Genomic DNA, 105,174 nt, shown 5'->3' with positions numbered 1-105,174 from the left:
AATAAAACTGTAAAGCATTACATTTTCGACATACAGACGTATTTGTCTTGTTGAAGCTGGGTAATAGTTCGTTGTTGCATCATTTTCCCTTTCCTTTTCCCAGTACGTGGGATCTAATTGATCAATTAATTACCGTATTCTTAATAAAAATGAATACGTTTTTTCGTCAAAATAAATCGCACTTGTTTCAGTGATGGTTGAAACATACGGAACTGACTAAATATATAATTATATTTCACGGGAAACAAAAAAAAAGACATCCTTGTCTTTGACAAAAAATAAAATAAAAAACAGGCGCTCGCAGACAAACAAATGTAGGCTACAGTATTTCATAAATTGTTTTGACTGTCTTTTATTTTACTTAATTCATTTATTCATTTTTAAATAGAACAAAATTTAAAAGACTTCCTTGTTTTTTCGGGAGGCTCCTGTGCGTCCGGCGTCATGTTTATCAGCTGGTGAATCATAAACCACGAGCATCGTTTGTTCTTGATTTTGTGTGTGTGTGTTTTGTTTTATTTGTGTATTTGGCCCTTGCTGATTTTCTGCCCGTAAGCTTTCCAGGAGCTTCAAGTTGCGACGTGTAAAAATTAAGAGTGACTAAAAATCCAGGGCCTGCCGTCTGCAGGAGAGTAGAAACAGCTGAATTAAAATGTTTTTTAAAAAAGTAAAGTAAAAGTAGCGGAACATGACAATAAAATCGTTCTTTTAAAAACGCCTACGTGCATTAACTTTAGTATTATATGATATTTTATGAAATGTACTTAGCCGCCGTGGAATAAATCGATTCTTAACTTATATTAGCTTCATATTGTATTATTGATTGCACGCATTTAATGTAGCTGGAATCTATAATCAGTTCAATTCCAGTTTATTTATATTGCGCCATGTTTTAACATTAGCCATCTCAAGACACTTCAGTTCAAGATCTTACAATAACCAATTACAGTTTGAAATCCGACAAATCCGATGATTCCGTATGAGCAGCTCTTTGGCGACGGGGCAAAACAACAAAACAAAACAAAACAAACAACATCCGAAAAACTCAATCTGATCCAAGATCAGGGATCCATCTATTCGAGTGGTTAGAGCACACCTACACACACACACACACACACACACACACACACACACACACACACACACACACACACACACACACACACACATATATATGTGTGTGATTGTAGGTGTGTGTGTGTGTGATGGGGTCCCCCTTATGAGGTCAAAAATACTCTTCTGAACCACTGGGTCTGGACCAGAGGTCCTCTCAGGGTGCCCTATGGGTGTCCAGCACCAGGGCGTTGGCAGTGTATCCCCTGGGTGCTCTGTGTTGTGCTGTGGGGAATTTGGGAATAAAATTTGTTCCTGTGGATGCTTGATCACAATGGGGTCTAGGAAGTATGGAGGTCAAATCAGAATCTTGGTCGGCTGTCATGTTCCTCAAGATGTTCCTGATTGATGTTTTTACGACAAAACTTTATTGGCAGCCGCTAAGGACTCGGTCCTCTTGCCCAAATGTTGTTACAGCGCGGTGCAAGACAAAATTTCCTTTAGCATCTACTCGGCGCGGTACGGCTCGCCACTACTGTACTGGACTCGGCTTGTCTCGGTTTAGTTGTTTTTCCATTACATTGAGTACCACCTCATCGTGGGTGGAGTCGTCATAGCACAGCGGACCAAAAGTCCCATAACGTCATTTGTGTGCGACACAAACGCAACACAACAATGGACATGGAGGCGATGGTACAACTGCAGCTCGGTCTGTGGCTTTCTGTCAGATTCAGAGTAATAGAAGAGTCGGAGAAAGCTGAGAGTGGCGAGTCGAAACACTCAGGAGACACACAGGAGAGTTTGGGAGGCGATGCAGCAGCATCAAGCCGAAGACAAGAGGATATGAACGAGACGACATATGAGGGTAAGCTAATGCTAGTTCGCTAGCTATCGTATATCAGTCCTGTGAACGACCCTGTAATGGCTGCAGTTTATCGCTATTAGGTATTAAAATATGTATGCTGTGTATGTGTTTCAGATGCTCTCTGATGAGACTTCATGGGATTTACCTGAAGCAGCAGCACATGAGCCTGCAGTGGCACAAGGTGTAGAGGAGGAGGACAGAGATGTACAGGATGCACTGATGCACTACGTGTCATGCAAAAGTTAAGTTATTCTTCTCGCTATACTTCTGTTTTTCTGTCCCCGGACCGCTATTGTTTTCTTTAATGCAATTCTGACAATAAACTTTTGTACCTTTTACAGATGTGTCTATGCTATTGTTTATTTGTGATGGTTAGCAAGATTAAATGAGAAATTAAACACCAAAACATTACAACAGCTGTTTTAAGAAAATTCCAGTTTGATAAATCAGTATTGCTTTGGTGTAATTCAGTCAACGGAATTATGAACCATAAAGGAGTTTGTGTTAAAACATGTTAAATCCCATTAAACACAAATGCATTATTAGGGAATACAGAATTGTTTGGTTCAGACTGTTGACTCTTTTCCTACCAGTGTCTTAACAGACAAAATGAGAAGTTGTGATGCAATCACATAAGTCACAAAATAGTTTATTAGTCAGCAGCAAAATCTAAATTATTTACAATGTGCAAAGTACAAACTGTGGTGGGCCTCTCCTACAGTGGAGGACTAAAAGTAAAACTATATACAACTACAGGTGCTGGTCATAAAATTAGAATATCATGAAAAAGTAATTCCATTCAAAAAGTGAAACTTGTATATTATACTCATTCATTACACAGAGACTGATATATTTCAAATGTGTATTTCTCTTAATTTTGATGATTATACCTGAATACTAATGAAAATCCCACATTTGGTATCTCAGAGAGTTAGAATATTGTGGAAAGGTTCAATATTGAAGACACCTCTAATCAGCTAATTAACTCAAAACACCTGCAAAGGCCTTTAAATGGTCTCTCAGCCTAGTTCTGTAGGCTACACAATCATGGGGAAGACTGCTGACCTGACAGTTGTCCAAAAGACAAGCTTTTTCATGATATTCTAATTATATGACCAGCATTTGTAAATCTCAAGTCTATGAGAGGTGGACTCACTCACACTCGCCGGCTGCCCACTGCCTGCCCCAGCACACCCAGGAATGGCTGGTTGAAGGCAGTATTCTGGGCCATCTCCTCCGCTGCAAGGCCGCTTCATTCTCAGGATAACGTTATTTTTTTACACCGACAAATCAAAGAAAAGATGGTTTTACCTTAGCTGACATGTTTCAACTGCAGACTTCTTCAGAGTGTCATCCGGCATGTCCTTTTTTATCAGGTGACTGGTCTGACAGATTTGTCGGAATCTGTCAGACTGGCCACGCCCCCCGCCGTCCGGTGGCCTCTGGAGGATGGAGGTATGCGAGAGGGTGTAGGTCTGACAGATTCCGACAGATCTGTCAGACCGGTCACCTGATAAAAAAGGACACGTCAGCACACGTCGGATGACGCTCTGAAGAAGACTGCAGTTGCAGTTGAAACATGTCAGCTAAGGTAAAACCATCTTTTCTAAAAATAACGTTATCCTATGATAGTTAACGACAAAATGAACATCATCCAAATATTACACTTCATTCTCTCTTGCCTCGCTGAGGAGCAACCAGATGTTCTCATCATGCTGGGCATGACTCCGCTCCTCCTCAGCCTGCATCTCCACAAGTACGCTAGGAAGGTCCGATTTTCTGTGGCCCCTTTTCCTCTTGCCTAGACCAAAGACAGAAAAGTGATCAGAATCAGCTTTAATGGCCAAGTACGTACACAATATACACGGAATTTGGTTTCGGCTGTTGGTGTCACACAAGGAATATGGAAGAGAATAATAAAAAATAAAACTACAGAAAGAGGAACAGGGAGGAAAACTAAATAGTAGTAAAATTTAATAGAACACAAGACAGAAATTTACAGCTAGACTGGAATATATGAACACATTAGCAAAATGATAATTGCTATAAACAGTAGTGCAAAAAGCAGACAATGCTGTTCATGGTTTTAAAAAAAAAAACATGTCCATTGGAATACTGACTATTGTACAGGTGTGTAGGAATGGCTCGGCTGTTTATTAGAGTGATGGCAGTGGGGAAGAAACTGTTTTTGTGTCTGGAGGTTTTTGTGTACAGGGCTCTGTAGTGATGCCAGAGGGGAGGGGGGAAACAGTTTATGTCCAGGGTGAGTGGGGTCTCTGATGATGTTTTCTGCAGTCCGTACTATAGGCTGTATTCTGTTTCTGTCCTACATGTAGCTTTCATCAGGCGTTCCTGAGCTGGCATGCTGCACAGTTTGCATTTACACCTGCCTGAATTATTGGTCGTTGGTCTCGCTGTTCTGATCATGCTTGCAGGCATTTACACCTGTAATAATAATAATGCGAAAACCAACCATGCTCTCTGTTTTCCGTGTCTTACCGGTGATTAGACGTTGCTGTGACGTGCTGGAGGTTGATGTTGACAGTGTCTGTGTCCGAGCTGGTACTGGTGTCGAAGCTGGTGCTGGAGAGGAGGCAGGGGTGCTGGGGGCTCCATGACGGAAGTGGAGCAGGCTTCACATGTGGAAAGGGATTCTTAAACAGAAATAAACACTCACAAAAGTACACGAAAAACACGACATTGTAACTTGTGAAAAAAAATAAACCTGTACGACCAGTAGCTTAGTTCGTCATGCTGACTGTTGTATTAGCTTCTGAGAGCTAAACATTAGAAACAGCAGCACGAAATACAAGTGGAGCACGGAGCTAGCGCTGATGGCTAACTTAGATAGCGCTGATAGCTAACTAGCTAGCGCTGATGGCTAACTAGCTAGCGCTGACGGCTAACTAGCTAGCTTATTGTCTGCTACAGGAGACAACGACATTACTTTCTAAATAAAAATGGAGCTTGCCACCAATGGGATAAATGATGTAAAAGTCACAAAACACTCACCGTCCTCGAACGTCTCCAACAATGCAGCAGCTGAGTCTCCCTCCTGTTGCTGGCGGTGCCAGTAAATAGCTTCCATTAAACCTCTTCCAACACCTCCTGGTTGACCCACGCCGGCCGTTGTGGTCCTGGGTGGACCGATAGTCACTTTTGAGCTTTTTCAGCTTCTCCCTACACTGCTTCTGTCCTCTTTATATACAGTCTACTGTATACGTGGGCGGCCATCCGCTCAGAGACCTCCTGATAAACTTTCTCCGTCCAGCTCCCTCTGTATTCTTTGGTCCACCACCAAAGACAGAAAAGTCTCGACCTCTTCATTCACCCACGGTACAGGTCTGGCTGTCATATTAAAATTATGAAGAACAGAGAGTTCCGTGAAGAGCAATGCACACCGTCGCTGTTTACATTTTTTTTGTTGTTTTTTTTTTTTTAATGCAGGGTTTGTTTTCCTGCTAGAGTCGCTCTGTGTGTCGTCACTCCCTGTCCAATCAGTGGCCTGCACTATGTAGACGTCACATTATCGGCTCATCTCAGCTCGCTTGGAACCTCAGCTCAGAAGGTGCAGAAAACAGTGCCTGGTACCAGGAACTAGTCCATATGGAAACGCTCGCAAGGACGAGCCGAGCCGAACCGCGCCGAGTAGGTGCTTGCGGAGCCGCGGCTAAACAAAGACGAGCCGAGCCGCGCCGCGCCGCGCCGAATAGGTCCAAAAGGAAAAGCCCTTGACACTCCGAGCATCTGCAATTTGACAGGCTGGTAATCCACAAAGAACGTGATGTTCCAGAACTTCCCTCGGTATGCTAAACGCCCTGCTCCCTGTGTGTGCTCCTGTTGCGCCCTGGTACCAGAAAAGCAGCGGAGCACTTCTTCTAAATTTGCAGTCACTCTACGGTCAACATCTTGGTCGGAAAGTGCAGAAATAACTCCAACAACTTCAGTAAATTCCTCTGCTTTACACGCTGCATGCTCGGGGTCGGCAGGTCCTGCTTCCACATACTCTGCAAGGTCTAAAATATCTCTCACCAACTCTCTAGAAAGTTCACGGCGACCCTCCATCAACACAGCGGCCATGTTTAGAAAGAATTCTTCAACTTCCGGTTTCAAGGCAGACCAAAGCAGTGGATAAGACTAGATTCGCGTTAGCCCCGCCCACCGACTTTGACGGGCGAGGTTGACAGATAAAATAAATTCATGATCCACTGCAACACAAGGACCATGAAATAATTAATTAATTAGTGAAATAATAATATATGTTTTTTACCTAAAATGAATTGGTATTTTAATGAATCAATGACATATTTAAGAAAACATTTATGTATTTGATTCCAATTTTAATTAATTAATGACATATTTAATTAATTATTGAATGATATATTTATTTAATAACACATTTATGTATTTAATTCCAATTTTAATTAATGACATATTTAATTCCAATTTTAATTAATTAATAACTATTTAATTAATTATTTAATGATATATTTATTTAATAACACATTTATGTATTTAATTCCAATTTTAATTAATGACATATTTAATTCCAATTTTAATTAATTAATGACATATTTAATTAATTATTTAATGATGTATTTATTTATTTAATTTTGGCACTTTTAGTCCTCCACAAGGGGTAGGCCAGTGACATTTGGGATTTTCCATTTACATGAAGGTGTGTGCTTGTTCTGGGACAACGTTTATTTGGGTGTCTAAGTCTCATCAACACGGATGCCAAAATCCAAGATTTTCCAGCAGAACACCACATAGTACCAATATGATCAATGTTATTCACTTCTCCTGTCAGTGGTCGTATATTACAGAACAGTTATACACTTGAACGGGCGTTGCAGCATGCGAAAGATAATTAGTTCGGAGGGTAAGTAAAGATATCATGGTAAACACTGATTTTGTCTGTACTAAAATCAGTCTGACGTACAATAAGACAGATAAAGATGACTGCCTCACTGTCTCCACATGGCTGAACGGAAAGAAAGAAAGTGAAAATGGCAACATGAACGCCATCATGGCAGAGCTCGGGTCACACCGTGACGAGTTTTAGGCACTTCAGTCACAGATTGATTCTCTCAAATCAAAGATAAATGAGGTGTCTACCTCTCTAGAAAAACTTTTGGAACGTCTTTCAGTTATCGCTGAAAACAGAGGAGCTGGAAGTGGAGACGGACGATCAAGTAAGGCAAATCCAAGATAATCCTAACCTAGATGATGGGCACCTTTCAGCTAGCAAGGAATGGCTGGAGGCAAAATTGGATGAAGGTTAGCACCAAAGTCTGTTATCATTGTCGGCCTTCTGTCTGGGGCATTTTCCCTTTAGTTTTGTCCTGCTGCTTTTATCAGCAGTTGCATCAACAATAAATATCAAAGAACCGGTTCCATTGGCAGCCATACATGCCCACACCGTGACACTATCACCACCATGCTTCACTGATGAGGTGGTATGCTTTGGATCTTGAGCAGTCACTTTCTCCAGACTCTTCTCCCATCATTCTGGTACAAGTTGATGCTTATTTCATCTGTCCATATGATGTTGTTCCAGAACTGCACAGGCTCTTTTAGATGCTTTTTTGGACAAGCTCTAATCTGGCCTTCCTGCTTTTGAGGCTCACCAATGGTTGGCAGCTTGTGGTGAACCCTCTGTTTTCACTCTGGTGAAGTCTTCTCTTTATTGTTGACTTTTACCTCCTGAAGAGTGTTCTTGATCTGGTCAACTGTTGTGAAGGGGTTTCTTGACTATGGAAAGGATTCTTCCACCACCCTTGTTTTCCAAGGTCTTCCGGGTCTTTTGGCATTGCTGAGCTCACCAGTGCATTCTTTCTTTTTAAGAATGTACCAAGCAGTTGTTCTGGCTACATCTAATGCTTTTGCGATCTCTCTGATGGGTTTGTTTTGATTTTTCAGCTTAATGCTGGCTTGCTTCACTGATAGCGACTACTCTTGAGACTTCAGATTGAGAGTTGACTTCACTAGATTCCAAACACAAATATCACACTTGAAATTAACTCTAGACCTTTCATCTGCTCCTTGTAAATGAAATAATGATGGAACAACACCTGGCCATGGAACAGCTGAGCAGCCAGTTGTACAATTACTTTTGGTCCCTTCAAAATGTCGAGGGCACATATAAAATGTGTTGTAATTCTTACACTGTTCACCTGATTTGGATGTAAATACCCTCAAATTAAAGTCTGCACTTAAAGCGCATCTTGATTTTTTAAATTTCAAATCCATTGTGTTGGTGTATAGAGCTGGAATGCTGCAAATTGTGTCAATGTCTAAATATTTATGGACTTGACTGTATAATGAACTTCACTACATTCTCACATATTATTACATAAAACATCCATCCATCCATTATCTATACACCACTTAATCCTCACTAGGGTCATGGGGGGGCTGGAGTCTATCCCAGCTGACTCAGGCGAAGGCAGGGGACACCCTGGACAGGTCACCAGTCTGTCGCAGGGCTACATACAGAGACAAACAATCACACTCACATTCACACCTACGGGCAATTTAGAATGATCAATTAACCTCAGCATATTTTTGGACTGTGGGAGGAAGCCGGAGTACCCGGAGAGAACCCACGCATGCACAGGGAGAACATGCAAACTCCATGCAGAAAGATCCCGGGAAAGCCGGGACGTGAACCAGGGATCTTCTTGCTGCAAGGTGAAAGTGCTAACCACTACGCCACTGTGCAGCCCTACATAAAACATATATATTATAATTTGCAACTGTACTGTTTTAGTAGGTTAATCTGTAGTTACAATGACTAAAACTCACATAGACACTTTGGGCAGTTTACAGGTCCAATGGGGAATCAGGAAGGTTTTATTGCCAAGTAGGTTTTTACATACAAGGAATTTGGTGTTTCAGTGCATAACAGTATTTTTAAAAAGTGTTGCCAGACAGTAGGCAGTAAGTGCTAAGAAATAAATTAACAGCAAAATTGTGCTATCAAGTGATTCTGAGTCACAAAACTTATTAGGAATACTATAATAAGATATAAGGACAGTACACTCCCGACAGCCTGCACTATGCAGCCACATTGTGGTAATGTGCTCGTGTGTTTGTATTTTGGGGTGAGCAAATCGTGTGAAAAGATGTACAAAGCATAATGAAGTCTGTCTGCTCAGAGGCACATCCATGGATGGTTCATTGAACAGGCCTTCCCAACACAGGGCCAGTCCCAAGGAGGACAAGGGTCCCTGTGTGATACGACTGCTAATATTCCTTGTTTGTTTGCAGAAAACAACCACAAAGAAACACAGAATATATTGTTTAAAAAAAAAAGCATTGAAAGAAAGAAAAGAAAAAACTGTAAAAAATAAATACATAATTTTAAAAAAATCTGGCCGCAAGGATACCAGAAGAAATACAGGAATAATAATGAAAACTGTAATTTTTAAAAACCTGTGGTGAAAATAAATACAAAATGTCTGTAAAGTAGTAATTTTTCTTGTATAAATTGATTTAAATACAGTAAAACTGTGCATCTCTACAGTCATACATTTTTAAAAAAACAAATGAGTACATGTAAGAATACCGATTTATGAAGTGAAATTAGGTACAGTTTTGGAAGTCAGTTTTGGTTTTTAATTAATAAGCAAAAAAAAGACTTCCAGTGAGGTGTGAGGCATGATGGCTGCATGACACTGACTGCTGACAGAATACCCTCCTTTTTATGAATGAGCTACATAAGGCTGTCCAAAATACAAAAGGTATATATGGCATACCAGTGGAGCTTTATCTTGTACTTTGGGATATTTTCAGACCAATGTGGTTGGACACATTAAATTATGCCATTGAGAATGGGGCCTTCCATTGAGACCTGATTACGGCCCTGATCACTGTTATACCAAAGCCTGGTAAGGACCCCTTAGAGTGCACCAATTACTGTCCAATCTCAAGATAGTCTCTAAGGTGCTGGCTAGTACACTTCAGTCAATAATTGGGAAAATAATCAGCCCAGCGTCCCAAACAGGCTTTATTAGGGGACGCCTTGCCTCGGATAACATTTGCCGACTATTACATGTACTGGGTGCAACTCATAAAATTGCGCCTGACTGTGGACTCTTATTTCTAGATGTGGAAAAAGTGTCTGATTGCCTCGAGTGATCATATCTCTGGAGGGTCTTAAAAGACTTCAAGTTTGGAGATAAATATTTCAATATGATCCAAACACTGTATGCTAATCCTTCAGCTAGAATGTGTGTGGGAGAAAGCCTCTCAGAACTGTTTGACATAAAATGCCGTACTTGACCAAGTGACCCATTGTCTCCTTTAATTTTTAATTTATCTATTGAGGCGCTTGCACAAATGATTAGAAACTCTCCTCAGGTGTCAGTCTCACTGTACACGGACGATACATTAGTTTACTTGGCGAATGTGAAAATTACCCTCCCATATGTCTTGAAAATATGCTAAATTAAATTCCCAGATATACAAGGCAATGACAGGAATGAGAGTTTGGGACAGGGACATAGTGGAATTAAGACAAAATTTAAACTGGGAAAGGATCTAGGGAAATACTACAAGTACCTTGAAAAGTTCAAACCATCAGTACATGCATTTGAAATTTTGCCATAGAGCATATTTAACGCCAAGAATTACACACCAGGTGGGATTGGCCCCTGACCCATTTTGGTCCTTCAGCCCCCATGGAACCATTGGCTCATTTATACACGTTGTATGGGAATGTCCAGGAGTTTTTGGTTTGCGGGAGATGTTTATCAGAACTGTGACAGAACTAGCGGGGGTACAGTTACCAATGGACCCAGCTGCACATCTTCTAAATGAGGACTCTCACATTGCTATTACAGACAGGAAGCGCAAAATTTGGCTGGCAGACATGACTGCAGCAAAGAAGCTCGTCGTCCAGCGCTGGAAACCCCCGCATGACATCTCAAGTACTTACTGGCTTTGGAGCTTTTTTTGCATCATTGATTCTTGCTGATGATAGTCCTAGATAGACAATGTCCGTCTATCTAGGACTGTCATCAGCAAGAGTCAGCCATGCAAAACTAAACACAATCCAAATGTGGAAGGAACTAATGTCAGACTTGGATGACATTCTTCCAAAGTAGACAATCTCTGTATGGACATTGCTATCCTGACGCTTTTTAGATATCACTTGCAATTTAATTTAAAAAATGTGAACTAATTTAAAATTAATATTTGTAAAAATAAAAATTACTGGCTTTTAATATTAACGGTATTGTTTGCAGTATTTTTTTGTTTGTTTTTTGTTTACAGTCAACATGTAGGCTAAATTTAGATTTCAAAATAATTTTTAAGATATAATTCATTTCTGTTAATTTTACCGCCTGTAATTGAACAAAACTCAAAAGTCCATAAAACTGTAAATTGTTCAAAGTAGTCAAAATTAAATTAAAACGTAAAAAAAAAGCATTGTCGTGTGTGTGTGTGTGTGTCGGTATGTGTGTGTGTGTGTGTGTGTGTGTGTGTGTGTGTGTGTGTGTGTGTGTGTGTGTGTGTGTGTGTGTGTGTGTGTGTGTGTGTGTGTGTGTGTGTGTGTGTGTGTGTGTGTGTGTGTGTGTGTGTGTGTGTGTGTGTGTTTATGCATACCAAACTACTACACTCAGCTTACTTCTTGTTTTCTTTTTCTGTCAATGAGCTAAGGGTTTTTTTTTCTGTTTTGTATTTCAGATGGTTGTCTGTGTTCTGTGGGGCAACAAACCAACAAACAGAGGATAGGCCAGCAGTAAAATCTGCCCTGCGACTTCTCGTCATTGAGAAGGAAAAACTGCAGAGCGTCTTTTTGTGTTTTTCTGTGAATCATGTGAGTCTCGGAGGAGGCTAGGTGCGTGTGAGCCGATCACATGATGGAGCTGCTGGGAAACTGACATCATCCAGAAAAGCCCTTCAGATCCACAGGGACTTATTACATCAGGGGTTATTTTTAGTCACACAATAAAAGGCATGAAAAATGCCCATCCCTAAAGGGGTCACTCATGAAATAGTTGTGCAATTTCTTTGCTCATCTCTATGGAATCATAAAAGACACGCCACTTTTTGAACAAATGAACCTGTTAACACTTATATCTATCCCTACTACTTCATTTAAAAAAATCAGCAGATCCACCTGACCATCGGTGTGAAATCTTGGCCACACTTCTTGATTTTTAATTCTATATCCGTTATTTTTTTATTTTTTTTTCTATCTTTTACTGGCATTATCCAGCCTATAGCTTCATTGCCAAGGCCAAAGATAAAAATGAATAAAGGCTGTTAGATATGTTTGACAGTTGAATACATTTTAAAACAAGAAAAGCACTCAGAGAGCGCAGTACTCCACCAAGGCTGCTCAGTTGTTCTATCATTTCCGACAGCTGAAAACTTGAAAAAGAATCGTGGAAGAAATCATGGCAACATAGAACGTGTCCATTTAAAATAGATGTACCTACAAAGAAAATGACTTTGCACTGAGCACAGGTGTGTGTTATGCATGTGTACGTTATGTACGGATACCGAATTGCATGACCTAAATATGTAGCAGGCGGAGGGAATTGATGTGACTCAGAAACACCCCCACAATTTAATCAATTGCTCTTTGTGTCATTTCTGATGGGTAAGTCCCAATAAGTCCACAGTGGTGGATTTGTAGTAGAATCACAATCATGTGATCATCAGCAGGCAGCTGACACAGCGTTCATGTGTAAACATAGTTACAGTGACGCCGTGGCTAAATCTTGAACAAATCCATGGATCCAGACTGTAAGCCGCATCACTGCCAAAATCTAATCAGTTGGTCCTTGTGTCATTTCTGATCTTCCCTGAAAACTTCATCCAAATCTGTTAGCCCATTGTTGAGTAATGTTGCTAACAGATAGACAAACAGATGGACAAACCAATGCCGATCGTCACATAACTCCGCCACTTTCCTAGGCGGAGTTATAACCAGTTTTCTAATCTGATAGTATGTGTTTTTCTGGGATACGGGCTTTCCATATATTTTCTTTAGCTCAAGAATGTTAAACAGAATGAAACCATATGTTGAAACATTTACTTTAGCTATCATCTATCACAGGTTGACCTGTGGGTTAACTTGGCTACCTCTTTCTCTCTTTCTTCTTCGTACGCGATGTATCTTAATGTATGCCAGATGTTGAAACCTATAAAGATCTAGTCATTGTAACTCTCTTCATTCATTCACCGCATGATGCTTGAATCACAAGCTCATCCGTATTAAATGTACTCTTAATTTGATCTACCTGTGTCCTCTCTTCATTGATGAACATCCACCTTCAGATCAACATCATTTCATAATCTGTTTTCTATCAGGACCAAATATAAAAACTAGGCCTGGGACTTTAACGCATTAATTTTGATTAATTAATTACAGAAAAAACAAATGTGTTAAATAAATTAACTCATTTAATTGCATCTTTCTCAGTTCCCCAATTTGTGGCACACCGGTAACACTGATGAACACTCCAGCCCAGTAGGTGGCGCTAATGAACCTAAAGTCTGTCTGCAGCATATGGTCTATGGTCTGCAGTGAAGAAGATACACAGGCGTGACGTCAGCGTTTGGAGGTTTGATGAACAGTGAAGGAAGATGAGACTCATTGAGCTTGTTGAGAGGAAAGCTTTCTTTTAAAACTCTTCCTGATGTCAGCTTGGATAAAAGCCTGGTTGTGTGTAAATTGTGCAACAAAGAGTTTTCTGATCACCTCAATGCTAAACTTGTTGCTGTTAGCACCAGAGCTAATGTTAGCTACGACAGTCGTGCTAACGGCTAACGGTGTAGCCATCCCATAATAGACCACTTTAGAAGACACTGAAAGTGCTTTAGTTTACAAAAAGTTGTAAAATGTTGAATATTATCGCTATAATTGCATTTTGTGTTTGCAGTAATCTGAATGTAGCAGACAGATGAAAAATGCAGATAAATAGAAATGAAACATTTCTTTTTTTTTTTAACTTTCCAGTATGACGTTCTTACAGGTAGGGCTAGAAGATCATCAGACCATTATGCCGCAACATTTTAAAATGTTCGTCAAATGTTGCATTGAGAATGTCCTCTAACACAGTGGTAAATTTTAAAGAACAAACGTGTCTTCTACCAACTGTTGTTGGTCGTGGACACTGTTTGATTGATGTTTCCTTGGAAATGTGTAGCAGTGAGGCATCCAGATATTATCATGACCTCATCGCTTTAAAATGGGCCACTTCGAATTCCAAAGAAATATAATCTTGTTTGCAGCCACCTGCGATGTTTGAGCTTGTAATGTGGGGGAATATTCGTCTGTAGACATAAAATTGGACCATCAGCATGACTAACATTTGAATAGAGAACAGATGATTAGTCTCTGGGCAACAAGAGACATAACAAAGAGCAAATTGACTAGGCACGTTCAAAATACCTTGAATTAAGTCGAGCCGTTCAAGGAAATACTCTTGAATGACTCGATTTGTGATGAAGTGCACTTTTAAAAGCAACAGGAGTTGAACCAAAGTACTTCCAGAGTCAGGCCTGCTCCTGCAGGCCGTAGATAGAACTCTTCTCTCTCCTTCCTTTCTTTTTGTCTCTCAGGTGTGTTCCTTCCAGAGGCTGCAGTGACAGGTGTGGCCAATCTAATCAGCTTCAGCAGAATAGGAGCAGGTGGAACGACACCAATCAGAAGTCATTCCACTGCAATAAGACTGGCCTCGACTCACTATGCTTTGTCGGACCATGAAGAATCTCTCATCAGTTTCTGCTCAGCTCTAGTTGTTACCTCTTACCAAGCGACCCCAGTAACCTGTGTCTCTCCTCTCTTTCTCCTAGTCTGGGTTCTGTCCGTCCATGTCCACCTGCTCCCCTCTCATCTGGATCACAGACCATCTGACCATCACATACCTGCAGTTCCTGACGCACACCTGGATCCGAAACCTCCGAGCAGCCACATTCTTCACTCACCTCCCTGACACTCACCTCGCGTCACCTCCATCAAAGGCGTCAATTCCTGTGAGAATCCTCGTAGCTTATGCTAACGTAATCTGTAAAATAAGTTGTTGTTTTTTTAAATCTGATTCGCCTCCATCCGTTTCCTGCATCTGAGCCTCAGTCAATCCGTAACATCCAGTTAACAAAAATAAGACACACAACGGCATCCACTGTTTCCAGCACACCTTCATTCAACAACATGTAGGCTTTTTATGTGGAGGGATCCAACTAAATCTTAATCTCAACCACTCAACTACTGTTGTTTTTCTGACCTGATCTCTGACAATTTTTTTTCTTTTGTTCTAAAAACATTCTGAGAAAATTTTGCAAAATTCTATTAGGATGTTCCTTTTTTAACTTTCCAGTATGATGTTCTTACAGGGAGGATGAAAAGACCATTATGCCTTAACATTCTTAAAATGTTCTCAAAATGTCTAAATAAAATGGGAAATATAATGACTGAAAGATGAAACTAATAATATAAGAAAAATACAACACGGCAATATATAAAGTCAGGCTCTGCTTGAAATAAATGCAAATTAAAAGAAGTTGGTCTTAAGCAGTGATTTAAAAACTCTAAGGTTTGAGCAGTTTTAACACGGAGAAGTAAACTTTTCCAGCTGTTTATAGCAGCGACTGTAACAGTAAAAATTAGTGATTCTGGATCTGGGAACATTCACGAGCATCTCGTTGGTCAACCTCAGTGCTCCAACTGTGGTGCGACTACAAGAGTTCTGCCACGTACACTGGTGCGTGCATATTTTAAACAAACAAATAAAATTCAAATCAACGCTGAATAAGATCAGGCGGCAGTGGAGGGAACCCAGCACTAGACTAGATTACATTTTGTTGCAGCTGCGTTTTGAGCCAGACGCAAATGGGACGATTTCTCTTGGGCCACACACCAAGAATCACAATGATTCATGGTGGTGATCACCATGTGTGTATACACCAGCATGAACACTTTTTTGATGTCTTTGAGAGGGAGATAAGGCTTTGACTTTGCTGTGGCTTAAAGCTGGCTTTGATCACTGACCTTTCCTGTCTAATCTGAAGTAGGTGTTTAACAAGTGATTCACCTGGCGACAGAAGGCTCATTATGCTGGCTCAAGATTTTCAGTACCCATAAAATAGAAGAGAAACTAAAAGAAGTACTTAGACAGGTAATACTTGATCTGTAAGGAGGCAGAATGCGGTAAGGTGAGATGAGGTGTTTGTGTGTATTTTTGACCTTCATAAAAATTTCCCCAACATAACTATGCTGTACTTGCAGTAGTGTTAGAACTGTTGGTAGTTCCCATGACATGGCAAACATAATTCCCACGAGAACTTTAATATTTCTTATGCTACAGGGTAATGGAAGTCTGGTTCCCGACAGGATATTGATGATTCACACAACATACAGGAGGAGCAAATGCACAGAGGGTAATGTGTCTGTGTCTTTTTGTATAATTCTGAAATGTACATTATTTTTCAATTTTGGGTAATCTTGCATTTTTGTTAACCTGTGGCTGTTCACCACTTACCTTTGTACTATTTCAACTATTTCAAGCTATTCATTGGACTAGAACTATGTGAATTTCAGTAAAAAAAATGGAAAAATTGGATGTTCTAAAACTTTTGACTGGTAGTGTATGTATGATTCTTTTTTTTTTAATAGATGTGAAATTGTTGACGTAGCAGGTTCTACCAGACCTTTATTCGTAGGTAGATCATCTAATAAAGAGATGCATGACAATAAATTCATGTAGTGGGTAGCTTAGCATTGCAAAATATCAATGTTAGCTCACAGCAAAATGATAACAGTGTTCTGTCTTCAAGCAAAGCACTAGCTGTCATTTAATTCAGTTTTTGATATTTTAGTCCTTCAATAAAAAGAAAGAGGAACAAGGCTCACAGGGAACCCTTGGATTTGATGGGTTTTCTTGTTCATTTTTGAAGGGTCATTGGAGTTCTAAATTGCTTACCAGAGAGAGAGAGAACATCTGCTACAAAGACCACACGATGGAAAGATGAGAAAATGAGTGACGGCAGGAAACGCAGTAAAATTTGGATGCATTTCAATTACATCGATAGTACAAAGGCAGAGTGTAGAGTATGCAAAGTTAAAATGTCATATTGAGCAGGCTCTACAAATAACCTGCACGGGTACATTAGAATTGTACTTCCATCAGTGCAGTTGGAATAAAAAAGACAAGCAAGTAAATCTGCTACTAATGAAAGTGCCAGTTTGTCTGCAGCGTCACCCAGGAACCGCCACAACCACCTACACCCATTTTTTAAATTGTCTGAGGAGGATGAAAGGGATTTTTCCAGCGACGCTCGAGATTTAGGCCACATCATGTCAGCTTCTGCAAGGCTGATCGCTTTGGTTTTAACTCTGCATTTGTACTTTAAAGGCAGATCGGTCCGCCCGAGTTTTATAACCAGCAGGATAGATCTCTAAAGAGGACAGCAGTCTGTAGAGGCTGGTGGAGCAGAATGAATGAACGCTGCAGAACTCGCTGACTGGGTGGGCTGGACTTAAGTAGTGAATGATTGGATGGAAAAGGACCTTTTTGCTGTCTGACTCCATCAGAATTGGCACGAAGCTCCATTTCTTGAAACATCCCACTCCTTTCTTTGTAACTGTAACTGAGTTTTTCTAAAACATTAGCAGAACCTGTGACTCTTTTTTTTTGCAAAACCAGTCACATCAAATGAAACTATTTCATTATTTTTATTGTGCTCAAAGACAGCGTTTTTTTTTTGTTTTTTTTTTTATCTTGCACAAAGCCAGTTGAAATACAGTTTTTCTCGGTTGCTTTGGTACATTTCTCGAATCATCCTCCACATTTGCAAAACAGTAAGTGCATTTCTCAAAACAATTCGTAAAATTAGCAAAACACCATGGATTACCTGCAAAAGCCAGTCTCTTGCTAAAAATCGTCAGTTCATCTCTCAAAAGTAAATATCTGTCAGTGAACACGTCAGTGGCATCAGAATGACGAATCCTGGTGTCATTGTGTGGATCAGTCAGATTGCTGAGTCATGTTGTCATTCTAACAGTGTTCTCTGGAGGGATGATCTGATGGAAACTATGGCTAAAGTTTCTATGACAGTTATTGTAAATTGTAAGTTCCACCTTAGTGTATGTGAGAGATTGATTCCAAGAGACTGGACAAGATTCACATTTACGCTTTTACTGTTTGCGTTGTAATTTGTTGACAGACCACGTCATTGTGATACAGAAAGGAAAACAGTGCTGCACAGCACAGAAAAAACAGAAAAGTAGAAATGTGAACATAGGACAATCTGTTCAGGGAAAACTGTACATGCAGCTGTAGGAATTCCAGTGCAGGCTTCCTTCACCTCCTGATGTTCCTGTCTGTTGGGCCTCAAACTCTCATCCACATCATGAATATCTTCTCTTGTGTCTTTGAGTGATTTCAGAAAACCCTAACCCTTCACACAGTTCCCTTCGTTAGAGAAAGTCAAGATTCACCTGGGAGCAATTTACCAATTCAGGACAGATTCAGGAAAAAAAAATCTAATGGAAATGTGTAGAAACATCCTTGACATATTATGACAACTTGTTCAAGCAGAGAATTGTACATAATCATTTGCATGGATGCACCAAAGCATTTGCAACTTGTTCAAACAAATGAGAAGCTGCTTTTTTGATGTGCACAAATGACACAATAATGTGAAGATTGAACAAGTAGTTTGGAGAATTTCAATTCTGATCTCAGAAATGAACCAAAGCGACTGAGGAAAAACTGTAACAGCACTGTGATCAGGCAGAGGAGTGTGTTCAGATCCAGGGGCTGGAGCCTATCCCAAATACACAGGGTTCTACACATGGAGACCGACAACCAAACACACTCACATTCACACCTACAGACAGTGTAGAATCACCAGTTAACCTCAGTGTGTTTTTGGATGAATGTGAGTGTGCTGGTTTGTCTCTATATGTAGCCGTGTGATAGACTGGCCACCTGTCCAGGGTGTCCTCTGCCTTCGCCTTAAGTCGGCTATGTTTGTGGACTGTGGGAGGACGACAGAGAAGCCAGTGAGAACCCACACTTCACAGGGAGAACATGCAAACTCCACACAGAAGGATCCCAGGATGGAGTGCGAATCAGGCATCTTCTCCTTAAAGTAATAATAAAATGTTTCATGGAAAGTGCATTATAGTACACTGTAACTGCAAATTTAAATTATCACTCAGCCCTCAGATTCATTTCCTGTGGCAGCTATTCCATTCATCACAGCTTACTGTATGAAATAGTTGGCTAGCTATCCCTAGCAATAAGGGGAGACAGGCATTGGTTTCTGTTTATTTCTAAAGCAATGAACGGTAAACTGCCACAAAACATAACGTCCTTGTTAAATTCGTCCCAAAATCACTGTCCAGTCCCACGTGCCCACACTGCAGTTGGTTAAAACGCTTTTCTGCTGCACATAGTTGGAACATTTTGCAGAAAACATTAAAGCTTGGTGTAGCTGTATCTGTTGGCCAGTTTGAATCCATGATCATTGACTAATCTGCTTTTGAATGTGACTGTTTTTAACTGTGTTCCTTTCTTTGTTGTCTTGCTGATTGTTGCCTTTTTATTCTGTTGACTGTAGTCTAAACATCATTGTAAATGAGAGCTTTCCCTCAGTCATTCCTCAAGATTTAAATAAAGGTTGAATGAAAGGCTTTGCTTTGAGTCAGGCCAGAGGACTTCTTCTATATCACAATTTTCTCTTTAGCCAGGCAACCAGGGAAAAATGCTTTGATGCGCTGCATCCCAGCTTGCCAAACTCCACAGAGAAATATCACAGGAAATGCCAAAGATTTTTCCTTCCTGCTCTCCACCGCCAGCACTGCTCCCAGGAGACCAAACACAACAAAAATTAATTTTGGTGCAAGAACAACACATTCATAGTTGAATGAATGAATGATTGAATGAATGAAAGAATGAATGGATGGATGAATGAATATTTTGTACATTAAAAATCTCTGTGCAATACAATTTCTTTATACATATACAAGAATTTGTGCAAATTGTACTGTAATAAAGATAAAAATCTGTGCAATATTAATACTTTATGAGTATTTCTACTTATGAAAGAGTCTGTGATATGTGCAATATTGTTTTTTCTACATCTACAGTATTTGGATAATCTGATCAAATTCTTTATTTTATTTGTCCAGAAGGTTTCTATGGTCTGCTTTGCTCCTGTAACAGTGCAAATGCCCCCACTGTGGGATTGATAAAGGCTCATCCAGCAGTTTGATAATCTTTTTATTTTTTTAAATTAGATTATTACATTAAAGTTTTTGGTGCATTGTAAACAAATCTGTCTTATGTCAGCAACAAGTCTGTGTACCCTGTTAGCTGTGTTATTTAGTTGTTTTTTTTACACAACATTGCTGATTTGCGGTTCCTAGTTGTTGGTCATTTCTCATCTTCCTGTTATTGCCTTCTTCACATTTCATTTTTGACAGGTAGAATACTCCCAGTAGACGGTTGGTTTCCAGCTGTGGCTTGAATGTCTGTTCTCTCTTCCTCCTTTGTCAGCATTTTAGAACGAGTTTTAATGCCTTTTATGGCAAATCAGTCATGTTGACAGTTACAACTTTTTCATTGAAATTCATGTGCCTCATTGCACCTTAAACAGCAGCAGTTTGCATAATCCCTGACACGTTGCTCGAAGTCACTTTTTAGGTGTTTTTCTGCAAATTATTTTAAATTTGCAAAGAACTAATTAATGTTTGAAATTGACCGTGAACATAATATACATTAGTGTTCTGGATTACAAGTTGTTTTTCTTCTCAAATAACAAAAAACTGTGCTTTGAAATGATGTAAAGAGATAACTTTCTTTCAAACTTTAAATTTGTGTGACTTCATGGTGATTAGCAATTTTCCATAGCTGTGGGAACATAAAGTAGGCTGAATGACATACACTTGGCAACCAGCTGCAGGAGTCAAAGCGAGGCTATAAAGATAAAAGACATAGCAGGGAAGTGTTACCACACTACGGTTTGACGAGCAGCAGCTCAATGGTCTATGGAACCTGCTTATCCGATTACTGGTAGACTCCTAAATGTTTGTGATTTCATAATACAATACAGTAAATTCAGCCCACAAACGAGAACTGACTTGTTTTTTTTTCCATTACAGAATCCAGTTTGATTCTGCAACCGCAGCTCTTTACTGGAAGCTGTGACATAGACGTGGTGGTTAAATAACACTGAGGTCATTAGAGCCTTTTATTAGTAATTTGAATATGAATCTGCAAACTGGTGGAATTAATCCAATTATTAAGATCATGATGGCATGGAATTGGTTATTACTGTTGTTGCTGCAAACCTGTCTAGCAGCATTAACCATGTCACAGTATAGATGATTAATTTTGTTTTGTCAGCTCTCAAACACTAGGCTACTTATGCCTTAGGCTGCTTCTGTCTATCATATGACGATGACATGGTAGAATACCTTGCAACAAAACTTGCTTAGCTGGCAAGACTAGTGAAAAGTAGCCTGTTACATTGCCTTCATCTTTCACACAATGATGTATTTGTTGTGGTTCCTCAAGATCCTCCAAATCGATGCTGCGGAAACTTCATACATATGACTATAAAATCCCCTCCAATGATGCTCCTAAGGATCGTGGAGTGCAGTTGGTGGTGGCCACTCAACACTTTAGAAGCTTTTTGGACCTCAGGACAGCTTGAATACCAGAGTTTATTCTCAGATCAGCTGATATTTTGCGCTTCTTTTATAAAGTTATGAAGGGAGGAAAACAGCAGACTGCACCACAGGCCTGTTGTTTTACGGTCCGTCCACGGCAAGAAGCACTGTTCTCCATTGTGCATCAAAAGAAGATCTGGTTTCTGTAAACATCCTGCAGACATACTTGTGCCATTGTCTTGCCGTTACAGACCCCCTTTCACTAAAGCAGTTCAGGTATTTCCTCTGTCTTGCCTGATCGACAGACTTAACGACGAAAACGTAAAAGAAACCTCTCACTTTTTTCCAAGAATATACTGATTTTGCAAATTGTGTCTTGTGTCAGCAGACCAAAAAGAAAAACATTAATACAATTACTGGCAGCTGCTTGCATTGTTTTCCAAAACTTGTAATATGACTTCCCATCATCCTATGATTGACCAACCTCACTTTTGAAATCGTTTTAATTCTGACGTGTTTCATTATTATGAGGAAATGAACTCAGGAACTGCAGAATCAAGAGTTTTGTTCGAGACATGCTTTTTATACTTCCTTAAATAACAAGATGGTTCTGTGTAATTTCAAACAAAAATGAAACAGAAGCTGCAAATACAGTTTTTCTCAGTCGCTTTGGTACATTTCTCGAATCATCCTCCACATTTCCAAAGCAGTAAGTGCATTTCTCAAAACAATTCGTACAAATAGCAAAACACCATGGATTACCTGCAAAAGCCAGTCTCCTGCTCAAAATCCTTAGTTCATCTCTCAAAAGTAAATATCTGTCACTGAACTGTTGTATTGTCATTTGTTGACAGACCACGTCATTGTGATACAGAAAGGAAAACAACGCTGCATAGCACAAAGATAAAGCAAAAGTAGAAATGTGAACATAGACAATCTCCTCAGGGAAAACTGTACATGCAGCTGTAGGAGTTCCAGTGCAGGCTTCCTTCACCTCCTGATGTTCCTGTCTGTTGGGACACTAACTCTCATCCACATCATGAATATCTTCTCTTGTGTCTTTGAGTGATTTCAGAAAACTCTAACCCTTCACACAGGACAGATTTAGAAAAAACGTCTAACAGAAATATAGAAATATCCTTGACATATTCTGACAACTTGTTCAACCATTTTGCATGTAAAGACTGATGTGATGAACTAATGTCTAAATGTTGTGGAGGGTGAGATTATTCAACAGAGACCCATTAGAATACATTTAGATGAACATGACATAAACAGTTGATAATGTAGGAAACAGTAGAGAATTGGACATAATCATTTGCATGGATGAACTAAAGCATTTGCAACTTGTTCAAAGAAATGAGAAACTGCTTTTTTGATGTGCACAAGTGACACAATGATGTGAAGACTGAACAAGTAGTTTTGAGAATTTCAATTCTGATCTGAGAAATGAACCAAAGCGACTGAGAAAAACTGTCATAAAGCTGAAAACAAACAAATTGTGAGACGGACTAAATTTAATTCAATTTCCACACCGACTCACACAAAGTCAGGGCCAGTGCCTCTTACAGCATTTCCACTGGCTGAAAGTTGTGCTCAGACAACAGTGTGCTGCAGTAATCTGGATGTGTTCCAAAACTTTCCTAACCTGTGTGGATGTGATTTGCATATTTTCAGGTGTTTTTCAAATGACCAGAGAAGGAAAGTACAGGTGCTGCCAATTTCATCCTCTTGAGTGGCAGCTGCTGTAATGATCACATCAGATTGTTTTGGATGATATGTAGCTGTCGGTGGTGTCACCAGTACAATGAAGGGAGGAGAACAATATAACCTGTGTGCACTGTACAGTAGCAGGTCTCATCATGTAGAGAAAAAATCCTGATTGACATTATTCATGTATTGCTCAGAGGTTGTTTCAAGGTTAAGGCTCATCCAAAAAAGGTTACAATCTACATTGTTGAAAAAAACTGTCTAAGACAGAGGATCATTACAGACATTTTTTTCAGTTTTGCTGCTTAATTATAATAATATTTGCAGTCGTGCAGGTATAACTGAAAGCAAGAAGTTAAACCACTTTAAAAAAAATACAGCACTAGACAGTCAACATAATAATATAGACACTTTATTCGGCTTTAAGTTACTGTAGCTGTAGCAGCTAGTTTTTAGACTCATTCTTTAATAAGACGGAAACCTCCAAACAATACTATTAATTTTTTTTTAACTAAACTTGTGTTAACTAACCATAATTTTTAGATAAGTCAGGTGATTTGTTAAAGTACATAACATTGTAGGTTCTTAACTTTAATATTGAAATCAGTCAGGTAAATTTACATTATTAATAGTATTTCAAGGTGTTAAGCTTTAAAATTTGCATTAATGAGGTAAATCCAAATAATAAATAAAATTGTAGGGTCTTAACCATAATATTAAAGCCAATCTTAATTCTCTAATGAATAGGACTCCGAATCAATGGTTATGTGCAATACAAACCATGGGGACTTGGCTTAACTGTTCAGGTTTTGTTGCTGTAATTATGTCACTTCATTTATTAATGGTGACTAATAATGCATATTGCATTCTTTTAATCTGTAGTCGCTTTGTTTTAACTTTATCTTAATTGTTGTACGTTGCCTTCTGAGTGTCCAGCTTTTGCATTTTCAAGATCTGGACGTGCAACCAAAACCCCAGATGACACCATGAAAGTGGCTGCAGATGCCAACGCATTGGATTTATACATAAACTAAAGACAAATCTGACAGAACTCTCACAGTGCAAAATAAAGTTGAGTGACAAAAACAAATGTAATAATAAATAAATAAAGTACACCACACGGGCCTTTTTAAGAACTAAGTGAAGCAAACATTGAACTGGATAATATTATTTGGAAGAAACCGTGAAACAACATTTAAGATGTGGTTTTTATCTGTGAATCTGTTGTGTCTCTCTGCCGGTCAGTAGGCGGCGGTGACGGACCTGTAACCTGGATTGTCAGGCGCCATTTTAAAGCCAACGAAGAAGAAGACGAAGCAACATGGCGGCCGTTGGACGCTGCTGCTAACAGGAGGGAGCTGTGAGTAAGTGCGAAAATACTCTAGAGAAAGTTTAGTCAAATGTTTGTACATCTTTGGTTGCTGTGTCGCGTTGTTTTGTGCTACTAATGGGAGGAAGAAAACCGTATTATGCGACTATATTGTGTTCAAACGACACTTATCCCCCCGAGTTGTCGTAGCAATAGCAACAGCTGCTAAATTTTAAGATAGTGCAAGAATTGCTGTGCAAATTTTGTGGTTTGGGGTGATATGATAGGAGTCCAGTATATGCTAGCATCAGCCAGTGATGCTGATGTTGTACAGTCTTACAGCAGATGACCCCAATTGCTAATTAATTTGGCAATTTGTATTTTTGAGTCTGTAGTCTCTTTGCTTGAACCGATTCTTAATTGTTGTATGTGCTTATTGTTACCTTGCTTTTGCATTTTTCATCCAATATTGATCACATGTTACTAAAGCCTCAGATAACACCTGTAAATTGACTATAGATGTCATTTATAAATATATGAAACAGAGACAAACAGTATATCTGCACGTTTGAGAAACAGCAGGTCTTTACATTTTTCATGTTGAGTATTCCGTAATTCAAAAAAACTATTTCTAAATTATAGGTGCCCTATATTTAACGTTAAGTCTTTTCCTGATTCTTCCCAGGTCCAGAACTTGTGTCAGTTTGTACACATCAAATTATTTACAGTATTTACAAGTAAAAGCTCAGAAGTAAACATATTTTAATGGTTACCTCCCTGAATGATGCATCATCAAATTATAAAGATGTAACTCAAAAATATGCATATTATGGTCATCTAAAACAAGCTTTGGATGAGGTTATTATAAGAGACTACACCTGCGTAATGTATAAGTCACCTTTTGGGAGCATCTCCTCAGTGTGTGCAAGTTTTTATCATGACTTTATAAATTAAACCTCCTGATTATCTGTGTAAATGCACCCCAGAATTGTGGGTTTTTACAACGGTACTTTTCCATTACAAAAGGGATATTGCCTGACAAGTGTGACTGACTTTGTTTTCCTTTTGCAGGTGTTGGCAGAAAGACTCAACATGGCGAAACCGGTGTCTGTGCTTCGCCTGCCTAAAGGACCCGACCCCAACAGCAGAGGGTTCGACCCCAAGTCGCCCCGCTTCATCGCTCTCTGCCGTACATCCATTTCTTCTTCAGTGGCGTCAGAGGCAGACCCTGAGCTGCTGCAGAGAGAGCAGCATGCGCGATCTGTGCTGAGAGAGAATTTCCTGCAGTGTCTAGTCTCCATGACCAACAGGAAGGTTCAGTTTCACATGCACGAAAAGGTGAAGGTGGAGGCCACGTTTGGAGCGTCGGACATTGACGTGCTGAACTTTCAGGTGTCAGACCTGCATACTCCCATCGGTGTGCAAAAAGAAGCACTGATCAGGAGTCAGGATGTGATTTCAGTCACTTTTGATGTGTGAACACTTTGGGATATTTACACAGAAAATGACATTTGGCCACTTGGGAGTCCTGTTTGTTGGTGAAAGTGAACTCTGCTTGCACACTTTGAGGTAGTTTGTTAATTTCTGCAGAATGGTGTGGCTGTACATCACTGCTGTCAGCCCAGTTAGTGTAGTTTATTCAATTCTACTAACGAGACGCTGACGGCAGTACCACTCCTGAAGCACAAGAGGGAGTCGTATACTTTTGTTTCAAGAGATGTTAAAAGATGGTGTGAGTGCTTGTTAAAGTTTGTACCTGGATTGGATGATACTGTTGAGAGAGCCACATTTGAAACAGTGTTGCCCAAAATATTGAAATTGTGATTATATTTTCCTGATGCTTTGAGAATTTTTTTCCCCCATGTGTACAGCCTAAGAAATAACTGAGCATGTAGAGGCCTTTATGGTATATTTCTGTTAGCTACAACATTCTAAGTTCAAAAAGTGGATGAACTTGTTGATAATGCAGCTTTTAAGACCAGTAAATTAAACGGTCAAACCAAATTTCCCCCAACATCTAACTCGGCATCATATTTTTTCAAATGTCTCCCTTTTCTGCTGTACGCTGTGAGCCTTTCTGTAGCTCATCAACACTGCTGTCTTCTTTTGAGAGATGCAAGAAGAGGTCATTGCTGTACTTGTAGCCGAGTTCTGAAGTTATTTTTTTGCCTCATGTATTCTTTAACTGAGACAAATGAAATATTGCATTTTCAAAGTCCTTTAGCTTCCTTTGTGTTTGATTGTCCATTTTCTATTCCATTTGAGAAAGTGACTGAGACACTGTTCCAAATAGGGCTGTTTCTGAAAATTACAGCATCTGGAGAAAATACAGGGTGTCCCAAAAAAAAAAAACTGACATTACTTGAGATGTCCTTATCAGAGTGACTACATGGTCAGGAGAAATGATACTTAAGAGGATTTATTTCTGACATAGAATGTTTCAGTTTACAAATTTCAAATGAAAAATTCTGGGTTATGGTAATTTTATAATGTTCCAAAGTTATTACAAATGTTCAATGTGTGCGCCGCTTCTGAAACTGTCGGCCGTGCAGATCCTTTTTTCTGACACAAACAGCCTTCCTCTTGAAACGTCTTATGCCATGTCCAAATCTGCTTTCCTGTTGTCTCTTGTTTCTGAAATTTTCTAACAAATTCTCGTTGCACATTCACATTTGACTGAATTTGGACGTACTTCGATACACAGAACGTCATTTCTGTTGCAGTAAACGACACGTCTGTTCCTGAAAGTAGAAAAATAAAAATGATTACACTTTTTTGAGCAAAAAGAACAAACAAATTTTAAATAAATTATTAGGTGATGAAATGATGTCAAATATTTTGGGACACCTTGTATAAACATCTACTGAATACTTGTGAAAAACTGAACACCTCCAGTAAATCAAAGCTATATTTTATTTGTTTTCACAGCTTCAGATGTTTTGTTTATGAATGATGTTTCCGTTGGGAGAACCATGACAGTAGCCACAACCAAGGTAAAGTTGACCTTTTTCACAAATTTCAAAACAAGTAAATACATGTAATGTCCGTTTACGCTTGCGCCCTCATGCTGGAGATACAGTGCTGATCATTAGTCAGCGTCATCTATCTTCGTTGTGAGCCAGTGCCGATATTTCATTTCAAAGCCTTTATCGGCTTATAACGATGATGTGCGGAACTGACCGTGCACCCCAAGCAACAACGTTTGATAGTTATTTAAATCATTACTCAAGTGAAACTGACACACTTTTGAGGGTCTCAGGTTTGTGAGGATTTGCTGCTCATTCTCACCATGTGTGTACCAAACTGCAGACAAAAAGAAATGAAAGTGGGGAAAAAAAATGTCGTCAGCAAGTTTCACTGTTCTCTAGTTTTTTACTGACTAATTATGGAGCCGTTCAGTCAGGAAACTATCTGCAGCTTAAATTATGTAAATAGTCACTAGCTGCAGCCTCATTTACAATAATAACATTAAATAATAATTTTAATTTTATTTAGCGCCTTTTGAAAATAGAGTTACAAAGTGCTTCAAATGTCAGATTAGACAATGATGATAAAGTCATGTATTTAAGATTACATAATAGCCATTGTAAACAAGATAAAATCATTACGTCATCATTTTTTTAGGTTGCACATTAAGACAACAGCTGTTGTATCGGAAGTGCTTTCCAGTAAAAAAAAATGATAATAATGATTGGTGTTATGAAAATAACCTGACAAGTGTAAAATATTGGCATTAAGACAGAATAGTGTTATTTATGGTGCGAATTTTACCAGCGTTATTTACATATTAGGGGTTAAAACTCATAGAAAAATCATAGAAAATACTACTGTACCTGACTGTAATGCATACTAAGGCTGAGATCCTACACGGTTATTAACGATGGAGAGTAACCTGAGTAATGTATTAATATAGCTGAGACGCTGTGGTATTATAAATGTAGCCAATACAGCCAACTGTTTTTGATAAATGATCAGTTTGTAATTTTAAAAAAACAACATTTCTGTGATTCCAGCCTTAAAAGTGAAATATTTTCTGGTTTCCTTCCTTCTCTGTGACAATAAAATAAATATCTTTGATGTTTGGTCAAATCAAAACAATCAAAGGCATCATCCTGGGCTTTGGGAAACACTGATTGACATTTTTCTATCAAAAATCAAGAAAATAATCAACAATGACATTGACTGATAGCTGCAACCCTGTTGTTGCTGGTGTTTTCCTTCATTGTTCTAATGTGTGAATGAGAGGCATAGAGCAGAATGAAAACACCTCCAGATACTTGGAGGTTGCAGCCGTGATGCATTGATATGGAGGCTGGTTTTCAGTTACTGTTGCAGGTTTCTGTACTGTAGCTGACTGTGACCTCTGATCTGCCTGCTATTGGACAGGGGCTAAAATCAAAGTTTGTTGATGTGGTTATTAAAATAAAACTGGGAGCTGTGCCCAATTTACATCCCGTGAGTGATCCGAAATCTGCATATTACACAATAGTATAACTGTTTATGGTCAAAGCCAGATACTGAGGCTTATTTTTCCTTTTCCAGTATTTAATGCTACTTTAAACTGTCATCAGGAGCAGGTTTACTAGTAGAGCTACAGCAAGTACTTTATTGAAAATTCATCTGAAAGTATTTTAATTATCAAGAAATGGCTGTTACACAGTAGAACATTTACAGTGTCATCATTTATAGTTGTTTGGTGTCCGTATTTATATCTGTTTAAGTCTATTTTGCTTCAGTGTGAGGGTTTGTTTTTACATCGCTTTGAGGTATGACGTCTCTTTCGGTTCTGATTTTTGTAGTCTGCTTTTGTAGTTGTTTTGCATCATCTAGTGGTCATCTGGCTTTCTTTTTTATGGTGTTTTTCCATAGTTGTTCAGTGTATGTCTTCCACAAGTAATGTTATTTAAGTTGTTTCAAATAGTTAAGGTTCAGACTAGGTGCTCAGGAAGTCACGTTCAGTAACTGAATACAGAGCTTCAGTATTTGAAGTGGTTAATACTGAATGAAAACTGAAGTAATTCAAGACGTTTACAAAGCAGGGCGTCAGATTAACTCAAGTATGTTGAGATATTAGATGGATCATTTTTCTGAATGGTTTGCCAACAGTGAGACCAAATATGAAGGCAGCAAACGCATCAGTTATTTAAATCCGTGGCTGTAAATACAATACAGAGAAGTGAGATTCATCATTGTTTAGCACCAGCCTCATGAGGAGGAGGAGGAGGAGGAGGACGACGGAGGAGGAGGGCATCAATACTATTTAATCTTCCTAAAAGGTGTATTTTGCGAGTTCCCAATAAGTCATTTTATTTGAGTGCCATTAGGCGGTCGTGCTGTGCCTGTGTCTCTTTTTGTACCTGAATTATCTGACCACTCAGTGGAGACAGTCATCAGTGAGGCAGTGACTCATGCCTCCCCCTCTCCCTCTCTCGCTCTCTCCCCCTCCCTAATCCAAAATATGACTTAAACCTCGCATGACGTCATCGGGCCTGTGTGATTCAATCAGGAAGCCCTCAAGGACAAACATTGTTAATTTCATAAGCACAGGCATGCTGTTCTACGACCAGAAGCCCTCAACTCCCTCAGTTCCCACTCTCACCTCTGTGATGACTGTCCCTAATGACTGGAGCACACATCATACATAAACACATGCATTTTCATTTTCTGCCGCTTCACACTTCACTTAAGTTACTTTGCAGACACAGATACAGTATATGTACGCATATGTCATAAAATTTTATGACTTGTTAATCTCACACTGCCTGACAGTATATAAAGTAGTTAAATTAGCTCCTAGTGCTGACAGTTCGTCCTTATTACCATGTTTGAAATAATGAAACATGAAAATAAAGCATTCACAGTAATAACATCCTTAAAAAATGAGTAAATATATATATATATATATATATATATATATATATATATATATATATATATATATATATATATATATATATATATATATATATATATATATAAACTTCATAATCATTTACAAGATAAAATAAGTTTGGTCTGTTGTTTTGAACTGTTGTCCACAAAATCTGTCTAAACACAGATAATGTTTTCACCATTGAGATATTTATCAACATGTTTTATTTTTACTAAATATGCCAATTGTTGTAGCTTTGTCTTGGTGTTGTATTTTCAGTAAGATGAAGGTGACCTCAACTGGCAGAAATGTAAAACTATTGACAGTTTTTTTATGGGGGATTCTGTTATTCTCAGTGCTTCATTTGTTGATTAACAAAACTGAAGATAAATTATATGCCTAATGCATGAAAAGTTAGTGGGAATATGTGACTTATAAAAGGCAATTTTCCATAATGGTTTCTTCTGAAGAGCTCCAGTTAGGTTCATGCTTCCTTATTTGCAGCAGTGCGCGGGGACAAACTGTCTCAGTGTTATCTTCTCTTACTGTTTGTCTTTCCTGAAAGTCTGCTTCTCCCTGATTTCAGTGGAAAAACATTCCTGCCTCTTAGTGTGCTTGTGTGTTTGCAACATGCTGGTGTGTCAACGCGTCAGTCGCGATGGTACGACGAATCTGTAGAAGACACACCGGCCGACAGGAAGCACATTCCGCTGCTTCCTGTTTGTGGCCCTCTCTCACTTCCTGGCAAGTGTCTGATAACTCGCGAAAACCACTTCATCACCCCTCTTGCTCCAAACTCCTGCCAGCAGACAAAAATAATTGGGCAGTGACCTCATGAGCGAGTATTTTTAGCGTGTTTCATTACAGACAGGAGAGGAGGCGATGATTCACTTGATAACATTCATTCGAACCAGCATCAGCTCCGGTATCAGGCTGATTGGACGTCTGTTTGCACACAAGGTGACAATGATTAACAAACTTTGCCACTGAGTTGTGGCTTCAAGACCACAAGAAGGTTGAATGAATTCCTGAATTTGAGCAATGAAGTCTCACTGACTGTACATGGCTGATGATTGGTTTCTTTTTGACTTCTTGTTTAAACATTTTTGCAGACTTGTCTCATTTTGCTTCTTTCCAACTGCCTTTTTTGAAGCGACTTTTTTCCTCTTTCACTTTTAGCTGCATGTGTACGCAAAAGGCATTGTCGATTCATCAGTCAAACAGGCTCCTACTTGACTCCAAAATGAGAATATACTGACAAATATTGCATGGTTAATGTTGTGCAGACAGTCCCAGGAGTTGAATGTTTGGGTGGCTCTGATGGCAATGCAGGTTGTCCAATAATCGCAAACGGTTAGTGGTTCAGTCCCCTCCTCTCCCTGTCCACGTTCAAATCTGCAAGACACCAAACCCCAAGTTGCTCCTGATGCCAGTTAGCATCTTGCATATGATCTCCACCATAATTGGTGATTGTCAGTGTGCTTGGATGGATGAATAAGAGACAAATATTGTGCTTTGTAAGTCCTCTATGTAAGTGCAGTTCATTTACCATTCCTAAATTTCCTTGTAGTGCTACCAACAGGTCAACGTGTATTGCAGAAATTTGTTTCAGAAAAGGGCTGCACAAGATATGGTTTCAGCATTCACATTACAAATCATGGTGCAGCAAGTGTGAAGGAAGGTGAACTAACTTAAGCACAACACAGGTTTTTCCTGTCTTATTTTACGAGATAAGATGAGTTTGTTCACATGCAGACTCCACAAGAGCACAGCAGCTTGATCTAGGAGAAAGATACTGAAAGGGAAGATTTGGTTGCAGAAAGAAACACATCAGTTGTCTGAACATATTTCAGCTACAGAAAGGATGATGCCCTCAAAAAATCTCACAGTGGAACAATGACACAATGCAATGATTGTTATGAATGTTACAGTTAATCAAGTAATTTTACAGTCGGCAGAGATGGCCCCAAAGGTTCATGGTACATGACTATCTGAAACATCAATGAGGTCATCATTATACAATAGTCTAAACTAGGGAGCCAACATGGTGCCCGCAGGCGCCTGGTTGCCAGCAGAGACCATGTGAGTTGCCTGTGATCATGTTCTAAAAATAACACTAGTCACCATGAAATTCTTTATAAAAAAATAGTTGCTGTTCTTTTAAAATCAAAAATACTTACATTAATGCAGATTTTAAATTATAATATTTATTATAAATTAAAAAAAAAAAAAAAAAAACGTCTTCGGTGTAAATGAACTTTGACGTTGTCCGAGTCAGAGTTTACTGCGCATGTCAAACCACCATGTCACTCTGCTGAAGCGTCCGGACGCAGACACTTTGGGAAGCAAGATGTGGTTTTTACCCCCAAAACATGACAGAGAAGTGAAACAGAAAACACTATTTTCACGATGACTGAGAGGAAGAGTTGTTTTTCACAACAGTGAAAGATAAATGTGTGTGTCCTATTTGCGGGGCGACTATTGCGTCGGCAAAGCGGCACAATGTGGAGAGACGCTACTTTAGCCGCTACAAAGCTTCCATGCTAACTAGCCACCTGGTAGCGCACATAGACTGTATGCGCACTACGGACAGGAAAACCCGGGACTTAAAGGCAGCTTTGACATCTACAACGCGGCGAAAAGTTTGTTCTTGGAGAAAAATGTACCATTAGAAAAGCTTGTTTTAGTGACGACAGATGGGGCTCCTCCATGACGGGTCGCCATGCAGGCTTCATTGTACGATGCAGAGGTGATCCAGACTTCCCAACATTCCTACATTACCACTGCATCATTCACCAGCAGGACATATGTATGTACAAAAGTGGCCGGATTTGATCATGTGATGACTCGTGTCGTGAAGATCATAAATGTCTCCAAAACCAAACAACCAGGACATTGAAGGTGCTGCTGGAGGAGCTGTAGCTGAACATGGTGACCTGTTACTACACACAGAAACCCCATGGATCAGCAGGGGACCAGTTTTACAGCGTTTTTTGTCACTGTTGGCCGAAATCAAAGAGTTGATACAATCCAAAGGGGAAGACATCTCGCTGCTTGAGGACACTGAGTGGATTCTTGCCCTTGCATTTTTAACGGACATCAAAAATAATTTGTTGAAAACATGTAATGATTTGTTGTTATGATCTGTTAAAAATGTTGCAATGCTGGTGAAAAATGCTGGTGATTAGTACTAATGTGATAAGATTCATTTCAAAATGTGAAAGAGTTGATTTTTTTTCTTACATAACCGATAATTTGTACAAACATGGGACAGAGTTCATGAATTGTTCAAAAATGTTACAAAGGTAGTGGTTTGCACAAATGAAGCATGATTTGATGACAGTTAAAGATTTCCTAAAAATGTTAGAAGTGATAATTTGCACAGAAATGTAACTGGTGTGATTTTGAACAAAATGCTGCAAATAAGCTGATTCATAAAAAACTGCCAAGAAAGATATTTACAAAAGTTTCAGAGATGGGATACCTCTGACTTTTAAATATTGGAACACATTTCCATATGTGTGTGTGTGTGTGTGTGTGTGTGTGTGTGTGTGTGTGTGTGTGTGTGTGTGTGTGTGTGTGTGTGTGTGTGTGTGTGTGTGTGTGTGTGTGTGTGTGTGTGTGTGTGTGTGTGTGTGTGTGTGTGTGTGTGTGTGTGTGCGCGCTTCCTACCGTCATTATTGTGGAAATCATTGTTAATAATTGTTGTAGGGAATAATTAACGTAAATGTGATCAGACAGTCTCTTTACATATTATTATTTTCATTATTGTTATTATTAAAAGATGATGGTGCAAGTTTGCTATTGAGGAAGTTTGTATCAAACAAGGTGCCCTTCATACTACTCAGTACCCTTGAAGTTGCTCTCAGGTTCAAAAAGGTTGGTGACCCCTGGTCTAAACTATTAAGTGTTCATTAAACGAGGTAATGACTGAATGAGGAAGTGTTTTTGGAGCTTTAGTCCTTTTTATTATTATCACAAGTACAGTACAGTCCCTGTGAATACATTCTTCCAGGTACAGCTGGTGATATTTACTGTTAAGTGCTCGCTGGATGTGTTGTCAAAGCAGCCAGACAAGCAGACACGAAAGGAATGGCTGAGTCACATTCAGTCCCCAGGTTTGTTTGAGTTGCCACCGGGGGGGAATGTTGGAGGAGCTCCAGCGATTGTGAAGTCCAGGCGCTGTGTGGCAGCCTCACTTCCCCAACTCAAGTGGCCAGCGAGATAAAGAGGCCAGCAGTGGAGGATGCCAGCTGGAGCCTGCTGAGCAGCAGCCTGGGCCCAAAACACAAACAAACCCTGCGGCTGTGAAACATTCAGTTTTATTTATATTTAGGGTGAATAGAATTTGGACACAACAGCATATTCGGGTGGTTTTCTTTTGCATGACGCTGCCAATTGGGTTAATTTCTCAAATACTAAGACCTGCAACCCTGTGAAGTCACTTTATCCATATTCTACCATTAAAGGCCAAGGTATTAAGCACATGGGAGCTTTGTGCAAGATCAAGATGTTTCAGCAACATCAAATGGAAAGTGAGACGCTCATATACAATTCAAGTGTAGACAGGAAGACATATGAGGAGGTGGGAGGAGAAGGGAAGCACTAATTAGAGGGAGATTAAAGTTATCTTCATTTATCTATAAGTCTGTAGACTCCGTCATGGTCCCTCCCTTTCCCACAGGAGTAAACACAGGAAGATGCTGCTAATTACTGTCTGTGATGCTGAAGACCCACTGATGTCAGCGCTGATTGGACAGATTCCCAGGCTCATCTTGACCAATCAGAGGCAGCAGTGCTGACTGGTTTGTGAATATTGAGATTTTATGCTTCACACATGCAAATGTCAGATACCAGATGAACTGCAGTGAAACTTCATCCAGACATCATGATTCCCAGAGGATGTGATGCACTGATTTCAGAGGTCCTGACATTTCCTCGATTGTCACAGTTAGGATCAGTTTTAAATTTTCGGAAAAATATGTAGATAATTTGTGGGATGTATTGGTTTTAGCCTCTGAACCCCAAGGAGTTTCTGGGAGTGTTTTTTTTTTTTTGTTCCTGTCCTGCTTTTACTCACTGCTGGCCCATTTTTTACTGCAACATAAAGTCCTCTAAAAATGGATTAAAAAGGCTGTTTTGTTGTTGCATTTATTTTATTGCTCCAGTATTTTTTTAAATTCCTTGCTGTCTCCGTTTTGCTGTGTTTATACACAGACTGCAGTTCACCTGAAACGGCTTCTAAAGTCTTAATTTTTGTTCATTTTTGTCTTCTTGGTTACTCAGAGAAGCACAGATTTACTTTTTTACTTATAGGATCTGGTGAACGTTTATTTATGGAGAATTTTTAGATGAGACATGAAAATAATTGAATTTTGATGATACGTCATGATTTTAAGCTTGGTTAGACATAGACTTGACTCCTGAACTGTATGTAACTGTACCTGGTATGTTCAAGAACCACTGAAAAGTTTGAAATCCAGTCATTCAGTCCCCTTTTACAGTTTGTAGCTCTGATAAATTGTATCATTTTAGTGATTTTTATAAAGACAACAAACTTTTGGTGCACACATTGTTTCCTCCAGGATAAAGTGTATTAACGTTTGTGATCTCGTGATTTTAAATCTAGCACACAGCATCGTCATTTTTAAATTTTAAAATTCATATCCGCTTCGGCTGCCCTTGTGTTTGGTTCTAATAATGATAACATTTATAAAAGGTGACCATAAGGCTCAGTCAGCCTCACAGAGTTTCTACTTTGTTACACAGTGCCTTGAAAATACCTTGTTTTTATTAAATATGTTCTACATAGATATATATTTGCAAAGTCTACGCTCTAAAAAGTATTTCAAGGAACATACTCCCATCATTTAATTTAGTGCATGTTTGCAAGATATATATTGAAATACTAGATTTAGATAAATGCTTTATGTTGCAAAATGATTTTCATGGGTTGATTTGACACAATAAAGTTGGTAATTGCATCAAATCAATGTAGTGTGTAATTTAAATTCAAATTTTTATGTTAGTTGATTTAAAACTAAATTCAAGTTGAGGTAGCAAAATGAAATTGGCTTCATAACTTCATTTTTTTTTTTTTTTTTTTTAAGAAATTTTGCGTTCAGGAGTATTGTCTTGACAACGTCAGATGGTCAAGACAATAATAACTTTGACTGTAAAGGAAATGATCATTCCCCCAAGTCAATGTAGTTGGTTAGTTCAGTATAATTTTATTTAGAGATGTCATGACTCAAAAAGACTACTGCACCCAAATCTTTTTTGTGTATATACAGTATACATATACATTCTTTCTTGTCAGTTCTGCTACTGTTCTACGTAATTCAACTGCTTTTCCTGCACTAAATTGTTCTATTTAAAACTCACTGCATCTGTTCAATGACCAGTCAATAGTTTCTGACATCAAATTACTTCCTGCCGTACTTCTCAAACATGATTTGAACCACAGGTTTCACATAAACTGGTCATCCAGGGCCTGCTGTTGAAGCAGTTTCCATTTCACTCCTTTAATTAGACAAAAATAGGAAGTGCTCCTGCAGTATTTGAGAAGCGGTTTCCCGTTGGAGCTGGCTGCAGGCGCAGACCTAGTCCTGACTTCAGCCATGTGTGCCCACTCTCAGAAGGGATCATGTTTTTATTATCAGCATCTTATGTGGGGAAAAATGGAGGTAGCACCCCAGTCAGCAGAAATTCCTATAGAAATATGTTTTCGTGACCTTAAGAGACTGTGTTGCTACTGAAGATATGTGCTTGTTTGTGAGGGTGGCTGAATGATGGTGCTTGTAGAGCGGAAGCTTCGCTGGCAGAGGGGGCGGCTGTCTGGTATATTCAGGAGGAAGATCACATACTTGTGAAAGTTTATCTTCTTGCAGTCATTAGCCGAGCCTGCAGGACCCTTAAGTATGGTACATAACAGGAATTTTGTCATGTTTCACACAATTATGTATATTTTACACACAAAGCACAGGAGAAACTTATAAAACACAATATATTACTCCTGATTAAACTGACAGTATAGAAGATATTTAAGTTACTGACTCTCAAGAGTATACAGAAAATGATGCATTGATTAAGAATGTATTTATATATATATATATATATATATATATATATATATATATATATATATATATATATATATGTTATCATATGTTTGAATGACTAGTTTTATTTATTCTATTACTTCTGAATTTAAAACCATTTAAGTATTATAATAGCAAAGTGCTCCTACTTTAGTAAAAGATGTGAATGTCTGGAACACTCTACCCCTCAATTTCTCTGCTTTTTTCTTTCTTCTTCTGCTCTTCCGTCTCTGTAGATCACCTGTTTCCCTACTCTGCCTTTTAATACAACTCAGCCCACTCAACCGAAACAGCTTAAAACACTTTGACTGAGTCATTTCACCTTCTCCGGCTTCCCTCCGTCTTGTTTTCCGTCTTCATCAAAACAGCATTTCTACGGTGGGCTCAGAGGCTGAACTAATTGCTTATAATTTCACTTAGACACGCACTCACGTCCAACCTAACCTCTCGCTCCTTCCAGACGGCAATCTCAATATCTGCCTTACTTGTTTCCTCCCTTCCTCTTGTTCCTTTTTTTTTTCTCTCCCCCCCTCCCCCCCACCCAAGAGACATGATTTACTTGTGTCAGGGACAAGGACATCTGCCTATTAGCAAGTGCCACTGACGTAGGCATCGCCATCCCCTCCTCCTTATTATCCCCCTTCCCTCATCCGCCTTCTTCTCCCACTCCTCCTCCTCCTGCCTTACTCAAATTGGGGTCACCAACCTTCATCATGCAGGTTGGTGAATCATCAGTGGGACTCTCGCCGCACGGGGAGGAGGGACTCTGCACGTCCACGATACTTCCGTCCTCCTTCCCAAATTACCAGGGTAACCCGACATTGTCTGCTCTCTACTGTCACACCACTCCATCGCACAAAGAGAGGAATAACGAAATCGAGAGAGAGGTGGAATATAAATGAGGGACGTGCTGGCTGTGGAAGATACAGTGACGCCCGCAGACTAATATCAAAGCTCAACACCTTTTTCTTGCTTCATCAAACAACCATTGTGGAGTTATAATATAGTCACACCATTCCTTCAATGCAGAGACAGGGAAAAGAAATGTAGCTTATGCCCCACTTACCTCACTGTTCTTGTATGTGTGCTGCTACATTTTGTCATGTTTGTAGCATCTAGTGTTAGTGAATTTAAAGAATTTATTCACCCATATTTCACAATAGCAGCTTTAATCTCTAACCTCCAGTAGCAGCGCACTATTACTAGAAGCTATCAGACAGTTCTGCTTCTCACAATTTACACTGATGAGCAAAATAAAAGTAGTAACAACGGTGCATTTCAAGGCTTGGGATGTGGTAATGGTCAATTATTATAGTTAATGTGTCGGCTGTGTGAACAATGGGAAGGTGTAAATGCAAGAATTATTCTGACGCAGGGAAAAAAGGATGAACTGTCTCAAAATGACAGAATTTTACAAGAAATGATGTCACAACACACAGTGCACTGCATCTTGCTGCGTGTGGATCTGTGTAGCTGAGTTCTTCGATTAAACCCTGTCCACAGCGGCCAAGAAAGCATCAGTGATGAGCATTGGTCGATAAAGAGTTCAATTTGTCATCCCGGTTTCTACATTCCCCAGATTTCAGTCTGATCTAGTATCTGTGAGATGTGCAGGAACGAAACATCACAGTTGTCGTGGCTCCAGATACAACATGCAAACCGTACAAACCTCCTCAGAGGTTTACTGCTCCTCAGCTGGTTGGAGGAGATTCTGCTCGTGTAGGTTCAATGGTTGTGCTCATTTTAGATATATCTGCAAAAACACTAGCTGTGTTTAATGAGAGTTTTTGAAATTGTGATTTGCTACCATATCTGTGTGTCGTGGCAAATGGTGTAATTGTGGTTAGACTACTGCTTAGGTTAAAGTCTGGTCCACTACAGTATGTTGAAGTCACCAAAATCAGTGTTTTAATACGGAATGACAAGTGTGTAAGTCTTTCCAACTTATCTGGTGCAACAAAATTAACTGGAGATACAAATGCTGATCTGCATTTAGTCCTTGAAAAAGGTCAAAAGAACAGAACTTTCCTTCTTCTTTCAGTGCTGTTCCTCTGTAAATGTAAAAAATACAGAGTCGGTCTCTCAGTCACTCTATACAATCCACACAAAATGCTGTGAGCAGCTTTAATATTCCTTCACTAGGTGAACTGGCTGCATGTTAATACCATGTTGATACCACTGTGTGTGTGTGTTTGTCATTTTGGGAAACTGTGAAACGTAGAAATTAGAGACAACATTATAAGGATTCATGTTTGTCATCTTTACATACAAAACAAAATGTAAGCTAAGCTTCATGGGTCAGGTTCTTGTTTTTCTTTGACCTCACAATGTTCAGTGTTTATTAACACTTTAACTGAGCAGAATGTAGACAACAGCAAGATTGTGTGTGTGTGTGTGTGTGTGTGTGTGTGTGTGTGTGTGTGTGTGTGTGTGTGTGTGTGCGTGTGTGTGTGTGTGTGTGTTCGCAGAGGCAAAAGGTCAGTCTTAACTCGGTCTAACAGCGTGTCAACTTGGCCGCAGCTTATTTGCTGATGCTATCTGCGAGTAGGAATCTGAGTAAACAGTGAGGTTAGATAACAAGTGGAGCACATCTTCCTTCTTCCCGTTCTCTTTACGTTCGCGCCACAGTCTTGTGATTCCACTAAAAGCCAAATACTTACAGTTAGCAAACACTAATCTCTCCTTGTACCTCCATCTCTTTCACATCTTTACAATCTTTATTTAAAATCTCGTTCAACCCTCCGTTCCTCTGTCTGTCTCTATCTCTCAGGCCTCCTGTCTCTTTCACTCTCTCCCGCCATTCGCTGTGCCAGAGAATGTAAGACTTGAGTGCCCTTTTCCTGTTGTAAAACTGCCAGATCTCCGTCCTTAAGCTCGGTCCTGTTCTCCTTGCTGAAGATATCAACGGACACAGCTGTACGGGCTGCAGAGGCAGCCATATCCTGCCAAAGATAGTAACAGAGAGATGAATCACTTGATTACTTTATTCAAGCCAGAGACTTTCATTCATTCTAGAACAAACTACCACAGAGCAATACACCAACAGGGCAAATCAGTTTCCTTGAAACTTTGTGTTTGAAATTTCTATTCCCCATTTCATTCCTCTGAAACGGACAGAATCTGGAAATATGTCCGACCTCACGACCTGCTTCAAGGTCTAAGGAGAGTCTGGGCTGCATGGCGTGACACGGCAGGCCACACCTGGATACATCTGTACTGGGGAGGGCAGCCCTGCTCTGACCCCTGCACATCTGGAGCCGACTCACTCAGAGACACAGAGGAGATGCATAAATAACGCTCTCACATATGTACAGTATGTTCTTCATGGGAAATACACAAACGCAGACAGACATGCACTTCTTCACCAGAGAACAAACACATGTCCTCACACACGTGCGCTGTGTACATGTGTATTTAAATGCAGACGTGCAGAAAACAAAATGTATGTCGAGTCATGTCATCGCACACACACAGACTCCAGACGCAGATGGTCCATTCTGCCGTGTCATGAATTGTGAGGCTACATTTTCATTTTATGAGAGGAGATTTGTGTTTTATCGCACTGTCTCAGAGAGAAATATGAGCAGATGCTGCAGCTGTTTGAGGACATTTTCACCTCCCAGAAGAGCTCCCTAACAGCGCTGGACAACACATCCCAAATTAAAGCAAAGCTTCCCTCAGGATCGAGCTTTAATCTGTAGTGTGGTGCACATGTGGAGGGCACCATCTGCCACACAATCAAAGCATTGCACACACTCTTATTTAACTTGTTTCCAGGCATTGAGTATCAAAGTTCATTCATCGAGCTCCACTCGCTGGCCTTCTCCTGAGCTCTAAATACTAGACTAATGACATGTCTGCTATGGTATGGTCCACGATTAGTGGATGGAGTTTGAAGGTCAAGAATGAGTTTTATGCGTACCTTTTTAGCTTACACTATGGTTGCTATGGTTTATATAGTAATAAATACTGAGCAGGCATGTCAACAGATTAATCTCCAAGACAACTGAGAAAACTCCCTCAGCTGCGTAGCACAGTTTGAGCTTTAAAAGTGCACAGTATTTAATCATTTTGTAGGTGATTTCTCCCCTGCAGCTCTGAGCTGAAGGACTTGTTGAGTATACACACCTTGAATGACACGGTTTAAGCTTAAAAATGGTCAATAACTCCCTTAAAAACTGTTGATCCAAGTGTTGGCTTCTCTTTACCGGCTCCCTTTAAAATCAAAAGTAGATGTTAAAACCCTTCTCCTTGCATACAAATACCCTGATGACCCAGCTCTATCATGTCTTACAGACCTCTATCCTCTATCCCAGTAGAGGAGCACTCAGACGGCAGATTTACTTTTAGTTCATGGAGTTTCCGGAAGTAGAACTGGAAGTACCCTGCAAAAACTCAAAATCTTGCCAAGTCTATTTGTCTTATTTTTAGTCAAAATGTCTCATCTCACTCGATTTAAGATGAATTCACTTAACAAGAGACATTTCAGCAAGATGGAGGGACTTGTTTTAAGACGATGCATCTTAAATATTGTCAAGTCAAACAATCTTAAAATTATCTTATTTTGAGTTGTATTTTACAAGAAAACTCAAAATAAGTTTAACCCTCCTGTTGTTCTCATTTACGAGCACCAAAAAATATTGTTTCGTTGTCTGAAAAAAATCCAAAAAATCTGCCGAAAAAATCCCCAAATTTCTCAAAATTTGCAAAACCTTCAGGAAGAAAATTCCAATAATTCCATTAAAAGTTTTATTTTTAAAAAAAATCTGGCCAGAAAATTCTTGTAAATGTTTTCAAAAAATTTGTAAAAATCGTCCAAAAAAATCCTAAAAATCTAAAGTGATTACAGGTATATCAGTAAAACTTCTAATATTTTCTTTAAGAACATTCACATAAAAATCAACCAAAATCCAGTGAAATTCGCTGGATTTTGGTTCTTAAGAAACATTTTTAACATTTCTTTTTTTCCACCAAAAATGTTCAAAGATTTCCCAAAAATGTTGAAAATGTGGACATCAGAAGTTTCACTGCGAAAATATATATATTTTTTCCACATTTTCAAACTTTAAAATGGGTCAATTTTGACCCGCAGGACGATACAAGGGTTAATCCATCTCAAATTAGGAGGTTACATGAAAGCAAAAATCTATTTTTGAATGAAAAACTGCTCTTTTTTTAGCATATGTGGCTTATTTTAAGACACCTAAGCTTGCCAATCCTGGTAAAATACAGCTTAAAATAAGTTTTCCCAGCTAATTTTAAGATCTCAATATTCTAAATATCAGATCTTATTTCAAGAAATCCTACCAAGCCATTTTTCACTTGTTCTATTGGCAGATTTTTTCACTTATTTCAAGGTAAAAGTTTCTTGAAATAAGTTTTTTTTTTCTTGTTTTGAGAAGAGCATTTTTTCCAGTGTAGAGCCTCCAGTTTTTAGACTCCTTTGCCATGAAATCAGCTCCCAGTTTTGTTTTAGGGGGCAAAAACCTTTTCTATTTTTAAGATCAGGCTTAAAACTTTCCTTTATGATAAAGCTTATAGTTAGGGCTGCTCAGGTTTCCCTGAACCATCCATCTGTTACACTGCTATAGGCCTAGACTGCAGGGGGATTTCCCATCATGCACTGAGCAGCTCCCCTCTACTTTCCTGTCTTTCTCTCGCCATGTATTTATGTGCCACTTTCGCATGTCATTAACTGTGCGTTCTCGCCTCCACACTTTGTGCTTTGTCTTTTCTCTCCCTGTATTTATCTGCAGATGTCTGTCGCTATGAAGCTACATTTTTCTGATCTGCAGTCACTGGACTCACCAACCTGCCCAGTGTTTACGGTTTCTCAGTGGTCCTGTTTTTATTCTCACCCCAGCCGGTCGAGGCAGATGGCTGCCCTGCCTGAGCCTGGGTTTGTCTGAGGTTTCTCCTTGTTTAAAGGGAGTTTTTCCACCCCACAGTCGCCAAGTGAGTACTTCCTCAAGGGGGAATATTTGTGTTTTTCTCCTCAACACCAGTGTTGACTTTACGAGTCCTGAGAATGCCCAGTATGTATTGTTGTTATAACATACTGTTTGTTTGTTTGTTTTATTTAGATCCCCTATTAGCTTTTGGAAGGCAGCAGCTATTCTTCCTGGGGTCTTCATAATTCCATTTGTGACGACACCAACATGCAACATGTGCACATAATGCATACAAATCAGAATTACAGAATACATAAACAATACATACAAGAATATACATATACAATACAAATGACATACATGTACACAACTCATGCTGGACCAAAAAGCATACAACACACAATACTCCCACATTGAATTATCACAATAATAGATTTTGTTCTTCTTCAAAGATACCATGACCCAGCTATAATAATGGTGAATGTGGTTATATTTATTATTTATTTATTATTTTAACACAGGTGTACCGATCATTTTTCAAGTCGCAGGTCTCTGACATCAGTCAGGCAGCATTTTTCTTTTTAAGCCAGTCACTGGGTTTTGTCACTGAAATGGTGACTTTCAATAGCAAGTTTAACAGATTTAATTGACCAGAGTTTTCAGTGTCACAAAGGAGGTTCTTTTTTAAGCTGCTAGATCATGCTAAACGGTACTATATGCAGACTCCCATAGAAGCTACATGTGTTTAGTATGCGATGCAGAAAATAGATACATATGTTTTTGTGATATGCCTTCATTTCCTGCCAAGTCCAATTTCCACTGCTGGTATTGTAGCTAATAGAACACAGATTAGAAAATGAATTAGTCCATTGGTATTTATCATACAGAATATTCAGTCAGCGACATTAATTTCACTTTTTGCCAAAAATGAAAGTGATTTTCATATTTCCTTAATTTTGCAACCTCAGACCTCAGTGCACCTGAGTGTCATGCTTAAATGAATGAAGTTTAAAGATGAAGAACTTACCGTGCAGCTGTCACATTAGAAATAAACAGCTGCATTGAGATTAACATTAATTTAAATGTTTCTATTTTATTCATTTTTTTTTTTTAAAGCTCTTGACTGAAGTAGATCCCACATGATTGATCCAGTTTGTGCAGAATGGCATGTCAAACACTTCTTTTTATCTGAGTGTATACAGGCCCTGGTGAGGAAAACCCATGTTAACGAGGAAACTGTGATGCCTATTATCTCTGACTGGGGTTTTAGGTTTTGTAGAGCCAGCTTAAACAAAGAAAATCTGCTTATGTCAGACTTGCTTCGTAGTCCACCGCTCTGGCTCTCGCTCTCGCTCGTTTAATTAACTGCTACCACAGTTAATTAAACGAGAATGTTAATCTTCGCATTTTGCATTAGGCTGGATAAACTTCCAGTTGAATCGGCTCTTTACATTTGTGCTTCTGTGCTTTTGGATATAGAAAAGCTACAAAAAGATACAGGTTGTCCATCCCTTAGTCTCACATAATCAGACTATTCTCTAGTGTTAACATAGTGCTGTGGAGAATGGTCTGACTGCCCCTCATTAATATTCTGCTACAGAGAACTCTAGTGTGTCCATTTCTTCTAACCAATCTCAATTATCAGAACGCACTGATGAAATTCATTCAAAATAGAGAAGGGGGCGCTGCAGAGAGGCGAGCACTGTCATTAAAATGGAGAATTTAACGAAAACAGTAGCAGGGCTGCGCTATTGCAAAATCCAAACCTTCTGCACACCTTTAAACTTTCAGTGTGGCAAATTGCTGCCTGGAAGTTTTGTTGCTGTTTTTCATGGTGAAGAGGATTTTGAAAATAATAAAATGTAGATAGTGGAAGGGATGGAGAAAGCCTCCTGAAATGGCAGCATTATTCCTGCAATCTGCATCCAGTGAGTCAGATTATGAGCGACATGTTGAGAAAACTTGGCAGGTTTTTCCATCATGTTGCTCGGCTATGATTGTAAGATTGCTATTAAGAGGTCTAAGTCGTAACAAATGTCAGTTTCTTTAGTAAATCACAGCACAAGAGCTTACGTTAGGATACCATAATTCTTTACATTCATATTGAACCACATTCCTCACTTCACCAAAGCCCACACTTGAGACTATACTATGGTTCACCACAATGTTGTTCACATACATTCCTTCTGTCAGCCTCGTGGTCCTGGTGCTCCAGAGCCACCTGTTGATTCTAAAACTAGTACCAACTCCCACTCAAACCACACACCAGACTGAGTCTCTCTCTCTCTCTCTTTAAAATATCTTTTTTTTTATGGTCACTCTTCTCCACTACTTTTCTTGACTTCAGCCTCTGCAGTCTTCTAATTCTATAGCCTGTGATTTGGTTCAGCTGCAGCTCGTCCGCTATCTTCACTCGAGCCCTCTGGCATCTGTAAAATCTCTCCCACCCATCCTTATCTTACTGTAAACTGTTTGCATGCAGTGCAGCTGGTTGTCATGGCGACGGGGCCGGGCTGCAGGGCGAGCTGCAGGTGTTCCTGTTTGGGTTTGACTGCGTGGAGCGATCCAGCGTTCCTTATTTTTAGTCTCACGAAGAACTCTGCTGCTTGCGGGTTGAGTGGGTCACTCGTGTGTTTGTTTATTTATTCCAAATGACCAATCGCCCGGGCAGGTTTGTGTCAACATGAAGGGCCAGCTTCCTGTTATTACTGACCACACACACACACACGTATGCATATACAAACCTGTAATATACTGTATGTACTGTAATTACGTGGCAGCATGTGAGCACACACAGTACGGTATCTGCTTTCCCAGACATGGATGCTGTTCGAAAGGAGGCCCAACGTGATGAACAAACTGCAGGACACATCTGCAGACGTCCTCTCCTTACATCTGTCTGTCTGTTGAATTCACATGTTTTAATAGTTGCTCTGTTGCAGCCTCACTACAGACTGCAAGTCACAGAGAAAGCTGAATAGAAACACAAAAAAGAGCACAGCTGATCAATAGGCATGCCGGCCTTGGGTGTTTTCTGCTCCCATCACATTTTTACTCACCAAAGGCTCATTTTTCACTGCCATATAAAGTCGTGAACCTCTATAGAAATAGCACAACCATGGCTAGAAGGTCTTCTGTGCAGCATGAGACAGTTAAAATGCTATGTGTAATGAGTTATATCATTTGTTGAAATTTGTTTATCATTTATTTCACACAAAAAATTAAAAAATCTGTAATCAACATGTGCAACGTTTCTCCAAGGTGCCCAGGTTTTTAAATTGTGCTACATTTATTTTATTGATTGATACTGATATTTTTCTCAGTCTCTTGTCGTCGCCTCTCTTCTCTGTGTAATTACAGCCTGCAGTTCAACTGAAAACTCTCGTACTTTTTGTCACAAAACTGCTGGTTGCAGCTGAGTCAGTCATAGCTTTTCAGCTGGGTCGAGGAGTGCAGACTTTTAGTTTTTTGAGTGCAGATGGTTTACTTGCAGAAAATTTTTAAATGAGACCCGCTGAATGAACAACGGTGTGCCCAGTGGTTCGGTGGTTTGCACTGACGCCAGCTGGAAGATTCCTGGTTCACGTCCTGGGCCTGGGATCTTTCTGTATGGAGTTTGCATGTTCTCCCTGTGCATGTGTGGGTTTTCTCTGGGTTATCTGGCTTCTTCCCACAGTCTGAAAACATGCTGAGGTTAATTGATCATTCTAAATTGAAAGTAGATGTGAATGTGATTGTTCCCGTAACCATAATGAAGGTTAAGCAAAGGATTAAAATGATCTCAAATCAAATCAGTCTAACTTTATTTTCATAGTACCTTTTTTCAGGTTAGTGTAATTTAAAGTGCTTTACAGATGCTTGACTATCTCACATTGTGAAGCATATGTAAGTTATCTCATCATCTATCTGTTGATGGTGAATCATCTTCACCTCTGAACTCTTTCTTCACAATGACTGAGGTTCAGAAGAGCATCACGATTCTGGAGAAACAGCCACTAAGAGTCTTATCCAGCCCTGACGATCAGGGAGACGGGGTCTCTAATTTACCTTGATTGAAAGAGAAAAGGGTTGATGTTAAGTGTTTTCCACTTTACTGTAATGAAGACTGCCTGTGTTAAACTGCATATGACCCTCAAAGAGGAGTGAGTGCCAGAATAGACAAAGTCTGGTTTTTGAAGTGTACATTGAATTATTTAATAATAGTGTATCATCTGGTACAAAATCTCCATGAATAGGAAACCGTTTTTAGAACCAGATGTAAACAGGTGTCATCTGTGCAAGTGTAAGTGAATAAAGCAAATACATTCCAGTAAATAGTAGCAGAATTTCATTATTTTGAGTTTATAGAGAAGAATTATTGAATTAATTCTGGCTTGTAGTCAGCTACAGAAAACAAATGACACACCAACTTTGGTAATTAGTAACATAATCCATTAGATTAAAAAATATTCAGGTTGCTTCAAAATCTAACATTAAAGATATTGATCATGCCCAAAAAAAAATTAGTCACTAAATTTTTAGTTCTCGAATATTGGTTTTTCTCTTTTGTCCTAAGTATTTTTGATGCAAAAAAACAAATTAAAAAAACCCAAAACATTTTGCATATTAACAATAGCACTTAAAGCTGATTAATTAAAATCCATTTTATAAAAACAGTACTGGCAAAAGCTGCGGGTGTCCAGTGTGTGTTCTACGTGTGGGATGCTGTTTCTCTAGTGTACATTTTTGTTGCTTTTCAGTCAAAGGCCACATTGAAGACTTTGTTGTTGTAACACAAGAGGAGCACTTACTCAAAATGTTCATCGTCCATGTTCAGTGTAAACCAGAAGAGTAGGGAAACTTCACTATCCATAAATTATTATTAAAAAATAAAAACAAATATTAGTTGACTCACTAATCACAAAAGTGGTGACTCAGCTGTTGAAGTGTTTACTTTATAAACAGTAGAACATATTTGGCATTTAGAATAGGTCAAATTAAACTACTCTCATAAAACATGTTAGCATGAAAATCTACGGGTGTACTGCACTGTCCAAAAATAAAAATAAATAACAATATTCCCACAGCTAACCATCTCATAACCATGCAGTCATTTTCAATAGTGAAACAATATTTTCTACGCATAATTTTACATTAGATCATGGGGGAAAAAATCATAATTTTAAATTTGTCATACTTTGAAGACATAAAGAAATGTAATCAAATAATTTTTGACAGTAACAGTAATCTATTTGAACATATTTTTTAATGAAATCTGGAATGATGATAGCTGCCTATTTTTTGTCATCTGATTATGTAACTGATGTAAACTGATCCTTATTCAGTTTGATGCATTACTACACGAGCTTCAAACTGGCCATTGTTCACGAAAAAACTTATTTACGCTGTATATCAGATTAAAGTCTTTGTTTTCAGGTTCATTCATTAGCCAGAGTTATAGGGGAATTAAAAAAAAAAAAAAAGAATAAATTCTGGTATGAGATGGTGCAAAGAAAAGCCTCCAGCGTCTCTTTCATCTCGGAAACTCTCTAAGTTCCAAAACGACAGCACAACAATGTTTTATCGATTTTTTTATTGAGTCTGCGCTCACTTTCTCTTTATCTGCTGGTATCAATCTCTCAAGGTCAAACACAAAAACATGCTCAATAAGGTGGGTAATGTCTGCAGCAGAATAACTGGCTCTGCATAGAAAATTTTGCAGGAGCTTTGCAACAAACAGTTTTATAAGAAAGCAAGATCCATCCTGTCTGATTGTTTTCGTCCTTCACATCAACACTTTCACTTCCAGCCATCTGATGCTTTCCTCAGACTTCCACTTAAACCAGCACATTTAGACACTTCTTTATACAATCTGCTGTCTTCCTCCTAAACTCCAGGTGGAAAAACGTAATTATTTGCACAGTGTAACTAGCTGGTTGTCTGCCGTTTTACTGTGTATGTATGTTTTTAATGTTGTATTTATGTGTCTGGGTTTTATGTGTGCTTAATGGATGCATCCCGTTTTCTGTTGCTGCTCTGGGGTCCAAAAAAGTTGAATAATTGATTATCTATACTTAAATGTTGTCCTCCCAATTAGCCTATTACTGTATTTTACCATATCTCTAACATTTGTTTGTGCTCCTGCTTCTGCATGTATGTATTACTGACTGTGTCTGAGATCTTATGGATGTCATCCTTTCAGGAGTTTTGACCTGATATTGATTTGAGTGAAATCAAAACATTTCAATTTGCAGCGTGGATATTTTTTTAGATGTGCCGGTCTCCTACAAAATCTATAACTGAAACATCAGTGGTTTTTATGTTTTTCTAGTTCTTATCTGAATTAGTCATTTAACCCATATTTGCTTAACAAAAGTAAAAATATAGAAACTTATTGCATTTGAAAACTTGACAAAAGCTCTTGTATTTTCATACTTGTGTGCTATGTGGTACAAGATTATGTTTTTCCAGCTAGAAATAATATAACTGTTAGCAAATGAAGCACTGATCATCACTACATGTGGTTTATTCTGCATGAGAACACACTTCTAAAAGTATAAATAAAAATCATAAAGGTACCCTACCTCCAGGGACTGTAAACCATCATAGAACATAGCATAAATTACCTTGTATAATATTTGAATTCTAAACATGTTAACAGAGGATACAGAGAAGAGAAAATCACCTTAGATGAACCCACAAGGCTACTATTTTCCATTCTGCACCAATAAAGAAAGGTAGATTTTAAGCGGTTTATCAGTTTGTGCGTGAGTGTTTGTGTGTGTGTGTTTGTGTGGATTCAGTGTCCCTGAATTACTGAATGAATCCGTGCAGCCATAGTGGTAGTTTCTGGAGTGAGTGGGTGGGTGTTTGTCCTTGAGCAAGATAATGAATACATGGCAGCTGATAGGATGCTCTCTCTATCTTTCTCTCTCTCTATCTCACACACACACACACACACACACACACACACACACACACACACACACACACACACACACACCGGATCTATCGCTGCCTCTTCAACGACCTTGTCTTTAAATGTGTGGAGGAGGATTGTGGTTGTGAGATTTCCTCTTTCCGTTCGGTTTTCATTCCTAATTTTATTTGCATTTATCGGCAGTTTGTGTTTGCAGTTGTATTCAGCCGTCTGAAGAGTTTTGTTGGCATCAGAGATGTGGCTCTGGATGGGTTCATCTCACATCTGTCAAACTTCTCTGCAATGCTTGAAGATTCCTCTTCGTTTTGTGCTTCTGTCTTCTGTGGGATCCCACAGGGGCCTATTTTGGGACCCCTCATGTTCGCTATATAAATGCTACCCGTGTTGCATGTCATGTGTGGACATGACTTCCATTGCTATACAGATGACACCTATTTGCATGTCCTGTTAAAGCCTGGTACTACTGATGTCTCTTGTATAGTGTCCTGCCGGCTGCCTGAGTGAAATTAAAAATTGGATGTCCAAGAATTTCATGAATTTCATGAAGCAGCCTGCAACCTGGGTGCTATTTTTGATTCAGGTGTCCAAATTGGTGCCGTCTTGATTTACTCAACTTAGACAGCTAACTCTGATAATTCCTGTCTTATGCAGACTTTGAAAGGGGTCATTTATGCTTTCTTCTCCTCTAGACTTTTAACTCACTTTATTCTGTTAGCAGCAACTTGCATCCGGAAAAATGACCATATCACTCAAATCCTAGCTGGTTCTCCATGAGTTTTAGAATTGATTTAAGATCTAACTGGTTGTTTTTAAAGCCTCTTGCCCATATGTGTGATCTGATGACTCCCTATGAGCTTCATCGTTGCCTCAGATCTTCCAGCAAGGCCCTGCAAACATTCAACTTGTCACCAAAAGTGACTTTGCCTTTGCTTTTCTTTCCCCTCAAATATGAGCATCATCTTTTTAATCAAAGAGTCACTTTTGTCATCTGGCTCATTCTTAACTGTTGGTATTTGTTATAACTATTTCATTTATTTATTTATTGTGATATTTTATGTTTTGGATCTTATTTACTTGCAATATCTGTTCTTATTGTAAAGCACTTTGTAACTTTGCTTCTGAAAGGTACAACTTAAATGAAATGATTATTATTAACAGGTTTTTGATTTACTGTTACACTTTGATGATCATGTCTATTACTAGAGTCTGATTTCATAATCATCTGACAACAATTTGTTCATGTTTTCTTTTTGAAATTCCCCTAAAGTCAGGATAATAAAATTCTCTGAAAGACTATGCAGTTTAAGACTAATTATGCTTCACTTCATGATTCATATTGTATGTGAAAATTTGACATTGCTGAGCTGAACTCCTGCACACTCACTAAATGATATTCAATGAAATAACTGCAGAGAATTAAATGGAATTGCACCTGTTGAATTTGTCTCAAGATGATTGGGAAATAATGCTGAAAGTTCGGACCAGTGAAACTATGTGGTATACCTGCTTTTTATCCATCCCAGGTTTTGTTTCATAAGCTAATAAGGTCAATAAACAAAAATAAAAACAAAACAGATTTTTAGTAGCAGGAGTTACATTAAGTAAAGTCAATAAAAAGTAAAGAAACTTACAAATCTTACCATTATGATGCACTAAATAAAAACACATAATAAAGATTCAGGAAAACGATATGCAGTCATCAATGAAGTGTGGAAGGTAGAAGTAAAGCCACTGTACTGTGAAAACTACCCATATTGTTAATTATACATGCTGTATTATTTCAGATAATATATGATTCATCATGATCAATGCAGTGCTGAAGCACTTCAAGACCCTGATTGCTTTTAACCAACTTTAAAGATCATGTTGGAGCTCTTTTTAGAGCCTTTTTAGGTCCAAGGAAATTGGAAAAGTAGCTTTAAATCTCAGGTGTGTGTGTAGCTAAGCCCAAATTTCATTTTTCTTTAAGCAGTCGCTGTTGACTTTCTTGGGAACTGGTGGAGGCTGAGAGTGATGGGTTTGAGTGACTCAGTGGTCTGAAGAGGGGACAGAAGGTGATGGCATGAGATACACACACACACACACACACCCACACACACACCCACACACACACACACACACACACACACACACACACACACACACACGTCTCTCTCTACAGAAACACTGACCTCAGGACGAAAGAATGAAATCTTATCGCTGCAAAAACTCACATTGGAATTCCTCTCCGGTGAATGAAAAAAGTCAGACCCTGTTTGTGCGACTGTGTCTGTGTGTAGTCTGTCAGTGTGTGTGTCGTCTGCGAGCACATTCATGCAGGTTGTGTGGCCATTTCAGCCGAGTGGACTCCTTCATATGAACATCTAATGAAATCTCATCTTTGTCTCCCTCTCCTCTCTCTGCTCCTCTCGTTCTGACATCCATTTGTCCTTCGTAGCACGCAACACTCACAAATCATCCGACGACTTCTTCTTTTTTTTTCTTGCAATGTCATTCCCCTCTAGAGCCCACTCAACATCTAAAAACAGTAAAGAATGTCTAAGTATTTACTGGAAGCATCAAAGCAGCAGTCTAAACACTTCTATCATCATGTTGTGTCTCGTACTTATGCACTTGATGCTTCCTGGATCAGCTCCAGCAGATATACAATATGTGTTTATATATGTCATTAGGCTTTACTCATCTTATTAACATTAACTCTAATGTTTGAAAATGCACATAAAACACTACTTTTTTTGGTTTATGTTCAGTCATTGCACTGTTGTTGAGTCTGCTTGAGTATCCTTTTTACAGAGGACATGGTTAATTTTAACTTATTCTTTATTTAATTCTCTTTAGATTGAAGCACTTCTTAGTTAAACCAACAACATACTGTGTTGATGGATGGATGGATGGATGGATGGATGGATGGATGGATAGATAGATGGATAGATGGATAGATAGATGGATAGAGGGATTGTATATAGAAAAAAACAAAATGCAAGGAAAATATTTGATGTACAGTTGGATCAACCTGTATAAACAACCAGCCAAAGGGTCAAAGAATACAATTTGGTAGCACTAACACAGCGGGCAGCAAGAAAAGACACATGCTGAAAGAGTGTTTTTGTCTGTTTTAGCGTGTTTGGTTTGTGCAATTCATGCAGTCACACCGCTGCAGAATAGTACAGTATCATCAGCATATATGGAGATATAAAAGATAATTTTCCAACCTTTAGAAGAAACCACCTACTGCCTTTCATTTATAGAAATGTGAAAGAGCTATAATAAAAATATGAAGCAGAAAAAATAAATCTGCGTTAAAAAGCAAATACAGTCAAGTAATCCACCACAGCGAGTATAATGCCTTAATGTAGGTTTGTCAGAGATTTTTATTTCATCATGCCATGCTAAGTGTTTTCAGGCTGACCTATGCATGTCCTTTAGGGATTTTTAGATTTTAGCATTTAGTAGTAAAGGAGTAAGGCAGAAAACAAATAAGGGCAAATTTTTTTATTTGTGCTGATGTGTCTGTTTTATGTGTGTCACCACAGAGATAATTCCTAATGTAGTGGGTTGCCAAATATATTGCAAAGAATGAATGACTCACAGTACTTCCACCATTTTCTTCTTTACAAAGGGCACAAAATCCTGAAAGTCCAGGTCTGATGCTGCTTCGCATTTCCTATGGAGTCGGCAAAGTTTCAAAGTTGCAAATCAAAGGCATTAAGCATAAGCAAAACAATGAAACATCCCTATATATCAAAGTAAATGTGAGGTCGTCACAAAAATGACTCTCCAGCTCTTCATGTTTGTCATTCAGGCTGGTTCCTGCCGAGGCATCGATCACATTAAGTGTTTGAGCATCAATCTTTGCTTATTTTGGGGACTGTGAAGCTTTTCTCTCATGACTCACTCCGTTCCGTGCTCTTCTCAGGAAAATTTGATTTTGGAAAAAGGCTTCAGATGACTGAGTGATTAAGCTCCATTGTTTCCATAAGTTCTGTAAACAACACTTTACATCAGGGTGACGTTTATCACTGTCACTTCACTGGTTTCGTTTTTATAACCATCTAGCTGTTAGTACTGCTTTCCGAGTCATCTGCAACACAACTACATCTATACATGCTCACAGTCGAGCTGTTTAGTTAGAGTTAGTTGTTTTTCTCAGCACAAGTGAAACATGAGTGAAATGTTGGTTTTCTTCAACTCCTAAGCGAAATGTCTGGCAGAATAGGTCTTTTCGAGACAGGGGATACTTAACTTTGCTGGCTTCATCAATCTGTTAAAGCAACAACAGTCTGTCATTCAGACATCGGTCACTTTACATCAATGTTCCTCACAGCTTCATTCAGTAAAACCCATGACAGTGATGGAGAGAGCCGTCGTTCAAGGTATTTGTCATGCAAGATTGCAGAGTACATCAAGTGACTTGCAATATATAATATTGAACTAATAAACAAAAGACTAAATCTAAACAAATAGCTGCTTATCAAACTGTCCAAATGACTAATAGTCGAGTTTGTGTAGTATTTCTTAAATAGTAAAAATTCTGTCCATGTGTGATGATAATCTAATTTACCAACACAAAATTTTAAATCACCTGACAGTTGTGATGAATTTCAGGACTCAATCTGAGCATGGTCACTGTAAGAAAAGATTTAACTGCAACTTAAAAAGTGTGACTCTGTGTGACAGCCCACCTGTCTGAAGTGAAGAAGTAGGAGTACGAATGTGACTTGGAGTTAGATCCTGATCCATCATGTTTCTATGCAGGGAATCAATTATGTTCACAGATAATGAAAAAGAATGAATTTACTGCTGTCGTGCTGCATGAATATATGCATGCAGTTCTGCTTTGGAGATGCTCTTCTGGGTTATACTGCAGTCTGATGCAGCAGGTATTTAATAACTCAGAGGAAAGACTCCTACAAAGAGCTGGAAGCAACAAACTAAAATTCATCTTCTGTTAACTGTTGGTCCAAAAAAAAAAAAAAGAATGGCATTCAGTGAATGAGAAAGTTGTTATGATTGTAGCACACAAACTCTGTCTTTGGTACATTCTGTGATGTTTTTGGACCAATGTTTGTGCCGAAATGCGGAAATGCTTGTGCATGCCTATCAATTAATATGATATGCAGTTCAGATTTGCAGAAGTGATACAGAAATGTTACCAGGTCCCATTTTGTGAGATTGCCACTGCAACTTTGGTGAAGGCTACTCATTAATACATGAAGCCGACTCATTCAGATGCTGTTAGACTGACAGAAAGAAATTCATACCTGATAAAGACTTTATATCATTAACTCATCACTACATTTGCCTGTTTGGTGTTGGGCAGGAAGAGGATCACTGCTCTTTAGTAGAGGTCGACCGATATATCGGCCGGTCGATATTTTGGGCCGATATATGGACTTTTTTCAATATTGGCCATCGGCCGATATTTACAAATAAAAAGCCGATTTGTGATCAGGCACCCGTACGGGCAGCTGCCGCGACCGCTTTTCCCTTAGAAGGACCCCCGGCACTCAGAGAGCGGAGCATGAGGGGAGCGAGTGAGCCAGGAAACAACAAGCCTCGCTCCACACCTGCTTATTTGGTAAAAAAAAAAAAAAAAAAAAAAAAAACAGGTAAGAGATTTGTTTCTTGGTAAGAGAGAAAATGCAATGTTGATTTAGCCTTTAAAAGTCTTTACTGTGTGATCATCAAACTGTAAAAGTTAGCCGTTTAAGTTTTAGCGTCAGCCTCAGGCATACAAGCAAGTGAGGAAGTGAAAGTAAATCTGTGGATGCACTGTGTGTGTGTGTGGTGCGCGCCTATGCCCAGAGCGAGGCTGCTGCATGTCCCTCATCTGCACACCCAGCATCCATATGTTTATATTATCTAATATTAATAATATTATCTAATTATACTAGCAGCCCTTAAAAATCGGCTTCTACAATCGGCTTTAGATATCGGCCATCGGCTGAAAATTTTTTAAAAAATCGGTATCGGCATCGGCCTTTGAAAATCCCATATCGGTCGACCTCTACTCTTTAGTGAAGTTTTTGCTGGAAACAGCTCCTGTGGAATGGTGCAGATGACCCAAAAAAATGATTTTAATTTTCATGTATGTATTTATTTTATTTATTTATTTGTTCTTTGTTGCAATTTTACACACTACACATTTTCAACAAGCTCCCAGACAACTGCAGGTCTGCTGCAACTCTCAGTTCTTCCCTCTGTCCTTCACTGAACTAAATCTGAAGCTTCTGAGCATCTTAAACTGCACCGTAGCTTTTACTTTCCTGCTTTGTCTTCATTTTTATTTCCTAATGAACCTTTATTCCCTCATTTGATTGTGCATTAAAATGTCTATTTTTATATTGTTTTATGTTCTATTTATACATTGCCTTGACGCTTTTTATGTTCTATGTAAAGCACTTGGATTGCCTTGTTGTTGAAATGTGGTATGCAAAAAAAAAATTGCTTTATGTTGCCTCAGGTTGAAAACTAGAAAAGCCAGATGATGAGCTGAAATACTGTGGAGCTGAATCATAACTCTCTGTGGGTTCAATACTGCAAGTGACCTTTTTCACATTACATAGAGCCATTTGGTCCATTGTTGATTGAAAAATATTGACTAGAAGTAAAGTGGACAGCTTTAAATCTCACTAAATTTAGACGCAGATAATTAAACATTCACAAATCATCACATTAAGGTGGTTTCATAGCAGCAACCCAACCTCATCTTTTTGCATCTTGCTCTGTTGTCAGTCTGTCCATTGTTAATCAACTCCATTCATTTCAGAGCCATTATTCTCTCTTTGACCCGCAGTCCCCAGTGTACTCATCAACTGACCTCCACCCATCTGCACAACTGGTCTCAGGTGTTTATCAGCTCCTCAGTGTATGTACCTGCCCATCCATAAAAGGATCCAGCTTTTTCTAACTTGTTAAGCCGGGCAGACAATGTGCAGGTTTGACTTGTTTCACATACACTTTGAGGGGTCACTGGATATCAGTGGTAACCTCCAGGCCTGAAAAATGGAGCAAATGGCAAAAAGTGCAGTTCTTCAAATAGCCACTTTAGGTTGGCTTTTAAAGTGAATCAATCCCCATAGACTACCATGTTAAAATGTCCAACTTTGCTACAGAAACATACAGCCTGGGTTTGATCTCTGTAGTGAGTTTGCCCATTCTTTACAACTCTAAAGGAGGTCAGTTTTTCTTCAACTTACCAGTATAAATAATATTGGGGTGTAAAGTTGTAAGTAATTAAAGGAGGACCACACTGAATGTCCAAACTGCAGTTCAGGAAGCCTACAGGTGACATCATGAAGGATCCATCAATCTTTACAGTCAGTGGTTGGACATCTAGCATGAAACTTTTGATGCATTTCCTGGTTTGATTTCCCACAATTCAGCATAAAGTCACCATAGGTCAGTGTGCTTCCAAATGAGTTGTTGTGTGCACAGAATGTATGGAGACCAGGTCAATTCAGCTCTGGCCCTAAAGCTGATTCACTCATCGTGTTGAAATAGAAATTCATTGAGGTCATCAATGGACAAACCTAATTAGATTTATGGGACAAAACTGTTCTGGCCTTCTGAAAGAGACAGCAATGTGCACAAGGTTTGTAGTCTACAGAAATCCAGATTTTACATTAACTACATCACATTTGCAGTGCTGATAGATGACTCTAACACACAACAGATGCACTGGCACACATAAATACCATTAATTTTAATATGAGCATTATTTCAATACTCATTTATGTTTGAGTTACAATCAACAGTCAGCTTCATGAAAAGTTGGAGAAACAGATGTTTAGGTTAACACAGATAGTGTGGATTGCTGGGCCAATTATTGACGCGGTAAAGAGACTCATAAATTCCCATGTTATCAGCTTGGAAATATTTACCACACACAAACACACACTTGAATCAGCATGTGTCATTGTGTGTTTACAGCTGCGACTACTCTGTGCCTTGAGGCCCTGTCGCCTTTCTTTCCAGGCTTACTGCTCTCCGTCCCAAAGACTGATGACGGTGTCGATCAGTGAGTTATTACATGTGGCAATTTGCTGAAAGAGAAAAAAAGAAAGAAAGCGGTGGTTGAACAGGGAATAAATCAAAATACCGTCCTCCTCCTCCTCTCCTGACAGGGCCTCACTCTCTGTCCATGGAGGGACGGAGCTGTATGGAGGTGGGAAACGCTGGGATGCAGGACGGATGGATGGCTTGTTAAGAGGGCGGTGAGGTATTACTTTAAAAGTTTCTCTCCACCCCCGTCGGAAGTCAGCGGGACAGGCAGCCGACAGCTTTTCCAGAGGATGGGAAAGCTGGAGGCTGGGATTACTGCTCATTTGGAGAAGGCACTTAGTGAAGCCAGAGCTGTGGCTGAGCTTCAGTGTCTGCAACCTTAATGTGTATTTATCCAATATTATACAACTCAAACCAGCGAATTTTCCACATCTTAGTCCTGGGTTGTCCTTGAAAAATGATCTTAAAAGCTATCCCACTGACTCAAACTATCACTTTAGAGATTCTTTATACTCTTTATCAGCTAATTCCAGCTCAGTAACAGCAGTCAAACAAAGGGCTGCAGCATTTCATCAGTTGGATATATCCTGGATGTCTTCTGCATCTTTTATATATCGTTCCCCTAAATTTAACCTGACATATTTGATAGCTTTGGGAACTTGACTTTGAATTAAAGTTCTGATGTTTGGCTGCTCACCATAAGTTTGTAATGACTGGCCCATCTGTGTGGGTCAGTGAGGTTTAAGAGGCTCTCTCTGGTGGTGCTTTCAAGGCTTGGTGAAATTGTGCTTTAATAGTGTTTTGTGTTATTTGTTATTCCTGAGCTCTATGAAACTGGAGGCTGGAGGTGATCATCCTTTAGATTAACAGCTGGATACAAGCGTGAACAGACAACCCACCATTGCTCATATTTGAAGAAATATGCAACGTAAACATAAAAAGGGTAACTTGTAGTTTTCAGTTACAGGCTCCTTGGCAAACAACAGATCCATGACTATAATTTATATGATTAACTCAGCTAATCATCTCTCATCTCTTGCTTCGTATGCAGTGTACAGACATTAGAAGGGTATCAATCTATTCATCTAATTCTGCAAGAAAAGCCAGGTAATAGGGTTTATGCATCGTCATCGGGCTCTGAAGTGTTTAACAAACACTTAGAAGAAAACTACAATGAAAAAATGTTAATCTGAGACACAATATACTGACTGATATAGTGACATTGGAAGAGTAGTTGAGAAAAGATCAAAAAAACCTGGAACTCAACTGACCCCAAAAGCAAAATTCTGTTTTCATTTAAACTCCCCTTCACTTTGGGAAGGTCAAAGGTCAGGTGGAGTTGGTCGAACTTCACTGCTTTACTCAAGAACTGGTGGAGGACACTCAATAATGCGATGTTAACCCCGGAAGGTCAGTTCTGTAGTCAGATGTTTCAGTTCCAGCGGCTGACAGCAGAAACGGACACGTGCGAATGTACAAACAGTTTAATATATTCCAAACATAAAGTGATTCCTTCCCTCACATTTCAAAGAGAAGAATCCTAAATCTGTTAACAATCAGATTGCTAATGAAACAAGTCCTAAACACAAGTTTGTGTGTGTTGCAAGAGGAGCAGGAGAGTGTGTTTGTGCGTAAAGTTACTCTGCACTGGGACAATTACTCAGCTTCGGGATGAATGAAGTCTGTGGAGGAGTTTTTTTTTTCTATGTTTGCACGAGAATGGACTGGAAGAGCAAGTGGAGGGGACAGAGAGGAGGAGCAGTGGGACGTGGGCAAGTGATTCTCCAGATGAGATCTAATATGTGAGACGATGCATCCTAAAGAGACGTTTTCTCATGGGCCTACCCCATGAATACAAATTCACCCCGCCACCCGCTCTGCGCTGGAAGGACAGATGCACCTTGCCTCAACCCGTAGTGGAGAAGTACAGCCTGCTTTTTCCTTTTTTTTCTTTCCTACCTCAACGTTTACTTCCATCCAATCACAAAACTCAAGCGTGGTGACTTCATGGCAGCTCTTATGAGTCATCCATTCATGCCTTTGTCTTGTAACTGAATCTGGTTGCTCTTTTTCAGTGTCATGGGGCCTCGTATTTATAATGAGGGACCGATTGTCTGCAAGCGTGTTGGCCGAAAAGTAAAATGCTGCCAACGAAACGCAGCAGGTGAGTTTGTTAAAGGAGGAAATGTGGAAAATGTGCATGTGTGTGCTGACCTTGGAGGTTATCTTAACCAGGTTGAGTGCATGTGTGTGTTACAAACGTGTGTTTCTTGTGTGTGTGTGTGACGGAGATAACAGCCTGTAAATGTACTGGGGTCAGTCTTAGTGACATCACTTTTTGAGAAGATCTGAGTGGACAGGAAAGTCAATTAGAGTTAAACTGAGTTTACCAGCTGGACACTTAGTATAAAGGAAAAAGTGTGTGTCCGTGTCTGTCTGTGTGTGTGTGTGTGTGTGTGAGAGAGAGAGAGAGAGAGAGAGAGAGCAAGAAAGAGAGAGAGAGGAAAGGGGGAGGAGATACAAAAGGGAGGAACAGAGTGGAGAGGAAAGGAGAGAGACATAGTAAGGAGGTTTAGGAACAAGAGGGAGTTGTTGCCGGTGATACAGTACAGACAGACAACTCATTTTGCTCCTGCAGCTTCCAGCGGCTCTTCCAGCCTTTTCAAACAACCGGTGGTGGAAGTGCAGGCGACAGAGAAAAGGGAGTTGGCTACTAATAGAGGTCAGGCAGGCAGAGGGGAAGCCGGTGGATGTTTTTGAGAGTTTGCTTATCTGACACTGAGAACAGGATGAGAAGCTGAGCGTAGGGAGCAGAGAGGGGGGAAAACATGGAGCAAGCAGCCTTACCTACACTCAGTTCACATAGGAGACACAGGAGAGACGTGCACTGGCTGCTGTGAGAGAGGTAAAAACACAGAGAGAGGTAAACAGTCCACTTTGTCCATTCTGTCCAAAGGAGCGAGAGCGAGAGCCGAGGGATCGTAACACTGGAGCTCAAGGATAAACCATGGACTCTGCATACATCCCACCACACCTGGATGTGAGTACTACATCCCTCTCACACACACACACACACACACACACACACATATATACACACATCTGTCTGTCAAGCCACAGGCCACAGGAACTGCGCTGCTGAAACCATTAGTCACTCTGGGGAAAATCGCACATACACACACACTCACACGCTCATGCACATGCATACACTCCTGGCACACCGTATTGCTCAATCAAAATCTTGTCCGGTAAGCAACTTGTCCGAGAATAATGTGCCCATTATGAGTTCAAAGAGCATAACGTAACTCACCAGCGCTGCAACATGCACAGTATGAATTGGCCCTCAGTGTTGACGCTCAGCGGCTTTAATGTGAAAAGCAGAGGTGTGTTTTTGTTCTGTATTTCACATCGGTGTAGCTGTCAGACGCACAACGAGAGCAGTCTCTGAGCTTCCAGCAGTCGTGGCTTAGATATGTCAGTGTTTCCACTGATGCTATTGCAGGGTTGCGCCTCAGCGGGGCCTCCTGTTAACCACAATGCACTTGTGACATGGAGACCTGCGAGCATCACAGGCTGAAGAGAGGAGGATGAAAGAGACGAGTTGTGAATACATGATGACCTACTGATGCTCTGTTCACACAAATGAGATTAAAGCCAAAAACACAGTGTGTGAGTGTCTGAGGTGTGTGGATGTGATACTTTTTGCAGAAGCACTGGGTCTACACCATTACTAGTGTCTACACACACTGAACCAGTGTGTGCATATGTGTGTGTGTGTGTGCATTTAAATCTATTTCCAACTTGTCCCACATTTTTACAAGCCAGTTCTTTCGCACTTGTAGATATTGTTTTGTATTTACACGTACATGCTCACTCTAATTGGCGTGTGTTTAAATCCTGTACTACATTTAGCATGGCACACGTAAGCGTCCGTGTGTGTGTGTGTGTGTGTGCGTGTGTGTGTGTGTGTATACGTTTGACGTGTGGGTCATTAGCCAGCTAATCAGTCCAGCTGCGATGAATTAGAGCGCTGTTCTAATGGAGTCCAATAAAACCACACAGCAGCCTACCTGGAATATTGTTCTAATGATTTCATCTGTTACGCCTCAGAAAGCAGAACCACAACTGCACTCGCAACTGTTCTGGACATTTTTCACCCTCCACGCCCCCATCCATTATGTATTAACTCCACAGCTGAAAGTCATGCATTAATGACTAGTTAAGCATGGGGAGTATGGTGTAGTCATAATTTCACAGTTAATTATACTTGACTATGCTCACTTTATAATGTGAGGGCCACTGTGGAAATACAGAGCGGTGGCAAATGCAGAAGCGTCCACACAAGTGTTCTCAGGTGTGTATGTGGACACTGTACATCATATTTGGGCTCCTGAGGCTGCCTGACAAGTACTTGAGTAAGCTCAGAGAGCAAAAATGAACCCTGTGGCATATATACTGCATGTATCATGTTCTAAAAGAATGAGCATAGAAAAACGAGAGCTGGACGGGGGGGTGGGGGGGAATCAGGGAGAGTGAGAGAAGGAATTTGGGAAAAGAAACACGGGAAGAACAACAGGAAGGGAAAGTTGAGGGACCAGGCGTAACATGAAGACAGCGGCGGTGGATAAATCAGCCGGCTGCTGTGACACTCCGGCCCCCTGGCCCGGCAACAGTCTGCCGCACTTTTCCGCAAAAACACCATTCATTTGAGGGCAACATTAATAGGGGACATGGAAAGGCAGAGAGAGGGCGATAGGTGAATGGGAAGGTGATACAGAGAAGCTCAAAACTTGGTATTTTTAGCAGAAAGAAAGGAAAAATGTTCCAGAAAAGGACTTAGGAGTTTGAGAAAAGAGAAAGCGGTTATTCAGGGTACAGTATAAAAACACAGAGCACAAAGCAAAAGGACAAAGTTCAAGGAATGCAAAGAGGAAGGAGGAAGGGGAAAGGGAGCAGGGTTTGAAATAAACAGATAAAAAGAGCGGCACGGAGTGTAACGGACGCCAGAGGTTTTAATCAGTGAGTTCAGAAAGGCACTGGACACTCGTCTGCCGCACGCCAGGGTCACGCTACTGTCTACTCAGGAGGTCAAGTCACATCTAATATGTCTAATAGGCTGAGCTGCAGCCTGCACACAGGGAAAAGACGCCCAAACACTGCTGCTGAACTCTAAACCTTCATCTCACCTTATCTCTGACCCATTCATCATACAGCTTTCTTCTCTATGAGCATTTTCATTAGTCCACGTTTGAGCCGGATTCGTGCTGGAGAGGAAAATAACAAAAAAATTCAGAGACAAAAAAGGAGGGCGTAATCGTAAAAACAACAGGTCAACATCAGGGTGGGTGGCAACCTGACGCACATGACGCATAAAGATGCTAAATTAGGCCTGGATCCTCTTAACCTGGTTTGAATTAGATAGAACTAGTCATAACACAGACACCTCAGGAGAGGAGAGAGGCTGCACATGTTAAAGTTTTGCAGGGTTTTTCATCCACTGTTTGCAGCCTCTTTGCCGGTGTGTTTCTCTTCCATGCACAACTCAGACACACCCTTCTGTGTGACAACTTCACCTTTGTCACCTGGGTGGTTTTGTAGGTGAGGAAAGTACAGGAGACATGTGGTGTTGTTGTCCTTAATCTGCTTTACAAGCCTCCACAATATATGGGAGAGGCTGTGCAGCAGAGTGTCTAATCTGTAATTGTCCTCTGCTGCTGCCTCAGGTGAAACAACCCCTGGGTGGGGCTGCAAGAGTTTAATGGATAGCCAGCAATGGTCCCACGCTTGGAGGTGGCTTATTTTCCCAGGCCTGCCCTTTGACACGCGCACCATACGGACAATGCACAATCGCACACGCATAAAAATATACACACCTTCACACCTGTGACCTCCCTTTAACCCGTTTTCTGACAGCGTGGTGAGATTATCAGCCATTACAGTGTCATTATGTGTTTACTCAGTCATAAACACCTCTGTTATCTCGCTGCAGAGGCCCTAATCGATTCTCTGTCCCTTAGGCAGATGAGATAAAGAGATAGAGGTGCGAGTGAGGAGCTATGGGACCTCTTGAACGGGGAAAGAGATAACACCAAACTTGAAGTGTTCCAATCGACAGCACTTTCTTTCAAAGAGGGGTATTTGTCCAGTCAACCAGGGTGACAATGGCACACAAGTCAATTGTGCTCTATTGTGTGAGTTCATTTGCAGTTCAGATTGTCTTGTGTCAACCTGGCCAACAGGTTTCACACCTTTGTACTGACCCTTTAATGCTTCTTCAGGTCAACAGGGCTGTTAGCTTGCTGGTTTCTAATTACTCACTCAGTGATTAACACCTGCTCTACTGAGGTACAGGGCGTTAGCCGGGTCCAAGTGGTAACTGTATGACCCCTGTCTGTGGTCGTGTTCCCACGCTGAGAATAAGGAGAGATACGCTGATGGCTTGTCTTGAGTCAGCTGAGAGAGGCTTAATCCTCTCAGCACAGTCCGGTTTAGCTAGAAGAGCATTGTTGTGGCATCTGTGGGGTTTCAGTCCAAATTAATGAGCATGAAAATAATCTCGTTTTAGAAATTTCAGCATCTGCTGAATCGATCAGATGTAGGTGTAGAAATACACAAAAGCAACACAGAAAAGCTCAACAGTCAGTCCTAAATGGGTGCAAACTCCTCACAGGTTCAAGAGGACTCAACATGCAAACCACAGAAGTGACTTGTTACTCCGCCAAACAACGTGGCGGAGTTATGTGATGATTGGTGTTGGTTTGTCCATCTGTTTGTCTGTTCGCAACATCTCTCAAAATGGACTAATGGATTTTGATGAAATTTTCAGGGAAGGTCAGAAATGACACAAGGACCAAGTGATTAGATTTTGACAGTGATGCGGTTTGTAGTCTGGATCCATGGATTTGTTAAGGATTTCTGTATCATTGTGAGATAGCAGAACAACATCACTGTAACCATGACAACAAGTGAACACTACGTCAGCTGCCTGCTGATGATCACATGATTGTGATCCTACTACAAATCAACCACTGCAAACTTATTGGAAATGATACAAGGAGCAATTGATTAATTGTGGGTTTTTTTAAAAAGTACTGAGCTACGTAAGACTGACTTCCAATAGCAACATCACTGCATGCATGTCTGAACAGGCCATTATATGCTGTTTTACCTCATAATCCACTAAAACCAAATTGACAGTCTGTCATCTAACTTTTTATTTTATGATTGTAAAACAAGCCATTACATTTCACAGAATTTACAGTGCATGTTACTATGTAGCAGACACCTTTGCACACACTGGCAAAATTTAGACCTGAATTTAGATTTAACACAATTTAGACCAAAGGAAAATAATGGTAAATAATGATTTTTTATTTTAAATTGAACTTTAACGTATTGCACATTAACAAATAACATCAGTGCTCCTGCTAGCTATGACTTCACCCACATTCCTATAGAAAATGGTTATATTCTCATAGAGGAGCTGCTAAACTCTTGGCCTGCACAAGTCCATAATCAATAGTAATTAATGATGATTAATGGTTGCTGTCGTGTAAAGCTTTGGGAGCTCTAAATATAAACAACCACATAAATTCCACACAACAAACTGACTCATCAAAATGACACAACCACTACGTCGTCTGAGTCTTTTTATATATCGGTATCGACGTAAGCAGCATTTAATCAGACCTGTATGTTCTATTAAAATGAATTATTTGAAACTAAGAAAAGTCATGAATGTACATGCAATGAAAGGGTTAATTTGTTAGGCCTTAAATGAATAATAATAATAATAATAATAATAATAATAATAATAATAATAATAATAAAATGTCTTCTTTACTCACTCCCACAGACAAAGTTATGGAAACCTACAGAATATTGTATTCTCCAGTGTTTAGAAAAGGAAGAGAGAAGAGAAAAAATCTCTACAACTCCATTACATGTCACTGGAGTCCACTGCCTTTGATTAATACTAGATGTTTCTGGTACACAACACTGTGATCTCTTTTACACACAAACACGCAGCATGATTAAATTACACATAGAGACCGCTTAATTACTCCTGCTTAGGTGTCTTGTGAGATATATGGGCCTTGGGGGTTAGAGGCTTGCCATAAATTAACAAAGAAAAAACAAAGTAGCACTGTTTCTACGGCCAGGAGCAACAAGAAAACAACTTCATATGGATATGTGGACAGTAAATTTCTTGAACATATGCCACATGAAGGCTGAAGACTAATGAGAAACTAGTGTGTCCAGGAAGGAGAAGACATAAGCATGATATACAGAGTCCAAGAGCTTCTTGTAGCGGCTATGTCTTTTGCAGATTTTTCAGCCGATCCTTTATATAGTGTCATTATGTGATATGGTTTACTTTCTGTTTGTATAAAACACAAATTGTGCAAAATTTAAAGGGTACAGAAAGTGCTCCACAACCTGCCTCCAGTGGATTCTCCCTTGACGTTTAGGTTGCTTCTATTTTTTGTCCTTCCTCTCTTCTTCTTATCTTCCCCTTCTCACCACATCATCTCTGCTCACCTCCCTCAACCCCTCCAGGTCCACCATGTTCCCTGCTAACCTCCTGCTCCTCATGGTCCTGCTGCTACCTCAAGCCTCGTCTGGTCGCCAGGGCGGAGACGCCAGAGAGACCGATCATGGCAGGGTGTCCCCGACGCCTTCCTCCCTGTCAGCCCTGCCGTCCCTCCTGGATCCCAGCCTGGCCCAGACCATCCAGACGCTCCTGTTGAGCCGGCTGGGCCTTCAGTCTCAGCCTGACCCTCGGCCTGGAGTGCCGGTGCCCCAGTACCTCCTGGATCTGTACCGCTTCCACCAGCAGCAGTACCATCTAGTGGAGGACCCTTTGTTTAATTTCCCCAGCCAGCACATCCAGCAGGCCAACACTGTACGCAGCTTTCACCACAGCGGTAAGCTTACCCACACACCACATTATTTCTGTGCACTCCAATGAAAATATATGAATTTTAACTGTTTGAGGCGTTTGAATATTTATTTCAGGAAAGCTGCTTGTGCTTTCTCTTGACTTATTTTAGTAGATTCTGTTCATGACAGGAGCAGATGTTTGCAGTGACTCATCTTTTGGCAATTTAAACACTAAATAGGATCTATTACTCTTAGATAAGATGAGTAAAGCCTGAAGTCTTCTTTAAAGACATATGTGAGAGCATGCTTAGATAACTCCCACTGAGGGGAATTTTCTCTTTGACTCTGGACTCTTTGTCCTGCCCTTCTGATAATGGCTGGGTTAACCTTTTAGGGGGCAAACATGGGTCTCTCTTAACTGCTGACAGTTGCCTTCAAATTGCTGTCAATTCAAAGGCAACCGGCTCTTGAAAAAAATAACTTAACCTGAAGAGTTCTTAAGAAGAATTTGCAGCTTGTGGTTTTATTGTCATCAACACGTTAATGAGACTGGAGGCACCTGTTTGTCAGGTTTGTTTGCTCTAAACTGAGAAAGTGACACCTGAGCACACCTGGAGTGCTTTAATCTAATCAGGAGGGTGACATCAGGCATAAATGATCTCGAGGGCTGTTCCTGGAGCAGCAGAAAGGAGATTCACAACTGCTGCCCGCTACAAGAAATGTCAGGTAGAGAGTTGATATTACAGAGGCTGGTATTGGTTAATATTCTACTTTGGAGGTGTAAATTTACAAAGAAATTAGCAATTAATCAACAACCAAGACTAACATATGTGAACTTTTGGTGAGCACAGTTTTGCTAGATATTAATCCTCAATTCTGATATAATGAAAACAATGTACAAACACAAAAAGAATAGTGAAAAGATGTACTTTTTTTCTCTCTTAAAGTTAAATTATCAGTAAGTCTAGATACAAACAAATGCTAAAAAGGTTCATTTGAGTTGGGGAGTTTAACATCTTCAAGCAAAGGGTAAAATCTGAGCTATACTCCATAGGTACACACCCATCCAATCATGAGATAGATATATGAATTATTCTGCTTTAATTAGAAATATGTCTGATATGGATTTCAATTTTAAAAACTTTAATTACCTGGGAAAACAACATCTATGCCTCCAGAACCTATGAATATCCAAAATATTTCTAAAATCATATCTCTGTAAGCTTTGGACATGTTTCCTACATCACTATTTTCTGCCTCAAGTGTCCACATCATAGTTCTGTAAGCTATAAAATGGACAAAGATTGGCTTTTAAACTCGTTGTAATGTCTCAGATGTGCTCATAGATTTATGATTTAACTTAGTTTTTAGGTGAGCTCACAGAAACTTTCCACTTTCAGCAGAACAACTGGAAAACGGCCTTCTAATGTCAAACTCTGAACATACATCATTCTGTATTGTGAAGGTCAAACATCCAAAAGAAGAAGCTTTTACCAAAACCCATTTTTCAAAGGAGGCGGACATGAAGTTATTTGCTGATATTTCAAGATAGTTTGACAATGTTCCAGCTTTTGACATCATTCGAGAAAGAGCTGGAAAATGACAAATGCATGTATTTTCGGTCAAATAAAGCCTATAACCTAAACCACACTAAACTCCCATATACCCTTGTCTCTTTTCCTCTTAGAGCCTCTTGGAGACAGTCCAATAGCAGAGGATCATACGAGAGTGCACATCTCCTTCAATATCTCCTCCATCCCTCAGGATGAGAGGGTGCTCTCCGCTGAGCTTCGCCTCCTCCGCAGTGGCAGAGCCTCCCTGGGCCCCGGGCCCCACAGACTGAACCTATACCTCTCTGAGAACCATGAGGAGCCTGAGCCCACTCTGCTGGACACGAGGTTACTCCCCACGGACGTCCACAGTCATAAGCCAAGTGGTTTCTGGGAGGCGTTCAGCCTAAGTGCAGAGCTCCTCCATAAGGCCCACGCTGGGACTGGTAGCCTGGGCTTCCTCCTGGAGGTCAAACCTGAAAACAACACCACCTCACTTCCAGACAAGAGCCTCTTCTCTGCTGCAGGTGAGGCGGAGAAACAAAAAGAGGGACACCTGAGGGTATGCAGGTCTGTGGGGCAGGATGATAACAGCTGGGCCCAGGAAAGACCCCTCCTGGTGACTTATAGTCATGATGGTCGCGGAGAGCCTTTAGTCAAACATGGCAGAAGAACCCCTGGTAATGGCCAGAGGATGAGGGGGAGAAAAGCGACTAAAACGAGGCCCAGGAACAGCAGCGAGAGCCGCAATAGGAACCAAGAATGGGGGAGGGGCAAAAAAATGGAGTATACTGGCTGGGGGGGTGATAAAGGAGGGGTCAGCTGGAGCGAACGTGGAAGAGTGAAAAGAAACGGTGGTCGTGCCGCGAAACTGAAACGCCTTTCCCGTAACAGATGCCGCCGTCATCCTCTTTATGTAGACTTCAACGATGTGGGCTGGCACAAGTGGATCATTGCACCCAGCGGCTACGATGCCTTCTTCTGCCTGGGAGAGTGTCGTTTTCCTCTGGCCGACCACATGAACTCCTCAAGCCACGCCATGGTGCAAACTCTGGTGAACTCTGTGAATGGAGCAGTGCCCCGGGCCTGCTGCGTCCCCACCTCCCTCAGCCCCATCGCCCTGCTCTACCTGGACCCTCAAGACCGAGTGGTGCTGAAGAACTACCAGGACATGGTGGTGGAGGGCTGCGGCTGCCGGTAGAGGGCTGGACAACTCAGACCAGGAGACACTCAGGAGGACGGAGGAGCGTCACGGGAATAGGAAGAAAGAGAAGCATGAAAAGGCAGATGGTGGGAAGAAGAAACTGTAGCAGCCAGATGATGGAGACAAATGTAACAGCATAAGAAGAGAGATAAGGGAATGATTTAAGCAGCTCGATCATCATTATCAGGGGCAATAAAAGAGGTCAGACATAGAAAGAAAAGAAAAAGACTAAGAGAAACAAACAGGATAAATGAGTAGACAATAAGGCAGAGGAAGAAGTGTGAGCAGAAATATGGTCGACACAGATAAACTGCCGGAATTTACTTTCACTTTTTCCCCATTTAGCGATGATGCAGCTGCATACATCATCAGGCTGCTTGTTCTCTCATGAGAAACCAGCGCTTTAACATCAGATGCTTTAATTCCAGGAGTGTATTCATGTTTGCCACCCATCCAGCTCTAACAAAGCTGTCTGACAGGCACATGCACATGTGCTTTAGCTTATTGTGGCACACAGCTGACATGGTAAACATTCTGAGTAGTCAGTTGTGGGTGTACATTTTAAGGCCCTGGAGCAGTGTTTACACAATTCTGTGTCTTTCTGATGGACTCATTGATGATCGACAGCGTAACCCATACGACGATGGCACCAGCACGGCATCTAAACTCTCTGTGACAGTGTTGTTTCTGCAGTATTTTGAACCAAGAGTTAGGGTTTTTCTGTTTTTATGAAAGCTAATATAATGACAGACTTGTCCCTTACCAGCACCCATACATCACAAGCTATTTAAAACCACAACAATAATGCTGAGGAACTATTATTCTATTATTTGAATGTACTACTATCACTATTATTTAAAAAAGAGAGACTTTTTTTTGTAAATTTCTTTTGCAGACGTCAAGAAAATCCAAGTGATGGTTGTCTTGTGATTATACATGATTCCACTGAATGGCAATTCTAACTTAAAAAGACACATTATGTATTTAAATAGCAGCAATATGGTGTATTTAATCTTGAAAATATTTAAGATACCTGCACTCAGCAGAGCATACAGCAAACTGAAAGCCTGCCGTCCACATGAAGTAAGTTATGGTAGCTTTACATCCATTCAAGTGTTCAGTGTATTGAATTAACAGTCTGTGTTACTTCTCACCGTATCATTGCACACATTTCGTTGTACAACACATGATAGAAGACGTAAGTGGTGTTGCCTTTTAAAAGCTCAACTAACAAGTCAATTGAAAGCTCTATGTATTGTAGCTACTGAAGTGTGTAACAACAAGTGTCTTTGCTAGTTGTGTCTGCATGTGTTAAGAAAAAAAAGGAAGACTGATATTGAAACTGGGACTTTAGTGCCTTTCAAACAGGGGCTTTATTAAAAGTGTTCTCTGCTGAGCTTAGTAATTGTTTTTCGGTGTTGCATTTTTCTCTCTAAATGGAAACGTTAAAGCAACAGCTTGTAAAATGTTTGACAATATACCTCTAATAAACAGAGCAAACAGCACAACTGTCGAGTGACTCTTCTTTTGCATCAACCATTCATTTTTCTGGATGTATCAAAAGGCTTCACTTACACTCAGAGTGGAGTGGACTTATTGACACTTTAAGGGAAAAAATGGAAGCATCAAGTACCACAAAGATCCACAGTTTTGAGTTTGACATACTGCAGCTAAGCAGTTTCAGTAATTCTTACTCTTTTAGTCTTTTTTGAAAAAGGAAAATTTTCCCTTTTCAAAATTGGAGCTACCGCTGTGGCAGTTGTTCACAGTACAATGACACTATAAAAACTAAGCGGTTTTCTCATCTTCATACATGTTCAATATTTCCCATCAGCTGCACTATCAGTTGTGCATTGACACCTGTGTTCTATATTCTATGCTGCCCCTGTGGGCTTGCATATGTTAGAAAAATAACCAGAAAAACTAATCAAAGGGTCAGCAAGTACAAAAACACAATACTCTGGAATGATCAGGATTATCCCATAGCTCTGCATTTCATTGATGCTCACCATCAGATCTTGTCATTGCTTTTCTGTGGCATCGAACACATCACCTCACTATTACCATAAGACCTGGTGGGGGTGACCATAATATGATACGCAAATAGCATGAATCTATACATTTAACTGATTGTGTTCGGCATGTCCCCCCTTTGACCAAACACTAATCCAAAGTAGATCCTTATCCAGTTTAAGACAGTCTGTGATATGTATGAAAACTGTCCTGTTAACTGTGTTCCTTTATGTATGTAGAATAGACTTAATGCCACATGGATTCTGGAGGCTGACATATTGACTTTGCTTAAATACTATATTGGGAGGAAGGTTTAACTAAATTGATTATTGAGGTGCTTTGTTTTTATGTTAACTTTTCCTTTTTGTTATGTTAAATTTCTGTATTTTGTGTAATTTCTTTTGTGTAATTGCAGGTTGATCTACGTATGCAGCCTGTAAGTTTAACCTTATACGGTTTGAAGCATTTACATCCTTGTGTTTTACTGATCTAAGCTGTCATTTAGCACAGTAATGGTTTTTAATTTGTCCCTTTGTATAGTATGTGGGGGAATCTTGAGTGATTGCAGAGTTACAGCATTATGACAGTAACCTAACAAGACCAAACATTAAATTACCAAACTCTACAAAAAATATATGAAATTTTATTTCACTTTAATATATATTGAGGCCCTATCAAAACAACAAGTTAGACAGTGTGCATGCATCTATCTGAAACTTTTGGAAAGTAAATTCCACCTATTTTCAATTGGCGTTCCCCCATGACCTTAGTGAGGATTAAACGGTGTATAGATAATGGATGGATGGATCTCTTACTTTCATCCATGTCGCCTGTGCTCAGATCTCCCGATCGATTTGTCTGCAAAAATCCTCCTGATCACACAATAATAATCCAAGTTCTTCCTTAAACTATATTCTTTACTTCCTTGTTGTTCAGAAGATTGTCTCCAGCAAAGGGAAATTCACAGTTTTTCAAAGCACATTTAAACTGTTAAGCACTGATGCAGATACCTGCATTACCACCTTGAAATATGCAATATATATTCACAGCCCTGTGACGATAGATGTATTAACAGAGACAGCAGAGACCACAAATGAGTATCCAGACGTCTGTGCTGCACCGCTGGTTACTCTGCACCACGTTGCACGTGTAAATCTGGTGTGAAACTGTCCTGCTGCTGTGCTTTTAGCGGTAACAGTCCACAGAATACAGCTGGAACTCCCTTTCCTTCCCCTGCATATCTTAGCTCTCAACACCTGTCAGCAGTGCACAGGTAGGTGTGTGGGTGTGAAGAGAAAAGCAGAGCAAAGAAAAGAAAAGAAAGCGAAGGGGCAGCTAAAGATGTGCACATAAGCTGTGTCATATGCTATTCACAGATGGTATGTGCCTCTGCTGCCGTGTACGGAGCTCCAGCAGATAACGCTGTGGGTTAACGCCAGTACATTTCATCTCATCCGCTGTAACACTTCATCGCTCACTTTGGGGTTCAGAGATAACCTCTGGCCTTCTTCCTTCATGACCCCGACTCACTCTTTCACCTATAGCCCATCTTTTATTCTACCTCTCCTGACTCGTCGATCACTTTCATCCTTCTTTCTTTCTCCACTTTTATCTCACTCTATTTGTCAATCACCTGCTTGTCCTTACAATGTTTTTACTTGCCAGCCTTTTCTTCTTTCAGTGTGACTCATCTTCTCCTCCTTAGTTTTCCAAGTGCTAGATTAGAAACAGGTGTTAAATAGTCCATTTGTCTAAATGATGAAGGGAGAGGAATTGTTATTAATAAAGTGAACTTAGATGCTGATGATGATATACATGATGGTAATTCCATCTTAAATTGCCATGGCTTGACCATCTCTGATTTGTAAGAAGTTTTTATAGCACAAAATATGGATAGTTGTGAAGATATTTGTGTAATTTTAGCTTGATATATGAAATTCTTTTTGAGATTAAAATAAAAGAAAGCTAATAAACACACTTATTGCACGCTTTTTTGCACATTGAATTTTGAAGTTATGTCTGAATGACAATATCTTGGAAACTATTAAAGAGTCAGGCTTGAAATGTCCACTGTTATTTCTCATCAAACCATTAATTCCAAATCTCCAATACTGGAAAAATAGATCAAATAGTCAAGGATTATAGGTGGGACAAAATATGGAAAAAGTCCCATATTTGAGCACATAATGGATAATGTAGTCAACTCCTTTGTGAACCTGCTGAATCCATTATGAAATATAAACAAAATAACTTTATTTTGTGAGATTAGCAAGTATTCTACATATATATTTATATTTTGTTTTGCATTATTGGGACATGTGAACTACATATGAGTCAGTCTTAAATTTTAATATGTGAAAAATGTGCTAAAAGTTGGTTAACGGGCAATTAAGAAACAAATCTCAGAGATTACCAGCTTAACTATCAATAGTTCATGAGTAAAACGTTTCAAGCAAACCACAGGTTATCGAGCAGAAGGCTCCTGATGATATCAGATGGAATAACCCATAAATGTACTATGTTCTTGTGTTTTAGGGTGAATTCATGCAGTGGAACCAAGAGGCACAGCCAGTTCACCACATCTTGACCTCCACCATGGGTCTACGTTACCCCCATCTCTGGAGCACATTTTCTTCCTCTCACAGGTGCTCTGGTTGTGAATCTGTGAAGGTGACGCTGTCGAGCACAAAGGCAGGATATGACCCAGCTTATCTTGTCAGGTGTGTGCAGTTTGTTTGAGCCTCAGCAGCATCGGCCTTGACCCAGTCAACCTGAAGCAATGCCTTCTTTCAGTCTATAAATCATGCAGAGGGCTACAGAGGAGCAGCGGAGGGTTATTCCTAGTGACATGACAGCATGAACACATGGCCGCGCTTCAGACCAGGTGTCTGGATTTATCTTTGATATTTCCCAGATAAGGAGGAGGGAGTGGAAAAGCCTCACATTACAGAGTTCTTCTCACAAGGAGTCAACGTGGCCTTTAGGGTTATTAGATAATTACAACCAGAGTATGATTAACAACAGTAGTGTAGCCAGGGGATTATCGTTTTAAGAAATAGTCAGCTTTCCTACATCTTCCATGTGGTGATGTAATTTCACATAACAGGATTTTAATCTCAGTGACTCTTGCCAAAGGACGTTTTGGGAGATGTAGTTCATTTTTAATCGTATTTCTGTCTAGGCTGGATTTTTATCAATGAATCTCTGAATTTGAAGTTGTCAAACGTATGTACTGATGATTCAACCAGGAGAGTTCTATGTCCATCCAAGCTAAGGACTTCGCTGTACGTTAAAAAAAAAAAAAAAAATGGCAATTTTACTTCTGGAGCCAGGAGTGTCCAGAATGGATTCTCCAACTGTGCAAATCTATTTTTTTAAAGATCTGTATTAAAGCCTACCCTGCAACAATCAGAGAATAATTCTAACAGACAAACATAAAAACTTTTAATGCTGCCTCATGCATTTGTCATAAAACAGACAAATTTGGAAATGTGAGTACGAAAAGCACAGCCTGTACAAATCAGGTCATTGAAAAACTGACAGCAACAATGACGAGGACATAAAAACTGCCTTTAGAATGTGTCAGCAAACGGTGCTGCAGTTGAACTTTGGAGTACATCCCAGTTATTTGGAATCATATACCAGCAACCACCATATACAGGCATGTGCACTGGTTCCTGGTTGACTGCAGTGCAGGCTGATTGTAGACACAGTTGATGAGGACTGGCCTGCCATTCTTCCCACCCACGCTGACAGAGCTGAGAGAAGCCACAGACGGAGGCAGCCTGGTTGGTCCCTTGTGTCCTTCTGCAGATTGACAGCCTGCTCACAGCCTGCCTGCTCCACAGAAACTGCTGAATCAACTGTGCAAGCCACCCACTGCACATATGAAACATTTAATGATATGTGTCTGGAGCACAGTTTGGATTTGTAACAGTCACTTTTACGTTTTTCATATTTAAATATGGTGATTGAATTGAATTTGTGTGATTACAAAAATACAATATCCATATTTACACTCAAAAGCTAAGAAATTTGGAAACTCTGCTGGCCTCTGTTGTCCTATATGTGTCTAATTTTTTAGCATATAGGAAGGTTAGTTGCTTTTGTGAAACTCTGTGGTTTGGTACAGATACATATAGTGTTTGCTTGCAGGTTTTCTAAACAGCAGTAATAAATAAAAACCAAGATGACAGTGATATACCAGCAGCACAAGATCCAGGGCATCACTTATACTACCGGGGTCGCAGACCCTTAATGGCTGCAAAAGATTCCCTTTTGGACATCAGAAACAGTTTTCAATCATGCTAACCCCTTAAGTACACTAAATTGCAGTTTGATACATATAGTGTGTCACACAATAAAATGATAGTGTCCCAGATCACCGTAGCAGATGTGGATGTCTCTTCCAGTTGTGCACGGCTGCTGCTGACTTGGTGGTTTCAGTCTGGAACGCATAAAACAGATAGCAAAGGTTTTGGGTTTCGCCTTCGAGCTTCAAAGACAGACTCATGCTGGAACCGAACGAGCAAAAATAGACCTCTGGGTCGCAGAGTGAAGCAGGTGCAGCACGTCGAAACGGCGGGAAGGCAAAACCGGAAGCAGGTGAGTCACGAGCCAGAACACTGACCCCTGAGGTCGGTCGTCTGTCTGTCTGAATGTCTGTCTGTCTTTCTCCAACTCTGGAGCGATGCAGAGGTTGCATGAGGTCCAGCTGTGCTCCCAGATTCATCTCTGTCAGTCGTTTCTAGCTGAAAATGTGTGCAAACGCCAGATGACATCTCAATCAAAAGCCGTGCAGATTTACTTTTTTATTCCTCTCCTTTTGTACGTCCATGTCTTCATTTAGTTCTTTTTCTTCTCTCCATCTTCCCTCGTCCGATTCCCTCACAGCTGAAGGATGAAAAATGATGTTTTTACAGGTGTCTCATAATGTGGATGCTGTCTTTGCTCGAATGGAAATAGCATTCATTCCTTCCCTCCATTCTAGCTTCTCTCACTGCCTATGGTTTGCTTTCAACACTCAAGGCATGCATTCAGGGAAATAAACTGCTGATGTTCAGAAGAGGAGGAGAAGTTTCTGTGCTCAGATGCTGAGGATGGAGACAGATATCTGGACTCTGTGTGGTCTCTCCCTCACAATGTTTACTTCTTAATTCTCCCTTGAAGCAGCCAACTTCAAATGTTATATCCAGTTCCTTGCAACATAAAGCGCACTCAAGAAAGTAATCATCGAAATCTGGAAACTCAAGACAAGAACAATGGGTTCCAGCAGGGGAAGAAACACGATGATCAGAACCAGTCAAGTGTCTGGCATCATTATTGAAACCATTTTAAATGGAGGGAAAACTGAAAGCCAACATGGTATGTTGGCAAATATCCTACATTGCACTGCAAAATAGAACAAGTGAGGACGTTTGTATAGTTATTTTTCCAGCATTGTAGAAACCTCAAAACTTCATACATACAGAAGATGGATGTGACATTTGCTGAAAAACACAGTTCAGCTTTGTTTAAAAAAAAAAAGAAGACTGCAACTAAATCAATTTTACATCCACTCTAGGTGTCACAAAGTCAAATCCTGTTTTTGCTTAGCACAGTTTTTTTCTATACATAAGTAGATTACAGTTTTCAACAGCAGAATTTCCCCAGTTTAATGTATGTAATATACAGTAATAGAAGTAGGCATTGGTACACTGGATGTGCTATTATATAAAACATGTGACTGCCAATGTTTTTCCATTTTGCAGCCATGAACTATATTCCAAAAAATGTTAAAATATGAAAATATTTCAAAGGTTTTTTGACACAGAAAGAAATATGTCTAGAGGATGAGGCTGGTATCAAAATATATGTAAAAATCAAACCTTGTTCTGACCAATATCTTAAATGGTGTTATGACCCTTGAAAGTTTACCCAAAATACACTTTATACAATGTTCTCTGAATTATAATAAAACAGAAAACACATTCAGGGCATTAAACTGCTGCAGTTTTGTTACTGAAATTAAGACAAATCCCGTGTGATTGGTGCTCAAAGTTGCTTATTCAGAACATCGTGCATAACAAAAATGAGATTTCGTTTTTTAAATTGTGACAGCTGGAGTGATTCAAACAGAACTCAGATGTGACTGTCATCCTTGAAAGTTTCATGTAGCTATCTCCTTTACATAGAAAATTATAAGGCCTCAAAAATGCAGGGGAAAAAAAATCTGCGTATTTAAAGGGCTGGAATTTTGACCCGCTACTATGTACTTTGAGGGCCTGTGATTTATAGTATGAAGTTAATATCCTGCATGTCTTTATTAAATATGCTAAAGGTATTGTACAAAGGAAATCAGCAGATTCTGAGGAGGTCAGGAGTTCAAAGCTGAACCAGGAAATCTGTCTGTACATTGTGATGGATGTTTACAGTGTCATTTGTCTGAAACCCTGCTACAGTATACATACTGCATGCTTATTCACTTTGTGAAGCAGGACTCCATGGATTTGTTGAAAACATGTTGCATTGTGTGGCTGTTGTTAGCCTCACCATGATTCTTTTTAAAAATGTTTCCATCTTCCCAGCTCCCAGCTATCAATTCTTTGACTACAACATGATTATTACCAACTAAACTCTAAGCCTAAACTACAAAATTACCACTCAGAGTTACATGAAATTTAACTCATCCTTTAATTTTTGTGGGTTTTTTTTCTCTCAAATTCCCAAGAAACTATTCCAGCGCAGTCAGAAAAATCTGCCATTAACAGAAACCATCATTCAGTCTGTGTCCTCAGTGTCCTCTATCACTCAGATCACAAGGCCCAGAACAGCAGGGGAAACAGCAGCGGCAACAAACGCATCCATCACCGATGTTTACCTGCTGATGAGCCAACAGACAAGGAACAAACAGAGAGGAGGGGACAGAATGACTGAAACAGGAGGCTGTGAAAAAAAGGAGGAAGAAACATGAGGAGGAATCAAGCAATGAAGGAAGAGAGGAGCTTGCGAGGGGGAAAAGCAGAAGCTGGTTGACAGCTGTTGGTGTGTTTACTCCGAGGATAACGCTCTTCTCCAGATGTTTAGCAGCACACAGAGGAAAAGGGAGAGAGTGAGGAGAACGGGAGGCGAAGGAGAGAGTCCGGCAGAAGGATGTGAGTGATTGGAGGTTCGGAAGCGGTTGCCAGGTTGGACTCATCGTGGTGTGTTTTATGACTTGCACATTCAAAGTGCTACGTGGTTGGCAACCGGGAGTCAGCAGGATGATGATCTGATAACACAGGAAACAGATAGCAACTAGAAATCACGTCCACTAATTCTCCTTTTACTTCACTCAGAATATAATCTGGATATAATCTTCTAGCCCATAAGTGATTGTCACCATGCAGATGAAATATTAGTGCTTGATTCCTTCTCACGCTTCGACACTTACCTCTAATCTCTGGCCATAGTTCCAGGTTTTGTGACCTGGGGGGATTTTCGCTGGCAGCTCCCCTTTGTTTCTCGTCCAGCGTGTCAGGAGGCTTAAACCACAGGATTTGGGTTTGCTGTCAAATTCTGTGTGGCGAGATTAACTCCTGTGAAAGTACATCCGCTGAATCTGAGGGAGCTGTCGGCGTATTTCACCGCAGTTACTGTCTGACACAAAGACTCCCTCCTATCAGGCAACAAGAGGGAGGAAGGCAGGAAAAGCAAAAGGGGAAATCGAGGAAGAGAGTGACAAGAGGAGGAAATGAGTTAAAACTCAAAGTGGGGCCTAAAATTTATTAGTTTCACTAACATGAGAGGTCAATGTAATCTCCATTCAGTGTGTGTCAGAGCCATATAATACCACTGAAACACACTTTTGGCAGAGCTTAAGTGACAGGCAAACTCTGCTGACCAATGAGGTGTCAGAGTGTAAAACAGGAAGGTCGTTGAGCTTGATGAATTATCAACATGGGTGATATTCTTAAAAAAAACTAACAATCCATCCTCTTGCCTTTTTAGTCCCCTTTCATCCTTTCTTATGAGCAGCTTTATGCAAGGTTATTTTTCATTATACTCTTTCTCAGCTCCAGACTCCTTCATTACAATTACACATGTGTCTGAGTCTGAAAACAGGGGTTGATAACAGGAGCATGAATAACTAGGGCCCATCACCGAGCAGCAGCAGTACATGATGCTCCTGAGATGCATTAACACAGACTGGAGCCTCTCCAACCTCCCTCCAGAAAAAAGGAAAAGGAGGAAAGAAAAAAAACATGAGACAGGGAGAGAGGGGAAAGAAAAAGAGAGAGGAGGGGGAAGGCCTGGCATAAAGATTAGATTAGCACTTTAAAACATCTGTGAACTCGTCCGGCCCAAGCTACCGCTTCCCCACAGATTTGAGCCAGATCTCACATTTTCTTTCCTCCACCTCTGCTCTTCACCTCCTCTTCCTCCAACCTCACCCCAGTTTTTCTGTCACTGGCCTTTTAGTTTAAGAATAAAGGTGCTGGTGGTGTATTGTTTTATCTGTTTGTTTGTTTTTTCAGATTTGTCTGTGAAGCCTGATTTGGTTTTGAGATTGTGCCAGAGAACTCATCTGTAATTTAAAAATGAAAACACAGCTCCAGTTTTGGTCTTTTGTAAGTAGGTTTGTCTCACCAGAAAACAGAAGGAATTACTGATTTGTTCAACACCTTTTGTGCAGTCTCCTTCATTGTTACATATATTAATGCAACACTCTTGAATCTCTAAAATTGTTGCACTTTGACTGCTTAAACAGAGAGATGGATGAAAATTGAACTTCTGTCTAAAAACTGCAATATAAAAGTGGAGTCATATTCAGACCAGACAGAAACTATATCAGCCTACAAGACGTAGCAACCAGTTTAGTTACAAACACACTGTTTGCATCTCTAAAACTTAGCAATCTGCTACTAGCATTGGAGATAAGGTGATGCTATTTGGGCATGTTGAGTGGCAAATATTATGCTGCTCTTTGCACAACATTTAGACCAAATATCTTCAATTCAGTTCAATATAACTTTAATGAACCCTGTATAGGCACACACACACACAGCTGATAGCAAACACAATATAGGTTAGATAATAATTAATGAACTATAGTGGAATTATGAATAAATACAATGAAGGGCTAAAGCTTAAAAACTCTCTTGAAGCTAGATCCTCATTTATCCATCATGTGTCCTATTGACTTGTTTGTAGTTGCCTGGTCTTACAGAGTCAGACTATTCTGCAGCACAGAATGTTCTGACACCTTATTATCCTTCTGCTATACATGAAAAAAAAACACTCTGACTCTTCTGTATTTCTTTAAACCAATCACAGTCAGATCAGACAGAGGGTGCAACATGATGAGCGTGTGGTGATTGTTTTGGTGGAACATTTGCATGCAGTTGCACAGTCTGACAAGAAGTTTGGTTGAACTGCAGGGTCCCTTTTATAAGAAAAAGGTAGTTATGTACATTTCAGGTCAACAAAGCACATGTCTTTGACACAGGAGGCCACAGTTAGCAATTTGTCTCTTCCTAATGTTGATTTGTTTATCTTTATCTGAATCCAGTGAGAAGATGGACCTCGACTGGAGGCTGTTTGAGTTTCCAGATTCAGAAACACTTTCAAGAAGTTTAGCTTTTATCTCAACATGGATGAAATATCTTAAAATCCTCACAAACAGTGCAAGTTTGAAAGTCTACATTTAAATGACAACTGGGAAAACTTCATTTGCTGCTGAAGAATATGTAATATGGTCAAAAGCTCCAGGATACTGTTTAGTCAGCTTAACATGATCCTACCTGTGGATAAACTTTTCTAATTAAATCTATCCATTAGGCCAGAAAACTGTGAAATTAATGGTTATAATGGTCTATTGTGGTAGTTTTGATAGATAACACCATCTTGCTGATGTGGAGCAGAGAAAAAAACTATTATGTTGCAGGTTGATGACTTAGGACCTGTGTGTTTTTAACAAACATATCAGCAGGATTTGAAACACGAAATACACCTTCATGAAGAATTCATAGCATGCATAGTATGGAATTGTTTTTTTTTGTTGATTTTTTACTATGCAGCACTCAGGCATCAACACTCCCACCTTCCCAGAGGGTTGCTTTTTTAAGGCTTGATAATGTGTGTTACATTAAACACTCGCTTCAACACCATCTATACCTGCAAGTGAAAGTAAGGACGAGCAAACCTCCTCACTCGGTTCACATCACCATTATGCACCCACTGGGAAGAAAGCAATAGCCAGGTTTGGAGGGAAAGTGTTTCCTCTGTTCCTTCCCCCTTTAGCTGGGAGCTTGTTTCCAGCAGCACTCGCTGAAACTCCAAAGGGAGGAAGGGTGGGAACAGAATCAAGACAAAGCGATGGAAAGACTGATATAGACCCTCTAATCTCCTCTGGTGGGCTGGTGCAGACTCAATTACTTGGTCTGATAATGAAGAGATGAGCTGAGACTCTAGAGGGACCACAGGAATGTCCATCCAAAACCACAATTTGGACCTAATATATTCCTAAATTAACTGCATGATATCTCAAGAAAGCTTCACTGGCACAGCCAGCAACTTTGTAAAGTTTAAAAGCTTCCTTAAAAAGCAATTTAGTTCCTGTTTAAAGAAGAAATAGAACTTTTAATGGTGGAATAATGCTGCAATTTTCCTCTTTATAATACGCAAATATAGACACCTGATAAAAAAAGTAAGCCATGTTGTCATAAATGAAATCAGCTGACTGAACAGCAATGATTCAAACCATGTGAAAGAAAGAAAGAAAGAAAGAAACAAAGAAACAAAGAAACAAATAGTTTTTTTTTAAAAAATCATATTTCAGTATATTGCGCACCAAAAAATGTGGTCAGTTGATCTTAATAATTTTAATATTTTTTGGCTTTCTAATGTTAAATGATAGATATTCCAATGAAATAGTTATTTTTCTTTCAACTGCCACTAATTGTATCTAATTTTAAAATTACATTTATACTATTAAACTTGAATCTAACAGTTTCATCAAATTAGTTTTCATTTAATAAAATGGAAACATCAGTCTAACTATAATAAATATATTGAGTCTTTTTAAAGTAAAAAAAAACATAAATGTAATAATGTCCTTAATCAATGATTATTCATAGTTAGAGGTTTTAGGATTTTACATTGGTCATGTAAGTTCAAAGTCATTTTATTAATATTCTGTGTATTTCAGAAATAAAAAATCTGTAAAATATATATATTTTAAATGTCACTGTACAGATTTCCAGATTTCTTTCTCTGTGCAGCAGCTGTAAGGTACTACTGACCTGTGGAAAAAAAAATACTGGATGTTTAATTTAGAGTAGCATTACTCTCCAAATTATTTTATGTGGGTTCAACTTAAAAACATAAGTCCCCACCTGCCTTAAAATGTAAGTGACTAGAGGTTGAAGAGATAATTCAAAATTGTTGTTTTTCTTTTAAACTTAAGAGAAAGAGCTCAATAAACGTGGGAAGTTCAATCAACAACTTGTCAGTCATGCTGCCAAACATCACACACAGAATTTGGTTCCACTTGTCATGATTCCTGCTCTAACCCCTGCCCTTCTTTCTCCTTCTTCCTCTTTTCTTCCTTCTCCCTTCTGTCTCCCTCCTTTTTTCCTGTCATCTGTCTCTCCCTATTCTTACTCTCTCTCTCCTTGTCTTGTATCTCTGGCTCCCTCTGTCTGTCTGCATGTCTCCCTCTCTCCTGTGTCTCTCCTTCCTGAATGTTCCACCTGCCTGCAGTCTGATTGCAGCAATGTGAATCAGCTGTCATCATTAGTTCACTCCAGTCACCTGTTTGCAATTCCACCTCTCAGTATTTAAGTCAGTTCTGTCATTCACTCCCTGTCGGATCATAGACTTGCATTTCCAGATGGACTCTGGTTCTCCCCCTTCTGGATTTCTCCCACATGGACTCAGTTCTGCTTCTGGATTCTCACCTGCCCTGCTTCAGTCTCCAGCCTGCCATAAACCCACCTGGATTTTTGTCACCCTCATTCCTAGATAACTGTTGGTCCCCTCTGTCTTCAGCTTTCTGTCTGCCTTCTTTGCCCCATTATTTCTGTCCCCCGCCCCCGGTTTTGTAAGTACTTCATTTTGTTGCATGGTTTAGTTATACCTGTTTCGTTTTTGTAGGTCTAGTGTTGCTTCTTCTAGTATTAGATTTGGTTTAGTTTTCTCCTGGTTGGTTTGCTGTTTTTGTGTTGGTTTAGTTCCTGTTTTGTTAAAATAAAACCTGTTCCTATTCACCACCTGTCTGCCATGTCTGTGCCTGGGTTCTCCAACCCCCTCCCACCGTATAACACCACTGGTGTCAGTGTGGATTTGTGCTTTAATATATGTTACAGATTTTGCTGTTTTGTAATGTAAATAAATATACCGTGTTCTCCTGAGTTGAAGTTATCAAGTTCAGATATCACAAATGTTAGTGTGAACTTGATGCATTCTGCATTTAGAAAGCGCTGGATGTTCACCGTATTTGCCTCAGTTATCATGTTACACTGTAGTTGTGTTTTATGCCAGATCATGAAGCTTGACATACGACACAGGGCTTAGTGACTTGCTCCCTTCTCATTTCTCAGTTTGTTGCATCCTCATTTCCTTTCCTTAACTCGTCTCCTCCCACCACAGATGACGAAGCGAAGAAGAGACTCGAGGAAACGGGTATTTAACATGAAGAGTGTTTTAAAGGAGGGTCATTTAAATATAACGTGTGGCACAGATCCAGCGCCATTTTTCTTGCTGCAGCCAGCTGCTGTGTTTTATGATCTGTATATATTTAGTTATAGTTTAATTCATTACGTGGCTTAATGTGACAGATGTCATGCATTTTTATAACGTGCAGTGAAGTATAAAGGAGACATCCATAAAAGTACTATACAAATAAACAGGGGCAGATACGATGATTTAGTGAGATATGTTGTAACATAATTTGTCATTCCTGCTATTGAAATGGTCTGTATATTCCATCTGTGTTCAATGCCTCTTTTATATGCGCCTGTGCATCTTCCCTCATAGCTCCTCCTGCAGGCTCTTCCATCCTCAAGATGCATTTTAAGAATTGAGCAACCGTCATAATGGCATGAAAAATCTGATTTCCAGGTCACAGCCAGGTGGATGGAGGACAGAGGAGACAGGGAGGCTTAAAAAGGGGCAAGAGATGAGCCTCTTGTCCACACATGCCCCAAAAAATGTTCAAACCTAGTTTAACAACTCAGATTTTGTCCTTTTGTCTACATACAAAGGCAGTTTTAGGTTCATGAATATTACCTTTTTGGAGAACTCCTGCCAGGCCCAAGATCTTCAGCTACTCTATGTTGACAGGTTAGATGGTAAGATTTTTGGAAAAAATGACATCCACTTTCACTTTCTGATGACGTCTAATCAGTCATATATGTCAAGCTCGTAACTCTACATCTTAGCGACCGACCCTTTGCCTCCTATTTACACCAGAATCAGACTCAGAAATACTTTATGGATCCCCGATTGGAAATTGCTTGGGATACAGTTGGTCCCATTCAAAGTCTTAGAAATATAAGCAGTACAAAAAATATATAGCAGAAAAACCATAAGCATAAAATGTGAAAATGTGCATTGTTTTAAACAAAAATGCAAGTATACAGTGTAATAAATAAGTAGTAATGGATTTATATTAGTGTTATTACATAGAGATTTAGTTATTGTAGTATTTTGCACATTGAGTGTTGACATTATTGAAGTGATGAACCAACACAAGTTTACCTAATATATGTGAGTGGTGTTTTCAAGCATGTAAGAAGGAGCTCATTTATGCAGCAACTGTAAGACATTCATCTAGACAGCGATCATTTTCACTTCATGGTTTAAAAATGAGAACATGAACGTTGTCTAAGCAAGCTGGACACGTTTGCTGCCACTTTTTGCCAGTGGTGACTCAAGGAATTGCAATCCAAAAAGTCCGAAAAGCATTTTATCCATAGAGCAACATTTTTAGGGAAACGTCTGAAGATCTATTGGTTTGTATTTCCCATAGTGATTTTTAATCCACGGAAGTTTCATATTCGTAAACACTACAACATTTAGTGTAGTAATGAACCACACAACATAAAAGCAAATCTGGGAGCTTGAACTATTTCAGGTCTCATGTGTCAGACAAACTATTTTCATTCATGTGAGCCATGTTTGTATCCAGTTCCTCTTAATCCATTCATGGTTTCCAGGTATGACTGGCTGTTTGTGGCTGGCCACTCTAAAAATAATGTTTTTGTTGAAACACAATATTCTTCATGGCCTGCTATACGGCTCCTCTTATTTCTTTAGCAGTTGTATTTCCCCTCCCTGTTTTAATGTCTGCCTTTCTCTGGCTGGACTAAAATACAAATTTAACTTTAATTCAAAATCCAGCTTTTCCAGACAATTTCACCATCAACCAGATGTCCAGCTGAGATCAGAGGTTTACTGGAAGCAAGTACCCCCTTTAGATAAAAACAAGCCGCCACATGGTCTTGCAGATTCCCAAAACTTGGTCTGAGTCAGGATCAGGTGTGTGTGAGAGAGAGAGAGAGAGAGAGAGTGTATGGGGATGCTATGTACCGCACATTTGGCAGACTGCGACAGCAGCTAGTAGGAAGGAAGTGAAGAGAAGCCAGCCAAGAGGCCATGGAGCATTTCCATCAGAGCGCTAGCGGGACATCAACAAAGCCTGTTGTAATAACAATGAGCACTATAGCAGGTGTCCATATTCTACTTGTTTTGAAGATGCCTGGCAATAGAAGTGAGTGAAAACTGTTTCATTTTTTTTCTTTTCTTAATATGAAATAGTGTTGTGTTTTATTTGGAGAGAGGGCGGCATTCTGATTGTGGTTTTTTCACAGCATGGAAACACTAAAACTGTGTCTTATAAACATCCCTCACACTCCATTTGAATTAATTTATTTAGGAAGCTGTTCAGGAACTGAAGGCTGGGAGGGTTGACTCCATTAAATCACCAACAATGGTAAGAACAGCAGGAGGAAGTGTGAGTATATCCATTAGATCCTCATATACACTGCGGTGAAGTGGAGAGAATATTGAGAAAACCAGTCACAGTCACAGAAAACGCATTAGAACTATTGTGCAACTGCAAAATGCTGCTGCTTGTATGAAGTTCAATAAAAGTCAGTCAACTGTGAGGCTATTTAAAGGTCAGTCAAAGACAATAAAATGCTTGAAACAGCCACAGTGCCATAATTTGTGCAACAGCAGTGGAACAGACTGAATCTCTGGTAATTAAGGTGGCCAAATACATGTAGTTCAACAGCTGGGAGGACTGAAGTGTAATTAAACACCAAACTGAACACATCTGACAACTGAGGGACCTGGTAGCAGAGCTTATTGGTGCAAATGTCTTCAAGCAGTGAGTTCCTGGTTCAGTTCTAAAAAAATAAGGATGAAAAAGAGATACTGACAATTTTATTCCATTTTCTGTCTGATTACATTTTGTCATCGTAGGAGTCATTTATAAATGTAATTCTATGTCTAGATTTGTGTTGCTTTCTTGTTTATTCCTCTGAACAACACCTCTTTGTTTGGATAGTAGAAGACTGTATTTAAGAAAGTCAATTTTGATCCAATGTTGATTTGCTTTATTGTTTTGTCCCACAAAGCAAGTTCAGCATATCCAGGATATGTTTTATTATCTAGCTTCCCTCTGCCTAATAGCTGCAGCCACTTTAAGCCGTCACCTGAGGCTGGTTATCAACTCATTAAGTCAACCCAAAGTTTGTGAATCTAGCTATGAGTGAGCTCACATGACAAGGGCAGAGTTGGTACAAGACGACCAGAGACAAACATGGACACATTCTAGAAAGAACAAACTTCAATCTTAAACCAATATGCGGAATTTTAATGCATAATACAGGCTAAAAGCAATAGAGCTGCAACAAAGCAGGAAGGAAAGCTGGCAAAAAAACTGCAAACTTTGTGAATGCATAAGTTAATAGACTTGTCAAAATCACTGTTCCATCATTATAGCGCGAGTAGATCTAAATATAATGACAGATGTATGTTGAGGTAAATGTGTTGCTCAGATGTTTAATATTTTTTTATCATGTAAGTCTATTTTAGCCCGAGATTCTTTCATTTGCAAACCTGGCAGTGCTGAAGAGATTTGGAAGCAATTAAAGAGCAAGCATAAAAAAAATAATTCTAACTGGTAAATAACTTCAACAAGGATGTAGTGTTTTAAACAGCTGTTGTTTTATGATCATATCACTGCACAATGGCCTATAGAATAATGATAAGTCTTTGAATTTTCTCATCAACGGGAAAAAAATAAAGCGATGATGACTGGACTTTCTATTGAGGATCTCATATATGCTTTTCAGGGAAAGAAAAGGGCTTAGACACATTATCTGTGCACCATGACCATGTGATCTTTAACAAAAGGTGATGGCATTTTCCAAGAGAATGAATTGTTCAATACTGGTATTCTTAAACCTTTTGATCAATTATCTTGAACATAACCTGCTCCAGAGCCGGTTAGGTGTGCAGCATAAGTTACCATAGTAAGAAGTGAACCTTTGCTGTAGATCTGAAAACACAGAGTTAAACCTTAAACTACCTCTGTAGTCTGACATCCTAGTACAGGCCTCTGTTTCCAATGGATGCAGGTCAAAGATCAACAATGAGCTGAGCTGAATTAATGTGCATAAAAAAAATCTCAATTTGATCTGGCACAAACTGGGATTGAAAGCATGTATCGCTACATTTCTCAATATAGCAGCACCTTGGTGGCTTTTTAATTATAGAAAATAGTCCATATTTTTTCCCAATTTTCCTTTTTTCCTTCGTTTTCCTCTTGTAGATTGTCTTACAGGTGCCTCTCTTGTGTTTATCTTTTGAATGTCCTTTAAATAGAGTTCTTACTGCTCTCATTGCAATGGAGGCCTAAAGCTTAAATATATGCAATAATGATAAAGACATGAGGTGATTGTGCCTTTCTTTCCCATGGCATCTCAGTTTATTTTAAGATCAAAAACACATTGCACTTACTTTTCAGAAAGCACATTTCACTGAGCCATTCATTTCAACATGAGCATAAATATTGTGTATTACTGCATTTACATTGGCATTGTGAGTCAGCAGTGATGGAGCCCAAAGCAGCAGGGAACATGTCGGGTTCCTGCCAAGACACAACTGAGCAATCAACACTCTGCTCTATCCTGTGGCCCTCACACCTGGCTCCGTCTCTCCATCCTTCTTCCAGTCTTGTCGACAGTACAATAACATAAATCACATGTCTGGTTGCAGCTGAAATGAGAAAACCAAGCCTGAAGATAGTTTGAGAGCATCTGCTCTTTCTTCAAAAACATGCAAACATACACAGGCATGCAAGCAAACAAACACAAGCCTGAGAAAAGCCTTGAGCTGTCAGCAGGGCGTCCAGAACCTGCAGCGTCTTTATATCAGAGGCACAGACCTGAGGCACCATGTGGTTCAGATGGCAGCAGACGATATTCCAAAAGCTTTACGGTCTCCATCTCCACACGGCATTTAAAATGGTGAAATTTCCCAACAAAATTAATTGAATTGATGGAATCAGTGCAAATGTTAGATTTGCTAATGGGATTTAAAAACAACTGAGCATTTTTACTTGTTGATTTCAGAGGTGCACCATAAATTAGCGCCATTTATCGCTTGTAAAACTGGAGTTCAAAATGCAGAATGCTGTTACAGCTTATTGCACTGCACCATGCATTTTTATTATAAACTGCTCCAAAAAATAAATAACAGAAGCAGCTGGGGATGCTACCTGTGAAAGTTCCTGGGTTCCAAAACCAAATACTTTACAAATGCGTTTCACTTTGTCACCCTCAAAATCCACTAGCAAGTTTAAAAAGTGTGTTATCTTTAGAAATTCAGAAAGAAAACCAGAAAATACTTAGAATTTTTAACTTTAAGATGCTCCTTGAACTACTCATCTGTCATCCCAGTCTCACAGCATTTCATGAAATAGTCGTATAACATTAATCTATTTGTTTCCATTGGGAAATTTATCCAAACCCAAGCTTAAATTTACGATATTTCATCTAGATTATATTCTACATGGCTCAAATAAAACATTGCCAAAACATAAACATTTGCAGTAACCAGATTCTGTGGGGGAAATTAGTTTTTTAAAACTCAGGGACTTTTCAGCTGAACTGCAGGCTGTGTTCACACCAAGCGGAGAGGAAACAAAGTATAGAATAGAATTAATAATGTGCATAGTAAAGTGTCTTTAATATGTAGATTTTTTTTTCCAGTACTGGTAACAACCTTTGACAAAATGTTATATATGCTGATTTTAGTTTTTGTAAAATTATTTAATCATAAAGAATAAACTTTTTTCTTTTTCTGTGATTTCTGACAATATGACTTTGTCGTACTTCACAGAATAGACTTTTGAGTTCTCTTTACTTCTAGCCAAGGTAGTGCTGTTTTCACAGAGGTGTAGTATTTTATATTGCAGTTAAAAATGAGCCCACAGTGAGTAATAATGTGACAGGAGCAAAAAAATGCTCAGAAACTACTTGGAGTTCAGATGGTTAAAACTGAATAAGCAGTTGCACAGACTGAAATGGTGTTTACCCTCTGACCTCTCAGCGGCACATTGTCGGCATCAGACCACCGCAGAGACTCTGGAAATGTGAAGGTTGTGACCAAACAGTCGCAAGTGAGTGTTCCTCAGTAGGCCAGCTTAAATATATAGATATTTTCCAGTGTGAAACAAACTGTAGATACTGTAGAAGTTCCCATGTTTATGTTAGAGAAGACATGCCATAGCTTCCTGAGTGACAACCTGGGAGTAGTTTCTGTCAAAAGAATTAGAGAAATTCTGAGAAACCTCCAGCTGTGAAATAGAGTAATATGCTGAGTTTATTAGCGGACACAAATGTGCAGGTTGACGACAATATTGTCTGGGAAAAGACTATTGCAAGAGCAATTTCTGTAACAGAATCCATTAAATGGACAGTAACCTCTATGGCAGAGGTCCATCGCTCTCTTTCCATCTCTTTCCAGCCTCTATAAGGTGGGAATGTGAGCAGTCAGAGGGGCAGGAGGAACCACTGCCAGGACGCCACTTCCTACATGGCGGTTCTCAGGGAAGCGGGAGGGCTGGGAACGGGAAACTGCACTAAACACATCACAGACAGACGGAAATGAATATTTAAAGAAATGAAGTGTGTGACTGCCTCTGTGTGTGTGTGTTGGATGATGAGGTACCAAGGTTGTAAGAAGTGGAGAGAGAGAGAGAGGACAGGAAGAGAATTACATTAAAAAAAAGAGAGTTATACAGTGGAGAATAGTGTGACAGAGAGCCAAAACAAGTTATGGCTGAAACGAAAAAGAGGCAGAGAGGAAAGAGAGAAAAACAGATGGAGGAATTAAAAGTAGGGAGGAATGGGAGTTTTGCACAGGTGGGATGGACGGATGGGTGGCTGGGTGGACGATGGAAAAATCTCTTTGTTCTTCACTCTTCCCCCCTCTTCTAATGACGTGGCAGTGGATTTGCAGTGTCTGTCCTCTTCTGGTCAATCCCCACACACAGGTGCTCAATGCCAGATCAAATCCTACCCCAATTTTATACTTCCCTAGGTCCATCCTGTGTTTTTATAATGTTTAAAAAGGGAAATGGTTTTTATTGGGGAACCGGTATGGACATATGGTAGCCATCACAGCAGGGTTAGGACCTGAGGAGGATAAAAGATGACACACAATGAGGAGAAGGTGGAGTAGAGAGGATGGTAGAAGAAAGCCCTCCTGCTCCTTGACTTCCCTCAGAGTGGTTCAGATCCAAAATCTGCCAACCAGTATCTTGGGTTAGATCTGGACAGGCTGTTACTTCCTGTTTCCAGTCTTCATGCTGAACTAGTGGGAGCAGAATCAGTCTTCACATCAAGAGTTTATCCTTCCAAAATCTGCTTTAGAGCACTGAGATTAATGTCCATATGAATGAAAACTCGCATATAAATCATCCAAACACAGAATGTGCAAGATTTCACTCAGGAAATAACTTTGTCTCTCAAAGCGGTTTCTCTATTATTTAATGGTAGTGAGCCCAGACTGTTGCTGTAGCAGTCATGGAAAAACAATCACAGCCTCACAGGCATTTTTTTTTTCAGAAGGCGACAGACTTTAAGTGCCGAAGGATCCTGGGACCTCTGGACACCCGGCTGCACTGTGTGTGTCCATAAGGTTTCATAATTAAAGTGGATCCACTCAGCGAATGACTCACTGTCCAGTTAGTGTGGACACTTCGCATTAATTGTCTCTTTATTAACTTCAAACCACAAGAAAGGCCAGACGCATTCAGCACCTTGATTCTGCTGTCAAGCCACAGTATGATGCTACTGTCGCTGTCATCTGGCAATTTATGAAGGAGAGAAAAGTGCTTGTTGATGAATAGGCTATTATCTGTTGAAAGAGGTGAACAGTTGCAATGAACAATTTCTAAAGATTTGGTCATTTTCTGTGGGGTTACTGGCCTTTGCAAATTGGCAGTAATTCAAGCATTCACGCCTCTCTTTCCACGTGGAAGCACGTCTGTAATCGTATGAGTGCACTGCGTGTATGAAAGAAGTCATTGACCCTTTGAGTTTATTGTAGGAGATTAATTGCTTTCCAAAGATCAGGCGCAGACTCCTGCAGGCTGACGCTGACATCTCCATAAAGCTGAGGAAAGGGGAAAAACTAGAAGTCAGAGTAACAGGGCAATCCTCCTAAAAGCCACATCTACAGATTTATTGCTGCTCAGGGAAAAGAGAAAGAGGCCTCCGTGTGTCCGCTAAAGAGAGTCAGGCTGCCCTCACGGTTTACCTGTCCACCTGCCTGCTGCAAAGACAGAGACATACCTGTACAGTCAGCTGTCGTCTTCATGAAAATGGCATAAAAGGGAAAGATAATCTGTGTTATCTGAATTAGCAGACACAAAAGGAATCTTGTTAGGACCTTTGGTGTCTGGTTTTGCCTTCAATCTCTGACTTTAACGGTATGTTTGGCTCGTTTCTCGGCTTCCTCCTCATATTCTTTCATGTCCTCTCTTCACTCGGCAGCAGACTGCAAACTTCAGTGTTAGTAGCTACTGTTGCTAATAAATACTGAGGGCCTTCACCCCCTTATCCAGACAGAGATCCCCAGGAGAACGGCATGAAAACAAATGGCTTGGCTCAATGATGACAACTCACATGATGAAAAACTACAGCTTACAGTCCTATACACTGATCTGGCCTCAGCTGCATGCGAAGAAACTGTGTTAGGAACCGGTTCAATGTGTGTGTTGGCTTTATGTTTAACATACTTGAATGTCAGGCTGTAGAGATATGCATCGAGAGCTGCTCTGTGACAGCTTTTGAGTCCCGTCCTGCCCTCCTCGTGTCGGGAGGATGTTGAGAGGTTAAACAGAATCACATCCAATCTGTCCAAGGACGACCTGCTGGGAAGGTCCCTGCTTAATTTGTCTTCCCGCTGCTTCGCGATTGGCCCTTTGCCATGCTTTAAAGTGAATCCGAACAGTCAGAATGTCTCTCTCTCTTTTGCTCCTCCATCTCTCATTGTCAACACATGGGGTAGAAGGCAAACGGTACAAAGGATGAAGCTGGATGTGACAATGACAGAGCTCCAAAATGCTGCATTAAAGCAAAAAGAAACAGGAAATGTACAGTTGGGGTTACTCAGCAGCGTAGTAATAAAATATGTTTCTCTATAGCTTAAATGAAAAATAATTTACTGCAGTTAAAACACATTCTTTCTCGGCCTTTATTAGACAGAACACAGTTAATCTTAAATCTTTATAATAGTCGCAGTGCAATAACAATCCATGTACAGTCAAGCCTGAAATTATTCATACACCTAGCAAATTCTGACTTAAAGTTACTTTTATTCAACCAGGAGGTTTTGTTTTTTTGTTTTGTTTTTGGAAATGGCACAGGTGTTCCCCAAAAGATAATGAGATGATGTACTAGAGGCATCATTATGGAAAAAAATCATTTCTCAGCTTTTATTTACATTCAAAAATAACTTTATGTTAAAATTTGTTAGGGTTATGAATAATTTTGGGCTTGACTGTACATATGTTCTCCAAAAGTACAAATGACATACTTAAGCAAAAAGCATTCTTTCCAGTCAAAAAACTGATCAGTAGTTTGGCAAAACAAATCACAGTCTACCTATTAGTTTGTTGGGGTTTTTTTTAGCTTTCATCCACATCACATAATCCTTGAAGATGAAGAAGATAAAGCTTATTCACTTCTAACGAGGTTGGATCACTTGACATGCAATTTAGTGGCTAAAAAGGGTACAACACACCATGGATATGATTAAAAAAAAAAACAATGCTATGGGTGAAATTTAAACAACTACTGAGGGTCGAATACTCCACAAAAAAGCTAGAAAGTGCCCCTTGTTTCCACACAGATTTCACTCTAAAATGAGATATCAAACTGAAAGTATGCACGTGCCTTCAACAAATACTGATTTAAAAACATCTTAAGGCTACTTAGGTTGGTCATGAGTTGCCTTTGAGATCTTTAAACTTCAGTAAGCCTTGTTTATCTCTGTCTGTTTCTCAGAGTGTTATAAGGAAGCATTTGATCCTGTATTGTACACGCACTGGTGGGCGATGAGTCATCACTCCCCCAAGCAGCTAGTTAGTAAGCACATCAGGCTCCCCGGAAAACAGCCACTGCAAGCACCTGATCATAAAGTGAAGGCTCATGACACCACTAAGTGCAGATTTATAAGCATTTCATCATTAAAAAGGCCTCAGGAGTTCAGAAAAAACATGATAAAGACAGACTGCTGCAGGCTGAAATTTGAATCTGAGGTCTGTGCTGCCATCTGCTGTAGATGTTTTTCTGTGCTGCTGTCTCACATGTACACAACACACTTTCTGAAATACTTGATCATGTATAACATGTTTGGAATGTGTCTACAAGTAATGAGTAACAATTAAGACTCATATGTTAAATATAAGTATAAAATATTAGAAAAGTGCATGTTACCCCAAAGGTGTTTTGGCATCAAATGCAGTATTTGACATTTTCACTTACATATTACTTATTCTAATATGTATATCTACAGTTTTTGCTTATATTCTTTAAAACTGCAATTTGGAATTCTAATCATTCATTGGCTGGGAGGTTGCACACATTCTGAATAATAAAGGTGCAAACTGGAACTAAAAAGAACGTCATAAACTGACTGAATCCTCAATCACTATAACTTGTGCTCCAAAGAATTTTAATTTTCAGGAACCATTTTGAGGATGGTTCTTTGTGGCTCCAACAGATTCAGAAAAAAATCTCTTTCAAATGACTCTTAGGTAATTTTTCAATGTATCTTTGAGTTTTTTAAATCTAATTCATATGAGCCATTCTGAAAAAGAAGCATATGAACGTAGTTGTTGGCTATTTATGAACAATCTTTATTTTTTAACCATATTCAATTACAGACAAGTAATTTATTTCAAATGTCACCATTAGAGAAGCACAACTTAACACAAGCACAAAATCTGTCAACATAACAATTGGCATTGCTCAGTCTTTTCTTTTTTTAAAAATATTTTTTGGCCTTTTTGCAGCTTTATTTGACAGTCATAGTGAGAAGAAGACAGGAAAATGGGGACAAGAATGAGGGAATGACCTGCAGCAAAAGGCCATAGGCTAGAATTGAATCCATGACTGCTGCATGGGAACTATAACCCCAGTTTATGGGTCAACCTGTTGAGCTACCTGGGCGCCGTTCTTTTCTAATGATAATTTGAAAAAATAACTTGTAGATTAATCAGTAATGAAAATACTCATTTGTGGCAGCTCTAATTTTATGCTATTACGTGCCAAAAAAAACAAACAAATAATATCAATAAAAAAGAAGATCCTTTAGCACAAGAGATACTCACTTAAATGTATGTCAAGAACCATCCTCGAACTAAGGAGGTCCTTCAGTTAGTGATGGTACTTCTGAAGAACCATTTAAGAACAGTTTCTTTTCTGAGAGCAGTCAAATTTGATTCAGTGCCACTGAAGCTTAAGTTGTTTTTTTTTTAATAAATAGGGGGTGAGTTTTGTTTAGTTCTTGCTGCTTCTCCTTCACAACAGCCAGGCTCTTCAGATCATTCAGGTGCAGCAAAGGAAACAGGTGTGGCTCATCACTAAATCACTGCTGGACTCATAAAAGCAGTGTTCTGCGTGTTTCAATGTGTAGCTGCTGTCTCTAGTTGAAGGAAGTGCAGAGTTCTGGTGAGTATTTAGTTGTTTAATAAAGGTTGATGTGGTGTGGAATAAGTTTATTTTTTGTTAAATTGAGCATAATCAGTTGTTGTTGGGTGTAATGTTTCAACATGTCATGCTCTTAGAAGCTGAAATTATTTAACCTCAAGGCTGTAGATTAGGCCTTTGTTTCAAATAGCAGGATCACTGTCTCTACTGCATTTTTTTTCTCTGTTCTCAGTCTGAAAATGTCTGGCCGAGGGAAGAAAGCTGCACCTAAGCCAACAGCTAAAGTATCCCGGTCTGTCAGAGCTGGGGTCACCTTCCCAGTGGGCCGACTCCAGAGGATGCTGAAAAAAGGCAACTATGCAGAGCGAGTTGGCACTGGAGCTGGAGTTTACCTCGCAGCTGTCCTGGAGTACCTCTGCGCTGAAATCCTAGAACTGGCAGGAAATGCCGCCCATGCCAACAAGAAGCAGCGCATCGCTCCTCGTCACATCTTGTTGGCAGTGAAAAACGACGAGGAGCTCAACAAACTGATGGCAGGGGTCACGATATCAGAGGGTGGTGTCCTCCCAAATATCCAGGCAAGCCTTCTCCCCAAGAAGACCAAAGGCCCCAGGGATGATGGTTCTGCAAAGGATGTTGAGTCTCAAGAGTTTTAGTTGTGAACGTTACCTGTTTGTCAAAATATATAATAAAGAGGTTTCTATTTTCTAAATATGCTTGTCTTGATACTTGGATGCATCTTGGTAGCAGCTCGAAAGAAATAAAGCAAATTTCTCAACGTAGGAAATTTGCTTCATCTTACTTGCTACTAAGTTCCCTTAACGTTTCTGTTTCTAAAAACAATCTTCACTGCAAATACTGGGTTTGCTCTTGTGACTGAGTGCAAGTTGTGAATACAGGTCTAAAAACCAATGGATGTTTAGACATGGGAAGTCACAAGATTACGTTCTTGGAGGTTTTGACCTAGACTGACCTTAGTTAGGAAGGACAACTATGCCACTGAAGTTTGTACAAAATTGTTTATACTCTAAAATATTAAATGTAAATCAAAACATCACCCACCAGTGTTTTACCCCTAAACTTTCTGTTTGCAGTAAGAAGTGGAGGGGAGAAACGACTGCATGTCAACAGGCCCAAGCACTTATTCAGCAACTCCAAAGCTGCAGATGGCAATGAAACTGCAAGGTAATCCTAAATTCTAACTTTATGCAAATCAGAGATTTGGCAGGTATAACTGGCCTGTGGAAGCTGGCATCTATCTTGTCATACCCAATACAGGACTAATTATTTAAAATTTTAGAACAGCTGCCAAACATTTAGAGTTCAAAAACCACTACAGCCAACAAATGGTTGTTGGTTGTGAAAGGTTGCACAAAATTATAAATGTAGATAGACACTTGAATGTCCAGCTCCACTGTCTGCCATCTAAGAAATTACTTCAGAGAGCATGGTGCGACAATCTGCCACATAATCCTTTGGCTGGATGCCGACAATGTGATTCTGTTCTCCAAAATGTCCAGCAACTTTATTGAGCCATTCAGGAAGAGTGGACAACATTCCAAAACACAGCATCAACATTCATTAACTATGTGTGAAATGTGCAACTCCTTGCTAATGATACCTGGTCTATGGCCCCACTCAATCTGCTTATTATCATTTGTAATATAGTACGTACCTATTTTCCTGATGTCCTTTCTGTTGTAGAGATGCTGTGTGTTGGAACAACAAATACTTATTCTTGTGTGTTAAGAACTGAATAAAACATTTTATGCTGCATATATTTTTGTTTAATATGCCTTAATGAGGTTGACTGTGGCCAGGCTATTTGACTTTGGGTTGCCACTGAGGCAAACACTGTCACATTTCCTTGAAAGAAGCTTGTCTGGCAACCTTGACCCTTGTAACTGCTTTCAAGTAGTGACTACAACTGGATAAAAGAAAATCATTTTTGATTAGTGTGTGTAGTATAATCGACTCAGATATTTCCGTTTGAAGAGGAACAATTACACAACACCCACTTTGTAGATCAACAGTATGATATGACCGAAATATTCATGTAAACCTTTGAAATATCGCCCTTGCTGCAGCCCTTTGTAACAACATTGCGTATGTTGAACGCAGCCCAGTGTGGGAACGACGTGCTGACGTAGGACGTATGAACAACAAACAGTTTTGGACTTCAACAAGCTAGCGAGGGGCAACGGTAGACAAAAAGGGGTCCAGCTGATTTCTCCCGGGGAGAGAGACACGTCTGCTAGACCCGGGCGGTCGGAATATCCTACATATAATCTCCTAATCATTATCACTGTTAGTACGTGGACGGTTTGTCCCGGCACGGCTCCCTAGCGCTAACGTTAGCCACAGAAACATGCTCATTGCTCGGAGTGTGACGCCTGATTTTTTTCTCGCCGCCGCTGGTCGAGGCTTGTGATGTGAGTCGAGTTGCAGCACGACAAGAGGGTGAGACGAGCGGAATATTTCTTTTCTGGACACGGAAGAATGGACTTTGTCGTGGAGAAACAGGCGAGCTCGCTCAAAGAAGCAGACATGCGACCGCACACGGGCCTGGACGTCATTGTTGGACAACAACTTTAGCAAGCTAGCGAACGTTAGCTCGCTTTAATTCAAGCAGATGAATCGGTTCGGTGTCGGACTGTAAGCTCACTTTGCTAGCGTAATGGAGGCACCCTGAGTGACTTATTCGTTTCAATTGATTGTCCTGGTCCTCGTAAATACTGCTGGCAATGTGCTGACGACCGGGAGCCTTTCATCGCTTCCCACCGGGAGCAGTAGGACACAGTTGGCAGAAATGATCCAGAGCTGGTTACCTGCCCGGTGATAGTTGAACAAAGTTCCTTAGTGTGACATTCAAAGAATTACTTAATGAACATATAGTTCATGCAGACATCACATGTTTCTAGCATTGATATTTGTGTGAAATTGCACTTTTATTAGCTGATTTTTCATGCACCGACGTCACCTGTAACCTAGGGTACAAGAAACCAGTGAGAATATCAGTCTAACTTTTTCATTGCACTTAAATTTAATTTGATTACTGAAGGTCCAAGATACAGGTTCGTTTGCATATATTGTAAAAGCAGCAGGCAGACAGGCTTATCCATGTCAGTTGGTTCCTAGTCACTGTTTAACCCAGCTGTGTGGCACAATTTAAGACTGAGTTTCACTGGAAATGAAAACATGAATATCGAAGAGCCGTGTCTCGATTTGTGCAATGTCAAGACAAAAAGCAATGTGGACGATGATCACAACAGCACCAACAACACAGAAGGGGTCACCCCCCGGATCTCTGAACTGATGATGGATGGTAACACAGAAAAACAAAACATTGTTCCAACAGAGGCCTCTGAAACCTACCTGATGCCTCAGCTCACTGACAACCTCCAGGCTGCTGAGGAGGACAACCACCAGCCACAAGACACACTGGAAATTGATGAGGTCAATGGAAATAGACAGAGCAGTGCCCAAAACACACCTGCCACAGTGAACCCCACTGACTTGATCTTTTCTAATGATGACCAGCACAAGGGTAATGTCGGGGAGGAAAAAATGAAGGAAGAAAAGGACAGTGATCCTGCAACGCTTGTTGTGGAAGAAGGGGAAGATGGTGGGGACATGGACATAGGTGTGGATCTGAGTCTTGATGAGAGTGGGGTGTTAGAGGCTGAATCTGCAAATGTTAGATCATTCTCAGATAACACTTTAGACTCCGAGTCCACTCCTCAGGATGTCCCAGCTGGCAGCATGACTGAAAGCCAGTCAGATGCAAACCAGATGTGCGGCACAGAAGCTTTTGTCACAGACCAAGCTGGACTGTATCCCTCGGTGCAGGAGGGGGATGATAAACACAAACCAAGTGGCAAAAGAGTGACATTTCCCTCAGATGAGGATATTGTCTCTGGAGCAGTGGAGCCAAAGGACCCCTGGAGACATGGTAATACTTGTTTGTTTCTGCATGTCTGTATGTGTGAATGATTTCCTAATTCTAGTTTTCTGTTGTGCGTGTATGAACATGTTGGTGCACAGTGGCTTGCCAGAATTTATCCTCTCAGGGATTTTAACTGCATTTTTTTGCCCTGCTCCCCATCTGAAGAGCAGTTGACTATTCAGATTGGGTTTAGAAATGTGCCCTGTAATGGTGCTGATTTCATGTGGAGTGTAAACATGATTGGTGGATACCAGGCGAGGTGTGTCGATGTCTTTGAGAGGAATGTTCTTTTGTGTCTTTCTTCAGAGCTTGTGATCTCTTGCAGGGTCAAACTACAGTCTGTTTAGGCCTCAGGCAGCACCTGTGCCCCCGCCCCTTTTTCAAACAGGGGATCAAATAGACAAATACTTTAAATAAAAGCTTTGTCAGTTTTTTTTTCAAAGTACAACTATAATAAATATATTTATATAGGCCCAGGCCTGTGCAGTGTTGCATGCAGCATTGTGAGTAAATCCCAGCACTCCTTGAGGTGTGCTATTTTCCACTGTAGGTTCCTGTTCATTGAAAACACGTTGAGGGAAACTCATGGAGGATACAGCACTGCCTTTGCTGTGTTCCCATAGGAAACTCAATATGTAAGGTTTCAATGAAATAAAAAGTTACTCCTTTACACCTAGTTCCCCAGCTAATATGTGTATGTTTTACAACAAACGCCATTTATGTAAGTAAAGATAAAACTTTGTTGATCCCCCAGAGGTGAATTTAGTACAACAGCAGCATGAATTAAACCAGACAGTTGGATATGAGGGGAATACTGATGTGTAGGGAAATTACACACAGATGCATACAGACACTTAGAAAGCAGTAGACAGTATTCAGTCATGGTGCATGAATGAAACGTATGTGCAAAAGTAAGATAATTTTCTGCCAGTCCAGATGAAATGCTAACTGTATTTAGGTATTGATTAGTCTCTGCATTTACTACAAATACAATGAAATGCATTTTTTTTTTTTATCAAATGAAAGCATTCCTTACCCGTTTTTATTGCTGTTATTATTTTTTGTTCCTGTTACTGATTCAGGCCTTACAATGTCAGTTTGATTAGCTGGTAGCAGGTCTTATTTGCTTTTACTGTATGTGTGTGTGTTTAGATTTTGCACTCTATGTCTTAAGCAGAGTTACTTAGCTTCGGTTTTCAGTAGCTTCATGTTTAAATCTTTGTCTTTTTTGGAGGAGCTGGAAAAGTCATGTGTGATCATGATCTGACCGTGAGTCACGCACTCCCTCAACTAGTGTGGACAATGCACATCATTTAATACACAGGCCTACAGTCCGACTGTAAAAGCTGGGGTTTGCTCACAGCACTGTGGCAGCAGTCTACATAGTTATACAGAATGACTTCAGTTTGAGAAGATGACAAACTGTGTTAAGTATAGTGCCGGCCTTTACAGTCTCAGTGTGGTGTGACCTGTGTGGCATTAAGGGTAGGACATTGAGAGTCCTGCTGTTTTTCCTGGCATATATAACCAAAAATGTAGGCCAGACTAAGGCAGAGGTCAGTGATGCGAGATGTCCAGATGGGGGATGGGGAGTAGAGAGAAGCACAAAAGCAACAATGTTAATATGCATGAACAATACTGTCTCATTTTCATCTTAATTTCCATTGTTGTCAACACCCCAGCTGCAAATGATCAGTCGCTCACACAGATAATTATGTTTTCTGTCATTCATCTGATCACAAAATGTAGCAACATGCTTTTCTACATCATCAAAATACTTTGCATCTTTGTGTCAGTTTCTCAGACTGTTGCTTTTCCAAATACTTTCTGTATCAGTTACAGCACCTTTGCAGCACACATGCCAGGCAGCCAGTCTGACTGTAAGTTGAGCATGAAATATCTTTAGCCAGGAGGACAAAGTCCAGCCAGGTTGGCCAAGTTTTCTGGGCCCTTGTGAAACACATGATGCACAGTGAAGTATATAGGTGACGGTGGTGTGGGTTTAGATTGTTTATCAAGCACATTTATCTGGTAGTTTATTTAAGTTCCAAAGGTCCAACTGATTGTGCTTTTGACAGAGCAGCAAGCAGGCAGTGGAAGTCTGTGGAGTTACTCACATGATGGAGAATGTTAAGGTTTTAAATGCATTAAAACATATTTTCAGCCCGGTGTTACTGATAGAACAATTTGGACTGCAGGAATTCAAACTCTCAAACTTTGATATGTTTATATGATGGAAGAACAATTAATAGAGGTAGATTGAATTACAGTATTTAAGAGAAATTCAGTTGGCAATAGTTTTGATGACATATTAATCCTAAAATGTCAAACATTTGCAGCTTCCAGCTTCTCAAATATGACAGTCTTATGACTTTCTTTGTCCTGCATGATTGTAAACTGACTGTCTGACTTTTTCCCTGCTCACTGGACATTAACAGGTATTTAGTTACTGTGATTTTTGTTAAACTAATTATACAGGACTTTTTTTGGCAGAAAGTATAATCAGCACATTAATAATCAATAGTGAAAACATTTTGTACTTGCAGCCCTGTATTAAAGTAATCTTGTTTGTCATCTTTACGTTTTGAAGCATTTAACACAGTCCTACCATCTTCATTGTCATTGTTCAGCGACGTGTTAGACATTTGAATCGCATAGTGCAGTCATCATTTTATTCAGGCACTCAAATCACACAAGCTGCAATTTATATCATGCTCTGTGCAGCATTTCTGACTATCATGTCAGTGGTTTTACACATTCCTCCTTGATTGACAGTCATGCTTTTGATGGTATTTCACATGGTAATGCTCCATCACGTTTTAATTATATTGCACAGTGAATACTGAACGGAAACTTATATTGAAATAAAATTGCAATATCTGTCAGAAAAATTGCGCTCAGGGAATTTTCCTAGATAATTTGTCTCTAGTCACACATAGCACATGGTTATAGCAAATTAAACATGGAAGTCATTTATGTCAGTGTTTACAGTTTAATTTAGAAGTTAATATGGACTGCAGCCAGCAGAAAATGAGGAGAAGGAGTCAGATTTTGTTTTGATATGCTTTCAAACACAGACGGATGTGATACGGCCTCTTGAGGTTTGTTTGTACAGAAGTGTCACTCCCTCCAGTTGTCTTCCATATATGTATTCTCTGAGTGTCTCCCACCAACACAGATTTGTGACTAATGTTGATCTAGAATGACATACAAGTTGCATGAATTCTGACTGCTCAGATTTGGGCCACCCCCAGTGATGTTTTGAAAAGTCAGTGTGCCGTCAGATTACTCAAACATCTGCTTTTTATCAAACTGATGAAGATAATGGTTAAAATGGCCTACTGTGTAATTTCGCTGTGGCTCAGGTGGTAGAGTGGGTTGTTCACTAATTGCAGGGTTGGCGGTTCAATTCCTGGCTGCTCCTCTTCGCGTGTCAGAGGCAAGACACTGAACCAACCCTCAGCGGCAGGCAAGCAACTCGCAGGGCAGCTCCACCAAAATTGGCGTTCAAGTGTTTGTGTGAATCGGTGAATAAACAAAAATATGCTGTAAGTACAACCCATTTATTACTGATTAAAGTTATCTCTTGTGAAAAGAGGCACAAATCTGATGGCACACGTACGTTTAATATTGGAAGAATATGATGGCAGTCAGTTCCACTTTTTTTCATGTTTCTTCTTCACAGAAATCCAAGCTGATAATTAATATTTGAGGTTAATAAATAGTTGCTCTTATGGTCCACATACCTTTTAGTTTCATGTTTCCAAAAGTCATGAAATTACTGCTCCGTCAATAATAAACTTCATATAGCTTTGAAATTCACCTGGATGTCTTTTGTTAGTCTTGCTTCTGCCAGCCATTTTGCGAAACTGTCTGAATCTCATGCAACGCTCCTCAGGCTTTGTTAGGGATGAGCACAGCGCCACAATAGATCCCCAGTCCATCCAGGCCCTTTATCTGCAGATCTAGTGTCAGGTTCGCTGGGTGCCTGTCTTATTTCATCTGTCAGAAATATAACAGTGAAATGAGCTCACAGAGCCGAGAGCTTCATCCATATACAATTACTGTGGTAAGAACATAAGAAGGAATATGTTAGATTTGTATTGAATATTTGCAAAGAAAGTAATCCTAGGTTTAATAGCTGCCAGAGAAGGAGTGATGTATTCTGCCATTTAAAATAAACACCTGGAGCTCAGGAGGGAACAATAGTAACCAGCTGGGGTGTCAGATTTCCATTGCTTTCTTGGCATGCTCATCTCCCAAAATTGATGTCCACTTCTGTTTTATCAGCTAGCGTGCAATTTATGTGACTATAAATAACCAAAAAAAATTCTGACAAGCAGCAATTCTTGAAGCCACCTTTGTAATGTTTTTGCTGAAGAGCTAAATTTTGTACACATGCTCTCAAACATAGTAAAGTATATTAATGTAATTTTTTTCGGAGTTAGATAATATTCCCTCAGACTCTTTTTTTTTTTCCCTTCCCCTTTGCCTCATATTCGAGACTTGAGGGACGGTTGTTCTTTCCCTCCAGGCCTGGGCAAATACTGCATCATATCCTGAGATTCCTAAACTTCCCAACAAGCTGCATAGCTTCCCCTCCTCCCTCTGCTTCTCCTCCCCTAGTTTTCCTCCTACCTAACCGGCCAGATCAGTGTAGGTGCAGCCTGTTCTTCTGTCAGCAATGCATGTAATTGCAAAAGTGCAGAATCACACCCGCAGTATGTGGTAAGTCATTTATCTATGTCATTTATTTTGTAAAACTTACCAATCACTGCAAACACTCAGTAATGCAGAGTTTTTGTTAAGTTATAATACAGGAAGGTTTTTCACAGTAACCACAGAAGAAAAATAAATAACTACAATGAGTATTATAAAGGGAAGTTCTTGCAGCTTTGTTGTAGTTCAGCTTTGTGTGAAAGTAAGTTAAAGTCTACTACTTGCATTGTACACAAAATACCTTCGAATTAGGAACTGTTTATCATACAAGCAACCAAACTCTTTGGCCTGCATGGAGCTCCG

General features: G+C 39.8%; 4 protein-coding genes and 2 long non-coding RNA genes across 8 annotated transcripts in view; 5 read left to right on the top strand and 1 right to left on the bottom strand.

The window, feature by feature from the left end:
- Positions 1-1,716: 1,716 nt before the first annotated feature.
- On the top strand, positions 1,717-2,258 carry LOC129349266 (uncharacterized). Its single transcript, XR_008602201.1, has 2 exons — positions 1,717-1,918; positions 2,033-2,258. It is a non-coding gene; the product is annotated as an uncharacterized LOC129349266 (long non-coding RNA).
- Positions 2,258-5,988, bottom strand: LOC129349267 (uncharacterized). The gene is made up of 3 exons (XR_008602202.1): positions 4,931-5,988; positions 4,418-4,572; positions 2,258-3,719 (listed from the first exon to the last, which is right to left on the bottom strand). It is a non-coding gene; the product is annotated as an uncharacterized LOC129349267 (long non-coding RNA).
- Positions 5,989-24,519: 18,531 nt separating this feature from the next.
- gemin7 (gem (nuclear organelle) associated protein 7) lies at positions 24,520-29,027 on the top strand. Of its 3 annotated transcripts, XR_004847618.2 has the most exons (3): positions 24,520-24,631; positions 25,648-26,145; positions 27,505-29,027. XR_004847618.2 is itself a non-coding variant. In XM_023273747.3 (2 exons), exon 2 carries the CDS (start codon positions 25,669-25,671, stop codon positions 26,053-26,055), a length of 387 nt encoding a protein of 128 aa, XP_023129515.1. In that variant the 5' UTR covers positions 24,520-24,631; positions 25,648-25,668; the 3' UTR covers positions 26,056-26,794. The 3 variants fall into 3 exon arrangements, 2 of the variants coding, with proteins under 2 accessions (XP_023129515.1, XP_023129516.1); XM_023273747.3 differs by lacking the exon at positions 27,505-29,027 and having other exon boundaries at positions 25,648-26,794; XM_023273748.3 differs by lacking the exon at positions 27,505-29,027 and having other exon boundaries at positions 24,526-24,627; positions 25,648-26,794.
- On the top strand, positions 26,944-71,507 carry bmp16 (bone morphogenetic protein 16). The gene is made up of 5 exons (XM_035949735.2): positions 26,944-27,569; positions 60,438-60,526; positions 61,319-61,402; positions 66,922-67,289; positions 68,933-71,507. Exons 2-5 carry the CDS (start codon positions 60,504-60,506, stop codon positions 69,994-69,996), a joined length of 1,539 nt encoding a protein of 512 aa, XP_035805628.2. The 5' UTR covers positions 26,944-27,569; positions 60,438-60,503; the 3' UTR covers positions 69,997-71,507.
- A 24,566-nt stretch (positions 71,508-96,073) lies between these two features.
- Positions 96,074-96,918, top strand: LOC111570814 (late histone H2A.2.2-like). The gene is made up of 2 exons (XM_023273751.2): positions 96,074-96,227; positions 96,439-96,918. The coding sequence occupies exon 2, from the start codon at positions 96,446-96,448 to the stop codon at positions 96,860-96,862; it is 417 nt and encodes a 138-aa protein (XP_023129519.1). The 5' UTR covers positions 96,074-96,227; positions 96,439-96,445; the 3' UTR covers positions 96,863-96,918.
- A 1,445-nt stretch (positions 96,919-98,363) lies between these two features.
- ppp1r37 (protein phosphatase 1, regulatory subunit 37) overlaps positions 98,364-105,174 on the top strand; it is a 45,083-nt gene continuing 38,272 nt past the window's right edge. Inside the window, exon 1 of the mRNA XM_023273750.3 lies at positions 98,364-100,158. Within this exon, the coding sequence (XP_023129518.2) occupies positions 99,405-100,158 (754 nt within the window). The 5' untranslated portion in view covers positions 98,364-99,404. The remainder of the gene's footprint in view (positions 100,159-105,174) is intronic.

The sequence above is a fragment of the Amphiprion ocellaris genome, chromosome 7 (genome assembly GCF_022539595.1).
Source record: "Amphiprion ocellaris isolate individual 3 ecotype Okinawa chromosome 7, ASM2253959v1, whole genome shotgun sequence".
In the NCBI taxonomy this organism is placed as follows: Eukaryota; Metazoa; Chordata; class Actinopteri; family Pomacentridae; genus Amphiprion; species Amphiprion ocellaris.
Note: the sequence above shows the minus strand (reverse complement) of the source record. Positions and strands in the feature narration are given on the sequence as shown.

Coding starts and splice junctions, on each gene's coding strand:
- gemin7 (XM_023273747.3), top strand. CDS start 25,669: ATGGCGAAACCGGTGTCTGTGCTTCGCCTGCCTAAAGGACCCGACCCC.
- bmp16 (XM_035949735.2), top strand. CDS start 60,504: ATGCTGCCAACGAAACGCAGCAG. Junction 60,527..61,318: donor CTGCCAACGAAACGCAGCAG/GTGAGTTTGTTA, acceptor TTCTGTCCAAAG/GAGCGAGAGCGAGAGCCGAG. Junction 61,403..66,921: donor ACATCCCACCACACCTGGAT/GTGAGTACTACA, acceptor CAACCCCTCCAG/GTCCACCATGTTCCCTGCTA.
- LOC111570814 (XM_023273751.2), top strand. CDS start 96,446: ATGTCTGGCCGAGGGAAGAAAGCTGCACCTAAGCCAACAGCTAAAGTA.